The following is a 144179-nucleotide window of genomic DNA, read 5'->3' as shown; positions in this document are numbered from 1 at the left end:
ACAACCCTCTGACTCAGGTCTCAAGCACAAGATACTCAACACCCGCCTTCAACCTGCCCTCCAGACCTGATGCCAGATTGGTGTTCGAAACTCTTGCCTGACTTCAAAAAAGAACTGACATCAGCCGTCCAAACAAAACTCAGTTCTTACTCGGCACAACTGAAGATGATGACTGGCAAGAACGTTCAAACTCGGCCACCTCTGAAGCGCTGGAAGCAACTGGTAACCTTTCTCACCAGTGCTAAACATCGAAGTCTGCCTATAATGCACGCAGAGATGGACAGAAGTAAATACTCCGTATGTAAACTCATTGAAGTGTTCATTTTCTTTATTCATGTTTACTGCATCACCTCGATCCGCACCTAACCTGCCCTTCAGGCGTAAGAAGCCACGCCCTGTGAGATCCAAGCCCCAGTGGGTTACTCTGAACTCTCAAGGTCACTTGACCATTGCACTAAGAACCAACCAACCTATCATCATCATTATTATCCCGACCATCATGATCGTTATCATTATCATTATATATCATTATTATCACCACTGTTCAAAATGTTAAGCCACTAGCGGGTAGGCTGCAAATATTGGGGGAAAAAATTGGGATCAGTGGACAAATCCTGTGTATTAGTGGCTAAATCCCCATCACTGTGAGGAACACTGGAACACACAAATGGGCGGGAGTGTTCACACACACACACACACACACACACACACACACACACACACACACACACACACACACACGCATCTGCATGAATATATATGTACATAAACATATGTTCGGATTGTACTCACGCTTTTGAAAAGGGAAATTTTCAGTAACTTGTTCACATCCTATCTTGGGCCAAAACTAAAACATGCTTCACGAGTTGGGTCGCTGGACTCAAAAACACACAAAGAACTAATAAAGAAGGTTAAGTGGTGTGCAATAAGCCTGGTATGAGAAATATGGAGGCCAGCTTACGATGAAGAGATATAGCCCATAGATATGTACACCACGGGAAAGAGAAGAGCAAGAGGTGACCTGATCATACCCTTAAAGATTTCAAACTAGTTTGACAACATCAGCAACGAATACTTTAAATCAGATGCAACAGAAGAACAACTGACCATCATTACATGAACATAAACAAGATACTCGTTTGGAAAGATGTGGGTTACTAAGGACTTTTATAAAGTGAGCGAAATGGACTTAGTGATGAAATTGTGAATGTTTACCGTATACGAAAGATTAGGAGTTGAATGATAGTCGAGCAAGTTCAAGAGATGAGGTTGCACGACTGTAAAAAAAAAAAAAGAAAAAAGAAAATGAAAAATATTCCCGTACCGTACAAATAAATATTTTGACATATGCCAAAAATACATTGCCCAGATGGTGATGGATGGTGATGCGCGTGGGTCACAAGGTGTGTCAGACTATTCACGAATTCTTTGATTAAAATCTAAATTCAAAACTATAGTGATCGCATCGTTCCTGAACATTAGTAGATGTTACGTAATACAGAAGGTATCGGGAATATCATGCCAGAAAGTATAATAGGAATTCATTAGGAATCAAGCCAGAAAGTATAATAGGAATTTCTCATGAATCAAGCCAGAAAGTATGATAGGAATTCATCAGGAACCAAGCCAGAAAGTATAATAGGAATTTATTAGGAATCAAGCCAGAAAGTATAATAGGAATTTATTAGGAATCAAGCCAGAAAGTACAATAGGAATTCATCAGGAAGCAAGCCAGAAAGTATAATAGGAATTCATCAGGATCCAAGTCAGAAAGTATAATAGGAGTTTATCAGGAACCAAGCCAGAAAGTAAAATAGGAATTCATCAGGAACCAAGCCAGAAAGTATAATAGAAATTCATCAGGATCCAAGTCAGAAAGTATAATAGGAATTCATCAGGATCCAAGTCAGAAAGTATAATAGGAATTCATCAGGATCCAAGTCAGAAAGTATAATAGGAATTCATCAGGATCCAAGTCAGAAAGTATAATAGGAGTTTATCAGGAATCAAGCCTGAAAGTATAATAGGAATTCATTACTAAAGAAATCATCTGCTTTATATGATGACAGCTTTTGTACAGTCTCTATACAATATACTCTGATGGCGGTTCCCCAACAATATTATATAACCTCTATACTAAGAGTCCTGACTGGATAGCTCTCGCCTTTCATACACAATATGATTTTTTCTCTGCCCATAATATATACCATTACGCCCTCATGTGCTTTGATGGTATTGCTTCGTTTCTCCTTACTTGAAATTAACCATCATTTGAGAAATCGAGGGGAAAAATCTCATTTATTTAATGAGATAAAAGTGTTGTGTTCGAAGGAATGTATAAATCTTTATCATCTCAGTAAGTAGCATGCCATGCACATGAGTTTCGTTTGCTCTGTATGAGGAGAGGCGAAACTCTTAAAAATTCTATATTAATATGATCCATTGGGTATATCACTACCCTGAGCATTATCGCTAACAAAATAGAAACGAACGCGAGACTAAAATCAATGACAATCGCAAACATCGCTGAATCACCCGCAGCAAAAACGCTTTGAATTATTCAAATCAGAACCATCACATGAGCTTTAACAGACTGCAATAACGAAGAGACAGATGTACTGCGTAAGAGAACGGAATTACTCTGATTTCAACACCGAATTGGAACCGGTTAGGTATGTGCAGGCAACCTATCACTGAAGCTGGTGAGGCAGAGTCATTGTATAGTAGCCCACAACTACACTAAGTGGATGTGGGCAAACTGCGAACCTCGAGACCAAATTACCGTCCATTTTGAGGCAAGAGTCTTACTATGCTCTGAAAGCCACTGTGTATCGTATCATAACTAACACCTTCGTAAGCCATTATGATACCTGTCTTCTGTCAGGGGACTGCAAACTAAAATGCATCTTCACTCAGTGCAGCAATCTGGAGGGATAGCGCATACGCATAGCCATTGGTGACCAAGAACGGCCGTCAAATGTTCGAATTAATAAAGTCTCCTCTAAAATGCCCGAGGCTGACGTGGAGTTAGTTACTGGTTGTTCCACTGCCGCTCAAACTTCGTCACGAAGGGCGTTGCTGAGGACTGCGGCCTCACTCTCCCTATCTGGAGCTACTCCGACGCATTCACCACTACGACGACCACCAATGACAATATTCTGTCTCGAGAACAAATTCAGTAAGAGAGACCATTTTCCTACCATCAGAACCGCAATCATCCTATTCACTACCACTACTTCCTTAAACAGAAGAACAACTGCGGCTACTAATGACTACTTACTACTACTACTACTACTACTGCTAGTCTTGCTACCAATGGATATGTTCATATTATAGCATATGACATCAACTCTACCATGAACATTATCTTGATGACGTACGTAGCAGTTAGAATATATGCTTGTGCTTAAACAGCCTACCATTTGAAATCATGTGCTGGTTTGGTGATGAACCGTTACATTCCCTTAGTTCATAAGAATCAAAACGATTCGAAAAGGTTTTTATTCAATACCAATACTTTGTAGTTCGCATGACATCTAGAGAATGAATGAGTGAATGCAGTCATTTTTTCGTCTGTTCCCGGAGCTGCTTCGCTAACGCAAGAAGCAACCATCAGGTATAAGTAAAGAGAAAAATTTGATTAGCTGTTTTTCTTTGCTCCAAAATCTCAACCTGATCTCACAAACCTCAGTGAAATAAGTATTCTTTGGGCTTTATATGCAAAACACAGAATAAGAGGACCATTTCAGACACATATAGTTTTTCGTCACAAATCGTGTCATCACAGGATCTGTATAGTATATAATTACTGTTTCATCAAATTCCATGATATTATACAATCGCCTTCTTACTATATCATGTAACACTTTTTGTTTATATTCAAGGGAAGGTTGGCTTTTAAGAATATCGATCTTTGATATATATAAACTCATTCCCGAAACATTTTAGGTTGGGTGCTAAGCTGTTTAAAAGACAATGCGTAGTAGCTAGCCTGCTAAAACGACAATGCCTAGTCGTTATGCTGTTTAAACGACAATGCCTAGTCGCTAGGCTGTTTGAACGACAATGCCTAGTCGCTAGGCTGTTTGAACGACAGTGCCTAGTCACTAGGCTATTTAAACGACAATGTCTAAGATATCTAAATGAAAAATCTGCCTCAGCAGTGCTTTTAAATATGCTATAGAGTTATGACCACCTCTTGAATTGCTCAGCCGATTAACTTTTCGCCTCAACTTTATAGAATATCTCTGTAAACGTTCCAATATTATACAGTCTGACTGTATTAGTTCCCGTGTATGTTTAGTCTTTTGAAAGTCGATCTCTTCTCGTAATTTCACGGACGTTTGGGTAGATGCCATTCCTTCGCTTTCATTAAATAAGTTCCTATGCCTTAACAGCCAAACTGAGATCAAAGTCTCCGAAACTGCCCTTCGTAAGCTACGTTAATGAAGTTCATTGGCTGGCAAGTTAGCGTAATGTTGCTCGGCGCGCGCCGATCTCCGCAGCTGCCTTACGGTAATCAGCGCCAATGAGATGATAAGTCTGTTTTCAAGACAAGAGGAGCGTAATTTACGTGGCTTGGTGACGTAGTTGGATATGAGGGGCTTATTACTTTCCCTGAGGCAACTTCTTCAGCGTGGATCGTACAGAATTCCACCACGGTGGTAGTAGGGTCTTTGCGTACAGAACCTTGTGGTCTTTGGTGTGATCACGTAAGGCTCTAGATGTTGCATCATACCCTAAAGACCGTATCGTACTCTAAGGTTTACGGTATATCAAAAGCACTGTTTACAGGTCTTCTTCCTTGAAAAGTCTGAATGATTTTCTACTCTGACCACGCTAATCATATGAGCTTCTGTTCTCATCCACTGTCACAGACACCCGCGTTGGTCCCCAGTGGTCTTTTGGTGTTTGACTGTGGCATTTCTAAAGGCGATCTTTATATCGTGAACTGATTTTCGTTTTATTTCAGTCATACATTATGATACCTTTTCTTTCATGGGATACGAGCTTGATGTTTTCTTTGCGGTAAATACTGTGCCATTTTGATGGGAAAATTTCATTCTTTGTATTAAATATGAGAGTTGGTTTGAGTTGTATGGTTCTGACACATTTAGTTGCACCTTCAACTTCTTTGATGCACTTGCCATAATCTGGTATTTGTCATGAGAGAATTTCACAACGGAAAGATACTTGAAGTATACCACAGATAAAAACCCCCAGTTCGAAACAGACAATCATTTAAGTTCAAAACAAAAAAGCTTTAAGTTCAGAGCAGATAACCAGTCAAGTTCAAAACAGAAAATCTTTTCAAAACAAAAAAGCTTTAAGTTCAGAGCAGATAACCAGTCAAGTTCAAAGCAAAAAAGTATTTTTAAGTTCAGAACAGATAACCAGTCAAGTTCAAAACAGAAAATCTTTTCAAAACAAAAAAGCTTTTATAAGTTCGGAACAGATTACCAGTCAAGTTTAAAACAGAAAACCTTTATCTAAGTTCAAAAGCAAATAATTTACACATGGACCAACAGGCCCTCTATTTGTCTGTCTTTCCCATGTATTCCCACGTATTCCCATGTATCCTTAAGATACAAATTGATCACCGCAATCTTGATTTCGCTGGTCTGATTGAAACAGCACTTGTAGCAGCTCTCAACAAAATATAATAGCTTTAACTCGTCAAAATCAGAAGTGACATATTGGAGGTGATTGTCAGCACAATTTTTCTCAATTTTGATGAATCCTGCCTCAGATCATATTTGGCTGTTCATTCACAAATTAGGGTTTCATATCATTTGGCAATAAATATAAATGACAAAACGAAATCATCGAAATCATCCAATAAGCGTTTTTCATGTATAGTGTTTTTATAATGTGCGGACTATTGCATAAAATCTCCCTAATTAACCACACAGCAAAAAACTATTTAAGGCAAAGAAGAAAAAGATTTGTCAAAATCTTTCATAGTCTACGTCTGGCATTTCGAAAGTTCGAGATGATATTATAGGCTCTGGTAAGTCCATCGTGGGGGATCAGATCCAAATAATGAGCCAGAAGCTTTTGTCGCTAATTTGAGGCAGTTCTCTGATCCCTGAGAGGTCTTACTTCCTTTGACGAGAGAGAGAGAGAGAGAGAGAGAGAGAGAGAGAGAGAGAGAGAGATAGAGATAGAGAGAGAGAGAGAGAGAGAGAGAGAGAGAGAGAGAGAGAGACTGGAACCTTAAGTATTTTCTCTGTGACAAATGAAATCTAATCGTTTGTTCATCTCTTTGTGATTACCCGACCCCAGTTATGAGCATCGTAACGGACTAGGAAGCCTGAAGTCTCACACTCAATCATAAGCTAAGAAAAAAAATGAAGGAAAAAAAAAAAATCCTAGAAACCTTCAGCTTCGCACCGAAGTGATGAGCATCATAACTAAATCCTGAGGTCTCACAATTCTGTATTGCTACTGTGTCTTTCTGCTCCTCGACTCTTGTGGTATTAGCGCAGCTTTCTTACGTTCCTCTTCGCTGAATGAACCAGTAGTGGTAGGTACACTGTACGCATTTCGGAATGTGTACTGCCAAACGACTGTTGCCGAGTCCCCTGGCATTTAAAACATTCAAAACGTAGAGGAGGAGTTACCGGACTCCCTCAACTTGTGGTTCCATCGCGAGCGAAACGTCAACTTCGGCGAGGCTGTCATCCTAAGTCGGCGAAAGTGAGTAGACTTGATTCGTTGAGGATCTTCTTGCGCCAAAGAAGTCCATCATATCCCTGAATCCTACTGTAGGGCAACCTCGAGGCTACAGGACCCTTATGCAAAATAGCAGACATGTTAATACGAATGAAAAAAAAAAGAAATTGTTATACATAAATCAGATACTTTTATAAGTGAAAACAAATGACTATATGTTTCCCAGAACATAGGTTAACCTGAGTTTGTAACTTGAGAGTAGAGGTGAGGTGGTCAAGGGTGGCCTGTGTCCTAATCCCTTAATCTGTTCCTGGACTCATTCGCCGGCCCAACCCAGTGGCGGCTGGTGTATTATATTCTGGTTCTCTCTATCTGTACTCAGTCCTAAAGATGTCGTTATACAAAAGCGCTTGACACTTCGTATTTTTCCGTTCCCTTGTGGTTTTACTTGTATCTTGCGTATACTTGCTAGATCTGTACTTTTTGCATATATATATATATATATATATATATATATATATATATATATATATATATATATATATATATATATATATATATATATATATATATATATATATTCTTTTTTCTTTCATACTATTCGCCATTTCCCGCGTTAGCGAGGTAGCGTTAAGAACAGAGGACTGGGCCTTTGAGGGAATATCCTCATCTGGCCCCCTTCTCTGTTCCTTCTTTGGGGGAAAAAAACATATATATATATATATATATATATATATATATATATATATATATATATATATATATATATATATGTGTGTGTGTGTGTGTGTGTATATATATAATATACATTTAAGTGCCTCTGAGTATCATTTACTTCTTAATACATGTGCTGCAGTAAATCTGATAACCATTTTTGATAGGTTTGAATTTTACGACTGGATTGTATATATGGTATTAAGTAGCTTTAGCTAAAACAACTACCGAATGATGATATCAGACAGAGATGCATACAAATTAAAGAATAAATATACGCAACATCTGTTGACTTCCAGTACCATTCAACTGTGTCACTCGTAATCATTGTTATCCACGGGAAGAAAGATTGATTTCAGGATCCAGATATCCGTTCAGCCACGGTCCATTAAACAGTAACCATATCATGCTGAAAACTATCTGCAGGGGAAGACTGAAATTAAATTTCGACGAGGGTCATCCCTGCCACAGTTTTGCTCATTGCTTGATATTGGCTCTAAACCTGTGACTTCAAGCTTGAAGGTATTACTATCATTATTATTGTTATTATTAGTTCTACTATCATCACTTGTTATTCAATGAGTTCCACTATCATCACTGTTATTCACATTATTGTAATTATCATCGCTATTGTCGTTATGATTACAAACATCATAATCGTCGCGTCATTTTTCCTATATTATCATGAATGTATAATTCCTAATAATTCGAACGCCTTCATTAAAGAAAAGAATAAATCAGATGACTGAAATGTCCTTTCCCTGTGCATCTCTTTAGGGATGGCTGACCGAAAAAAAAAAAAAAAAGACGATCTGCCGTCAGTCAAACACGTCTAATACCTTTTATATGAAACCAAGAGAGTCAGAACGTCTTTAAGTACTGGTGGTAATGATTACTTCTAGATACGATGGTTCTCCCGAAGATTACTGGTGATGACAATGAGAAGAGCTGCTTACAGGCAATTAGACCCTGTTCAGCGTCTTAGCGAATTAAAGCCATTCGCTCACCGTCAGAAATCGTCTAGACAAGGAAAAAAGAATAGTCCACCAGGTTAAAATTACAGTGGACAGGTATATATATCTCTCTCACTAATGGGAGACACAATGAACAACTGTTGCTTAAATCATTTCCAACTCCACGTTGAACAAAACACTACTGAAACAGTATCGCACAGGCACTCCCTCCCACCTCGCCCCCTTCAGCTCAGAGTGAGCTGAGGATCTCTCCATTTACTGCTGTCTGTCTCTCTGTCTCTCTCCCGGACTCACTATAAATGGACGATGCACACTCACCACCATTTCACTGTTGACATATGGTAAACAGGAGAGCCACGGCGTTCCCCCCTCCCTCAAGCGTCTCACTCACTGCTCAGGTCATGGTGGACACGCTCAACCCACTCTCACTGCTGTAGTGAACAGGCCTTTCCTAAACCCACTCCCAGTACCTTAGTGGATGGGTGTAGTCCACTCACTACCTGGGTACATAGTGTCCAGGCTTTTGTCTGGTTCATGGTAAAAGCAGGCGGCGAATTCTCTCTCTCTCTCTCTCTCTCTCTCTCTCTCTCTCTCTCTCTCTCTCTCTCTCTCTCTCTCTCTCTCTCTCCCGCAATGATCCCTTGTAAACACCTGAACATTTGGGTAGAAGCAAAATGCTCTTTGCGGTACAGGTGGGAGCCATGAATGTCTCACGGGGACACTTGGGGGGGTTTATATATAAGTGTTTTACTCGGTATTGTTGCCTGTGTAAGTAGGAAGCACAAATCCAGCGTGCGCGCACTGCACTTACCACCGTGAGGTCGTGTGTGTGTGTGTATGTGTGTGTGTGTGTGTGTAGGTGTGTGTGTGTGTGTGTGTGTGTGTGTGTGTGTGTAGTCTCACGGTTTGTTTTATCTTTTAATGCACAGCTCGCCAATTGACCTTTAAGGAGAAACGTATACAAGAGGTCCGACCTAACACAGGGAACCTAACCGAGGGAAAGGTGACCTTCCTTCCCCTTGGGTGAGATCATCCACCAATGGGACATGACAGGTTACATGTCTAACACGACTGATGATAGTAAATATATATGACTAAGTCAAACATATCAAACTTATAATTGATATTAAGTTTACTTATGGCCTTTTTGCCTAATCACACTTAGATTCGAATAGGTTTCGTTCAGTAACTAATTTCCTTACGTTTATTTCGGAAAAATTAATAAGAATGCAGCACTTGGTTCTTGTTCAAAATGACCACCATATCTATACTCCTTGACTGCAGCTTCCAGGTTCCTTTCCTGATTGCACAATATGTGACTTCTAAGTTGTTTACATGGGATATGATACACAGGGCCATATAAGTAGACAGATAATTCTTATCAAGTAGATTTCTGACTGTCTCTTCATTTTTGAGATCTACATTGATTACCTATGAAAATGCTTTACAAAAATGCAACGTTAAAATGGCTCTCACACAATTCCTCTCCGGCTGAATTCAAGGACTTGTCAATAGCGGCATTGCATATTCGATCATTCTTATCCACTTCATCGTCTAGGAATTCAAGACTATAAATACAAATGCCGCTGGCGAACATGGAAGAAAGCACCAATAGCGTGTCCCTCTTATGATGAGCTAGACAAAAATGAACGAACCAGCATACTTTTTCTGGATGACGGTGTATGCTGAAAGTATATGCGATTGGTATGTCTCGACGAGAGAATCTCAGAAAGGAGAGAGTTCATGCTAAATTTCAAAGGCGAATTTAATCGAGAGAACATATATCATCTAGTATTTCTGTAGCTGGAAAACTTAAAATCATGGCCAAATGTAGAGTTTTTTGCTCTTGTTGTTGTTCAAAGACACTTTAACGAAAGACTATTAGCCAAATCCGGGTCCAGTATTCCTTCACTAGTCTCTGTTGTAATGAGGATATGAAATTTACTATTTAATTTTTGGCTGACCTGGTTACCTACAGTTTACCGCAGTATAAGTCCAAAAGACGCGGCATCCACTCCCCATATATATATATATATATATATATATATATATATATATATATATATATATATATATATATATTTCTTTCTTTTTTTAAACTATTCGCCATTTCCCGCGTTAGCGAGGTAGCGTTAAGAACAGAGGACTGGGCCTTTTTTTGGAATATCCTCAACTGGCCCCCTCTGTTCCTTCTTTTGGAAAATTTAAAAAAAAAAAAAAAAAAAAAAACGAGAGGGGAGGATTTCCAGCCCCCCGCTCCCTCCCCTTTTAGTCGCCTTCTACGACACGCAGGGAATACGTGGGAAGTATTCTTAATCCCCTATCCCCAGGGATAATATATATACATATATATATATATATATATATATATATATATATATATATATATATATATATATATATATATATATATATATATATGCTTGTATTTACACTGGTGCTCTGGCGAAAATATTCTTACATCTCGCAGGAAAGATGAAACAAGATACTCCAAGCTTTCGTGTTTATTCCAGCACGTCATTATCCCTGACGAGGTGCTGGGATAAACACGAAAGCTTGGAGTATCTTGTTTCATCTTTCCTGCGAGATGTGCGGATATATATATATATAATTTTTTTTTATACTATTCGCCATTTCCCGCGATAGCGAGGTAGCGTTAAGTACAGAGGACTGGGCCTTTGGGGGAATATCCTCACCTGGCCCCCTTCTCTATTCCCTCTTTTGGAAAACTATGAAAAAAAAAAAAAGAGAGGGGAGGATTTCCAGCCCCCCGCTCCCTTCCCTTTTAGTCGCCTTGTACGACACGCAGAGAATACGTGGGAAGTATTCTTTCTCCCCTATCCCCAGGGATATATATATATATATATATATATATATATATATATATATATATATATTCCAATGAGTCCACGGGCAAATGAAACACGATAAGTTTTCAAGTGCACTTTCATGTAATGATAACAACGTCAGGGGAGATACAAGAATGAGATAAAAGACGTTACCGGATGGCGGTGTTTGGGTTGGTGTGTTCGGGTCTGGCAACATGCCTGTCATAATACTAGATCACATGCACCACTATGAGCTCTTGCAATATATATATATATATATATATATATATATATATATATATATATATATATATATATATATATATATATATATATATAACTTCATAAACGTAGCCCTCATCCAAGAAACCAAGTTTACCCACACAGCCGCTTCCTCTCTCTTTTCTATAATCACACAACCCTAAGACAAGCCAGACAACAACAGGGAAAAGGAGGGGGTATTCACAACACTTGTACACTGACACCATCCACAGCACAAAACAGATCACGGACAATGACAACAACTCCCGAAAATGATCCATAAAAAAGGACATCACAGCACTTACTATACAACACAAACTCAACACCATTGTGCGTCCCTCTGCCACATGCATTCTCCGATACTCTCCCCAGGACCTGACCAACAGGACCAACACCTGTACATCAAGAGATTGCTGTGCTTATGGTCTTGTACTGCACAATACTCACAGCCAACATTCCCGATAGGAACTGCTCATATACGAGCTGCATCCTTTCAACGATCTTAGCCTTCATAACCAGCCGACCAGACTCGAACCCCCAACTACCTCGAGCAGCTAACCTCACCAGACAATAGATTGTGCACCGCCAGCACTGCACACAGGGGACTACTTGAGGCATACTAGATGAAATCCTCTGATCACTCACCCATTCTGATAGCTCTTCTCTTAATCTACTCAATCCACACAGACACAAACTAAAATGAAAGGAAAAAAAAGAAAGAAACCACGAGAAAGCATGCTTGCCAGCATTCACATGCTACGTGGTCTAAAACTTTATGATAGGTGATTCACACACACACACACACACACACACACACACACACACACACACACACACACACACATACACGATCTCACCATCTTACACCACGTCAACATCACTAACCGAGCCAGCAAGAAGCACAGACATGGAAGGAAATATGACCCAACCTTCTCCCAGAAAGTCGTAAACAAAATCATAAAACAAAAGATACCAGTTCAGACATGACCACTCAGAATCAAGAGAAATCATGGAGAAAATCCAAACCTTAAACAATATAATCGATAACCTCATCACTGAAAGGTAAACAACAAACAGGCACACTCCCTCCTTGACGCTCCGAACAACAGAAACAACAACCAACTCTGGCGCACATTAGTTACACAGATACACAGACCACATAGACCCAAGGTCCACCTCCAACACCAACAGCTCTCCCACACATGAAGCGCTTCTCACCCAACCAAACTACATCCCTTTTCCCAAAGAACATCCAAACATACTTATGAAATACTGCTCAAAATTCACCCACAAACTAACCGCATCACTGAACAGGAAAGTCGTGAAAACCATACTTAAAATCCATCTTGAAATAAGTTTTCATCCACCCTTCACTCCTACAGACATACGTAATGCAGGTAAAGCTTTTGTAGATCTGTCCTACAATAACTCAAGAGATAAAGATGAGAGAACGTGCAACAAACGACTCAGTATTACTGAAACGAAGGGATGACCTCTTCACACAGCTTAGTCTTCTAAATCCAACACTACCTTAATCTCTATGACTCAGTTAAGACGCATAAGCCAAAAAAAACATTAAGACCGTGCACAAGCTCAATAAGTACAAACTATCGAAACCTTTGGTAAAATCACAGTCGGTCTAAACTGGTGCAGTTTTTGATTCATTCGCAACAGCGTGAAGTCTTGTCAACAAACAAAAATATTCTAAAGTTTCCTATCAGCATAAACTTGGTGATTTTCGATGTAAAATCTGTTTTCATTAATGTTCCCACTGTCGATGAATTGAAGTTTCTACCAGAGGTCAGAGGTTATTGGTTCAAATTGGTTCAAATCCTCAGCAACCAACTCTGGCACTTGTTAAAGAAGATCCACACACACTGCCCACGCCAACACACCCCCTGACACAATCCAATGACATCCCTTCCTTAAAAGAACACTCAAGTCTGCTGAAAAGATATGCCACAAATCAACCACACCCACAAACGAAGATATCATGAAAAATCTATACAGAATCCACCCGGCAACTGCTATGAGATTAAACGACTTGACTATGTAACAGGTGGGAGCGCTGCTACTGCTAGGCTATGGTCGCCCCTATTCAGGGAAAATACTATTCGAATACTATGTAGTCGAATGTAGTCAAATCCCATCAGGCTCACACAACCAGCAGATAGCACTTTACAGAACCTAACAGTACAACACGGGGGTATATGAATACAATATAGTGCATATGAACGCGCAGTTCCATAGAACATAGTATTTGAAAAGTCATTTTCTTATCAGGGGTGATCATAGCCTAGCCGTGGCGACCATATCCTAGCCGTAGCGATCATAACCTAGCCGTAGCGCTGCCGCCTGCCACACAGGGGTGGTGGGTTCGATCCTGGCTGTTGGAGGTTTGTATTGTTCAATGGAAGTGCGCGTTCATAAGCTCTACAATCGTATTTATATCAAATATGAAACGATCAATCATTCTTTTTACATCATATATCCAGTTTCTCACAAAATTGTAACAACATCAAGTAACTTTTCTCCAGGATTAGCCTTCCAAAACAGGATTATATTAAGGAAGTATTTTCTTTTCCCAAACATTATTATTGAATCATTTTGAAAAAATCCTTTGTCTGTGTTTACTTTTCCGAGAATCATTTCCATGTCATAGAAACGGAGGTGAGAGTACTCAAGAAACTACAAATAGATATTAGTATTCTTAGGGGTATTCTACAGCAAAGCAAAAGATAATATTAATCTCTATTCAGGCAGAACGATTTTTCAGCCTGAACTTATGAATATAAAGGTATAATAGAGGAAAGCACACAGCAACAGACCACTGGGTCCTTTCGAGGCTGTTTGTGATAGTGGAAGATATCAGAAACTGAGAGATCTATAGTGGCTGCAGAAAAGCACAGATATCATCTAATTTAAAGAGAAATACCTGTGAAAAATTGTGTGGAACTGAGAAGGCAAAAATAATGTCATTCGTGGACCTGAAGCGAAGTATCTTTAAGTTAAACCTTAAAAGTATCAAGGTATCACTTTCAACTACTCTGATTGGTAAACCATTCTATATTTTAACCATCCTGTTCAGGGAAATGTGATTTGCCTCATTCTAAGTAAATTGTTTGCCCACGAGTTTGTATCCATTACGACGAGTGAAATCAAACAAATTTAGCCTGAAGTAGCTTTTTAGGCTGAGGTTACCCAAGCCTTTGATGATTTTGCATACCTCTATTAAATCAACTCTTAAGCTTCTCTATTTTTCCAAACTTAATTAGTTAAGTCGACCCGGCGGTTTTCATAGGATTTGTTTCAGTCCGGGAATCATCTTGGATGCCCTCCGCTGTAATCGCTCAAATTAAGTGATTAACACTGAACGTAATATTTAGTGTGGGGACGCACCACTAAATTATACAGTGTGAGGATTACTTCCTTAAAATTAAATTCGGAAGCCCTACCCATGAATTCAAGAATTCTCTTGGCCTTTTTTTTTCTTTTACCGCTACGCAATCGACTAGGGTTTAGGTTATATAAGAGATTTTCATGCCTACGTCTCTTTTCTCTTTTTTTCAGTTTTCTAGTTCAGTAAAATTCACTTTATAACCTGCCTTCTCATATTCCGCCGAAGTATAAAACTTTGCGTTCGTCGATACTGAAATACATTTGCCTCCTGTGTTTCCAATACATCAGTTTGCTTCTATCTGTCTGAGGCTGTAGACGTTCACTGTTCTCGAAAATATATTTCCCTGCTTGTATCGTCCAGCAGATTCTGACTACGTAATATCGACAGATATCACTGATGTGTATATGAGAAGGAGATACTGTCCCATGATTAATCCCCCGTGGCACACCACTTCTGACGTCTAAACAATCAATTCAGAGTTTCGTTATGCTTAACATGTTCTTGTCCCATTCGCACAAACATCCTGAGTTTCGTCATGCTTAACATTTTCTTGTCCCCTCGCGCAATCAATGCAACGGTGAATATTGAATAGGGAGGAATGTTTTATACTAGTGCTATTACAAATTTATTTCGGTTATAGTATATATTACATTAATATCAACATGCGACTTACACTTTACGAGAGAAAAAAAAAAAAAAGGAAAATGATACATTTAATAAAAATCATGACCTCACACTTAGCATGAAAAGAATGTACTCTCATTAACGCAAATGGCATATACAAAAATTTCTAGAAACTGTAACAAATAATATTAAGCTTTGCTTAAACCTAAGCACCAGTCTCAGTTAATGCGCCCCCCGCAGGAGCAGGATGAAGTTAAAACCTTAACGTATTGTCCATGCTAGACACATGAGTTTCATTTCTTTCCACTAGTTCAAATTACTCGACAGTAGATCGTACCTTTTTTTTTTTTTTGAGACCTTATTTTTCTAGGATATGATTGGTATACCGATAAACCATTAACGATCGGCATTATTGGCCGATACGGTATTCGATAATCGCTTCATACCATTATCGGATGGAGGGAAAAAAATAATAATCTTAACAAACGCTTCCCTTTACAGAACCGTCATTGATAAATACACCAATTAGATTTTCTTTCGCTCCATAACATACGATGGGAGAGGTAACTCTGTGATTGAAATCAGACAGCGAGTGGTGTCGTCAAGGGAGAGTGAGTTGGCGTGGTTTCAGAGTAAGATAATTTCACTGTTTATTTTCCTTCATTTTAGTTGAGAGGCTACTGGCAACTGACTCTCTCAATCAAGGTCATCATTTTCAAGATGTATATCATTATTTATTGCCGTTACCCGCGTAAGCGAGGTGGCGTCAGGAACAGACAAATAAAGGCCACACATGCTCATATTTTGTCATGTGTAGTGCACCAAGATAACAGCTCCCTATCCACAAACCAAACCCCACAGATCTATTCATATACTACCCCGGACGCTTGACATGCCCTGACTCAGTCCATTGGCAGCAAGTCGACTCCGGTATACCACATCGTTCCAATTCACTCAGTCCCATGCATGCCTTTCACCCTACTGCATTTTCAGGCCTCTATCGCCTAAAATCTTTTTCATCTATCCTTCCATCTCCAACTTGTATCTTTCTCTTCGTTCCCTCCACTCCTGACACATATATCCTGTACTTCAACCTTTCCTCTCAAATTCTCTCCACATGTACAAACCATTTCAGCATACCCTCTTCAGCTTTCTCAACGACACTCTTTTCATTACTACATCTCCATCTTATCCTCTCATTACATACTTGATCAAACCACCTAACACCACATATCATCTTCAAACATTTCACTTCCAACACATCCACCTGCCACCTTATCTATAGCCTATGCCTCGCATCCATATAACAACGATGGAAATATAACACCTTCAAAGATACCTATTTTTGCCCACCTAGGTATCGTTGTCTCTTTCCACATATTCTTCAGCGCTCCCAGAACCTTAGCTCCCTCACCCACCAAAAATGAGCACGCGTGCTCCAGTTGCTTCGGTAGGGCTGGTGCTTCTGATTGCGAGACGCATTTCATAGTAATTATGAGACCGTGAGTTAAAAATGAATAAACGAGAGGAAATACGTAGAAATACATTTCTGAAGAAAGTTATAAAGTTTTATATATAAAAAGTTTTAATTGTATTAAGACACCTTACCAGCTCACGGGATGAGTTGCCATACAGGAATATAGAGTATAATGAAAGGGGCCGAGGTTAAGAAGTTATAATGAATACGAGATATATTCTATATATCAATCAGCTATATCATTTGTTTATCATTCATTTAGAAGCTTAGGTTAAACTGTTGAAATTGTTACCGGGAACCGAAAATCCTGATAGTTGTTCATGGCTTCCTCCTATCCCCTGTGTTCACGAAGTAACTCGAAACAATAAAACACAAGCCAACTCGGTGGTGTTAATTTCTGATAAATTCTTGCCACTCAGTGTGAAGACTCCACTGGTAACAAGCGGCTCTATCATCTTTCGTCAGGGAACAGTGCATCCACTTCCTTGATACTAATATGCATCCAAACCTGAGATATCAACACTCAGTGACGAGGCGGTGTTACGTAAATCACTTAGATATAATTTAAGATTACCTAAAACCTGATCGTCAGACAACCAATGGCGTATGACCTCAAATTAGGGGACTAGTTCGCTAAAAAGGCATCAGCATATAAGATAACCAATTGAAACATAAGCTCTACGTCTCGTTCGGGATATAGATCGCAATCAAGTAAAACATAATCAACCAAACAAGTCAATAAACAAGTAAACATGGTACTTACCTTCACCGCCCAGCTGATGTAGACCCGTGAGAGGCATCAGGCACGACTGATGAAACCTTCCGAAAACTAATCACTTCTGCAAATTTTCAAAGCAGTCTCACTATATCCGGGTTCGGTGCATAAAAGTTTATATTGTGTTCAAGCCATTTATCATCGTTTAATGTTGCAACAGTCTCATCATATTGATTACCAATCGCTTAAATGTTTATGTTGCATGATTTCCACCATAATGTTGAAAAATTACAGCAATACTTATCACGTTGCAATATTCACACTAATTGTTCACTAGTCACTATGTTTATTATGTTGCTATACACTTCACCAATCACTATAATGTATAAGATTCAATATCACCATATTATTCACTAATCACTATAAATGCTGCAGTATTTTCACCACATTGTTCACAAAATCACTACAACTTCATTGTCGCCATATTTTCATACTGTCCACCAACCACAATAATATTTTACTAAAATATTCCCTCTATTGCTCGCCAATCACTATGCATCATAATTTCATCATTATATTCACCAGTGAAAGTAAGTTGCAATTTGTGCCAAACAATGATCAACAACAGTTATTTTTCACAACAGTTTCACCAAAACGTTTACAATTCATTAAATAGCTGTTTCAACAAAGTGTGTCGCCATCACTATTTACTGAAACCTTTTTTTTACAGCATTGTTCGCTAGTTACTAAGCGCTATTGTTTTCCTTGTGTTTTCGTAATTCACAAATCACCATAATTACGATCGTGGGTAATTGCTTATACTTTAAATGCACCATTTAATTCGTGGAAGACCCTGCTGTGCATGCGTCGTTTCAGGCCGGGCATGCGCAAATGAATTCTCCCCCCGGGTATGAACCTTTAAAAAACAAATCTTACGTTCTAATATCATCTCTCAAACGGAAATCAAAAGCAAAATTTCTCAAAAATTACCATGTAACAAAAAAAAAAAATTATGAAAACGTGGTAAGCATAGAGATAGTATGTATAGATTTCAACATAGAAAAATTTTAATCAAAAGTTTGACTTATCGTCCCGGAGCATTATTGGAACGTAAACATGGGCACGTCTGGAGATCTCTGACAACACCTGCTGCTTGCAAGTCAAACCATCCAACGAATTTTAAGAATTCTCTCCTCGCACGTCGCACAAACTATTTGTAGGGGTCTCGCATCATTACAGTAAGTTTTCTTCTATAGATAAAAGTTAATTTAATCCTTGAATATAATGGTGAATGAAAAGTAAAAGCAATTCCTATTGAGTGAGGCAGTACTCCGGAGCAGATGACATTTTCATGGCCTAGAACACTGACTAAACCAAAGCACACAAGAGAGCAAGTTACACCCATCTGATGAACTACATAGAAATCCGAATGATTAACACGATCACTTTAGTGTCAACATTCCATTCCACTCGAACACAACAAAAAGTAAGACATTAGCAGACTTTATTTACTGCGGTAAACGCGTCTAAGTCTTGTCTCTGGCGAGGTCTGCGGTGCACTGAGAAACGAGTCGTCGTCATTGTCCAGGCAACAATAGTTTGCATGCGTCTGCAGCAGTTTGACAACTGATCCAGTCTTTCCACGGTTATTGATAGTAATGGATAGGTACTCGATTTCTGTTGTTTATATGAAGGAAACCTTATTAATCAAATTTAATCTGTAGTATCATATTTTGATTACCAATCTGGGTAATTGTTGTTTGTTAAAGTTTCCATCTGTTCCATGAAATGCGTTGCGCCAAAACGTAAACAAGCAAACGAGTGGGCGGGGACAGCGATCCGGGTGTACAATATTTACGTGATCGAAATTGTGCAGATGACCTCCTTCACTGTGTGATTACTATTACCATCACTTATGTCATTAAAAGCAAAAAGATTCTGCCCTCCCAAATAGAGTTAAACTATATGACACCAGGACGATATCTTTTGACTGATGTCCTTCCGTCTAGCCAACGATGGTAGCTCTACACTCCTCGTTACTGTCGTTAAACAGACAGTTTCTACGTGCATAGTATTCAAAACAGTGCAGTTGGGATTATTTGATGATAATGGCATCAGAAAATTGAAAAAGAAAACGAATCATTAATAATATTTGTTGTGGGATGATCGAATGCGTTTGAAGCAAGTATTTGCAAGTTATGATGTGAATGAAATCGGGAAGTAATTTTTGTTTCACGTGTTGGTCAAAGGATTTGAGTAATTTTTGTTGTTTTGTGTGTTATATAAAAGATTCATGTCATTCTTCATGGGTAAATGAGACAAGGTTAAGTTGGCAGTTGTACTTTATTAACGGGTGTGTGGGTCTGGCCCACGCCGATGACGTCACTGAACTCTGAGGTAAGGGCGCACTAGATTCCTCCGCAGGAGTTGTCCAGTCTGGCTTCTGAGGCCTCCTCACGCCAACATGTCGCCAAGGATGATTTCCTCCCAGCTACGGCAGTTGTTTTTGGAGTTACTTTGGTCGCTTTTATCTACCAGAGCTGCCCAAACGTTTTCTTTGAGTCCAGGTCATGAAATTTTTTTTAGAAGGAAGTGGCAACTGTGCAATATCAGGGTGTGCATTGCGCAGTAACTCATTTTGACAACCCGGGATCTATGGACGGGACGGTTACAGTCTTGAGCCGCATAGAATTATAGCAATGGAGATCAACGGTGTTCAGCCAGTTTTGGATGGTTTTGAAGCGTGCAACGGATTCCCCGATGCCGGTCCCTATGTCGTCTGCCCCAACAGTTTCACGGTCTTGCTCATGTGTTAACGTGCTGTGAGGGCGGTCGCCCCAGCAGGTTTGCTGTGGTTGCTGCCCGTCATCTCAAGAGCTGAGAATCCATAAGAGCTATGGTGTGCTTCGAAATACCAAAGCGTCGTAACCCCCCTACCTTACCATTGCTCAGACCTCACTTGATCGTGGAGAGCGATGGCTGACGTTCATCTTGCTTGGGAAGTTTCCATGTGGTAATGATACTACCATGACAGGAAATATCTAACTCGATTTCGACCATCATATCAGTGTATCAAGTGAAAGAGTATCTCCGGAGGACAAAGACAAGCGACATTTCGACCTTCATTTCATTGTTATTATTTTCTGACCAAGTTTGTCAACTGTGTATTATTGATTTCATTCATCATCCATGATATTCTTCTGTGGCTACTGAGGTGGATTGTGTTGTATATTTCGAATCCCAGTAATTATATTTCAAATAACAGAAGTATATATGTGGATATGGAAAACTATCATATTATAGCAATAAACAAAAAAGTAAATCTCTGAAGTTCAAAGGTATCAGATGCCTGCTCTGATCACACTACAGTAAATGTTTCGTAAAATTGCAGGTTATGTTCATGATTCGTTCATTTATTTGCATGGCAGCTCATTTCCCAAAGTCAAGATCGTGGTAGTGATTCCTGGAAATTCAGATTAATTCAAGAAAGTATGATAAAAGAAATAATCGGTATCAAAGTAGGCCAAAAGTGTCATATTCCACTACTTTTCATATCCCTTTACAAAAAGGTCATCGGATCATCATGAATAATAGAAAATTAATAGATATCACAATTAGGAATACCAACTTAACCGAGACAGCTGAGTAGCAGTGTTCATTTCGAAATGGATCCGACCCAGCAATTAGTTAAAGTATGGCCTCACGCGCACACACACACACACACACACACACACACACACACACACACACACACACACACACACACACACACACACACACACACACACACACACAAGGACGTGCACGCCCACATTCACACACAAAGACACACAGGTAGTTCGGGCCTCTTTGATATCATGACATCAGACCTGACACCATGTCTGTATCACGCCGTACCGTTACACAGGCCATGATAACGCTAACCTTGCAAGTGGTATATGACAAGCAGACATGTTAGGTGGACTCCCTGTGAGATGCTTAGGCAACATCACCCGAGCCGACATGATGTAGCGGTGTCGTGTGTACAAGACCTATTGCCTGCAAATCACAATAGTTTTGTTAGTGGGAATGTTAGATCTGAGCTAATTTAGAGTATGGGTGACTGACAGGAAACATAGGCTTAGCATAACTGGGTATAAATCAGAATGAGGACAAGTGACCAAGGGCGTTCCCCAGGGATCCGTCTTGGGACTTCTGTCATTATCTATACCGATGAATTCAAATAGAAATAGACCAGTTGGATCTTAATGAGGCTGTTGGTGATAGCGGAAAAGGTCAGAATCTAATGGGTTTACTGTGGTAAAAGTATATATATATATATATATATATATATATATATATATATATATATATATATATATATATATATATATATTCTACTTATCGTGCTCGGATAATTACGCGTCCAGTGTGAGACTAGAGAATCGAGTCTCATCTCATTAGTACTGGTGATGGGGTGTGTTTTCTTTGCTGTGTGTTCCTCAGTGGACTCCATCCTACATGCAAGACGTGACAGGCATCCTTACCTTATTCATTAACAAGTGACTACTACAATTTCTGAGCCAGGTGAGGATGGGGTATACGCTTGAATATTGCAATTAGCCATTTGTTGAAAGCTATTCGCCTGATACCATAAAACAAAGCGAGCTTATCTTTAAAGTTGATTGCTTATTTAAAGCGTACATCACACATCTTTGCTGAGTTTGAAATTAATGGAAGGCTTAATTATTCCCTACGTGGCGAATAATGCTGTGTTGCCCCCGGTAATTTGCGCTCCGCCACACACGTAATAATGTTCGAACTTTCCGTAATGTTGTTAACCGTTGATCATACCTGGGGACATCGTAGTCCCACGCCTGTCGCTCTGGTTACGTAATTAAAGCAGCTATACCGGAACAAGACAAATACGGAAGGATATGTTTTTGAGATTATTGTCCCTGTTATGGTCAGTAGCTAAAGCATCCTGAGGACAGGGCCAGTATCTAAAACACTCTAGGGAAAGGACCAGTAGCTAACACACTCTAGGGACAGGACCAGTAGCTAACACACTCTTAGGACAGGGCCAGTAGCTAACACACTCTTAGGACAGGGCCAGTAGCTAACACACTCTAGGGACAGGACCAGTAGCTAACACACTCTTAGGACAGAGCCAGTAGCTAACGAACACACTCTTAGGACAGGGCCAGTAGTTAACACACTGTAGGGACAGGACCAGTAGCTAATACACTCTAGAGACAGGGCCAATAGCTAACACACTCTAGGATCAGAAATGAAGACTATATATATCTTTTTTTTTTCTCTCCTTTCCAACACTACAGACTCCTACTTGAAACTAATGATGTAAATTATATATATATATATATATATATATATATATATATATATATATATATATATATATATATATATATATATATATATATATATATATATATATATATACCTCGCAAACGCGGGAGACAGCGACAAAGTAAAAAAAAAAAAAAAAATATATATATATCTTTCTTCTTTCATACTATTCGCCATTTCCCGCCTCAGCGAGGTAGCGTTAAGAACAGAGGACTGGGCTGTGAGGGAATATCCTCACCCAGCCCCCTTCTCTGTTCCTTCCTTTGGGGAAAAAAAAAAAAAATGAGAGGGGAGGATTTCCAGCCCCCCGCTCCCTTCCCTTTTAGTCGCCTTCTACGACACGCAGGGAATACGTGGGATGTATTCTTTCTCCCCTATCCCCAGGGATAATATATATATATATATATATATATATATATATATATATATATATATATATATATATATATATTTTTTTTTTTTTTTTTTTTTTTTTGCTTTGTCGCTGTCTCCCGCGTTTGCGAGGTAACGCAAGGAAACAGACGAAAGAAATGGCCCAACCCACCCCCATACACATGTATATACATACACGTCCACACACGCAAATATACGTACCTACACAGCTTTCCATGGTTTACCCCAGACGCTTCACATGCCTTGATTCAATCCACTGACATCACGTCAACCCCGGTATACCACATCGATCCAATTCACTCTATTCCTTGCCCTCCTTTCACCCTCCTGCATGTTCAGGCCCCGATCACACAAAATCTTTTTCACTCCATCTTTCCACCTCCAATTTGGTCTCCCACTTCTCCTCGTTCCCTCCACCTCCGACATATATATCCTCTTGGTCAATCTTTCCTCACTCATTCTCTCCATGTGCCCAAACCATTTCAAAACACCCTCTTCTGCTCTCTCAACCACGCTCTTTTTATTTCCACACATCTCTCTTACCTTACGTTACTTACTCGATCAAACCACCTCACACCACACATTGTCCTCAAACATCTCATTTCCAGCACATCCATCCTCCTGCGCACAACTCTATCCATAGCCCACGCCTCGCAACCATACAACATTGTTGGAACCACTATTCCTTCAAACATACCCATTTTTGCTTTCCGAGATAATGTTCTCGACTTCCACACATTCTTCAAGGCTCCCAGAATTTTCGCCCCCTCCCCCACCCTATGATCCACTTCCGCTTCCATGGTTCCATCCGCTGCCAGATCCACTCCCAGATATCTAAAACACTTTACTTCCTCCAGTTTTTCTCCATTCAAACTTACCTTCCAATTGACTTGACCCTCAACCCTACTGTACCTAATAACCTTGCTCTTATTCACTATACTCTTAACTTTCTTCTTTCACACACTTTACCAAACTCAGTCACCAGCTTCTGCAGTTTCTCACATGAATCAGCCACCAGCGCTGTATCATCAGCGAACAACAACTGACTCACTTCCCAAGCTCTCTCATCCCCAACAGACTTCATACATGCCCCTCTTTCCAAAACTCTTGCATTCACCTCCCTAACAACCCCATCCATAAACAAATTAAACAACCATGGAGACATCACACCCCTGCCGCAAACCTACATTCACTGAGAACCAATCACTTTCCTCTCTTCCTACACGTACACATGCCTTACATCCTCGATAAAAACTTTTCACTGCTTCTAACAACTTGCCTCCCATACCATATATTCTTAATACCTTCCACAGAGCAACTCTATCAACTCTATCATATGCCTTCTCCAGATCCATAAATGCTACATACAAATCCATTTGCTTTTCTAAGTATTTCTCACATACATTCTTCAAAGCAAACACCTGATCCACACATCCTCTACCACTTCTGAAACCACACTGCTCTTCCCCAATCTGATGCTCTGTACATGCCTTCACCCTCTCAATCAATACCCTCCCATATAATTTACCAGGAATACTCAACAAACTTATACCTCTGTAATTTGAGCACTCACTCTTATCCCCTTTGCCTTTGTACAATGGCACTATACACGCATTCCGCCAATCCTCAGGCACCTCACCATGAGTCATACATACATTAAATAACCTTACCAACCAATCAACAATACAGTCACCCCCTTTTTCAATAAATTCCACTGCAATACCATCCAAACCTGCTGCCTTGCCGGCTTTCATCTTCCGCAAAGCTTTTACTACCTCTTCTCTGTTTACCAAATCATTTTCCCTAACCCTCTCACTTTGCACACCACCTCGACCAAAACACCCTATATCTGCCACTCTATCATCAAACACATTCAACAAACCTTCAAAATACTCACTCCATCTCCTTCTCACATCACCACTACTTGTTATCACCTCCCCATTTGCGCCCTTCACTGAAGTTCCCATTTGCTCCCTTGTCTTACGCATTTTATTTACCTCCTTCCAGAACATCTTTTTATTCTCCCTAAAATTTAATGATACTCTCTCACTCCAACTCTCATTTGCCCTCTTTTTCACCTCTTGCACCTTTCTCTTGACCTCCTGTCTCTTTCTTTTATACATCTCCCACTTAATTGCATTTTTTCCCTGCAAAAATCGTCCAAATGCCTCTCTCTTCTCTTTCACTAATAATCTTACTTCTTCATCCCACCACTCACTACCCTTTCTAATCAACCCACCTCCCACTCTTCTCATATATATATATATATATATATATATATATATATATATATATATATATATATATATATATATATACATCACAACAAACGCGGATCAGAAAGAGGCTTCAGTGTAGGTTGAGGTGGAACGTTAGTGTGGATGTCGTCCTCGTTTATCTCTTTCATGCCTCTTTATACAGCAGGTAAAAGCTGTCTCCTCAATTGACATCCTTTATAGAGATTAAGTCCATGAGAGTCCTGAGGTAAAGCATTCGAACAACCTCGTTATGTTACCCGAAACAACTCGACTAATTGCAGCTGAATGTACCCTATCATAGTCTGGAGTCATCCGATAATCACATTCTTAGTTTCAGGGGATCAAGTTAATCTAAGATCTTTGATAGAAAAAATAAAACATTTTAAGCTTTGCCTTCAGATATGTAATTTTAGCTGAGTGTGTTTGCTAAAGCTCTGTGGGTGGTGGTCTTAACAGAAGTGCTATTTTCTGTTATACAACATTTCATTAACTGCAGTAGTAACAGGAAGGGCAACTGAAATTAGTTTTATTCGATGTGGAAGGTGCACTCTGTCGCTTTACATGCAAAGTTTGTCCAGCATCTTCTCCTCCAGGTCATATCGTCTCAAAACTTAAGAATAATTGACGCTAATCACCACATGTTTCATTGGTGCAGTTAGTATTTCTACACTGGTTGGAATAGAGATATATATATAACTTTTCACGACCAAGAGGAAAGGGTTTTGGATTGTGTATCTTCATTACTTAATACCTTAATCAGTGTGAGATTCGCTTCCGACGGCCCAAAAGTGGAAGTAAGCTGATGATATGGACTAACTTCCCCGTGAATTACTTATATTTCATGAGTAAATTACGATCTCCCATCTCAGGGGCCATCCCGTAGGTATACAGTAAGTAGACCCAATAATAAAACAAATTCTAATCCAAAAGACATCATGCTTGTTACTCCATACGTGAAAACTGTCGCGAACATTGTAAGTGTGAACGTAGGGTTTAGGGTGAGAGGTGATATCAGTGATAGAGGTTAGGAATGCTACTTTGAAAATATCCGTCGCTGAACAAATCCAAAAGCAGTGACTTTGGAGACCCATGTTTTAGAAATGGCGCTGTGTCCTCTTTAAAAGGATCTACGTATGCCCCGGTAAGAGCTTTGCGTTCATTATCATTTTTACTTTCCCTGATTCCTTAAAGTTTATTTTTGCCCTGATTTGCTTTTAAGTGATTGGACACATGTTTTCATCTTGTGAAGCTCTCAGTGAAAGTATATTACAGTACCATCATTCCATGCAATTCTCTACACATTCACATGTTACATTCACACACACACACACACACACACACACAATTCTCATCTTTACCTTTCTAGCCTCTTGTCCTCTCTCTCTTTTCATCATGTATTATCTTCCTCTTCAGTTTTCATCACTAATTTCTGTCCAGTTCACGCCCGCTGATTCTCTGTCTAATATTCAAACCATTTCATCTCGTCCATTATTTGCTGTGTGCGGCAACCCTACGAACTCAGCCATGTTGCTCAGACGAGCAGAGAAAAGGCTTTCATTCAATTACTGGCCAGGGTTTGCCATTCAGCCTCTGAAAGCGCAGCTCTGCAAAGGTTAATCGGCATCCAAAGGTATAGCAGGCATTATCCCGTACTGCATTTCATTTTCGCCTCTAAAGGTCATCAGAGTGGACAGAAAATGACGTATTCTGAAAGGTCAAGAGTTAGTCCAACATGAAAGGCAGCAGTTCTATAATGTGCACACACCTTAGCAATAGCTACTTAGCAAATTAATCCTTACCGATTTTAACGTCATTCATATTCATTGTGTCATTCATTTATAGATGCGAAAGAGGAAGGAAACCAAATAAATGTTTTTTTCCTTTTTCCAGCGTGTAAATAATTTCGATTGCTGTGAATCGTAAAGAGATAGCACGACTTTACACTGATTTCCACACAAACACACACACACACACACACACACACACACACACACACACACACACACACACACACACACCAATGCTAAAGGATTTAGAAGGACACATTGCAGATGATGAATGTTGTAAGGCTATGTGAGGAAATGAATAGCAAGTTCAAAAGTGTTTTCACAGTGGAAGACACAACAGCCCCAACACTAGGGAAATGGATTGGGGAGGAGGTTTTGAAAAACATTGAGAGATCTAGAAAAGATATTAAGAGAATACTTAAGAAACTTGACCAATGAAAAACTCATGGTACAGATGAAATTTCACCTTATGTACTGAAGTCGTGTGCAGATACGTTATATAAACCTTTCGAATTACTGTTCAAGATGCCTCTGGAGTGTGGCAAATTGCCAAGGGAATGGAAAAGGACTAACGTCTTTAATATATATATATATATATATATATATATATATATATATATATATATATATATATATATATATATATTTTTTTTTTTTTTCATACTATACGCCATTTCCCGCGATAGCGAGGTAGCGTTAAGAACAGAGGACTGGGCCTTTGAGGGAATATCCTCACCTGGCCCCCTTCTCTGTTCCTTCTTTTGGAAAATTAAAAAAAGAAAAAAAAAAAGAAGAAGACTGGCAACGGGCTTTGGACTACAGATTAGTCTTACTAACGAGTGTGGTGGGTATGGTTCTGGAAAAGATCATTTAAAGCCGAGCGGAGGACTTTGTACGGAGAAATTACCTAAGTGAGCGGCAGGATGATTTGAGGGAAAGGAGGTCATGTGTAACTAACCTATTAGCGTTCTACGAGAGAGTGAGCTCAAATATAGACAAATGGGATAGCTGAGTGGAGGGTGGACTGCCAGAGTTCCATACTTGGAACAGTTAAAGAGTCTTCAAGAATATAGATGAGACCCTACATCAGGCCGAAAGCTAGAATAAGCTTCTCAAGTTTGGTCAACAGACCTAAAGAAGCACAAAGAGCTAATAGAGAACGTCCAGAGGAGGGCAACAAAGAAGGCAATAGAATTAAGAAAGCTAAGCTGCAGAAAAAGGCTAAAGGCTTTAAAGTTGCTAAACTCGGAAGAGAGAAAGGTGAGGGGTGACCTGAGCAAACAGTTCAAATGCTTACTACGAATTACGACCCTTGAGCACGACGGCACTTCTGTTGGGTAGGATGGCATAACCATTGCTCTAACTCTTCAAGGGTGAAGGCAAAGAGAGGACCAACACACTCAAGAACCTTACTGTCACAGCACAACCTGGTCTAACAACGCACTTAATGATGAGTAAATGACACAAACGGGTTGGTAATTTTGCCTTAGCAGTATGTATATGTTTCTTCTAAACACCTCTGTGGTAGAGGTCTGTGTTGGATGTTTACATTTGGAAGAGCGAGTTTCCTCAAAGGCATCAAACTGGCCTGGGCAACAGTCAACTGTTCGGGGAGTAATCCTGTTATTCTCAGCCTCCTGTTAACTACCAACAGTGTAACACTGTAGAGGAGATGTCAAGTCAGAATGCACCGGAGGGAACAATTACATTTTAAGACCTTCGCTTGGAATCTTTTAGGAGGAGGAAAGAGCACAATTCCTCGAATCAAGAGACCTTGAGAGCAGGTCAAGATCGCCAGAACGTGAGTCCGACTCTGACGTGCTAGCACACACACACACACACACACACACACACACACACACATATGTGGTGCCGTAGTTAGCGTCATTGACCATGATTCAACACGGACCATCCCGGTGTCGGACCAGCATGGGTTCGAATCCTCGGCCTGGCGGTCGGCCTACACCGAACCCAGGCGTTCATCCTTCCGAGGAGTGTGTCGATAAATGGGCACCTGGCTTAGACTAGGGTATGCATGTGCATACATGCATAGGAGTATAGACATGGTACATATATATGTATATATGGTAAAGAGAAGGGGCAACACGAGTATATAAAACTCTCCCCGTAACACACAAATAGCTATCAGAACTGGTAATCAAACACACACGAGTGTCAAACTCCCTATCCGAACAAGTACAAGCTGGTGATTAATTACACACATATGAATTAAGATTAAAAGGCATAAAAATCCCTGTTTTTGAGGTACTTCAATCCACTTACGAGCCAAATGCCAGAAAGATGGTTATATAAGGCACACCTCTTTGGTGTGGTAGTCAGCTTGCGTCGCTGACGAAATATTTGCGGTCCATAGCTCGAGATTCAGTCCGAGCTGGGGGTTTTCAGTCAAACTAACCCGTTCATCTTCCCTTATTCGAGGTGGTATATAGATGGCTACCTGGCAGAAGCTGAGGAAGGCAAATTGTGCGTCCTTTTTTCCGCCCAAATCTCATGGGAAACGTGACCGGAACCTCCCCACTAGAAGCTCAAGTTTCGAAGTGTCGGAGATATATGCCAGTACCCATGAGTAGCCTTCTCTATGCTCCCACACTCCTGTCCACATGGACACACTTGCCTCGATTTTACAGCGAGACTAAAGGCTTGTCGTCTATTCCTCCTCAAAACGCTTACGGATCCTCAAAATGATATCAGTTAGAAGTCTTATTTGAAAAGGTATGATAATGCAGTGAAACACTACGCATTACTCGCTTGTTTTCACATCTTTCCAACGAAGTTTTCTTTCACTCATGACGATTCTTATCTATTTCAAACAAAAGGTTTACGCAGAAATATGAGTAAGTACATTTCCTACATGAATCTGCCGAGTATGAAAAATCATTTTGTAGATTTCATTTTGACTGAATAAAAGAGAGTGAAGCATGAAAATGAAAATGAAAGATGGATTCAAATCCATGTTATTATGAGCTGGAAATTCCGACTATGGTGTGCAGAAAATCTTCGATTTTTCCTTTTATCGTAATTAACATTCATAAATCAAAAGCGTTCTCGGACTACAATCACCAAGAATCGTAAATGATTTAAGACATACCGTTGTGTAGTGGTTATCACTGCTGACCTGTGACACATTCACGGGTCACTTAGGGTCGAGCCTGCATAGGTTCGAATCCTGGTCGAGACGGCAGGTCCACAGCTAGACCTGGCTGTTCATCCTTTCCTAGGGGCTAGTCGAAAAGATGGGTACCTAACTTAGGTTACATATATATATATATATATATATATATATATATATATATATATATATATATATATGTGTGTGTGTGTGTGTGTGTGTGTGTGTGTGTGTGTGTGTGTGTGCGTGTGTGTGTAAGAGAGAGAGAGAGAGAGAGAGAGAGAGAGAGAGAGAGAGAGAGAGAGAGAGCATTGATGAGGTAACCTTAATTAGGGCGTTGAATGGCCCGTGCCGTCTCATGCTGAAAAACAAAACGTCTTTACGCCGCTCACATCCTGCTGAAGACCTTGTCCAGTGAAACACACAACTCGAAAACAGAGTCAAAAACAAATAAGCACTCGCACTCCTCAGAGAAAACTTCAGCTCACGTGTCTGATGATAACAAAAGTTATCTCAGCCTTGAGTCAGGCTGCAATCTCGTCTGTGCCAGGGCAAAATTCAGGATGTAAGTAATCGTGGAGCAAAACATCATGGCCCCCCAAAAAAGAATTTAATGAGCTCATATCGTAATTACGTATGAATCATCTGTTAATTAATCTAATTATACTTGCTGCGGAAAAACAGAAATACTAAATCAATTCTTTTTTTTTCAATCATTTAATGAGTTTCCGATTGCGTAAAATATCAGCAATTTTCCAATGACTGTTCCAGCTGTCGCAAAGGCCCTTCCTCCTTTAAGAATAGTGACCCTTGATGTCTCTCGTCACACCAAGAGTCAATGTTCTGAGTCTATTCTTCCTGACTTTTTTCTTCTTCTTTTTTCGTAGGAGTCTTCAGTTACGGACTAAAGTCCACGTCAAGACTGGGACTTAATTGAAACATAGAGAGGATTATGAGAGGGGAAAAGAAGAGACGTGGAAGAGTATATACGAACTTTGGAGGAAGTGAAAAACCTGTCTTTTAAAATGTGCCATAGTTACTGGGAAATACATGAGAGGGTTGAGAGTTGCAAAGCTTCGAGGTGTAGGAAGAGACAGTCATCAAAACGGCCCACCCTTGAGTTGCCAACGAGCACACAGTAATCATGTGACAGGAGCTTGCCGTGCATTGCGTGGTCTAGCTAGTGGTGGAGGCACACAAGCAAAAAGCTCTCGGGAGCAATAACCAAAGTTTAACAGAATCAGTTTGATTCCTGTAGAAATTAGAAATTATTGCGGTATATATTTTGCTTCATACCCGTTTCCAGCGTAGCGAGGTAGTGCCAGAAACAAAGACTAGCCTCATTTGCTCACAACCACTTTTCCAGCTGTCACATATAATGCAGCGAACCCACACCCCCATTCACAGCCTAGCCCTAGAGACTTCCTTGGTTTCCCCTGACTGCTTCATATGTCTTGGCTCAGCCCGCTGACAGCGTGTCGTCTCCTGTATGCTACATCGATCCACTGCAGTCCAACCAAAGCGCACTTGACGCGTTCCATCCTTTCATCTACAGTTCAGTCTCCCCCTTCTCTTTATCCCCTCCACTTCGACCTGTATAATCTCTTTCTTCACCTCTCCTCACTCATCCTCTCCATATGTCCAAAACATTTCAGCACACCTTCAGCCCCGGTGTACTCTTCTTACCACCACACCTCTCTCTTACCCAACACTTCGCATTCAATCAGTCCTCCTCACACCACACTGTCTTCAAGCATTTAATTTCCAGTACATCAATTCTTTTCCTATTTCTTCATCTAGGACCCCCGTCTTGCACTAGAACAACAACGTCGGGACTACTATGCCATCAAACATACCCATCTTTGCCCCCAGAGACTATGTCTCTTTCTACACACGTCTCAATGCACCCAGGACCATAGCACCTTCAAATACCCTTTGGCTAACTTCAGCTTCCATAGCTCTATCCAGTGTCATCTCTACTCCAAGATGGCTAAAAGGTCCCACGTCCTTCAAACCTCATCTTAAAGACATTAATGTAATCTTACAAGTAAATGCCCTCAGAATATCCACAGGCAACAATTTCAGATAAGTGAATAAATCCCTTTGTGTTCTCAACGGACATTACGTTCGATGCAATCTATTCGACTTCTTAATTATACTGTCACTCATTTTTTCAGCAAAGGCACATATAATCCAAAACAGAGCACTTGAGACGATCCCCGGCTGCTTGACAACCACAAATATTAAACATTGCACAAGAGAGAAAAGTACTCTCAGCACACTCTAACTCAATTCTATGCAACAGTATCAATTCTCTTCCATCAGAGTCACTATTAAACATCTACCAACTCTCACGCTAAGATGAACAACTTACTATAACCTCACGCGTTAGTCACCTGTGTTCACGTATTCCCGAATACATATCACTGAACACATACTCTCTAGTCGCCCTACCTTGCCCATATGAATGTCCATCATCACCCTTCTTGTCCTGTGGGTCAGGCTGGTAGAAGTGGCTAACTTCCTGAGCGCTACAAAACCTCAAGAAAAGAACTGCGTGGTTGCGTGGATTAAAGATTCTCTCTCTCTCTCTCTCTCTCTCTCTCTCTCTCTCTCTCTCTCTCTCTCTCTCTCTCTCTCTCTCTCTCTCTCTCTCTCCATGATTCCTGTATGTACGGCGAAAGGATATTCGATTGCACGAGTAAGCTGATCCCCACTGGCCTGGCTGAAAGAGTTCCCTAAAGGCCTAGCGCTCAGTAGACAGTGGTTCGATTCCTAGTGAGGAAATGTGTGAGAGTAAGGACGTCAGCCCCAGACTGATGTTGGTAAAGGTAGAAGTGCTAGCGAAGAGAGGTGAGTGTTCTAGATGACGAGTGTGAGTGTGTCAACAACTTTTTTGATGCCATAGTTCGGGGTATTAGTGGTCGGTGATTTCAATGCGAAAGTAAATAATGTGGCAGTTGAGGGTACTAATGTGGGGTATGATGTCCTCAGTAGCGTAAATGGAAAGTGGTGAGCAGCTTGCAGAGATATATGCTGAGACAGGAACGGGCGACTGGGAATACCTGGTTTAGAATGTAAACGTGGAATAGGAAAAATGGTGAGCGGGTATTACTAAATGACGCACAAACTGATAGACGTGCAAAAAGAGCTCCTTGAAAGTAGGTGTGGTGAGAGGGGCAGTTGATGGGATGTTTGATCATTACCAAGAAACGGTAAAGGTGTCGATTTATAAAGGCTGTCGGAAAATAGAAAGTAACATGGGTAAGTGAAAGTGAAAGTGAGAGAAAATAAGGGAAACTGAAAAGAGAGGCTTGTTTGAAACGATACAGGGAGGATTTGAACGTAGAACAGCGAAAGGTAAAAGTAAATGAAGCTAGGGGAGTGGATGAGGAATGAGGCACGTTTAGAGAAGTTGTGCTGGCATGTAAACAGGTTAGGAAGGGTAGTGAGTGGTGGGATGACGAGGTAAAGTTGCGAGCGAAAGAGGAAAGAGAGGTGCATCGGTGTTACAGACAGGGAAGGGGTGCGAGTGAGTGGGAGATGCGCAAGAGAAAGCGGCAGGAGCTCAAGAGTAGAAAAAGAGGGCAAATGAGAACTGGGATGAGCAATGTTTTCAAATGAGGTTAATCGTGTTAGAAAAAGTAAAACAAATGGGAAAATATGTGAAGGGGAAGATGGGGAAGTGTTAAATGGGGAAGTGTTAAAAGGCAGAGATGAGATGAAGGAGAGACGAAGTAAGGACTCTGAGGTATAGTCGAACGTTTTTGATGATAAATTGGCAGATGTGGGTATTTGGATCAGGGAAGCATGTGAAATGAAAAAGTCATGGAAAGTAGTTTCGTGAGAAGAGATGTGGTGAAAGCCTTGCGTAAGGTAAAATGTGGCAAGGCAGCTGGAGTGGGTGGTTTTGCATATGAATTATTTAAGAAAGAGTGTGACTATGTTGATGATTGGGTTTTTAGGATTTTTATTGTCTGCATGGATCATGGTAAGTTGCCTGGGGACTGGCGGAATGCCGGTATAGTACCACAGTACCACTGTATAAAGGCAAGGGAACAAAGGTGAGTGTTCGATTCACATTGGCATAATGTGTTGAGTGTACGGGGTAGGTTGAATGGAAGAGTGGTGGTTGAAAAGGTGATGGCATGAACAGATTATCAGAACGGGGAAGATGATAGGGATAAAAATCTAGCAATAAGCAATCTCCCAAATTGGCGATTAAAACGAAAATAACTACTACTGATTAAGTTTGACTGATAAAAGTACCCCTACGTATATATATATATATATATATATATATATATATATATATATATATATATATATATATATATATATATATATATATATATATATATATATATATATATATATATATATATATATATTCCTATGAGTCCACGGGGAAAATGAAACACGATAAGTTTCCAAGTGTACTTTCGTGCGATAATCACATCATCAGGGCAGACACAAGAGAGAAACATAGCAGTCATATAGCAGTCAGTTGATATAAAACGAAGAGACGTAGCTAGAACGCCATTTGGTAGACATATAACAGACATCGAAACATCCTGCTTATCGTACATAATCATTAATGGCTCTGTGAAACGAGCGGTTCAGTGGTCAACCCGCTGGTTGCAAACTGTTGTTACCTGGGCAGTGATAACAGCGCACTCCTCACAGTGCACCACAGACCTCGCTTGAGACGAGAGAGAGGGCTCGCTGACCGCCCTACGGCTTGTCTGGTAACGTATTATTTTTACTTGTGCTCGAGTGGAGTGGAAAGGAAGACAAGGGTGGCACTCATGTGATTACGTTCTTTGATTCGGAGTTTTGTCGAGTTCATTAGCTGAGTGTAGCCTTCGCTCTCGTGTGAGTCAGCGGGTCGGAGTGATCGAAGCTTTGGAAAATGTCAGCTGCTTCGGCGTACGAACTCGCCTTCATTAATGACTCTACTTAAACGTCATTCATCGGTAACGATTTACTTTTCCTTCACCATTTCATTCATGGATTTCTATATAAGATGACTTGCTGCAGTGATCCAGATCCCAACAAAAGATCTGTGTGATGTGCGAAAGATTCGTTGGAATGCTTGACGTGTCCATGTTAATGTTCCGGTATTGCTTCGGATCGAAAACTCAAATTCAAATTCGTTTTTCTTCGTTGAAGTCTTCACGTAACGTCTCTTTGCTTAACATGTTTTCATCGTTCTTGTTTTTATAGATAATTATAGACAGTTTTGGTTTTGATATTACGTTTTGGACATTATCAGAAGGTAAAACTATATAAAGATTCATCAGACGCGGAAGAATTTGTGGGCACGCCTGGCCTGAAACGACGCATGCGCAGCTTTCAAGAATGTGAGGAATCATTCGCCAAAAGATGTCTAATCAATGTCCGGAATATTCGGTAATTCTCATTGGTCGATATCACAGGTGTGACATTCTCACACAAACTCTACCTCAGCTCGTTACCTGGATGCTTGTCGATCGTTAATGCAAATAGATAGGACAAAATCCGTTACAATAGACGTACCGTCGATAACATGATGAAGTCAGGGTGAATGACATTTTTATTTTGGCGGGAAAAAGGTGCAGGAGACCCACCTCCTTGCTTACGTCACGTTCAGAATGTTCAGTTAAGATCGGAAGGTTCAAGGAGGCGTAGACTCCCGTTTAGGATATTATGAATGATTGGTTTGATTTTATCACTTTGTTGCATACTTCAAGGTTCTTCCCTTGCTTTATTAACCACTTGACCTGTAGCCTAGTCGACTTAGTCTATGGAATCATCACGGCTCCTCCTATTCTTTGGTTCGATCCTCAAAAATGTTAAGAGATTCGGTTTTCAGAGACGCGTCGACTCCCGTGGACACTGTATGATTATCAAATGAAGATTAAAGGTCTTTTTCTCGTAGATACTAATAGATATTTGTAAGATTCCTGTTGATGCGAATAGATACTTGTAAGATACTCGTTGATGCGAATAGATACTTGTAAGATACTCGTTGATGCGAATAGATACTTGTAAGATACTCGTTGATGCGAATAGATATTTGTAAGATCTTGCTGATGCGAATAGATATTTGTAAGATCTTGCTGATACGACTAGATATTTGTAAGATACTCGCTTATGCTAATAGATATTTGTAAGATACTCGCTTATGCTAATAGATATTTGTAAGATACTCGCTGATACGAATAGATATTTGTAAGATACTCGCTGACTGTAACAGATTCTCTTTTATGTTGTGGGGGCATTAATTCACACAAATAAAATGGCTGAAGGAATGTAATCATCCAACTTGGAGATTATAGTGGTTAACGAACAATATCGTGAAATATATGATAAACTTTATTGATTAATTATTAGTGAACAATATCATGAAATTATTTCTAAATCTATTTGGTGATAAAGACAATAGAAACATTCTATATATGGTGAATTGTGAATGTTTTCGCGGAAACATTGAGAAATTTAGCTACTGGTGATAATCATATTTGAAGAAATTGTGACATAGATTCACTGTTGAACATTATGTTGGAAACATAGTAGCCATTAGTGACTGGTGAACATTATAGTGAATATCTTACATATAGTGATTAGCGAATAACTGGGTGAACCATGGTAAGCCATAAGGTGAAAATTATGAGCATTATAATGATTGGTGAGCAGTATGGTGAAAATATTGCAACATTATAGACATTATAGTAGCTGTTGAACAATATGGTGAAAAATAATGACTCGCAGTAAACACTGTAATGGTTAGTGAACATCTGGTGAAAATGTTTTTATATGATAAACATCACAATGATTGATGAGCAAAAGAGTGGAAATATTGTGACGTAAAAACATTATACTGATTGGTGAACAATATGTTGAAAATGTTGAAACTTTATAGATATTATAGACTGATGACAATTGTGTAACACATAACGATAATGAAATGACCTGGACACAATACGCAGTCTACCAAAATCATAGACTGAACCTGGATATATAGTGTGACTGCTCGGAAAATGTACAGAAGTGATCAGTTCTCGCAAGGCTTCATCACTCGTGACTGGTGCCTCTCACGGGTCTTATCTCCATCGGCTGGGCGGTGAAGGTAAGTAACATAGTTACCTGTTTATTGACTTGTTTTGTGGTCATGTTTCAACTGATATTGAGTGGTTATTTTCAAATGGTTGTAAGATTTATACTGGGCCTTTAGAAAGTCAAAGTCCCCACCTTAATCTTGGGTCATATGTCGATGGTTGTGGGTCAATCAGGTTTTATATCTAGTGATAGACTTAACAGATTCGCCTCTTGATACACGTAACACCATCATGAAGTGCCAGGGAATGATGGACAACAGCATAATCCAACATGAAGTCTCTCGCGATCACCACATAGATGGAAGAGACACTTCCTCTATTACAATTACAGAGTTCTCAAAAAAAAAGAAAAAAGAATATATATATATATATATATATATATATATATATATATATATATATATATATATATATAGGAGTATTGTCAAACCATCTGGTTTAACTATGTACACTTTGAATGTGATGCACTGGTCACTGATCTAACATCCATAATTTACATTCGACAAAGAACCATCATCATCATAATCACTCGTCTGTGATGCAATATGATACAACTGACGAAAGATCTGACGAAAAAAGATCTTAAATCTGATTCTTTGTTGGTCGTCCTTCTGTCCCTATACGGCAGCGACCACAGTGCTGTTGTCCCTCGCTGTAATCATATGGTGTGAAATTATCTGTTACTTCCACATAGCAAATTATCTCCGTTGTATTTGGGGTAATCATTGGTGTAATTTAGAACTAAAAAGGTTCGCTTGGATATGTCAAGTCGCTGCACTATCTCCCTGTTGCTGAAGGTCACGCTGTGTTTCCTGTGGTATCTTATATATATATATACACACGCACTAGTATATATATGTGAGTAGGAATGATGGTCAGCGGGCATTATTGGATTACGTACTAATTGATAGGCGGGCAAAAGACTTTTGGATGTGAGAGAGTGGCACCTGGTGGGATGTTTCATCATTACCCCTGGCTAGAGTGAAGATTTGTAGAGGTTTTCGGAAACGAGAAAACAGTATGGGCGAGAAGAGAGTGGTGAGAGTAAGCGAGCTTGGAAAAGAGGTGAAGAAATAGCGGGAGACATTGAATACAGAATAGCAAAGGCAAGAGTTAACGTAAGAGAAAATAAGGTTTAAACAAGAGAGCAAAAGAAGGATATTTTGATACTGTCTGAAATGGAAGAACCTGGTGGGTGTGGATATCCTTTTTGTAAGGTACTTAGGAGTGGATATGATACATTATTTTATCACTTTCCCATTCCGTTATTCTCCTCCCTTATCCTGACCCAGGTAACGATTATTCTTTTCATTTTTCGCTCACATTTTATGTTCTACAGTGACACAAAAAGTTAATACTCCATCTGGATAATAGAGTAATCATTCGTTGAATTACCGGTGATGGAAAACTTTGTCCCACTCACAATATTGTATCATTTTCCCAACTAGATATTTACAGTGTACTTACAGAAACACCGGAAGGCTTTTGCCAATAAGGATAGGAGGAAAAAAGTCAAATTAATCAGAGTCGTTCAAACATTTATTCTCGCTTTTTTTTCAACTTCCTTATGACGTCGTAGGTAATCAAATTAGTAGAGTAATTATCTTCTGGTATTGATTTACTGGAGACGAAGTCATTTAACTCCATCCTAATGAGAAATATATCGGTGTATTTTCTTCCTCAAGGTATGGGAATTGAAATCACAGCGTCGCATAGAAAGCGGTAAGAAGTATTGATGCTTGTCTTCCGTCGTATGTGTGTCAGTTGGGATTATGTAATACTCTGCCAGCCGGTTATTTCCTGAACAGTTGGATATCTCTCATACGACTTTCATATAAGAGACGGTCGCTTTGTAAGTCGCCTTTCGTGACGTCTACCACTTTTATTCTCCTTCATAGAGCGGTTTAGTAGAGCTCCAAGACATTCTATTATCGTACCCGGTCAGTGATATGTCGGTAAGTTTGTTTTCAGTGTTTCAAATGTTCTATATGTTTGTATTTAGAGTCATCCTTCAATTCGTGAGTTTTCGGATTATTCATTCGTAGAATCTCTTCTCTCGCGAGTGTTGCATCTTAGGCAATTCAAACCCATGGCCTTTTCTTCTGTCGATGATGTTACTAATTATAGATTGTCTTCTTGTGACATGTCAGGGTTACAGTATCTTTCCTTAGCGGCTGAAACGCGTTAAGAGGACAGATGGTTACGTGGCCTTGGAGCGTTCATACACATTCGCAACGATCTTTGTGTCTATCTATCTGTCTATCTGAAATTTTGTGCTCCCTACCCTCTTGAAGGCCGTTCAAGATAAATAGTCAACTTGTATTCGTGTAAATATATATATATGGATCAGGGAGCCTCAACCAGTAGGATAGTGGGAACGAGATGCCACAGTCTATTTTTTTTTTTTTTTTACCCAGTGAGACAGACTAATATGCCACAGCTGAGACCTAGATTATCCTATGAGACGGATTTCCTTTTTGTTCGTCGAGATTTATTTTGATTCCAGACTTCTCTCCTCGCCGTGCATCTGCCATTCTTCAGTATGATAGAGGATGAAAACCAGTCAAAAATGTATCTTCTATATCCTTTGCCTTGGCTCAGCAAGGAAGGAAACTACGTCCAACCCATATCTCTTGGGTTCCAACCCCGCCTCCGCCATTGGCAAAGTCCCTCGGAAAAATGTATCAGGAAATATGAGCGTGAGCGTCGCATATGCGTGTGAGAGACAACGGGGGCGGAGGCAACCATGTCCAGGAGGGTGACAATGGAATGATGGATGTGGCGCGGTATGTGAGCGATGGCACCGCTGGGAGGCTGCGCCAGTGGCGTCCCGGGAGACACTGCCTCCTACTGTTGGGACAATGAATGTAGGTGGGACGGGGCTCAAGTGCCCAATGTCAAAGATTGTGCCTTGGGGTAAAAGCTCGGAATTGGCGCCGGCCAGAGTGTTTGTTGTTGGCTGTTATGCACTCTGGCAGGGAGGGGAGGAGAGTGAGTGAAGGGGGAGGAAGGCAGATGTGTTAAAGAGAGGAGGAGTGAAATGTGTTGGAGAGTGGACGAGCACGTACAGGGTGGGTCTGCATGTTGACCAGCAGCAATTGGTCGCCGCTCTGTAATGAAAAAGAGGATGGGGGGGTCATGGGGGGGAAAGGGACATTATACTGAAATGAACCGTGAAAAATGCAATAACCAAATTGAGGGACGAAAACAGATATTAGTTGGATTATAAGTGAGTTGTTCACCGACTTGTTTCATCCATTTCCACGGAAGTATATTTCTCTTCCTTCGTTCAATCTTCCATATGGAGTTTACTTTACACCAGATAAACGAACGTTCGTCTTGCATTGTGTAGTATATAGATGTCAAAGATTCTGAATCTTATTTATGATTCGTATCACGTATTCATTATTCCTGGAGGATAGTTCTTAACTAATGCGGTGTGACTGGACGGTGTGGGATGGTGAGGTTGCCAGCAATACTTACGTAGTGTCCTCGAGAAATATATCAAAGTGGAGCCAATGATACTCCGTGCGAGAAATCATGAGAAAGGATAGGGATTATGGTGATGACGACAATGGAAGAGTATATGTAGAATATCTGCAAAAAATGCATGCAGAGAAAAAACAGCGATACATGTAGCGTTTTCCTTCATAAATTAACTTAATAAGAGTTCATTTTCGATCGACCTGAAGATTCATGTCTGACAAAGTAAACTAGATTGTTCGCTCTCGGTTCGAAGTTGCATATTTTCTCGTTTCTGATTCACCAACTCGTTATGCGACAACGTGGACAAAGACTTAGTAGGTTTCAAAGGCTTTGCTCCGTAGTCATCTACTGTTTCAATAAGTCTGTATTCTGTGTTTTGATATGAGAATGTGACACTTTAAGGGGAAAGAATATTTATGCGTCGGAAGTATTGCTCAGGTTGAAACGCTGTGAGTGATAAATTGCAACACACACACACAAAAAAAAAAAGGCCTGGACGAGCAAAGAGACCAGGAGGGTCCAAGTGTCAGTAGCCCTCAGCCTGGGCAGAATGTATGTCTCTTGGGGCAGTGCGGTCTGTGAATGGATCACTGACAAGTCTCTCTCTCTCTCTCTCTCTCTCTCTCTCTCTCTCTCTCTCTTCCATGCTTGTGTGAATAAGACTTCTGTCTTCCGCTAGCCTAATAATGTCGGGAACAGGACTACCCATGATGGTACAAAGGTGTATATATATATATATATATATATATATATATATATATATATATATATCTTCTAGGACTGTCATATATTCTTCGCGTGGAAACCAACCGTCCATCGATCTTAACAATGTCTTCAGAACCGTGGGTTCCACATCCATATTCAATGACTTGGGCCACCCCATTCTCATACATCGCTCGTGACATTGTTGCTGAATATACCTGACTTTCCAGTAACATGTTACTCCTGCTGCTACAGATCAGAAAGACTTCATAACCGTAGAGATAATGGCTATTTTCCGGGGGACAGCGTCACGCGCAGGATACTAAAGCCCAAAATCCCAGCCGAACTTATGTTTGTTGTGGTCAGTTGTGGTAGGATTTCCTTAGGAAGTCTTCTATAAGTGTCACTGAATATCAAGCAACGACTGTCTAGTAGAATTCTTCATCTTCAAAGCAGACATCTCGTCTACACATCCTCTATCAGTCCTAATCCATATAGCTCCTCCCCAGTCTGATACTCGGTACTGATCGATCCACTTAATCCCATTTCTCCAGTACACCTTACTAGGCATACTGAACAGACTCGCTTTTGAACACTTTTCATCTATTCGAGAAATCATGTCCATTCTGCCTGTCCTTCAGCACCTCAGCTTTGGATTCGCGTACATATATAAATTGAGAAGCTTCATTAAGCAGTCAACAATATTATAACCCCTAACCTTGAGAAATTCAACCGCCATTTCATCCACATTTCATCCACTCCTGTAGTTTTTCCACACTTTATCTTCTGCATGATTTCACAACACCATTTGTCATGGCTCGTTCGCTCCGTATACCACCTCGTCCCATACGCACTACGAGGTGGTATATCGCCACCCTGTTCTCTGGCACGTTCAACAGTTCTTCGGAATACTCATTCCATCTTTTTTTTTTTTCACCTCTTTGCCTGTTACCACTTTCCCCACCTGCTCCCCTTGTTGTCTCTTCCATTTGCTCTGTTGTTTTCCCTCACTCTACTCACCTCCGTCCAAAACATTTTCTTATTCTCCCTAAAGTTCACTGACATCCGCGCATCCCACTTTTCATTTGTCCTCTTCTTCAACTCGTGCACCGTCCTCTTGACCTCCAGTAAGTACAGTCTGTACACATCGCTTCGGTCTTTCACTAGCAGTTTAACTTCCCCATTCCACCCTGCAGAACCCTCCGTAATTCGCCTACATCTCACCATCCTCACAATACGCACATTACCCGCAAATACAAGCTACTTTATGCCACTCCTCACTGCACAGAGACCTCTCTTGAAGGCTAACTCTCGCTATTTCCTTCCCACCTAGATCATAATGTATTTTCCTAAAACCCACAACTCCCACTCCACCTCCACTGAGAAATGATCAGATTCCAATCTTCTGCCCCTCTCAACACATTCACATCCATCAACCTTTCATTTGCACGCATGTCAGTTGATACGTAATCCAAAAATGCTCGTTGATACTGAGCACCATTCATCCGCGGAGTCTAGCAATCACAAATAATTTTTTTGGCACACAACTCTACAAGCTGTTTTCCATTCTCTTTTACACCAGGTACTCTACGTCCCTCAGTGTCGTTTTGTTTCCCATTTTCATTGACACCAGGTCCTCTCCGTCCCTCAGTTATGCCATCAACTGTCTTGCACTCAAAACCGAGAACTCGGTCTTTTGCATCAATATTACTGCAATACTCACTCCCAAGACATTCCCCTCTTCTTCACACTTGTCACTAGAATGTGTATAAGCTCAGGCAATCGCCCATATCTCGAAGTCCGCTTTTAATCTCGCCCACTTCGATCTTGAGATCATTTTCTTAACCTCCTTGACACATTCTTATCGCTCCACCCTCATCAAAAGCGCCACCCTTCCCTTTGCTCTTGTCTTCGTAATAACCACAGACTTAATACTCCTGGTGGTCTTCATTCTTCCCCCTTCCCCTTCAGCTTAGAGCAAGATAATTCTCTTCTATCCTCAGATATATAAGGCCTAGCCCGTCCTTTTTATCATCGCAGTTACATCCATACAAACTCAAACACCCCCAGCTTCAACCTTTGAGGAGCAGTTCTCGGTTAACATATTTTTCTTTCTTTTGCAAAGTGATGATACAAGAAGGGTGGAGTTTCCAACCCTCTCGCCCCTCTCGCACACCTCTTATGATATACAGACGATATGTGGATAGTTCTTCCCACACACAGTTGTCTCCCTGGTCTATATATATATATATATATATATATATATATATATATATATATATATATATATATATATATAACCTCGGGATAGGAAAGAATGAATGTTAGCAGAAATGAATGTTGCGTGTCGTGGTGCAAGGCAACTAACATAGGCGGAAACAGGAAAGGAGAATGGACCCAGAGGAGAATTTTACCTCGAAAGCACTGGCTGGGGTGTCTGAATGTGAGTGGCTGTAACCAGGATGAATAGAAGGGAGAGATATGGCTGTGTTTGATGACAGAAACCTGGATATTCTGGCTCTGAGCGAAAACAAAGTTGAAGGATAAGGGAGTGGAGTTGTTTGGGAATGTTCAGAGGGGTAATATCAGGGTTTTAGGTAAAAAGGACAAAAGCGAAAAGAAATGTGGACATTTTCATGAAAGATGAGCTGTGGAAATTTGCCAAAGAGTGCAGGGAAATGAGTCCACGATGAGTGAGATCCGGAATGAAAGTGGTCTACGAGAGAGGGTGACTGTCAGTGCACATATCCTCAATACTGAGTGGAGTGAGGGGGGGGGAAAGCGTGCATTTTAAAGGGATCTCGGCAGGTAATCGTGCCCTCTTGAAGTAAGAGATCGGGTCTTGGTGAAGGGAGATGTCGATGAAAGGATGGGATAATGTGGCCATTGCGTTTATAATAAGGGTCATGGGAATAGATTGCAGAGTTGTGTGTTAGTGGAGAACTGGTGGTGGTGATTGGGAATATATGGTTCAAGATAAGGAGCAGTCAGTTGTAAGTATACGCGAGTGTGTGGGGCTGGAGACCAACGGGCAGTTTAAAAATTGGTGATAGGTTTACTATATCCTTGATATATAGGAGACGTCTTGGGCACACTGGCACTGCCCCATCTTTAATCAGAATGGTTATATTATGTATCTTTCATAATAAGTTTCACCGAAGATGGGCAGTGTTCATTTGCCCGAAACATCTCGTATATCTAGAGTACAATGAAGATGAATATTCTTTTTTTCTTTCATACTATTTGCCATTTCCCGCATCAGCGAGGTAGCGTTAAGAACAGAGGACTGGGCCTCTGAAGAAACATCTTCACCCGGCCCCCTTCTCTGTTCCTTCCTTTGGAAAATCAAAAAAAAAAAACGAGAGGGGAGGATTTCCAGCCACCCGGTCCCTTCCCTTTTAGTCGCCTTCTACGACGCGTAGGGAATACGTGGGAAGTGTTCTTTCTCCCCTATCCCCAGGGATAAAGAAAAAAATGAATGTAGGATATATAATTTATGCTTTATCTGATAAAGCAAAACATGTGGTGAGAAAAATTGAAAAAAAAACTACAGAAAGCTATTGAATGTTAAATATGCACTTGTCTTATATATATATATATATTTTGTTATTTTGCTTTGTCGCTGTCTCTCGCGTTTGCGAGGTAGCGCAAGGAAACAGACGAAAGAAATGGCCCAACCCACCCCCATACACATGTATATACACACACGTCCACACACGCAAATATACATATCTATACATCTCGATGTACACACATATATATATATATATATATATATATACACACACACAGACACATACATATATACCCATGCACACAATTCACACTGTCTGCCTTTATTCATTCCCATCGCCACCTCACCACACATGGAATACCATCCCCCTCCCCCCTCATGTGTGCGGGGTAGCACTAGGAAAAGACAACAAAGGCCTCATTCGTTCACACTCAGTCTCTAGCTGTCATGCAATAATGCCCGAAACCACAGCTCCTTTTCCACATCCAGGCCCCACACAGCTTTCCATGGTTTACCCCAGACTTTTTCACTGATTCTTGCGTAGCGAGGCAGTGCTAGAGACAGATGAAGACTGGCCTCATTCGCTCACATTCACTCTTTAGCTGCCATGCATAATGTACCGAAACCAGATCCTCCCTACCCATGGCCAAGCCCCGAAGAAACTTCCCGTGGTCTCCCCTGCTGTTATATAAGTATATGAAGGCAACAGCATACAATGTGTATAGATTACAATTCAAATATTAGGAGAAAATTAGCTCGGAAGGTTATGCTAGAGCCGCTGTTGTCTTGCTAAAGATTGTAGCTGAAGTTTTACCTCAGTGTGCATATGCGCTAATTCTTTAGCCCATACCAGTACATTTGATGGTTTACGTCAGATCGTATTTTAGGTAATTATCATCGTGTGCATTGTATGCATTAGCTGATAATTTTGCTTTGGTAAAGCGCATCTAAGATGGTGGCTTGGCTGAAGCAGGAACAAGTAATGACACATATGAGACGGCACTACTTCGCCTCAAAACACTTCCTAGGTGTCCGTCTGTAGGCGAAAATATCACCAACAAGGCTTCTACAATAGGCTCTGTAGTGTTACTCAGCAATGCTCTCGATAGACGTGTGACGACGAAGTATACAATCGCTGGCATCTCACGTGTCCATGAAATTATGATGATCCTAAGCGTCCCAAAATGGCAATATATTTTCCTGATTACATCTATCTGGATGTGTGTTTATGACGCACGCACGTCTATGGAACGTTCCGAACCTCCGCCAGGGAGATTCGAAGCGCTATTGAGAGACTGGCAGACGAGTGATTTACCACCGAGCTTATGACTGCAAAAGCACCGGTCTGGTCACCGCATTGGCGTGCATACCTACCTTGTTCGTCCTTCTGTAAACAACATGGGTATCGGATGAACCAGGTTGGCCCAGTGGGGCTAATGGTAGCAGGACGGGTAAGGCGATCCGTTACGAGAAACTAAAGTTCTGTAGAGACTAAACAAGTTCTTTAAGAGTCGGTAACTCTTTGTGAAACACTCCTCTCCCAATCTCCTGTACGTGTGCTTTTGATGTCTGTGATGTTGTACGAGAACGTGGAGAGAAAACATCTGATCCTAAGTGTGTCCCGTGAGGTGAACACTGTGGCCTTCATAGCCATTTCTCTGCGTACATGTGAGCAAGATGTGGATGAAACTAAGCACAATTTTGCCTCGATTTCCGTTCCGATTCATTCAAGGTCATCCTGATTAATCAATGGGTCAAGGATACAAGGGCGCTGTGTTTAACTAACATTCGTATCAACTTGGGTACTAGAAATCGTATGACCAACATGAACACGGTACAGAGAGCTGAAAAACGTTTCGCAGTGATTTTTGGGATGCTTGACTTAAGAAATGAAATACAGTATCATCATTACAAAGGAATACAAAAGATTTCAAACAGCAATAGACTATTTGGTTCTTTCAAGTCTCTTTCTCATGGTGGAATGAATCAGAAATTCGTAGATTAGTGTACTGAGAGTAGAAAGGTATGCAAGTGATTCAAACTGGATTATCTGTAATCTCTTCTTGTAATTAAAGAGGCGCAAATAATGTCGGTCATGGTTCTGGTGCAATGTATTCATTAAGTCTGCTTTCACTTAGTCTAATTGGTAAATCATTCTATTCCCTTCGTTAGCAATTCTGTTGAAGGAGAAGCGCTTTGCCTGATTAGAAATGAAGCGTTTGTCCAGGAAATATCTGCACAGAGGAAGAAACTTTTTTTTTTTTCATCATTAGTCAGTATCATTGAAAAGTAGAAAAAAATCTACGGTAAACGGGAATAAAAATAAACTATTTATCATTTACAAGTCAAATTTTGATATAATTCACCATTATGTTTTGAAGACCTTTCCATCTACAGTGTTTTACCTCAGGTTATATACATAGGTCCGCTGTGGAGACTTTGGAGTAAGAAGAAAATCATGCTGACTAAACGATTTGAATCTATATTAAGCTTAGAAAACAGAGGGTTAAGATATGGTCCAGTGCAGGTAGGCAGAATTATCCATGGACTTCGATCATATTGATCTGAAAAGTTAGCCAAGTTACACATCTTATATTGATCAACCGGGAAGATTTCGTGATAAAAAAAAAACATTGCCTCGCATTCAGAGGACTAATGTGAGATAATGGTGCACAAGTCATGATGGTATTTGGAAAAGTGTTTCTAATGCTCCAAACATCAATAAATAAGGAACTACATAATTCAGTAACATTACGAAAGAGTGAATCAGTCGGCCAAGGACATACGTCTCGTGTTCATCAACTAACGTTCTCATCAATTTAAATTTGATGATAGAGATTATAAGATAATCATGATCACTTTACGGAAAATTCAAGAACTCTTACGAAGTCTCAGTGGAACATATGAGTAGATTGTGTCATCATCTGGGAACAGCCATGGAGATGTACAGCTCTTTGTGAAGTCTTAATCTTACCACTCGTTTTTCAGCCTTTGTGAGACACCGTAAATACTGTGTATCACTCGTATGGGGTATACCGGCACTCTAGGAGGCCCACTAAGACGGTTACACCAGCGTTAGAGAGACAGGCAAATAGATATATTTACATCCTCACCAAGAGGGAAGGTCTATCTGAACTCCTCCGTCAAAGCATCCCAAAATATGATCTCGAAATCTGGTGAAAAAGCACACGAGACCAACACAAAAATGGTAAGGTAAACGAACATCCTTAGTGAAGGAAACACTAAGTCATATACATCACTAATGCGATATGTAGTCTTCACCACTGTCTTCATGCCATCTTGAGAAACATTGTCTCCTGACTCGACGCTCACCGGAGTTACTAAAGAGATATTCATCATTTTTCTCCACCAGAAACTTTTCCTCGGCGGAGACAAAGAATCGTTTAATATCAGAGCGAGACTCTCGAACTCTCTCGCGGGTGATCCAGCTAATGTCATCACGAAAAGCACAACTTTTAGGGACTATATATTCTGCCGGCAATTCTGTCAGGAGTGGAAGATTGCGGTCACGGATATCTGAGAACCATGAGTGGAAGAATGACAGCTTGAGCGATGAGGCAAGTGTCACCGGGAATAAATGCGAACGATTTGGTGGTGGCGGGACGCGGTCTGGCGCAATCCGTTCCTCGAACTGGACATGAGAACGTGGAATGGTTCCTGTCACCAAAGTTACAGCAGCTGACAGAATACTTTCTTATCCCTGGATTCACAGGGAGGGATTTTGAATTCGGATTTATTAAGTTTCCCTCGCTCTCTACAGTTCATGATTGATCCCCTACCTCGAGTTATGTGCAGTTTGGGGTCACCTTACTTGAGGGAGGACATAGACACCGTGGAGAAATCACAGCCGTGAGCTACCAGGATGATTCCCGGACTGGGAAACAAATCCTATGAGAAATAACTGAAGGACTTAAATCTGTTCAGCTCGTAAATGAGAAGGTTAAGAGGTGATCTAATACAGGGGTTCAAAATGATCAAAGACTGGACCCCTGACTGTCTTAGTTCTACCTGAACCCCAGGCTGTCTGGCTTCTGCCTGGACTCCAGGCTCCCTGGCATCCACCTGGATCCCAGGCTGTCCTAATTCTACCTAGACCCCCAGGCTGCCTAGCCTCCATTTGGACCCCAGGCTACCTGACATCCATCTGGACTTCGGTGTCTCTGGCTTCCTACTGGACTCCTGCTTGCCTGGAATCTAACTGAAATGCAGTCTACCTGGCCTCAAAATTTGTTGAAGTGGGACTAAGTGAAGGAAAGCTAAATAAGCAGTTCTAATTGTATGACTTGCCAGGTAGGTGCACTTGTAGAGGGAATACGTATGGAAGTCGAGGTCTACCTCTGGAGTTTAGGATTCGTTTTCTGTACCTACGATGTTGAGAAGGTATGGAGATAAATAATGAAGGTGGTAATGACCGTAGTTATACCTGCACGGTCGATTGAGGGACGTACAGGATATCGACCCTCACCAGGCGACAGATGAACCAAGGCACCATTCACCACAAGAATAAACCTTATTAATCGACGTGTTGTTGACCCCTCATCAAGTGACACAAAAAAGAAACGAGAAACTCCCATGACCTGACGCCAAACTTGTGCACCGAGAAGGGTGCCCAAGAACGATCTCTTATGCAACACGAGAGTGACCGACTGAAGACCTAGCCTTCAACAGCGACACAGGAACAGCTTCCAGCAGACGATACACAAGCCACCTTCAACAACGACGTTTAAACGACCCCTCACTGACCGCGTTACACCGTCATGATTCTCACCAAGTGGAATACGAACGACGGCCCACACCAGATGCCACAAATACGCCCTTCTCTCTCTCTCTCTCTCTCTCTCTCTCTCTCTCTCTCTCTCTCTCTCTCTCTCTCTCTCTCTCTCTCTCTCACCAGATGACACAAAACTTTCCGTCGTCGGTAAAGGACGCAAAGTTTCCAGCTCCACAAAAGGGGAATTTCCTCCCGCATCATCAGTTCGCCCTGTCCTCTCTTTCTCCCCCTACTAAGCGCTCACTCTATCCTCCTCCCTTCCTTTGTGGGTTTCTAATTTCTCTTCGTCTTACATTAGGTCATTAGAGTCTCGGGATCTGGGACCAATGTTTAGACGTGCGAAATCATATCGCTCCCTATTTCTCTCCCACTTGTGCTCCATCACAGCATAGCAACGTTCACATATGGTTCAAAATGCAGAAATATGAATGATTGTGAGAGGAAGTCTGCCTCTCTCCGGACACAGAACCTCCGGCAATTAGAAATAGAATTGCTGTAAGATGAGGGAGCTATGATAATCATGTGTAGCCAAGAGGGATTAATCTGATTCTAAACACGTACATCAGAGTTCCTGATCACACGACTTATACAGACACACACCCCACGGTCACACTTTGAGAGGAGGTAACCAGAATGATGATCATGGATTGTTTGTACTTTTTACGCCATGTGTCATTAGAGGAAACCCATATAACATGAGGCAAAGTACTTTCCTGATATCATAGTTTAGAATTACAAACGTGACCCAATCATTTCCATACATCAACAGTATCTAAGCTTCAACTAGCATTGGTGCTATTTGGCTCCTCTGACGTAGGGTGGGTTGCAACCAAGAGAAGTAGTGTTTACAACAAATACACTCAGGAACGGATCTACACCAATGGTACGAGGAGAGGTCTTCCTTCGAGTTTGTGTCTACGTCATCTAACTACTCCCGTTTGTTGTTGGTCATTGCATACAAAACAAAAGTAGTTCGAAGATTCGTTTCGTCGAAGATCAAGATGTCCACACGATGCGTACACTCAACGATGGGCCACAGAGCACTGGGAGATCACGAAACAAGTATCGAGAAACCAGAACAGAAAATCTGAGAATCTCGCTTTTGATATGGGAGTCTTATCATCTCATCTCCTTCCTACGCAGCCGATCCCTCAATGACAACTCAGATTACGTATCACTAAAACCCCACAGGTTTATCATTCTTTCTTCTCCCTTCTTTTTTCCTGTAATCTCAAAGCTTACTGCTGGGTTCCCAGACTGTGTTTAAAGGTGAGCGGTCAGTGTGTCCTCAGCACCCTTGGCCTCGGCCTGAGCTGATGTGCAGGCGGACACAGGCGTCTGTGATCAAGTATTCAAACTCCATCACGCTCGCCTGCTGGTAGCCGCTCTTGGTTCGTTGGGTCTACGAGAGCAATAACACAAACAACCAGACCTGGCTTTTACAGCGCTCACACAGCCACTGCCGGAAATGATTGCTGCAGAAATCTGTCGGTGGTTTAATTCCCAGGCGTCAGCCTTTGGTATGCAGGGAACTGCTGACGCTGGCAGGGGGAGCCGGACCTTCCATCTAGATCTAATATTCTCTGCGTAGGTACACTCTCCTTGACACTCAATAGAGAGCTTAACCAACCTTTATGGACTGTGAGGATGCTAAGGGCAACTTCAATATTTGTGCGACGGCGCAAGGATGATGTCCTCGTCTTTTCTTTTTTTTTTTACATGTGTTATTTACAGTGATTTTTCAACCTTTTGTGCGACTGTTGGGATGTGATCTCTGGATACCGTTGAAGATTTTCTGTTGGTGTGCATATACAGTGTTCGTCTGTTCGGTTTTCCCATCATGATTACAGATTTCTTTCTCATAGGTCGTTCAAGTGTTAGATTTAAAGCTTTAGGAAATTTGTTGTTGAAGGTATTGGAGACTACGGCAAGAGAGTTTCTGATGTATGTTGAACGAAGATACTTTAATCTTGTTTCTTCTCTATAGACCAGATAATACGTGCCACACTGTAGGACTCCTTTGGGTCTGGTGTTATCAGGCTGCTGGTAGTTAAACTTTGGCATGAAGGAAAGAGAAGAGAGAGGATCGCAAATTAGTTTGGAAGACCAGAATTGCTTTCCCAAGCGGATTAATTGAGGCTTTAAACAAGATGATAACTATGAATACCAATATGACACCAGAACCATTTCATCTACAAATAAAATAAGAGATTTATCTTCACTTGAGCTTCCCCTTCCTCCGCGACCCTGCCTCTAACACACTGCAGATCTCACCCTTCCTCCTAGACCCTCGTATCAACCTCCCTCGCCACCGTGAGCATATAAAACAGCCACTGTCCCATCACACATCTTTGACACAGATCCACCTTCACCATGAACACCTCACCCCATCTCCCTTCATACTCGCACACACATGCGAGTAGGAAACGCCTCACTGCTGCACTAGGAAATCTCGCCTTTTACTCCCTACCTCCATAACATCTTCCATGATGCGTCTCTGTCAACCCACAGTACGTTTTCTCCAGACCCATAAGTACCACAAACATGTCACTCTCCTTCCCCAAGGTCTTCTCACACTCTTCCCAGTTAAACACCTGGTCGTCCACACCTCCTCTATCTCTCCTGGAACAAAGTTCTTCCTGCCTGGGCAGCTGCTTTGTGCACAACAATACCCTGTTCAAGTCAACACTTTCATCGCATACACCTTACCATGCTCAAACGTCTGTACTTCGAACGTATATCTTCGTGTTCCTTGTATTAGTATCAGGGCCCTGTAGGTGCACTCCAGCAGCCCTCAGGCTTCTTTTCTTAGATGAAACACTCGGCAACACTGTCATCCCTTATCTTGAGAATATCAACTGCTATCTGCAGTTTAGCGCCATGCTTCACAGCACTCAGACATGGGTGTGTGTGTGTGTGTGTGTGTGTGTGGTGCTTCACAGAACGATCTACTAGATCGAATCATATTATCTTTTTTTTTCTTGTGATTTTTTTTTCCAGTGTTCTGTCACTGCATCTTTTCAATTTGAACATTTTTGCGAGTTTTAAAGCGTTTGGCTAGTCGTATATCGCATGGAAGTGCTAAAATGTGCAATGAATTGTGAGGGGAAAATAAAAAGAATACTCCTACACATGTCCTTGGGGAAAAAAAAACCATGAAAAAGCCAAACATAAACGACAATGTCTTTTCTGTGATTTTCTTTTTTTGTGTTATCACGTCACCTGCCGAGACAGAACTTTTGCCCTTCGTATGTTTGTTCTTCTTCGTTTATCAACACTCTTTATCATACTTTAGTTCTGAAAAGTGCTATATACTGTGGCAAAAAGGGAAGAAAAGGAAATGTACACGTTGAGAGCACTGGAGGCTGACGAAACGCCGTACCATAGAGGAATCCCGGGTTCCTGAAGTGTAAGAAAACTTGGTCAGTGTTCGCAAGGTCGAACGATTCGATGCCCAGCTTTTTAGGTATTTTACTGAACCTTATTTTCAGTTACACATTTTTTTTTCTGTGTACTACTTAAACTTACCAGCAGGTCAAGTGTTCTACGTGCTGTAGAATGGCTGGTCTTCAGCATTACAGTAATCTTGCGATGTCTTTTGATTTGCAGGTTTTGCGTGGCCGCAACTCCTAGTGAAATAACTTGTTCTAAACCACAGGGTAGATGTCCTGTAGGAAATCGTAGAATCCAGCCAGGTTGCTGGGAGGATTTTGTTAAAAACCTGCTGTAGTCGTTGAGAATGTCGACTTTATATTTTTTTTTTTGTAGACACTAAAGATGAACTACACGATAAAGTAATAGTAGGACTAGTTTACAGTCCCTCGCACAGACAACAGTTAGCAGAAATCTGTATTGAACAAGAGTCTGATAATGGGAGGAGATTTTAAGATACTGGAATCTAAAGGGAGAGACTCCCTTTCCAGTAGCTTCGGGCGTGGACTATACCTAGATTTGCTTGATAGTGTCCTAATGCAATTAGTCAAGAAACCTATTCGCGGCGAGAATATATTAGATTCAGTTCAGACTGCAAATTATGATCTCGTTCATAATGATGGAGAAGAATTTAAGTGATCACTGACAAATTACTTTTGAGGCCTCGCTTTCACCACTGCAGGGAATGTTGGTGAAAGTGGCTCGAAAATTCCAGACTTTAAAGGTGAAAAATCTGAGTTACCTTCAGTTCTTGTTCAGACATCGGCGAAGGCGGGTACACGTGTCACTCTCCTGTTCCTTCTTTGTGTTTTATGGCATCTGGGTCCGGTAGACCCATGGATAGTAATGGTACATGGGATAAACAGCCTATAAATGATGAACGGCCACATAAAATGGTAATGTAGAAAGCTGGTGGACTCTGGAGAATGGATATTTCTACTATTAAGTCCTTTAAATGGATACTTTCAGTGCTAACTTCATAGGAGTAATAGCAATTTTCAAATGTGTTTAGCATTTTTGTTTTCACAATAGCCACTTCTGTTTACACTTTCTTTATATTCATATCGGCGAAAAGTTCATATAATATGTGAACTTTTGTTTTTGTTTTAAATATACTGCAATTATAACTTTTTTTTTTTTGCTGGGTTTGTTAAACCATGGACAGCGAAATCGTTCTAACACATGATAATAGTGTTCTAGAGATAGGGTGAAGAAGCAACTAGACCTGGCCTTCTATCTCAATATCAATAACTTTTACCACGTCTCCAGTAACAAGAGTTTGCATTCACAATATACGCACCTCGAAGATGTCTTACGTCACGTTTAGAATAACTAATTCACATCATTCCTAAAAAATTTATTCTCATTTTTTTTACCTGATAGCCTCATCGGCTCTCCTTTTAACCATATGCACCATTCATTATCTGTTTTTGCCTATCTACTCGTGTGTTTATAAGGTTCATTCTTTACCCTTCAACTGTATCCGAATAATATCATCAAAAAACTATCTTTTGATATCTATTTCACCACGTTATGCCCTACTTACAACCCATCCTTACATTAGATGATAAAATCCTATCGTAAACCCTACGGAAGCGGTCTTTGATTCCCTCCTCACCGTCTCGGTCTAACTTCGTAATGTTTCTTCGATATCTCTTTAAGATTCTCAATCAACTCCTTTTGGATCGTAAGTTTTGCACTTTCGTTCCTTAACTTCTCAACTTTCAACCTCCTTACTTTTTTTTCCACGTTTATTTTCAGACAGACTGCGTGAGAAAGGTAAAGTGCATATAATGATTATATGATTATATAAGCCCACATCTTACTAAAACATTATGTTCACTATATCTATCTATTAATTTATCTATCTATATATATATTTTTCTACATATTCGCCATTTCCCGCGTTAGCGAGGTAGCGTTAAGAACAGAGGACAGAGCTTAAGAGGGAATATCCTCACTTAGCCCCTTCTCTGTTCCTTCTTTTGGAAAATCAAAAATGAGAGGGGAGAATTTCCAGCCACTCTCTTCCTCCCCTTTTACTCGCCTTGTACGACATGCAGGGAGTACGTGGGAAATATTCTTTCTCCCCTATCCCCGGGGATAATATATATATATATATATATATATATATATATATATATATATATATATATATATATATATATATATATATCTAAGGGACGTCAGGAGGAAGATAGTGGTTGAAAGTGAGAGCAAATGGGAGTTGGAGTGAGTTTGGGAAAAAACAAGAATTTTTGAAGGAAACAAAAGAACAAGGGGGAACGTCGGTTAAAGGGGCAAATGGGGAAGTGGTAAGAGGTTTGGTAAGATAAGTAGGAGATGATGTGAAAATTTTGATGGATTGAATGTATTTGGTGATAGGGTGGTAGACGTAAAGTGTTTCGGTGGAGGATGTATGGAAGAAAAGAGGGGCTTGAAAAATGGTTTGGTGAAGAGAAAAGAGGAGGTGAAAGCCTTGCGGAGGATGATATTTGGCAAGACGGGTTGAGTGGATGTAAGTGCTGTTGAACTTCTTGAGAAAATGGGGTAGGGGGGGACTGTTGTTAATTGGTTAATTACGATTTTCAGAATATGTATGGATCATGATGTGCCTCAGGATTGGCGGAATACATGTGTTGTCATTGTGCCATTGTATAAACGCAAGTGGGACGCAAGTGACTGTTCGAGGCAAAGATGTATTCGTTTGTTGAGTGTACTTGCTAGATTGTATTTGAGAGTAGCGATGGAGAGGGTGAGGGCATGTACAGAACATCAGACTGGGGAGGAACATTGTAGTTTCAGGAGTGGTAGAGGATGTTTAGGTTAGGCGTTTACTTTAAAGAATGCGTATAAGAAGTGCTTGGAGATAAAGAGGGATTTGTATGTAACGCTTATGGATCTGCAGAAAGTATATGCTAGGGCTGATAGAGACGTGAAAGGTCGGTCTTACAAATATGTGGTATGGGAGAAAAGCTAATAGAAGTTTACAAGTTTTCAAAATGAGTATAAGGTGCGTGTGCGAGTAGGTAGTAGAGGGTGAGCAATTCCAGGTGAAGGTTGGTCTGCGGCAGGGATGGGTGAAGTCATCATGGCTGTTTGATTTGTTTATAGATGGGTTGGCGAGAGAGGTAAATGCAAGGGACTTGGAGAGACGGGCGCTTATTCAGTATATTGTGGTTAAGAGGGCCTGGGAAGCGAGTCAGCTGTTCTCTGCTGATGACACAACAATAATGGTAGATTCGAAAGAGAAACGGCACAAGATGGTGTCTGAGGTCGGAAAAGCGCGTGAAATTAGGAGGTCGAGATTAAATGTGAATAAAAGCAAGATCGTTAGACATAGCAGTTCAAGGGGACAGGTTGGATGGGGTGCGAGTTAGAATAGAGAAACTCTGAAGGTAGTGGAGTGTTGTAAATGGCTAGGAGTGGACAAAACAACGAATGGAACCATGGGAGTGGGACTGAAACGTCCTCATAGAGCGTCGTACTGTTCACTCATTCTGGGCAGGTCCACGTCATTTCTTGTTACTCGACGGAGTGATGAGATACGAACTTACCAGTTTTCAATAAAGCACTCAGGAATTATGAGTAATTCGTTCTCTTGGAGAGAGAAAGAGAAGCACTTCGAGATATATTCAAAAATACAGCATAGACACCCGTGCCAAAAATAGGTAATTAATCTTCGTTCTCCTCAGAGAATACTTGTGCTATCCACTTTGTCCGACATTGCCTGAATGTTTGAATATATTCACTATAGTGCGTTTCTGTTGATTCTATTTTTCCTTACATCTTTCGTAGTTCTATTAATGATTCATCAACATTCCTGTACATATATTAGTCGTGATTTTTCATGATTAGACACAAAATCTTCAATGAGATGAAATTGATACGCATCCAACCCTCACAAATGAAGTTATCTTACTGGACAATTTAGGTCAATGTAACACTAAGCGCGAAGAGAGTAATAGCCTTGTGACTGATGGTAATTGGGTGGCAAATGTAGCCGCCCTGACGCGAGTTGGATGCGCTAGGTTAATGACGAAGTTTATAGCCCGAGCCTGGAGCATGGGAAGGGAGAAGAGGCTAGGAAGGTAGCTTTATATGTGGCCTGCCTCCTGTGATGTGATGATATCCTATGAGGAGGTATGTTATGCCCAGTGAGGAGACCTTTCATGTCCGGTGAAGAGGTCTCTCATGTCTAGTGAAGAGGTCTCTTATGTCCTGTGAATGGGTCTGTTAAACTGGTTGCTGGTCTTGTACGCCCAGTGAGTACGTTGGTTTGCTTTCCCTGTGATTGATACAATTGCACAGGCCATAACAGAAGCAAGGTCTGGTCATGGATGTAAAGATGTGGCTGAATGTCCGATGAATTACTCTGCTGTTGATTTACGGGAAAGCACGTTGTTGTATGGTGAACAGACATGTTGATATTCTGTTACCCGCACATTTGATGGCACATAATCTGGTGACAAGTTACATCTTAGGAGTCATCGTAATATCTAGGAGTTTATTCACGCTCATCAGAGAAGTATGATCAATTCATGAACATGAGAATTTTAAGATTTCTGAGAGGGCACGGTGAAGAGAAAACCACCTCACACCACATATTGGCCTCAAACTTTCATTTCCAATACATTCACCCTCCTCAGCACAGCCCTATCTATGCGTTAACGCAAAATATTCTTAAATGAGACTAAGACCTATTTCGAAGGGTAGGTACGGAGGAGGTTGGGTCTTCTCCACACTGGCTGCGTTTTTTAACCAAAACTCAAGTGTAGACTCACGAAGGAGCTTACTAGAACGCGCACCTCCCATTTCATTCAGGTATAATCTAATCTTCATAAACATAACTAGACTCCATGTTGAAATGCTGCCACAATTTATGAACTCTACTCCTTCCTGACAACAGAGGTTTACTAATCTATTATCTAGACCAAACGTCTTATTTAAGGAAGGCGTTCCTAGTGCCGATCCAGGGAGGAACTCCTGTAAACAAAATATCAGTTTTGTCTCTGACATGTCGAAGAAGCCGGCGATATCTCTCCAACAGTTCCTTCGATCTCTCCTTCAGTACATCGTTAGTACCTACATGAGAGATAACAAGTGTATTATCGTTAGTCCCACCGCAAACCTCGTCTACAGCGTCGGCAACAACATTAGCTAATTGGCACATGGAAAACAAAGTCGTTTACGGCGTGAAGGGTTTCTGGCGAAGAATTCCTCCAGCTGTCCTCGGATCACAGAGTCTCCGACTATACTTCGTGTTCGCGACATCACCCAAAGCCTGAAAGCGGATATTTGTGATTATTGGCATCAAAGGTAAACGTGTATGGTGGTTTTGCACCTCGTCGCTCTATCTAGAGGGATCGGTTTTCTCTGGTGAGAGGAGGAGGATTACTTTGGGATGTAGGAATACACACGCACACACACACCCACACTATGCGCGTGTGTGTGTAAAATTTAACCTCGCATATATACACGCAAGCGATCAAGTGGGCTCGTGGTTATCCGCTGAGACATAAATCCCATTTTAGAATATATGGTTATTTCATCCCGTTTTAGAGTAAACAAAGAGAGGGACACAGTCAGATGACATTAAGGACTATACAGCGAGCCACAGGCATGTGTCCTGAGAGACACCTCCCATTTACATTTCACTGCAAAATTATTCCGGCCCGTATATGACGCCCGTCGTATGTAAGGGAATTATTCATCATGCTGGAAGGTGGAGTATGTACGCATCCATTTCTACCAAGGTCATACATTCTGGCCATTTTTCATTACGCTTCACACTGTACACGAAGCTACCTGATAACTCGTAAATGCTTCGTATCTACAAAGAGACAGCGGATAGAACTCTAGGAGAGAAATCATACTAAAATCCCCTTTTAAAGCAATTAAAGTCGAATGGAAAATGTCTGGGATGAGATCAGTGTTTCAGTAGTACTATCCATTGTTTATTTTCCTAATAGAGTTATCACGTGTGTCAGAGGAGTGAGTCTATATACAAAAGGCCAACTTACCGTTAACGTGTGAATGGAAGAAAGGAATCCCAGGACACCACAAGGAGATGAAGCGCTTCCATTTAGAGAGGAAACTCGTCCCGGCGAGTATAAGCCAGGGACAGACTAGTTAAGGCTCGGGAACATATCACACGGAGCACCGGTGTGGACACAGCAAGACAAACAAGCCGGACATAACAGAGAAAGGGGACTGGATGCAGGACAATAACGGTGCTGGATACAGTACTGGAACTCTGCGGGTAAAGCAATGCACTGCGCCAGTAACAGACTGACTGCAAGAGAGTGATGGACATGATCGCCATGATGTATCAAGCTTGATAAGATATATAACGAAGTTATGGCAGCAGGCAAGGGTGTCTGAGAGAGCAAACACGAGGATGAATTGGAATAAACTGATATGATACACACACTAGCTAGAGTAACAGAATGAATACAAGAGAGCAACGGACTAGAAACACTAGAGCAACGGACTAGAAACACTAGAGCAGCAGACTAGAAACGCTAGAGCAGCAGACTAGAAACGCTAGAGCAGCAGACTAGAAACGCTAGAGCAGCAGACTAGAAACGCTAGAGCAGCAGACTAGAAACACTAGAGCAGCAGACTAGAAACACTAGAACAACAGACTAGAAACACTAGAACACCAAATTATATATCAAGCTGAAAAGACCGAATAGACTAGGCCAACACACCAGGTACTTAACTGTACAGTGCATCAGAAGTTGCATTCGAAATATCTACTACTGTGGTTGAAACAGAACCAGAGACGTGATGCATTTCATCAAATTGACGAATGCAACGATAGATCAAAATGGGCTATCGATATGGGAGAGAGAGAGACTCAATACAACGAAAGAATCCCCTTAGTGTGCAAAATATCCTCTCAGGCCCGAAATTCATGGAAAGATACAAAAAAAAGAAAAAAAAATGGACAGGAAGCTCTGTTGACCATTCACTGGTTGAGGAGGACGGGAGGAGAGCTGGTCCGATCGCGTGGCTGTGCAAGGAAACAGATGTAACGACGTACCTGGGAACCCCCCGAGCTGTGGCTGAACCAACTTTCGGCCAAGCTGAGCCACTCCCGAGAGGAGGAGTCCCAAAGTTGGGCCACAGGGTTTCGTGAGCCCGTAGGGGAAGACCCACTTGGCATAGTTAAGGGAGACGGGGTAAAGAAAGGACTGGGAGGCCTAGGGATAAGGTAGGGGTGAGTGGTGTTTTAGGAAGAAGGGCGTCAGGTAGATAGAGGGATAGATATACAGATAGATAGAGAGAGAGTGAGGGGGAAGGGTGATAGTGGAAGAAGAGTAGGAAGTTATCTTGGGGTCACTTATGTAGACACGGAAATATAGGGAGATTAGGGTGTTGGGAGAAGGGGCGGAATAGTACTATAAAGGAATATACGGTGTAGGGAGCTGGAGGGAGCATAGGAGGAGAGAGAGGTTACAGGAAGAGGGATATTGTAGGGAGAAGAGAGGCGTGAGGAGGGATACATATTTACGTTATATATTTATGATATATATCTTACTCCCTATTTAGTTTGATTTCTGTTTTGCCTTCTTCAGGTCCCACCCTTCCTACAGTCTCTATTGACGCCCCAAGTTATGTATGTCCTCATCAGAGACGCTCCAATACCCATACACCAATTATTTTTTTTTTCCGCACACTACTCCCTTACCCTCACACTTACCCCAGCAAGCAACGATGGGCTATTGTGTTCTAAAGGCCTGGCTGACTATAACGATTTACTAAGGTGTTGAAATTACTATGCCATACTCTGGGAAGTATGGTTGTTAGTAGCAGTAGGTGCTCAAGGGTCTAATTGTGGTTTCGCGTGATCACTTGACATTCCTTTTATCGCCTTTCCTTTGTTATGGTAGAGCTAATCAGCGCATCTAGGCAGTCAAATATAAGTACGCACGCATAAACGTATGTACATACATACGGAGCAACACGAAGGTTCACCTCTCTTACCGAAACACAAAGACTAAAAACAAAATAGTCATCAAGCATTGGACAGTGGACTGCTCATTATTCGTAGACGAAAACGCTTCACGTGGATGACTCAGAAGCTAACTGAAACAGTCACGTTAACACTCTCCTAGAGAGACCTCTATGACCATAGCCTCCAGACGCGTCCTGGGTCACAACCCCCACAGCAAGAGATTCGTGCAGGGACGAGACTGGGCCTTATACCACAACGGTGGAAGATCCTGTGTAACGAAGCAATTCGTGAAATACGCACTGCGAGAAAATCTCATAACCTTACCTGAAACAGTCCACCATCAGGCAGTGGTGTATTGGGGGATTTGAAAGAAACGAAGGGTTTGCCCAGGGAACATCTTTTTCTTGCATTAATCACCTCTTTAATGACTCCCCTTGCCTTGAAAACCACCTTTTTCACCAGTCTACCTTCCAGCACATGAAATTGAAGAAGCCAGACCATCAAATACCCTGGAAATAAAGCGGTTTACTGTACTCAACAAGTTACCCATAAAAACCTGCAAGAATATCTCATCTAAATCATTCAAATCCATCTACTATGATACATCAGCGTTTCTCTTTAGCAGACAAAATACCTCCATGATTGGAATATTTCACTTGTTCTCGCAATACTAATCGAAAAAGTCTATAATCTCTCGGCGAATTGCGACCCATTGCGACATCCTTAATCTCTCGCTCACTCAGTGAGAGCTTTGTCCTTAGTCTGGCTTCCATAATCAAGTTCCGTAGATCCTCAACAAATTTTTGATATGAAACCCCTCCGTTGCACACCACTGCCTTGTCAGTTTCCCCAGACTTCATCTAACTCGGACAAACACAAGACCTCTGTGACTCTCACCTTCGATGGCATCATCCAAGCTTTCATTCCTACATCAACATGATCGTCAGCAAAGCCATAAGCTTAAGCAGCGGGAAAGTTTCATTCCACGACTTGCAGAGTTCCTCAGTGAGCGTTATCCGTTTGTGCGCCTGCCAAGGGGCCCCCTGCATCTTCCTGTTCCTCATTTGTGATGTTCAACAGGACGTGAAGATGCTTCCTTGTGTTTCCTTATGAGTAATTTCTTGTGCTTTTTCTCATCCTTATGAGCAGTCAATGTGTTAACCTTTCTCCTTAAGACAGTTGAGAGTGTATAGAGAGATCATGTTGTTTAAACTTGGATTGGTTTTTCTATGTGAAATTGATATGCTATACGAGCCATGTTTTAGACAGTTGTTACTGTAAATAAGAGAATTTTAGAATCATGCTTCTTTGAAATTCTTTTACAATCATAGATAATTTGTTGACAACTAGAAAATCACGCCGCTCCTAACCTTTGTTGTTGACGTTTGAGTCGATTCATTTGTAAGTGATCAGTCAATCATTGATGGGTAGAAGTGTTCATACCCGATGAAGAATATGCGTTAGTTCTACTACCGATGTCATCGATAATGTTGACCCTCCCGAATAGAACCACCTCTAGAACATTATTGACAACATGAATGGCCAAGTCCAACCACGTCACCATCAACCAAACCAAGACCATGGTCATGTACATCAGTCTTGCTTCCATCTGTGTCCTAACATCTTATAGTTGCATCAGTAGGATCCAGCCGCTACCAAGGCTATTTAATCCATCATGCTTCTCGATGCTACTTTGGAGATTCGACTTTTGGGCATAATGACCCTTTTATTTTTGCCCTGGACGACGCAACCTTTAACGGTCAGGACAGAAGTCGCGCCATTGTAATAGACATGTTGTATAACATTATGTTGAAGGGTCGTGACGATGTTCGTAAGAGGTGATATTCTTCAGTCTCTTAATATATATTTCACATCGACGCATGTATCACATTCTGATTCGGATCAAACGTAATCATACTAACCTTGATCACTACCAGAGTTTTTGCTTACGGAAGTCGTCCGTCGTAAGTCGAACGTAGCGAGAAATTTCAGTCCCTGTAAATTCTTGACATAGATTTTGCACCATGAGAATAGATCCAGCTCGGATCTGCATCTACTACCAACAACACCACAACTGAATACTTCCATGGCTTTCACTCTCCTCGCCATCAGGTGTTCACAATGAAAATCTTCCGTAACGGGAAATTGCCTCAAACTTGAACAACAAACCTTCGCTGAGTACTCTCTCTCTCTCTCTCTCTCTCTCTCTCTCTCTCTCTCTCTCTCTCTCTCTCTCTCTCTCTCTGTCTATCTATCTATCTCTGAAGAGATTTAAGCTACCCTCTCCCCGCAAGGATGAAGATTTTGCGGTCATTAAATGTGACTTCACCTCGGCTTCAGAGAATCTGGTGTTAGTGATGCTAAGTTAGTTGAGGTATGAGACTTTGGATGTCTCTTTCAGTGAGATGGTGATTTGACGTGGTGCCATGGAGAGGATGTGTATACAACGAGCTTGGTAGTCATACAAACCATTGTTGCATATTAGCAAAATACCTTCGCCTTGAGGTACCGCATTTCAGTTCCACTCTGCAGCTAACAAAGGCATTGCCTCTGGGAAGGTTTATTTTGATCTAGAAGTCTAACTTTTGAATGATTTTGGATAAATATGGTATGAATATCTGTAAAGTTAATGGGTGAATCACCCCTGTTGGCGACACACAATCACCTGTAACTTCTCAACCTTCTCTCTTCGTAATCGCACACTCGCCTTACTCTCTTGATGCAAACTCCTCTCTGCTTCCAGTAGCTTTCCTCCCTCAACAATATAATCGTGACGCCTTCCACAAAGCATCTCTATGAACCTATTATATATTTACTCCAGATTCTTTAATTCTACGTACAAATCCTTCTCTTTCTCTAAATATTTCTTGAGATTCTTCAAGGCATAACACCTCATCCATACATCCTCTATCGATGTGGCTTGCTGTAACGGTATCAATTCTTAACATTTCATTGGAAGGAGTAGAATTAAGAATTAAAGAATTGCGACCATACATGTTTGGTATTTCGGATGAAGACGTGAAGAAGAAAGCAGGCAGAGTCTTGGAAGTGTGTGTGTGCGAGTACCAGTCTGTCAAGTATGAGGCAGTTCCGCCAGGCATGGGTGCCAGCTGTTATTAATTCAAAGGAACAGCAAAAGAACAATGTTGAAAAACATAGGGAAAACAAAATGCCTCCCTCTCCGTGAAACGAGACTTAATTACGGCAATAGCTTTGGGAGCTGACAAGAAGTACTCCAGGTACTAATTATAGAATGTATGGTAATTGTTTCTACTCTTTCATTAGCTACGCCCTCTTCCATGTACTACCCAAGCATCACTATCGTAAATAGTACCTGTGATTGTTTACAATGCACACACAAGAAAGTAGATAATGTCGCTTATTGCAATGTATGTTAGCTATGTGCTTTAGGCAGTTCACAAACCCTGGCGAACAATTCTGCTGTAAACCAATCGTATGTGCAGCTCCAGACGATGTGCTCGTTATACGTTTGGGATTCGAATCTCCTGGACCAAGGTTCGGAGATTCATGATCTTGATATTACTCAAGTTCCATCCAACCGCACTAGGATATCATAGCTTGCCTTGTATACCTCATGGTGCTCTTGATGTCGCCCACTCGGTTCTGGAAGCCAGCTTAAACTATTATATTGATGAGACAATTGTTTCCGTATTGTCGTACGCCGGTACCACTGATAATGGGAGAGAAGACAGTTATTTCCCCATGATTATCTTTAATGATGTTAATGTTGTGGTGTTTATAACATTGCTGAATGATGCTGATGTCACAATTAGCAATGGTGCTAGTGAATTATCATTATTATCATAATTATTGTTATTATTATTATCATTCCCATTATTGATTATCATTAATTGCTATTATTACTAATAACTTCTCCGGCTTGCTTTTGGATCTAGTTTGGATCAATAATGTAGGTCATGTCAAAAGGAAAATTCTTCAACACAATGAATTAATCTACATCTTTATTACATCATCTTAAAAGTCACGCTACACTTACGCACTCAAATGATAGTCTTAGAATACAAAATTAACTGATCTTTCTAAACTCATGATCAGTGGTCTTTTGAATGGCACATTGTTTGCCTGGTGCTGCATATATCCCGCCTGTTGCTGAAACAGAAGAAAATGTAAAGATCAATTTAAATGGAGGAAAAGTGCCGTCGAAAAAGCTTGATTGGGATCGATGAAGTTTTCGTACTGAACCCACAACCAGGGGACGAGGGAGATCAGGTGGCAGGAGGTGACGGTGACGAGGATGGTGTAGTATCAGATGAGGTGAAGATGATGTTTGGGATGAGTCAGATCAGTCATTTGACTGAACGCTTTCTAATTGGTAGCGTAATAGGGACCGAGAATAATCTTGCATGATTTTTCTCTGCACCTTCTCCATTACACATTGAGTAATGGATAATAGCAGGAGGATAGACAGAGTGGGTGAGGCATCGGTGAGCTTGGAAAAAATGAAAGATGCTCGTATGTTCTTGGGTTCAGAGTTCAGATGCAGGGAGTGTAATACATTCACGAGTCGACGAAGATCATCCAAGCCACAGCTGGAGGATTTGGTGATTGTAATGTGGTGTGATTTTGTGTGTTTGCGTTCTAGTGTAGGTATTTATGGGGTGCTCTTGTATGTACTGTTCTTTGGATATATATATATATATATATATATATATATATATATATATATATATATATATATATATATATATATATCTTTTTCTTTTCTTTCATACTATTCGCCATTTCCCGCATTAGCAAGGTAGCGTTAAGAACAGAGGACTGGGCCTTTGAGGGAATATCCTCATCTGGCCCCCTTCTCTGTTCCTTCTTTGGGAAAAAAAAAAAAACAAGAGGGGAGGATTTCCAGCCCCCGCTCTCTTCCCTTTTAGTCGCCTTCTACGACACGCAGGGAATACATGGGAAGTATTCTTTCTCCCCTATCCCCAGGGATAATATATATATATATATATATATATATATATATATATATATATATATATATATATATATATATATATATATATATATATATTGGAAAGGATCACAATTTTGCGCGTGATCAAGATATTCCTATGAGTCCACGGGGAAAAGGAAGCACGAAAGTTCCCAAGTGCACTTTCGTGTAATAATCACATCATCAGGGGAGACACAAAGAGAAATATAAGTCAGTTGATATACATCGAAGAGACGAAGCTAGGACGCCATTTGGTAAAACATGTTTTATGAATAACGAAGAACTTATTTGGCATCCATGTTACGGGGAAAGGGGAGGACAATATTGTGTTTTACAAGTTGTTGCTCTTATCAAAGACGTTAGTTAATGATACATTATATTAGATAAACGGAGAATAGATATGCAGTCGCCATAACCATATGCCAGGTCAAAAAGGCAAAAGAATAAAGAGTAAAAGCGTGAGTGGTCTGGCCATGAAACGTCACTAATCCTTCCGTGTATATATAGCAAATACACTTGCAATACAGCCAGGAGTTTCCATACGAATAGAAACAGGTTTATTTATATATTGGGCTTTCAGTGGCTCGTCTTTCTGAAGGTATCGTTCTTAAGGGCTACTATGACTTTTATCTTTAACTAGCTTAACGATTTTAATGTCTTGAGAACGATTGGCATCGCGTTCTATGTAGGTGAGTTTACGAAATTGTTTATTTTACAACTGAAGCGTTTTGGTCGAGATATGAAATAAACAAAATGGGAAAACGTGATGCCGTGCGAGGCAGAATGGGAGACTGAAGTAACCAGTTCTGAAATATTGTTGAATGGCATGAATAAAGAAGCACTCGCACGTCGGTTCAACTTAAAATGTATACGTCACTTGATGAAACGGAGGTGCTAAGGAGAAATGTTTTGGATCATTTCAGCTGCAGCAGAGGGTGACATGAATATAGAAACTGGTAAAGCCAACAAGCGAGGACAGACAACAGGGGAGTTGTGGAGAGAAACTTTTGGAATAGCCAGGCTGGAGTATTCATCTCAATAAGAGAGGCTGATGTAATTGTGTTGAAGGTTGCCTTGAATGTAGATGCTGGGAAATCTGATAACGAGAGAGAGAGAGAGAGAGAGAGAGAGAGAGAGAGAGAGAGAGAGAGAGAGAGAGAGAGAGAGCACTGTTGTGAGCATACGGTCTGTGTGTACTCAGAGGGAACAAAGAGACTGTTGACTATTGCTTGCCAGCATATTCTTTTTTCTATCGCAAAAAATCTTTTTACTCTATTTTAAGTTTTTTTTTTCACGACTAGGCATCCCAAGAATCGAATCTAGGCTCTCTTGTGACAGACATTCTCTTATTTCTTCTTTTTATGCATATGTGAGTTCGTAGATACTCATGGCGTAGAGATGAAACTAAGTGTAAAGTTATTCGACTTTATGTTACTGATAATAGCGGACGGGAAAAAAAAATTAGCCCACTGTAAACTAAAGTGTAGATAGGATTAATGGTGGTTGTGCAGCCTACCACACTGCTATGGACTTGTCCGTGACGCTTTACTGGTACTGGACTGAGAAACAAAAGATATGCCAAGGAACACAAAGGGAATTCACACAGCAACAGACAGACCGATTGATCCTCTCGAGGTTGTATGTGATAGTGGAAGACATCAGACACTCGTAGATTAGTGTGGTAAAAGAGAGTAACCTGGTAATTGTCACTGTGACTGAAGAGGCGTAGATGATATAAATCGTGGACTTGAAGCGAAGTATTTTGATCAAGTTTATTCTTAAACGTATCTATAGTGCTAGGTGTTCATCTTTCACTCGAAGCTGGTCGATGAATGGGTATGTGGCCTAGGCTGAGGTACGTGTGTACGTGCGTGCATATTTGGCACAGTACCTGTCTTTGAGGTTAAGAGACGGGGCGACACAAGTGTAAAACTCTTCTCGTAACACATAAATAGTAATTACAAACACACACACACACACACACACACACACACTTGATCGTTGTTTCCCACGTTAGCGAGGTAGCTCCAGGAACGCACGAAGAAAGGTCGCATCCGCTCACATCCATTCTCTAGATGTCATATGTAATGCAACGAAGTCTCAACTGTCTACATCCACTCCCCACAGACTTTTTCATGGTTTTCCTTTGACGCTTCACAAGTCCTGGTTTAGTTCATTGACAGCGCGTCAACCCCAGTATATCACATGGTTCCAATTCATTCTATCCCTTGCATGCCTTTCCCCCTGCTGTAATTTTAGGCCCAAATCGCTCAAGATCTTTTTCACTTTATCCTTCCACCTCCACTTTGGTCCTCCCGTTCTCCTTGTTCCCTCCACTTCTGACATATATATATATATATATATATATATATATATATATATATATATATATATATATATATATATATATATATATATATATATATATATATCCTCTTTGTCAACCTTTCCTCGCTCATTCTCTCTATATATCCAAACCATTTCAACACACCCTCATCTGCTCTCTCAACCACATTCTTTGTATTACCACACATCTCTCTTACCTTGTCATTACACACTGGATCAAACCACCTCACACCATATACTGTCCTCAAACATCCACCCACCCCCGCACAACCCTATGCCTCGCAACCATGTAATATTGCTAGGACTGAGAAGTTTACTCTTATGGACTGTACTTCTAAGGCGTTGTCATCATCGCGTCACTGGTGATGGAGAATGGCATGGTTTACGTGAACAAGTGTTATCAGTCCTCCTCATCCTTGTCCTTGTTGTCTATTTTCTCATACGGTTTTGCGATTGTAAAGTGGTGGTAAGGATGAGTTGGATGTGTCTGGTTTCTTGGATGAGGAGTATGTGGATGCTTTTCTCTCTGAGATGGTTAAGCATATCTGCGGGTTTGTATTTGATGCCACTGGTGATGAGGTACAGGATGTTAAGTTTGTCGATAGGGTTCTGTGGGGTAGAGCTTGAGCATTTTGTCCTGTTGTGTGTTAGGTGTTTTTGTGTATGGCTTATGAGGGTGTTGATACGTGAGTAGTCCATTATGGATGACAGTATTACCGGGCTCCGCCTGATAGAGGCTACACCGCGAGTGAAAAGTCACCTTTGACGAGGCTGTACCACTGGGAGTACAGAGTCTCGTCAAAGAACTCGCACGAAAGAAGTCGACATTTACATGGTAATATGTTTTCTCATTTCCTGTCCCAGGAGTCCTTCCCATCTTCTATGGAGCTCGGAAAACTACGAAGATTGCGTAACCAAGTTTACTAACGGGCGGTACCGTTACTTTTTTGTCTCCAGAGTTTCTAGAAACTCTCTTCACTTCTAGCGCGCTCACACAGCCTTTGACGGCAGCGTTGTGTAGACTTTCATTTCTTGGCGACTGTCCCGGACGCTTTGAAAATTTCAACTGACACCACACCCCCGGGATGTGGAAGTTTTAATGACATTGACTATTTGAAGAGCAGCGTAGGACGGGGGCTGTTGGGGAGATGTGTGAGTGTGGGGGAGTGCGTGTCTGTGTGTGTATGTGAGAGACGGAGGGAGAGGGAAGGATTCCTCCTATCCCCTCCCCCATTAACTAATTGCTTAGCTTCATTTCCTCAAATATACGGTGATGTGAGCGGGCTGGGCTGGACTGTTAGACAACACCTGGTGTGTACAGGACTCAGGTGGTAACCAGCAGCCGTCGTCGCCTGACGCCTCATCGCTGAAGCCATATTTTAGGCTGAGTGACGCAGGGAAGCCAACGCTTACTCCTGCATCGCCTTCAAGAGCAGCTGACTCTCGTCTGTAGTGATGCGTCGGTTCTTAACCTGCGGATCTCGTGTAGTGACAATCATCGTATGTGGGCCTTTGTGACTCTCACTGCAAAAAGAAGTCTCACAGACAGAAGTTCAGCTCAAAATTTAGATTTCAGCCAAAGTTTTCTTGAAATGTAAGACATTTACAAACAAAAACTTGTTTTAGTAAAAGTTTTTATCTTTTTTTTTTTTTTTTTTGGTTAAGATATTGCACTTGTTACTTTAAGAGTCAAAGGATAAGATGTACAGGATATTAGCGGTACGTGTACTCGCTAAGCGTCAACTCTGACCACAGGTAGAGGGTAGAATACTCGATCCTTGCAGGGAAATATAAGAACTAAAAACTGGTGTTGCGAACCCAAAAATGACCCAAATTGAAAAAAATGAATGGTATGAGCTGTGATGATCAGGTGAAATTAAGACTGATTTGGTGTGCTAGAGAGGAAGGTTGATCAAATATTAGCTACGGATATGTCTGATTGCAGATGATCAGGTGAGACGAGAGAGACATTCAGTGAAATAGGTGTGTGTGTGCTACCTGCTAGACATGTGGCGCTTCGAGGGTCAGATATTTGTGAGAAGACATGATACCGAAGCAGCGTTGGATGGATGGCTTATTGGAGTACTAACCTTGAGGCAAAACGTAAACTCAACCCACACACATTTCTTGGTGATGACATCCGGTGCTAAGTAACCAAAATCATCCTCAATTGTCTTTCCAGAAATAACCAGACGTGCAATGAGTTATAATTACATTTCAACTTAGACGTGTAATGAGTATTGATATGATTATATTTCGACCATAATTCCATAATTACAAATTACGAAAAGCGAGTCAATCGTAAGCAAAGGGAACGATCCGAACACTTTGCATAGTATGGAGACTCTGAAGGATTGCTTTAATGGCTGCATTAAGAAAAGTTGAAGGCAACGACTGACATCACGAGATCACAGAGACTTTGGGAGGGAGCAGCTAAGTACGGGACTAAAGTATTCTGGCCAGAGTGGATGGACTCAAAGCAGAATATATTAACAAGAGGAGGTCGTGAACATCTTTTATAATCATGCTTCAAGAATTCCGAGTAGACTTGCATTTTTTTGATAGATAAACGCGGCAGTTATTATACTGTATAGTTTTTTTTTTTTTTTTTTTTTTTTTTTTTTTTTAGGTCGAGGATACCCATCACGATTTTGTGTACTCCTTTCCGTCCACTGATGATGATACCACATCTTCGAGACTCGCAGTGTTACCACTTACGGGCGGAGTCCACACACACACACATATATATATATATATATATATATATATATATATATATATATATATATATATATATATATCCTTGGTATAGAGGTAATGGGTTTCTGACTTGATACATTAACGAACCGCCCATGGTCGGGCGCATAGGTTCGAATCCGGGTTGCGGCAGTTGGTCCACTGTCAACGCAGCTGTTCATCCAGCCCTGAGGGTTGTTAGATAAGATGGTTTCCCGGTTTAGGCTGGGTTATATTAATACACACACACACACACACACACACACACACGCACAAGCAACGAGGAAGGGAAAACCAATGAAAAAGTGGAATAGATTCAAGCTGTTTAATGTGTTCTTGGTAGGATTTGCATCTCAGACCGGTAGCTCGACTCTGCCAGCACTCTCCCCATTTTATGTCATCTTTCTAGGTAGGGTGACCAAAACTGAACACAGTATTCAAGATAGGGACGAACCAATGAACTGCAAAGAGTAAGGATCATTTCCCTCGGCTTAGATTCCAAGGCTCTGACTATAATTCCAATTATTTTGTCGGCTGTTTTCACTGCATGTGTGCACTGTTTACTTGGTGTCAGGTCACCAGTGATTATTTCGACCTAGTCTTTTTCCTCACTTACCATTTGTAGCTCAGCGGAATTCATACTGTAGCTTGCCTTTTCGTTTTTACTTTCACTGTGTAAAACTTTGCACTTATCGATATCAGAATTCATTTGCCTCTTAGGAACCCTGTCCATCAGTTTGTCTATGTTACTTTGAAGTTGTAGACGTTCTACTTCATATGCAGATTCATTTCCCAGCTTTGTATAATTAACGAACTTTTATATCTTCCAATGCAACAATATCAGTATCATACATATGTGTGGTGGGGTGGCGACGAAATGGATGGAAGGCAGCATGTATGAATATGTACATGTGTATATATATATATATATATATGTATGTATACGTTGAAATGTATAGGTATGTAAGAATGTGTGTGTAGGTGTTTATGTATATACATGTGTATGTGGGTGGGTTAGGCCATTCTTTTGTCTGTTTTCTTGCGCTACCTCGCTAACGCGGGAGACAGCGACAAAGTACAATATATATATATATATATATATATATATATATATATATGAGAAAGAGAGTGGGTCTATGACTGATCCTTATGGTACTCCGCTTGTTACATGTAACCATTCTGAGGCTTGACCTAGAATGACAATTCTTTGTTTACTGCTGGTCAACCAGTTTCCAATCCACCGACGAAGTACAACCCAATCAGTGCCATGTTACTTAGTCTTTGCTAGTAATACCGTCCTGTTTGAATGCATTTTGAAAGTCTAGATATATGACATCAACTGTATTACTTTCGTCATAAATGTTGATTATGTCATTGAAAAGATCCAGCAGACTTGTCAGACATGAGCTTTTTCTTGAAAGCTTACGTTGAGAATCGTTTATAGAATGGTGGTCCTGTAAATGATTTACAATTCTATCTCAAATGATGGTTTTCATTAGTTTCCCCAGCCGCTGAACAACTAATTGACAATTTGCTAAGTACCTATTTATATAAATGAATAACCATAAGACTTTTGTTTCTAGCAACATCCTTAATATATACACTCAAAATACATATTCTAGCCTTTTACTCTGATACATGCTACAGCCACCCTCATGAGCAGTGAGGAAAAAATCACAAAAATACATCGTGTCATTGACAGTGGGCAAGCTTCACCTGGTTTTAATTATTTTCTTTTTCCTAGTTCCTTTGCCCTCCTTTCTCTCCTCCTCAGAAGGTGTCGCTCGCCTGCAGTGACGTCTAAGTATTAGAGGAAGGGTGTATAACTTTCCAAAGTTCACGTGTCGAGGTGAGGTGCATGTGTGTGTGTGTGTGTGTGTGTGTGTGTGTGTGTGTGTGTGTGTGTGAATGAAGCTTCGTACAATATCTTTTGACGGTTTCCAGCGCTCGCTCGTGTGTCTCCTAATTAATATTCCACCTGGCTCTACCATGTCAGGTTGGGGAAAATTATTTATGATCTGATTTTCAGCGCCTCTTGAAACCGCATTAGTCCAAAATGAAATTGTGTTTTGGGCAGATCTCTGTTTGGGGGAGAAAAATCCATTATCCCTCTTCATTTCAGGTGCAAAATTGTATATGAAGCTATTTAAACCGTCGATGTTTGCATATACATACATACATCGCGTTAGATACTTGGAAAAGCACACAAAAAAAATGTAATATTTTTTCTTACATTTCTGCGCTGTCCGTTCGACTTGAATAGATACAAATCATATACACGTAAACTGATTGAAAACGGCCCAACCCAACCCGGGACAATTGTTATCTCTATATGTTTACTTAAAGTAGTTTCCATTACCTTAAGGTAATCCGCATTGTATCTTATTTTACATTTGTCTTGTTGCTTGTCAAGGATTTTCGAATTGAACAAATAAGAATTTCTGCAAAAATTCGAGCAGTTTGGCGAAAGGTCACTTGCTGATTGTGCCTAAGATGCAATTTTGAATATATGGCACGACGTACACACGGCCAAAAAAATATGTTACTAAATTTTTCTTTGCTATGATTTACCACAGTGGATAAAGGATTTTGAGAAATGTTCATCGACCAGGCCCACACACACTGATACTCCTGAGAGCATGATGTAATATATTAATTACGAGCGACACTTCTAGTCATTTGCCATAATGAATGTTATAGTGAGTTCACAGTTCGAGGGACATAAATGTAAACTGGGAATATCATAATTAGGAAGATTGTTTTACAGTCAAGTTCACCAACCTTACCCAGACAACAGAAAGCGTATTGACCTTTTCGAAATCACACGGACACATCAGGGAAGATATTATTTTTTTTTTAATGTATATATTTGCGTGTAAACAGGTACAATATACTCTTTAATACATTGGTTGTTAAAGATCAAGGCATATATATAACGCTCACTAATTTCCTGTCTTTCTTTTTTGTGTCTTTTTCCTCACCACACATTCTGCTTCATCAGATAGTGTGATTTGAATATCCTACATTTTTTATTTCATTATTGAAGGAAATGAGACATTTCGGGCACACGAACACCAGCCATCTTTACTCTGATTATGAATGATACAACACAATATACATTACAAACAGAAACCAGTCACATCTCTAAGTGTTACTAATGAGAACTTGGGTAACATATAGATAAATATATATATATATATATATATATATATATATATATATATATATATATATATATATATATATATATATATATATATATATATATATATATATATATATATATATATATATATATATATATTATGTGTGTGTGCGTGTAAGCTTTTACTCTTTCCCTAAAAGAATGCACCAGTATATGTTATTCGTGTCTCACAGTCGCCCTGGCCATCTTGACTCCTACACATCGACAGTGATATCAGATGAGTTTGTTCCTCACACAGAGTTACAAAACTTGTGCGATAGGTAGCGATATCATATTACAACAGTAGCGATAATACACATCTGTTTCCTTACACAGTAAGGGTATTAGCACCTATGGGCGAGTGTCTGTTATATATATATATATATATATATATATATATATATATATATATATATATATATAATGCAAAAGAAACTCGTGAATCTCTATAGAATTTAAGGATCGTTTAAGCAAAGACGCACGAAGAAAAAATCAGGCAAGATAGTGTTATCAACACAAACGCGCAAACAAAATAACGTAAACACAAAAACATCTAAATGCACAAAAATGTTCATAAACGCACAAGCAGTCACATACACAGCGAGTTAGATACTACAACACGAGTGTAAAACTCTCTCGCCGTAGTATAAACAAAGCGTAGTCACACACGAACTCAAAGAAACACACACTTGTGTGCTCACATAGTAGTCACACATGAGAACACGACAAAGAACCACATAGGTGTACACAGGTAATCGAATGATATCAGTTATCATTTACAATCCTGATCCTCTCTCGTATATCCACTGCTGTGGATGTCGAGGAAATTGACGTAAAAACTTTTCTTGAGTTAGATCAATTGAATTTAGTCGTTTGTTGTTGCTGTTGTTCTTGCTGCTGCAGTTGTTTTTGCTGTTCTTCTTCTTCTTCTTCCTCTATCCATTCTTCCATTTTTCTTTTCTTCTAAAGAAAGGTCTGAGGCACTGGCTTGCAGCAACTAATTACATGCATTCATATGTTGCGTCTGTCATAATCTGTAACAGAAAAATATAAGAATATATCTTTTGATGACTTTAAAAGAAAAGTCCTTTATCCCTCTCCAAAACTGAAATGTGTGGTGATGGTAAATATGACAAAAGCAGTTCTCTGCTAAAACCGCCATCATGTACACCGAAAAATGCTTACCTCTCTCGCTCATTCTCAGAATGAGTCGTATATTGTGCTTTGATAATGTAACGCTGTTGAAAACTTTTTATCTATATGGATATTGGAGACTAATCATTCATAAGGATGCTTAATCAGGTTTTCCATAGTTGACATGTGTGTTATTTCCCGTTTCAAACACACGAAACGAATAGACTAATAAAAGAGATTCCTTTTTGTCTTCGGCTGTGTAGCGTGATCCATTAGAGCCACATAAATATGTGCGTAGAAATTTCGCATCCACATTTACGAGGAACACAACAGTGGGGGGACACAGCAGTGGGGGACACAACAGTGGGGGAACACAACACTGCAGAGGAGGCCACTGTCGAGTATGTCATTAATAATCGAAACAAACAGGATTTCCAAGCGACATAAACTTTACCAAGGGGAATATAGAGAAGAAGACTCTGTTTTTATGATGTTCTTAACGACAAAGCCATCTAAACAAGATATGAGCTCTTTATGATATATAGGATCCAAGTTGTAATATGCAAGAATATAGTATGATACATAAATTATGCCTAATTACATTGGACCTCGTACCTTCGCGGATTTCCAGCAAAAAAAGTATCTTTTCATGTGGAAAAAAAAATGAAAATAATCACATGTAATACATTTATCCAAATCTCGGCTCGTATATCTCACAGCAGAGAGGGTATTGTGAGGAATTCAAAGAGTACCAGACCCCTAGGTCTTTTCGAGTGGGCTTGCTAGTGACAATAGAAGATATAAGAACGCAGATATTAGTTTATCAAGATCATGCAGTAGACTAGAGGAGAAATGCCAGTACTCCTAACAGATGACAATGGAGAAGCAGATGATCTCATTCATGGACTTGAAACGAAGCATTTGATAATCTTAGAAGTGTCTTTAGTTCTGCGTCTATCTCCTTTGATTGGTAAATTACTGTAATTATCACTTGGAAGAAGAAGCTTGATGTATACTGTGCCTAGTGTTGATGAATACTTCCTTGTCCATATACTTGAAGACGATTCTAATATTTACCTTGTGGACAGTTTATCTCCTTCACAGTTCTCCTCAGGTATAACTCTGGCGACAGCCAGGTACAGTTTCGACTTCCAAGATCCTCTTGAGACAGATTTTTCCCAGAGAACATTTCTAGCAACGTAACTTTCACGTCGGGGTCTTCTTGTACAATGTCCTGTTCTCATAGATTTACATTTACTCGAACTCGCTTTCATCAAACTTGAATCAGGCTAATTGTGGAGTCTGTCTAGATATTCCCTTTAAGGTGAAGCAATCCTTGTCATTCTTTACTTCCCTTATGGTCTTGATTTCCCCGGCAACCATATTCAGGAATCGGTCTAATAACATTTCTGGCTAATGATTTACACAGGACAAGAATAGCAATGATCATGGGAGTAAAAATCCATGTGGCACGCCTGTTGGTGATGACTCCAGCCCATATCTCAAGAGTGTCTCTTTGATGATACGTGTCCATCGTTTCCTTTCACTAATGGTATCGCCCTAATCCCTACCGGATGAGCTGGGCTTGTTCTACCACCCTTTTGTGTTGTGCGGTATCAAGCGTCCTGTGGCAGTCTAGGTTACACACATTCACCCATTCTCCTCTTTCGTCTAAAAAGCAGAGCCCATTATCTCGTAGAAGTGTACGAGGTTTGATCTGCATGATCTCACTTCTCTGAATCCGCGTTGTCTCTTGATTAGGTGCTTCTCCTTTGCAAGCAGTCTCATTCCTATGCTTCCTGATTATGCATTCCAGTATCTTATAAGCCACACTCGTCATGAAGACCCGGTTGCACTGCCGTGCAACTTTGCGGTCTTAGTTTCTGATGGAGAGGCATAACATTTGATCTCCTCCACTCCTTTGGTATCTTACCTTTCTCTTGCGACGTTTTCAGCAGAACTTCAAGTGGTTTGTTAAACGTCTCCGTAGACCTCTTCAGCATATACGGAGAAGATTCTTGAGGACCCTTAGCTCTGTGAGTTAAGACACCTAAACTGTGTTTCGTTGTTCTAGGTATTTCACAATTTTTGAAGACCAGGATTCTCATTCCATATCACTGCCCTGGAGACTATAGTGTTATCTACTTCAAGAACACATTCAGACTTGTTATTCACCTCTTCATATTTTCTAGTATTACCTTCGATAACTCCTCCCTGTAAACCCTTAGCTTGATTAGCTGTATTTTCAACTGACAATATAGTCTTTGGCAAATCGCATTTTTTCTTTGTATTATCTTCTGCCTTGTCCACAAAAAAACTATCAAAGCTTCTTTATTCTTCCATTCTTATCCCGCCACATTCATTGTTTGTTCTCCTGTACATTTTCACTGCTGGTTTGTTTACGTTTCCCTCCATAATACGTCTAACCTTACGTTTTTTCGCTATCCGACACCTCTTATCTTTAACCATATATCTCTCTTTTTGTGGCGTAAAGGCACCCATATTCCCTACTCCTTCACTGTAGATTTCATAGAATCTTCAACAACAGTGTGTGTGTGTGTGTGTGTGTGTGTGTGTGTAAAGGGATTCGTAACTAAACTTGTAGATTCTGAAACATTTCCACGGCAATTTATACCAGGTAACGAATCCTTAGCATAAACAAGTCTCCAAAATACAAGGAATTGTATGTTTGCTTTTCTTCACGTCGTAACATAGCTATAAGATATGATTAACAAACACTATAGCAGCTTTCCTTTTTCTTTTTACCCCCAGCACTGACACCGACCCTCTCACCACTGCGCCCTGAGCGCCGCTGGGGTGTTGGGACTTATCTGACTGGGAGATGCTGTGGTGTGTGGCCACCGCGGCTCGTTTGCCTGTTCCCCCCAAGTGGTTCATACCGCGGGATAAACATTCAGGTGTTGATGCGAGGGATCCAAGCCAAACAGTCAGACACGCAATTACGCCAGGGATTTGCACGATTTGCATTTATAGTAGAATGCCTTCGACTCTGAAGCTCTGGGGTTGTAGTATGATCTGAGGGCATACTTGGCCCAACTGTTTGATAGGATTGAGGTAGAAGCAAGGGTTGTGGGGGAGAGACTAGAAGTTGCTGGCTTGGGTCAGAGGATGAACACTGCTGCTCAGCATCCATTCGTCATGTTTAGATGACCAATATGGGATATCATTTTCTCTTCATTACCCTCACTGAAAAAAATATAAAAAAAGCTTCGTGTGGTTTGGGAGAAGTAATGCTTTTTTTTTCTGGACTGTTTTAAAAAATGTAAATTTGAGTATGCACTGAAGAGGTTATGTATTCTTGTTGCCTTCATGGCGGGGTGAACAACAACTGTAATCCAAACTCGATATTTTCTTAAACCCTAACGTGCTCATGAGCCATTACTGGGTTCACGTGACATTACAAGTCTTTTTTTTTTTTTTTTACAAAGGCTTCAAGCATAAAGACATCTGGTTAATTAGGAGAATTAGCAACATCTATGAGTCATTTCTATCGATCAGTGGAAGAGGGTTTTGAAATTTTCGTACTTATGCCTGTTTATCAACTTTTCCAATCATATTCAGATCACGTAGAAAATTTAATTCTGGAAATAATCATAAAAAATTGGTGCTCTTCCTCCACTGCACCGCTTCTGCCTTTCCATTTTCTTTAATTGTTGCATGGAAATAGTGAACCGACTATGTTCACTACACTGCCACAACAAATAGCGGAAGCTGTCCAACTGAAACGGTATTACTGATTATCAATCATTAATTGCTATAAGCAGACATTTCTTCCTTTCTTAGTTTCCTAAATCATCCCTCTATACATTTTTTTGAGACTTTGGAGAGATGTCAAAATGGGTATGGTAGACGACGTGGATCATTTTGTGCCCTTGGTGAGCAAAATCGACCCTGTACTTCAGGAAATATCCAGAGGGAGACGAATCGGGATCCTTGTGCATAAGTGTGGAGAAAGTTATGAGAACCGCGAAGTGATCATTTGTGAAAAAAAACAGCTGCTCACCAGCTGTCACAGGGCGGTACAGATGTCACAGGGCGTCACAGATGTCACAGTGTGGTACAGATGTCACAGTGTGGTACAGATGTCACAGGGCGGCACAGCTGTCACAGGGCGGCACAGATGTCACAGGGCGTCACAGATGTCACAGTGTGGTACAGATGTCACAGTGCGGTACAGATGTCACAGTGCGGTACAGATGTCACAGGGCGGCACAGATGTTACAGGGCGGCACAGATGTTACAGGGCGTCACAGCTGTCACAGGGCGGCACAGATGTCACAGGGCGGCACAGATGTCACAGGGCGGCACATATGTCACAGGGCGGCACAGATGTTACAGGGCGGCACGCAGGTCATCGTTGTAAGATCAGGGTCGTGTGGCTGATGCAGATGAGGAGAGTGCGCACCGCGCATGTGGAGGCCAGAGTACAATGGGGAACACAGAGGATAATCGGATACTGAGTTCTTAACCCAGAAACAAGTTCTAGTTGCTGAGTACCTCTCGATTCTAAGTTGCTGAGTACCTTTCGATAATGTTGCGTCCCTAGATTATCCACAGCTGCTTTCTCTTATAACTGAAGATACAATAACGCAGGAGGCTTTAAGTAATATTAATCCAACCCCAATTATGTCCAAAACATTTCGGAGAACCTCCCACGCAACTTTAAAAGCACGTAATACCCGTACAACGTATCTTTTTTTTTTTTTTTTTCTATCTTGAACGGTCAACATTCATCTTTTTTTTTCCCTTTTGATAACAGTCTTGAAGAAGCGAATGTGTCGAACTCGAGACTGATGGACCGAGAGCTTCGTGATTCTCAATCTTGAGACAACTCTGAGGCTTATTACTAAGCAGCCGGGACAGCTGGAGAGAGAGAGAGAGAGAGAGAGAGAGAGAGAGAGAGAGAGAGAGAGAGAGAGAGAGAGAGAGAGAGAGAGAGAGGAAACTTTCTCGTTTGATGGTGAGGCAGACGGCGGCTCCTCTCCTAACGGACCAACAATTTCCATCGGTGGGCAAGGCCTCAAACTATGCTAACGCAAGTTCAGCTTCCCGCCAAGTTCGACATGCAGCTCCTGTCTTGGAAGTGGATTATCATGACTCACACGAAATTACAGTGGTATCTCGGGAAGACTGAACGAAATGCCTTTAATTTAGTAGAATTACGGTCGTCGAAGGTCGCGCCATACTAATACCAGCATGGAATTAGATCAAAGAAATGAACATTTTTGACTCGGAAATCTGAAAAGGATTCTCGTATTGAAGATGAAAATATATAAAGATATCTAATACGATTTCGACTGTTGGTGTAAGTAGCATATGCTGATACGTGCTTGGTACTATAATCGACTTCACGGGTTTGAGAACCGTATATAAAGCTAATGCACACTAGGTAACTCACTTTACCTGCTTCTGCGGTCGGTCAGAATCAAGCGCCAATACCACAAGGAAGACAACAGACGGTAATATTGCCACCCTGGCCCTCCCGTTGCCAGTAATACAAGGGGGGGCACAACAGACAGCAACAGTGTCTTTCCTAACCCACCCCAACCGTTGCAAAGAGTTCTGCTTTCATACTGGTCTCGTATATCGTATTTTGAGGAACTTGTATAAAAAAAAGAAATACCGAAAAAGGAAGAGGTCTTCTAAAGTTATCAGTATGATTCTTTCCAAAGCTTTTCTGTTATGTAGGTTATCTGATAAGAGAATGGATTCTACCCTTATCAGTTCCTACAGCAGAACAGATATGGGCTACATTCATACTGAGAGAGAGAGAGAGAGAGAGAGAGAGAGAGAGAGAGAGAGAGAGAGAGAGAGAGAGAGAGAGAGAGTTGTAAGTGTTGAAGTGTTGTATGTTAGAGAAACACTGAAGGGGGAATGGTGAAACGTAATCATTTCCATTTCATTACGGAATGAACCGCTGAAACATGTTCACATTCACGAGGCGCAACCAAAATAGAGAAGATTTATTGGTATCATATATTTTCACCCTGATATGTAGCACCTGTTCATCATTCCTCTTCTCCTTTGATGAGAAGAAAAAGAATATCAGACATGTTGCCTATTCTTTGCAGAAATAAACGCTCAATACGTAGCGTAATGCATGTTTTTAAGCGATTCCTGGAAGATCTCACATTTGACGAAAAGGGAGATGAAATAGAAGATATTGAGGGGTTTAATTACATTATTACTGAGGCAAAGCATGAAAATAAAGTTGAAGGATTTAATTATATCATTACTGAAACAGTCTAAAAATCGAGTCGTAGTGTTTAATCATTACTGAGGTAAAGCTTGAAAATAAAGTTGAGGGGTTTATTTACATTGACATAAAGCTTGAATACAAAGTAGAGGGGTTTAATAATATCATTACTGAGGCAAAGCTTGAGAATACAGAACACTGGGGTTTATATTTCATCCACGTTAGCACGGGGTTAAGAAAATATAAATGAATAGGTTAATTCAGAGTGACGTAGCTATCAATCGCATCGCATGCTCCTTATGAGCTCTTCAACACCTTGCTTAAGGAGGATATTATTCGCCCACTTCTTTTTTTTTTGCATTCAGGTTTTGCAGATTAAAAGACACACACACAGACACACACACACACACTCACAATGGGATTTTAAGAGCGCCATTAGTCATGCTTTAAATACCTCGCTGACGCAAATTGCTGCTGAGGAGCAAGGGATTAAAAGCGAAAAAAAAAAAAAAGATGCTCAAGTCAGTAAAAGGCGGTGAACCATTTTTACCTGGCTCCTAATTGCTCATTATTGCATATTTTACTGGGCTAATGTGAAAATCTGTCTCTGACGTCCATGATATAATACGGACGCTCTCATTTTTGCACATTCGTAAAGCGGGACGATGTAAAACGATCGTTCGCCAGCGTTTTTATCGATTAGCAGCTGAAATTTCGTATATTTCGGAGTGGAAACTTCCTTTTCGTAGTCGAGAGATGAAATTTAGTGGAGTATATATATTTTTTTTTTTGGTCTTTCGCATGTCTTCTTATACCGGGCTTTGTTTCAGTACCGATTAGCACGCAAAATTATGCTCAGTTATCATGCTCTATTTATCATGCTCAGTCATAATGCTCAATTATTATGCCTAACTATAATGCTTACTTATCATGCTCCATTTATCATGCTCAGTTATAATGCTCAATTATTATGCCTAGCTATAATGCTTACTTATCATGCTCCATTTATCATGCTCAGTTATAATGCTCAATTATTATGCGTAACTATAATGCTTACTTATCATGCTCAGTTATCATGCTCCATTTATCATGCTCAGTTATAATGCTCAATTATTATGCCTAGCTATAATGCTTACTTATCATGCTCAGTTATCATGCTCCGTAATTATGCTCATTTATTATGCTTAGTTGCATTGCGCTCGCAATACTTCCACTCTGATTTGCGAAGTGATTCACAATGTCCCTTTCAAGGCCTTATCATATCTATTCGGCTCGTTTAAGGTTATCCATTTTGTACAGATAAATTTTCTGCGCATTTTATCCATGGTGATGAAGTGAAGAAACATTCTCTCTCTCTCTCTCTCTCTCTCTCTCTCTCTCTCTCGTTCAGGGTGGTCACGGGAGAGGGAGAAGAGGCAGCGATAAGGGAAGGGATAGTTTGAAATGGAAGGGAAGACCAAAGTGTGTACAGGTTTATGGTATAAATTCTCTTGTTGCACGTAAGTGATCATCTGAAGCGTGTTTTTTTGGTGTTATCTTTATATACCTCCTGCAAGACTAGAGGTGTGTATGTATAAGTGTTGTAATCTGCCTTTTTTGAAAGATGTGTTAAGCATCTCTCTCTCTCTCTCTCTCTCTCTCTCTCTCTCTCTCTCTCTCTCTCTCTCTCTCTCTCTCTCTCTCCTTCTTCTTCTTACCTCTGTTCTCCTCTGCACATTTTCCAACAAATTATGGTTGTTCATTCGTAAGTGCATCCAAAACAAATAAACGAGGAAAAACAAGTAAAATTGTGATAAAATGTGATCCTAGTGATGCTGCAGCATATGGTTCTATACAATTTCTCGTCTGAAAAAAAAAAAAGTGCTAAATCCTAACTTTTTCCCAAAATATTAGATTATCTTTTTTTTTTTTCTTTATTTTTCCCAGCTTTTCACTCAAAGTACAAAAGATATTTAATCCCTGCTGGTGTTATACAGCACAATGATATATATATTCTATAAGTCTACTTTCTTATTCCCCCTGTTCTCATGTGCTTGAGTTCGGTGACACTGTTCATGTAGTCGGAATTTACATCAGACATAGAAGCACATTTTAGCTGTCACACTGATAAGCAGTATGTTTCCATTTTGATATGAGATCATCTCTCTTTTCTTGGTTTTAGCAAGTAATTGTAGCAATGAATATGCATAATGCCTTCATCCCATCTTTGTTCTCGCAGAGATCGACTTCCCTTTCCACATACGTCGCCCCCTGTATGCAGCATTGTTTCATTTCGCATTGTCCCATGCACGTCTCGCGCCCTCCTTCGAGTTCAGGCCAGGAACACTGAAAGAATCTTCCATTCCATTCTTAAGTAGTGATAATGATAACTGACAATAATCATGATAATGATATTTTTGAAAAAATCATAATAGAATAATGATAATTATCATAATAATCATACTAAGGATAAACGTGTTTATAATCATAATATTGATGCTTCTTGAGAATGATTATAATGATGACAGCATTAAAAACAATAGTAATATCAACTCCTCCCCACATTCCTACCTACATTCTTTTCTTGTTATGATCTCTCCTATTCCCTAGTATTCTTTCCTTCTCTGTCTTCTTCTTTTCCCGCTTCTTATCTGTGATATCTCACACATTTATTTCTTTTCTCACTAGTCCACTTTCTCCCTCTCATAGAACTGTCTCCTACCACGTCTTTCTCCATCTATCTCTCTGTCTTTTTACCTTGGCAAGGACGTACCTTTCCCTCTTTCCTTTTATCACATATTTCCTTCCCCTTTCCTCCTTTCCCCTTCCTCCTCCTTCCATTCCATGCGACACTAAGTATAAAGAGAGCCTGAGTCACCCTTGTCCCTCCTTGGGGTCTGGCTGGCAACTTTCTCACCGCCCCAAATGACGTTCATCAGTATGGTCACCTCTGGCGGTGTGTTCGCCCAAGTCTTTGTTCCTCTCCCGTGGGGAACCAAACACCGTGTAAACTTCTGGGAATGATAAGTCGCTCGTAAAATTAGTAGGCGGTGCCGGAGCCGGAGTTCCTGGAAACGTGGAACAACTATGAGGGAAGTTAAATCTTCTGAGCTAAGCAACTGACTTCAGTGACCTGGTGCTCCTCGGTTATTCCCACCCCCCCAAAGCCTCACCTTCCTGTCCTGTCGTTCCATTAAGTCCAGACGGTATAAGAAACATCCACAAACTCTATAACGGAGCCGCAAATTCTGTCATCTATTCACGTAATTGAATTTCCCCCTCCTCCCCGCCGAAGTAGAACATGAATCAATTGGCCCAAAGCTTAATTTCGCGCTCGGCTGGCTCCTTCTTATCTTTGGTGGCTCCTCAGCCAACGTGAGACGTCGAGAAAGGGCGAAATAGCAGGTCAGTTGTGTGGTACGTGATCCTTGGGGGAAGAGAGTCCAACACATACACCCATTTGGGCGGAGCACAGTTGCTATCCACAGCTACTTTAACTGTTAGCCTATTGGTTCCTCCCTGACCATCAATCAGTTGCCTTTCCTTTAGTGATCATTCTTTTTCTGTCTCTCCTTTTTCTGTTAGTATTTGATAGACTGCCTGTATGGGGCTATGGTATCTTTTCCCTCCCTTCTCTTTAACTGATTCTTTTCCATTCCCCCAACAGACTCGCGTCTCTTCCCTCACCTTATTTACATCCCGTTCTCAATGCGCTCGTTCGTAACTCAATACTGACTCCCTACGCTCTTCTCTCACATCACTCCCTCTGTCCTCTCCCACGTGACTCCCTTCCCCTCGTCCTTAACAATCCCTCAACTCGCCTCTTTCCATCCCTTAGCAAAGCCATTCCTTTCATCAACTTCGTCCCCCTCTGCACTTAACAGTTCTTGATGTACCGTTCGATTTTGCATCGGCATTGCGTCCTCCCCAAGGAAAACAACAACAGAGATGTCCTTTTTTTTTCTAATCATCCTGTATGGAAACCCACCTGACTCAGCTGTGATCTCTTTCTTGTACTTTATAGTCTCGTACTAAAAGTGTAAGATAAAGGTGTAACGCAATCACTTTTGGAGGTGATTGTCGCTCTTTAGGTTCCAGCATCAATGACGTATACACACGTTGTTGAACGTATTCGTCTAAAAGCCACGAAGAGCCTAAGAGTCTGTTGGTAAGTAGTGTACTTAGTCACTCCACTCTATGCGTTGGGCTGAAAACAACGTTAGTACTGGTGATGTAGAAGCTTTATATTGCCTGATCACATTACCCTGGTCGACCAGATGTGGGAGAGATGGAGGTCTTGTCAATTTCGTCCAAACTACCAACTTGTTCTTGTAATCTTGGGGGTTATCTGTGACTCAATTGTGTCCCCAGTATTTGTTTAGTGTAGGAATCGAACTGCGCTGGATGAAAAACGTATACCCATAGTTCTGCGTGTATGTATGTATACTTATGTATGTATAGCTGGGTGTTCCTCGGCATTCACGTACTTCGCTGAATGTGTCTATATGTAAGGAGGTTGTCCATGTTTATCACAATGCGTATGACTTATGTACGTCAGTATATACGAAGTTGTCCTATTCGTGTGTTCATATACTCTGAAATACATGTATGTTTGTAAACAAATGATATACTGTAAATTTTTGTCCATAGGCAATACATGAAACAGGTGATTCCAGAGCTAATGGTAATCCCTTTCATTTTAGCATCATTCTTAGATCCTCTTTTACTCTTAGACTCTCATGATCTTTGATGTTTTCAAGTCTTGGTACAACATGGCATCATGCGTCGAGTGTTAGTGATTCTGTATCTAGTTACGTTCAATATCTAGCCGTTGCTTGTGTTCTAAATCATTCTTGTGCCAACAATGGACCAGTTGGTTGAAAATGCGAGGGTAATGATGTATTTGCCGCTTTTGATCATCTCGTGATTTTGATTATGACACCTTTGTTCTTATACCCGCTACCGATATCAGGTGGATGCTAATATCCTGTGAGACTAGAAACCTGGTATTTCTTGTGGCACATTTAGTGTCTACCCGAACGCAACCCATTACATGGAAGTGTGGGGCTAGCACCGGCAAATCAAAGAAAAAAGTATGCAATGGAATGCAAACGCAACAGATCAATGGGTTCTTTATAAGCCGTAAATAATAGTTGAAGATATCAGAAACTTGGAGAGCAGTGGGGTAAAACTACAGTAGAAAGACAAACAGATAATTTGAAAAATACTTATAAACTTTGCATATTTCCGAGGAATAGAAAATGTCGCGTATGAACTTAAGATAAAGCATTCATCAAGTTTATTCTTGGTTGTATCTATGATGCCGTTTTCGGATACTCTGACTGAATCCATCGTGCCTTGTGATAACAACCATGTTGATAAAAAAAGCACTTCGCTTCATTTGCTTGACCACAAGTTTGTATGACGAGTGACATCAGACAAATCTAGCCTTAAGTACCTTCTCAGATAAAGATGATCAAAACCTGTGATGATTTTGAACACTCGTATTAAATCATCTCTTCATCCTCTCTTCTCTAAGCTAAAAAGGTTTTGATTTTCCAGCCAGGTTTCACAGATTGTCTTTCTCAGCCCAGGAATCGCATCAGTTAATCTCGCCAATTTCTGTCTTTGTCTTTTTATCAAACAGGATGACCAAAACTGACCACAGCCTTCAAAGTGTGGCTCTACAGCTCGGCTGAGTACATGAAGATGTAGAAACTAATCCTGCAGTTTATAAAAAAATATAGACTCTCATCAGCTCTAAGGAACTTTGAGCCAAGTAAACCACATTCAATGCTTCATTAAATGCCACTTGCTGTAACCAAGAACCATAGACTCGGTAATCCTCCAGATAACCTGATATAACTCAGGAGGTGTTCCACCTTCCGAAATATAATTTTCCACAATATATCTCAGTACGATGCCCCTCAGCAGGTCATCCCTTCAGAGTCTGCTCCTCTGAGAGCTTTAAGTATGACATGTAGGCAGCCGCCCTCCTTGAAAATATGAATGAATAAATAAATAGATAAAAAGAATAAGTAAAGAAAATAAGTGTGTATATGAATAGATAGATTAGTTCATAGATAGACATAAATGAATGAAATACATGAAATAACACATCAGTCTTTCACGGAAATTATTAGAATGAAAATACGTCAACACGGGCATAGAATCTGCTGCCAGTACAAACCTTTTTCTCTAACTACAGCACCATGCACTCACCGCGCATGACAAAGAAAGCCAAAATGCAGGACGATGGTTGGCCTTTTTCTTCTGTCAGATTACCTGGCAAATAACTGTCGTCTAGACAAAGAGAGGGAAGCTGATTAAAGCTTAAATCTCTACGGCTTCGTGCTAAGATAAAACGTATGAGAGTACTCGCTTCTTGCAGATCCACTCTTGAGGAATTTTGGGATCACCGCGAGTCAAAATGGGATTCCGTAGTAGAAGGAAACGTACCAAACCACATCTCAATTCCTAGTCTTGCGGGCTACTGGAAGAACGATTAGCTCTTCCACTCCAGTTTCTTTCTATTTGAACCATCATCACCCTCATGGGATATCTTATTCGCATAAGAGCAAAAACCCAAGAGATCTTTTGAGGTTTTCATTCAATTCTCCTTCTGGACATTTGGGTACGCTCACCATTTGCCTGAGAGATCTTAAAGGCTTTTTCATTCATATCGTCTACTGAAGACTCGTCACGCAGTTAACCTGTACGCAACACTGCTGACGTAGTGATAATGATTTAGACACTCCTGGGAGCATCGTGATCATGCTTGAGTCTTTCAGGGAAGCATCATTTCCATAAGGCTTTGGTCAAACAGGTGGCATTACAGATATTGATCATCTGCTTCTCAGCGTGAGATATATGTAGCTTCCTATGCCTGTTGTTTTAAGTGATTTGGAAAATAGTTCCTAGTTTGGTCGTGGGTAAAGGTTAATGATGTCGTTCGTTGTTTGTGTCGTCTGTTGTTTGCGCCTGTTGTCCATTGTTTGCGTCTGTTGTCCGTTGTTTGCATCTGTCGTCCATTGTTTGCGTCTGTTGTCCGTTGTTTGCATCTGTCGTCCATTGTTTGCGTCTGTTGTTCGTTGTTTGCATCTGTCGTCCATTGTTTGCGTCTGTTGTCCGTTGTTTGCATCTGTCGTCCATTGTTTGCGTCTGTCGTTCGTTATTTGCGTCTGTCGTCCGTTGTTTGCGTCTGTCGTTCTCAGCTGTCGCACGGAAGTGATCCTGCAAAGTAGCCATACCTGTAGGAGTCGACTTTTGCCGAAGCAAATTGCAGACGAACTTAATCATTCACGACCCAGATCAACACCAGATGGCAAGATCATCTCATGATCGCTCAGTCAATCACGCCAATTTTGTAACCAGCTCATCAGACTCCTCACCGGATCGTGAAATCTCAGTATCCCAGAGAATCTGTCTGGTGAGCCTCCCTCTTTCTCGGTTATACACGTTCGTTAGGCTCTCAAGTAGCCTATAGTTGGATCAATACTGGGACAGTCTAAGGCAATTTAGTTACGTTCCTACCGTTCTCAAGACCAGCGAGATTGGTGTGACTGGCGTTCAGCCCGAGGCAATGAAGATTACATACTGATCGAGTTGGATATGTTTTCTTCTGTCAAGCAGGGAGGCGTAGATTAGCTTTCAAGTCTCCTAGGACTATCAGTGCCTTGTAGAACATCCAGAACTAAGCCAGAAGGGGAACTTTAACTGGCTCATCGGTGTTCAAGTTACGGGCGACGGAGGACGAAGAGTTCATATTCACTTTGAAATAGACGATTATCGCTATACCAAGTATCGCAAATAATTCACGAGAACGAGGAGAACATATTCTATGGGACAGTCAAGAAAATAGCAGGAAAACCTCGAGAGAAAATGGTCGGGACACTACGTGGGTTGTAAGACATGGTAGTCATAACGAAAGAACATCAAGGATTTTCCTCGAACTACTTCACTGAACCTCATGACTAACGAGATGGTTCGGTCGCCTCGAATAATAGAATAAAGCCCCAGGAACCCATCCGACACATTTCATTATTCAGGATGCATCTCTGAGTCTTAAAATTTCGCGTTCTATACTCTCATTACTAATCCAGACTGATCCGACCACGGAGAGAATGTAAAGTAGAACCACCACCGTTAGTGGCACCAGACCCCCTGTGTCCACTCGGGACTGAAATGGTGTTGAAAAGACCAGAAATACATGGCCTAGTCTGTGTATAAGGTACTGTGAAAGGAAGTATATGACCAAGGGGACAAAGGCTTGTAAAACCTTAGGACAACGAAGGTACAATAACGCCATTATAGTGGGTATAAAACGAAGTATTCACAAGACCCAATATCCAAAACGTGTTCTCTGTGTTATCTTCTGTTTTCTTGGTAAGCCACTTCATATAACTAGCGGTCATGTCACAGAAATAGGCCTTTGTCTCTGACAAAATACAACGCTTTTGTTACGGGCTTTCATTACTGATGTGGATTAGACTGATGTCAGTGAATACCAGCTTGAGTCAAGATTGATGACCGCCGATGATTTGGATGACTTGTGTCAGATCACCTTTTCACCTCCTCTTTTGTACAATAATGAAATTACGGACGGTCTGGTTAGCACCTAATTCGTTTGGTTTTTACCTCAGAAATGTTGTTAGTAGCTCGATATCGTACCATCTTTATTCTGTCCAAAATCTCTTTTCCTAGCTGAGTTACAAGGACTGAACACAGTGTTTAAGATGGGGACGCACCAATAAATCGTAATTAGTGACGATGATTCATGCAGACTTTCAGTAAATTCGAATTCAGTTGCGAAGCTCGTCTGTACAGAAGTGTAGCTTGCAAGAAACACATCTAACATGAATTTTTCGTGTCTAGAGAATTGACGTTCTATTCATATATATATATATATATATATATATATATATATATATATATATATATATATATATATATATATATATATAGACAGATAGTCCTATGAGTCCACGGGGTAAATGAAACACGAAAAGTTCCCAAGTGCGCTTTCTCTCTTGTGTCTCCCCTGATGATGTGATTATTACACGAAAGTGCACTTGGGAACTTTTCGTGTTTCATTTTCCCCGTGGACTCATAGTAATATATATAGATAGATAGATAGGTAGATATGAACAAAGGGGGCAGGAGCGGGGAGCTCGAACACCCCTCCTCCTCCTTCCTGCGCTTTAGTATCTAAAAACTGGAACAGAACAAGAAGAGGCGCCGAACGAGAAGTGCTCATCCTTCTCGAACGCTCTGACTGTGTGTCGAGGTAATCAAGATGGGAAGAAAGGAAAGACAAGAAGTATGTTTAATGAAAAGAATTCTGGGTATTCTGGCTCTGAATGAAACGAAATTTAAGGGTGAAAGGGGAGAACGGTTTGGAAATATCTTCGGACTCTATTCAAGTAGGTGAGAGAACTAGGGTTGATTACGGAAGGAGTAGCACTACTGCTGAACCAGGAGTTGTGTAAGTGTGTGAAAGTGTGTAAGTGAGCGAGCTCTAGACTGATGGTGGTAAGAATGAAAGTGGATAGCGAGAGCTTATGCACCTAACCATGAAAAGAAGGATCATGAGAGGCAAGTGTTTTGAGAGCCACAGAATTAGTGCTTTGCAGCTGTTTTGATGCAAGAGACAGGGTATTACTGATGGGTGATTTAAATGCAAAAGTGAGTAATGCAGCAGTTGTGGAAATAACTGTAGGGATGGGTAATCAGTAAAGTTTGTGGAAATGGTAAACAGCTTGTGGAAATTTGTGCTTAGAAGGTGCTGGTTATTAGGAATACCTGTTTTGAAAGAGGGACATACACAAGTATACGTCTGTGAGTAGGAGAGATGGTCATGGAGCATTATTGGATCACATACTAATTGATGGGTGTGCAAAAGAGAAAGTTTTGGAGGTAAAAGTGTCGAGAGGAGCAGCTGGTGGGATGTCTAATCACTACCTTTTGGAGCGAAGGTGAAGATTTGTGGAAGTTTACGGGAAAAAGGAAAAAAATGTCGGTGAGATGAGTGGCGAGCGTAAGTTCGCTTGGAAAAGAAACTTGTGTAAAGAAATACCAGTAGGGATTGAGCGTAGAATGGCAGAAGGCTCAGGCCAGGTTATATATATATATATATATATATATATATATATATATATATATATATATATATATATATATATATATATATATATATATATATATATATATTTCTTTCTTTCAAACTATTCGCCATTTCCCGCGTTAGCGAGGCAGCGTTAAGAACAGAGAACTGGGCCTTTGAGGAAATATCCTCACCTGGCCCCCTTCTCTGTTCCTTTTTTTTGGAAAAATTAAAAAAGAAATAATGAGAGGGGAGGATTTCCAGCTCCCCGCTCCCTCCCCTTTTAGTCGCCTTCTACGACACGCAGGGAATACGTGGGAAGTATTCTTTCTCCCCTATCCCCAGGGATATATATATATATATATATATATATATATATATATATATATATATATATATATATATATATATATAACGTAGTGTTAAGTAAATGGCCTTGGTTAGGACCTCAGTTGACAGTGTCGTCTCAGCTAACCTAAAGAAAATGTGAATAGAATCAACGTTATTAGGTTTTGCAGGGCAGAGGGACAGGTCAGTTGGGGTTCGAGTCTAAATGGAGAAAATTTGGAGAAACTGGACTATTATAGATGCCTAGGAGTGGACATGGCAGCGAATGGAACCATGGAAGCAGATGTGAGTCATGCGATGGATGAGAGGGCGAAGGTTAGCTTTTCTTAGGTTAGGTTCGGAGAGGTAAGGCAGCACTGAAGAATGAGTGGAATGAGAAGTCAGTGTCTGGGAGAGCGAAAATGAGTATGTGTGAAGGTGTTGCGGTTTCAACAATGTTGTATGAATGCGAGGCATGGATTTTAGGCAGAAGGGGGGATGTGCTAGAAATGAAATGTTTAAGGCAATATGTGGTGTGAGGTGGTTTGATTGAGTGGGTAATAAAAGATAAGAGAGATGTGTGGGAATATGAAGAGTGTGGTTGAGAGAGCACAAGAGGATGTACTGAAATGGGTTGGATATATGGAGAGAATGAGTGAAGAGATTGACAAAGAGATTGTATGCGTCAGAACTGGAGGGGATAGAGAGAGAGAGAGAGAGAGAGAGAGAGAGAGAGAGAGAGAGGGAGAGAGAGGGAGAGAGAGGGAGAGAGAGAGAGAGAGAGAGAGAGAGAGAGAGAGAGAGAGAGAGAGAGAGAGAGAGAGAGACCAAATTGAAGATGAAGGAATGGCGTGAGTCAGAGTTTGAGTTATCAGGGCCTGAACATGCAGGAGGATGAAAAGCGTGCAAGGGTTAAAGTGAATTGGAACAATGTAGTACACAGGGGTCCAACTTGCTGTCAGTGGACTGAACCAGGGCATGTGAAATGGCCGGGGTAAACCATGGAAAGGTCTGTGGGGCCTGGATGTGGATAAAGAGTTGTGGTTTCTGTGTATTACACATGACAGCTAGAGAATGTACGTGAACGTCTACGTTCCTTCTTCGTCTGCTCCTGGCCTTACCTCACCAATGTGGGAACCGGCGATCATATATATATATATATATATATATATATATATATATATATATATATATATATATATATATATATACATACACACACACATGTATAACAGAGGTAAATGAACATCAAGTCTGCCTCAGGGAATTGGGCGACCCTGCCTTTGCCAGCGTGCGGGACTGGGGTTGAGAACCCCCAACACTGCAAATATTTATTCCCACTAAAGGTGCACGTAGCCTCGGAAGAAGAGGCTGTGTACGATCCTTGACCCACCGGTGTAAGAGAGAGAACAGGTACAGGTCATAGAGAGAAAAAAGAATAACGTAGTCAACCATTGGTCAAAATAGATCCATATAACTCCAGAAGTAATTTACAGTCTCAATGGTTTTCCTTATCAAATGCTTTATGAAGCATCTTTGAAGGGATTAAGCTGGTACTAATGGTAACCTACAAATGCCTGCTCATATATATATATATATATATATATATATATATATATATATATATATATATATATATATATATATATATATACAAGCTTCTACAAAGCTTGTCAGAGTAGTTAATACAATCCGTGGTCACCTCAATATTTCTTCGTGCAATTGCATTTGCAGTTCAGAGTGAAATCAGCAACATCTATGAAATTCCATCGCCAATGGGGTACTTCAAGACCTTCACTGACACGCCTCTGTATCGTGCCAGAGAGATAGATTCCTTTTATTCCATTTCAAGAACCAAGGAACCCTCCAGTAATGACATATCACAACAATTTCATAGGACAGCCCTAACTACTTAAGTAATCAGTCAGTTTCTTGCTGATGTTTTCATCTTGTCTTAAGATTCTCTTATGCTGCTCAGGTAGATTGCCAATAAGCTAGCCAAAGTTTATAGCAGAAGCAGAATCAAACTCAAGTAGACACCAATTGTCATTCTTCTTAGGTTCACAGTAACTCAACGTCTTGTGACTCGTATCACATTCTCGAGTGTAGGACAGTACGGTATGGTCTAGGTAGAAGTATAGAAATCATTGAAAAAAGGAAAAAGAAAAATGATTCATTAGTGTAAGACGAATACATTAGGCTGCTACTCCCTTGTCAAACCAACGAAATCTTGTTGCATGAAATCAGCAGGGCGTGCCACTGCGTCACTTCAACAGTTCTCGTCTCGCTCTCGCTGGGACAGGTCAGGCGTTGAGCACTCGGTAAAACAAGAAGATCGTCAGTGTATAGGTTGATACTCAGTGATCTCTTAATACAGAGGACCTCTGGTATCTGAAGGTGTCTCGGGTCGGGTGGAGCGTACAATGTAGACTTTGTCTAGCATCTCCTTCATTAGGGTGGTGTTGGGGCAGGATCTCAGTTGTGTCTTCGGGCTCTCATCTGTAAATGATACGAAAGATGGGGCAAATGTCGTGGTGGTCATGCCTATATACGACGAAGGGGCCGTGTAGTCCTCGTGTGGCCACTGGGAATTGGTTTATGACAACATCTCTGGAAAGTCGCTGGTCTTGGTGCTGGGTTGTCTTTATAAGAAAGAGATGTGATGTTTTCCTGCGTTGGTAAAGACTACTGAAATCTATTCCCTGGTCATTGTTGGTAGGCCTTGGGTTTCTCCTGCTTATGCCCCTTGATCACACATTCATCCAACTTGATTTCTTTTTCTCGCTAAATAATAATTCTACTGAGTGAATCATTCAACTTCTAAATTACTTACCAGACTTGGCAGGTTGACCGTATGAACGGTGTATTCAAGTCATCATATAAACCTCAGTCATATTCACTAAGTAGCAATTTAGGATCGAGTCTCTTGAGACGCTGGATTGACTGCACTTCTTGGAAACTGTTTTCCTAGAATTGGATTCCAAAATCATAATTACCCTGTCTGGAACGATCATAGATATTGCTCAGTGCGAGGAAATGGTACTTGTAAGTGGTAGTCTCGTATGCTTACTGCATAAGTTGGTCTAAATGATAGAAATTGGAATGAAGACGGAGGAGGCTGTGTATGCTGGGTAATTTGTGAGACGGACACAAACCGGGTGTATCTCTGCGATGTTGTGAGGACTGAGAGTGAGTTGGTGCGTTAGTTGCCGTTAGTTATGCCATCGACTAGACAAAGAATGTTGCTTCTTTAACGTTCTGAGTTTTGCAGTTATAGCTCAGAAGAAAAACACCACACTCTAGGTAGGAAACAAACATGGATGTGTGCAGTGTTTAAAGTTATCCCTGCTTGAGCACTTAAATGATATGCACCATTTCTTAAGCATGTTTAACATGTGAAGCAACGGATTTCGTACCCTGGAACCACGTTAGAGGTCTTTCGTACTTGCAGTTCGTTGTTCGAATGGGAGGAGTTAAATGGCGCGAGCAGCACTGACTTATAGAGTTGGTGCTGCACGCTGGCGCCATATGATGTGACTATGCATGCATGTCCAGGACCCAGTAGTTCAAAATTTCTTTCATTCCATCCTTCCATTTTCAATTTGGTCTCCCCAATCTCTTTGTTCCCTCCACTTCTGACTCGTATATCGTGTTTGCCAACCTTTCCTCACTCATTCTCTCCATAATTCCAAACCATTTCAGTACACCCTCTTCTGCTTTCTCAACCAGACTCATTTAATTACCATACATCTCTCTTACCCTTTCATTGGATAAGCGATCAAATCAGTTCACACCACATATTGTCCTCAAATATTCAATTTTCAACACACCCACCCTCCTCCGTACAGCCTATACTTTCAAACATACCCAGTTTTTGTCCGCCAAATAACGATTTCTCTTTCCACACATTCTTCATCGCTACTAGCACCTTCGCCCCCTCACCCACCTAATGAGTCACTTCCTCTTCCACGGCTCCATTCGCTGCCAAGTCCATTCCCAGGTATCTAAAGTGCTTAACTTCCTCTGAGTTTTCTCCACTGAACTAGTATAAATATATATATATATATATATATATATATATATATATATATATATATATATATATATATATATATTTTAATCATTTTGCTTTGTCGCTGTCTCCCGCGTTAGCGACGTACCGCAAGGAAACAGACGAATGGCCCAACCCGCCCACATACACATGTATATACATACACGTCCACACACGCAAATATACATACCTATACATCTCAATGTACACACATATACACACACAGACATATACATATATACACATGTACATAATTCATACTGTCTGCCTTTATTTGTTCCTATCGCCACCTCGCCACACATGGAATAACAACCCCCACCCCCCTCATGTGTGCGAGGTAGCGCTAGGAAAGACACCAAAGGCCCCATTCGTTCACCTTCAGTCTCTAGCTGTCATGTAATAATGCACCGAAACCACAGCTCCCTTTCCACATCCAGGCCCCACACAACTTTCCATGGTTTACCCCAGACGCTTCACATGCCCTGGTTCAATACATTGACAGCACGTCAACCCCGGTATACCACATCGTTCCAATTCACTCTATTCCTTGCACGCCTTTCACCCTCCTACATGTTCAGGCCCCGATCACTCAAAATCTTTTTCACTCCATCTTTCCACCTCCAATTTTGTCTCCCACTTCTCGTTCCCTCCACCTCTGACACATATATCCTCTTGGTCAATCTTTCCCCACTCATTCTCTCCATGTGACCAAACCATTTCAAAACACCCTCTTCTGCTCTCTCAACCACACTCTTTTTATTTCCACACATCTCTCTCACCCTTACATTACCCATTTCCAGCACATACACCCTCCTGCGCACAACTCTGTCCATAGCCCACGCCTCGCAACCATACAACATTGTTGGAACCACTAGTCCTTCAAACATACCCATTTTTGCTTTCCGAGATAATGTTATCGACTTCCAAACATTCTTCAAGGCTTCCAGAATTTTCGCCCCCTCCCCCACCCTATTATTCACTTCCGCTTCCATGGTTCCATCCGCTGCCAGATCCACTCCCAGATATCTAAAAGACTTTACTTCTTGCAGTTTTTCTCCATTCAAACTTACCTCCCAATTGACTTGACCCTCAACCCTACTGTACCTAATAACCTTGCTCTTATTCACATTTACTCTTAGCTTTCTTCTTTCACACAGTTTACCAAACTTCAGTCACCAGCTTCTGCAGTTTCTTACATGAATCAGCCACCAGCGTTGTATCATCAGCGAACAACAACTGACTCGCTTCTCAAGCTCTCTCATCCACAACAGACTGCATACTTGCCCCTCTTTCCAAAACTCTGCATTCACCTCCCTAACAACCCCATCCATAAACAAATTAAAAAAACCATGGAGACATTACACACCCCTGCCGCAAACCTACATTCACTGAGAACCAATCACTTTCCTCCCTTCCTATACGTACACATGCCTTACATCCTCGATAAAAACTTTTCACAGCTTCTAACAACTTGCCTCCCACACCATATATTCTTAATACCTTCCACAGAGCATCTCTATCAACTCTATCATATGCCTTCTCCAGATCCATAAATGCTACATACAAATCCATTTGCTTTTCTAAGTATTTCTCACATACATTCTTCAAAGCAAACACCTGATCCACACATCCTCTACCACTTCTGAAACCACACTGCTCTTCCCCAATCTGATCAGTGCGGTTTCAGATATACAGGGGTTGACGTGCTGTCAGTGGATTAAATCAAGGCATGTGAAGCGTCCGGGGTAAACCATGGAAAGCTGTGTAGGTATGTATATTTTGCGTGTGTGGACGTGTGTATGTGCATGTGTATGGGGGGGGTTGGGCCATTTCTTTCGTCTGTTTCCTTGCGCTACCTCGCAAACGCGGGAGACAGCGACAAAGTATAAAAAAAAAAAAAAAAAAAAAAAAAAAAAAAAAAAATATATATATATATATATATATATATATATATATATATATATATATATATATATATATATATATATATATATATATATACACTCCCACGAGTCCACGGGGAAAATGAAACACGAAAAGCTCCCAAGTGCACCCCCGCGCAACAATCACATCATCAGGGGAGACACAAGAGAGGAATGCAACAGTCAGCCGTTACACATGGAAGAGACAAAGCCAGGACGCCATTTGGTGAACATATATATATATATATATATATATATATATATATATATATATATATATATATATATATAATTTTTTTTTTTTAATACTGTTCGCCATTTCCCGCATTAGCGAGGTAGCGTTGGGAGCAGACGAGTGGGCCCTTGAGGGAATATCCTCACCTGGGCCCCTTCTCTGTTCCTTCTTTTGAAAAATAAAAAAAAGATAAATATATATATATATATATATATATATATATATATATATATATATATGTGTGTGTGTGTGTATATATATATATATATATATATATATATATATATATATATATATATATATATATATATATATATATATATGTGTGTGTGTGTGTCTGTGACTCCTTCTTCTGTTTCCCATTTTAGAAAGTTAATACAAGGAGGGGAGGATTTCTGGCCCTCCGCTCCCGTCCCCTCTAGTCGCTTTCTACGACACGCGAGGAATACGTGGGAAGTATTCTTTCACCCCTATCCCCAGGGATAATATACATATATATATACATATACACATACACACACATACACATACATACGCACATATACACACTCACACACATACATATATATACATATGAGAAATGTAAGAAACAATTTAGAAAACTGAAACTTCTAGCTTGAAATGAATGAAAATATATATATATATATATATATATATATATATATATATATATATATATATATATATATATATATATATATGTATGTATGTATATGTATATATATGTGTATATATATATATATATATATATATATATATATATATATATATATATATATATATATATATATGTGTGTGTGTGTGCATATAAATATATATATACTAAAGTTTATCATTGACACAATCACATGAACATATATATGTATTCAAAATTTAATTTCAAAAGTTTTTTTTTTTCCCCCCCCCTCCGCAATAAATCTCTAAGTTCATACGTTGGGAGACGCACTCTTCTTTCCATCGGTAACATCTCGTATTGAAAGCAACAGAAAATGTCATCTTCAAAACAGGTAAGTCTCGTTGTCCAAGTCCAATATGCTCCTCGGAGAGGGATCTCCTGATCCCTATTAGACGTAGTCTTGTCCTCTGAAGAAACTCTCAAGTGTGAGAGAAGCTGAGACGTATCGCAACCAATGCTTTCCTCTGATTTCGTTGGAGTCTCCTTCTCTGACAAGGAGGCTCAACATAAGCTTGAGTGAGACAGAGATGACAAAACCACCACTATTATCATTCTTAACGAACCTGCAAGGGGAGAGATATCCCATTTCTTCCTCTTCAAAGAGATCACCATCGACTGGGGACAAATAGTTTTCTTCTTCCCCTGATCTCTGTCTCTTTCCTCCACCTCTGCATCAGAGAAAATCAAAAGGAACTCAACATATTTTCTCCTGCTGGTTTCTCTCTCTAGGAACACTTTTAAGTGCTTTAGGCCGGGTAGGATTTCTCTTGCACACAGTCTCATATTCCAAATTTTCTTGTGAAACACGAGGTATTCTCCACTTCTTCTTCTCGCGCTCCGTCTTAACCTGAGCCAACCGTTTGGCGTAACGATGGAGCTGGAAGATGGAGATGTAATGGTGGAAGGGGAGGGAGGAAGATGGCCCTGCATCTGCGTCGACCTCATCAAGGGAGAGGGATGCTTCGGGAGATGAGCTATCAATCTCAGAGTCTATGTCGCTGAAGGAGACATCGAGACTCAGTGGCAGAGCAATGTCGATTTCTTCAGGTTTGAAGCCACTCTCGATGACTGGTTTGGTGACGAAAGCCATCTCGGTGATTCATGTTTTTGTGTGTGTGTGAGCAACGAATACACCACAATATCCCAGATGCAAATTTAGGCAAGGTCGGTCAAGAGTAGTGGAGTTATCTTAGGAGAATAGGAGTAGTGGAGTTATGTAAGGAGAATAGGTGTAGTGAAGATATGCCACAAATCTCTGAATCACCACCCACTAGCTTATAATGAGAATTGAGTGTACCTGACCTACCCGAAAAGGGCGTAAGTCAAGGTAAGGGCGTAGTGAAGTCAGCGACTGACCTAATTTTCTGTACCTGACCTACCTGGCAAGGGCATAAGTGAAGGTGAGGGTGTAGTGAAGATAGTAAATGCTGGCAAGGGCGTAAGTGAATTATGGGTGTAGTGAAGATAGTAAATGCTGGCAAGGGCGTAAGTGAATTATGGGTGTAGTGAAGATAGTAAATGCTGGCAAGGGCGTAAGTGAATTATGGGTGTAGTGAAGATAGTAAATGCTGGCAAGGGCGTTAGTGAATTATGGGTGTAGTGAAGATAGTAAATGCTGGCAAGGGCGTTAGTGAATTTTGGGTGTAGTGAAGATAGTAAATGCTGGCAAGGGCGTTAGTGAATTATGGGTGTAGTGAAGATAGTAAATGCTGGCAAGGGCGTAAGTGAATTATGGGTGTAGTGAAGATAGTAAATGCTGGCAAGGGCGTAAGTGAATTATGGGTGTAGTGAAGATAGTAAATGCTGGCAAGGGCGTTAGTGAATTATGGGTGCGGTGAATATAGTAAATGCTGGCAAGGGCGTTAGTGAATTATGGGTGTAGTGAAGATAGTAAATGCTGGCAAGGGCGTTAGTGAATTATGGGTGTAGTGAAGATAGCAAATGCTGTCAAGGGCGTAAGTGAATTATGGGTGTAGTGAAGACAATAAATGCTGGCAAGGGCGTTAGTGAATTATGGGTGTAGTGAAGATAGTAAATGCTGGCAAGGGCGTTAGTGAATTAGGGGGGTAGTGAAGATAGTAAATGACCTAATCTTTTATAACTTAAACTTCAAGGGCTTTAAGGTAAGGGTGTAGTGAAGATAGTAAATGACCTAATCATTTATAACTGACCTAAACTTCAAGGGCTTTAAGGTAAGGGTGTAGTGAAGTTAGCGACTGACCTAATCTTTCGTACCTGACCTACCTGGCAAGGGCGTAAGTGATGACCTTTTAGAATATTTATTTGATGTCTTGGATGATATTCAATTACCTGTTTCAAGGTCTAATTTCACTGAACTGATAAAATTGTGTAGAAAAGACTGTGCATTTCAATTTAATGGAGATTATTATGCTCAAAAGTAATCTTTATATGGAATTTTTTGAAACAAAATCATTAAAAGGATATCTTACCTTCTAATGCAATTTGGTTTAGGTATGTAGATGATGTTCTTTGTGTTTGGCAGACAAATGAATATTTACAAATATTTCTCCCCTTACTTAACAATTTAGTACCTTCCATCAAATTTACTGTAGAAAATGAAAGTAATGGTATGTTACCATTTTTAAATTGCATGATCCATAGACAAGGAAACAAGTTTAAGTTTAGCATATACAGAAAACCCACCAATGTATGCTCATATATCCATTATTACTCATCTCAACATGACAGAGTTAAATTATCATCATTTCAATCTATGTTCCTAAGGGCATTACGTATTTGCAGTCCAGAGTTTATTGATGATGAGTTTGAGAAGATATATTCTATTGGATCTAAGTTAAAGTACCCTAGAACTTTCATTGATAAATCCCTTAAGTTGAGCCCAAACCTCCCATTGACACCAAGAATCTTTTAGTTCTCCCTTTTAATAATAATTTCACTTTGCTTCCCATGTTGCTTAAATCCTTTAATGTAAATGTTGCCTTTAGCAACAATAATACTATAAAGAATATCTTAATTAGGAATTCACCAGAAAATTCTCTTGGTTGCATCTATAAAGTTCCTTGTGGAAACTGTGATAAATTTGATGTTGGTCAGACTGGTAAGGATCATTCTGTTAGACTTAAGCAACATAGATATAGTATAAGAACGGGACAAGAATCAAATGCCTTGTTTAATCATGTTAAAAACTATGATCATTGTATTAACTGGAGTAACGCCATCTCAGTTGTTAACTCTAACTCTATTACCACGAGAAATATCATTGAATCTTCTATTATTAAATACACAAAGAATTATAATCTTGATATTAGTGATGGTCTGTACAAATTAGATAACTTTATTGTTGATAAGATTTGTAAAATGATAAGTTTATGAACGCTCGTTGTATGTTTTGGACAATCACACACACACACATATATACATATATATATATATATATATATATATATATATATATATATATATATATATATATATATATATATATATATATATATGCCTACAATAACACACACGTAAAGAAAACGTACTCTACCTACCTTCATATTATCAAAATACGCTTGACCACTTTACTGAACCTCTCCAGTGTACCACAACTCACCGTCGTGCATCCCACAGGAGCACATTTGTCAGAGACTTTTGCTGTGTTCGAAAACATACCTTTAACCCTGCAGACATATTACATATATATATATATATATATATATATATATATATATATATATATATATATATATATATATATATATATATCTTATACTTAATCGCCTTCTCCCGCGTTAGCGAGGTGGCGCAAGGAAACAGACGAAAGAATGGCCCAAACCACCCACATACACATGTTTATACATAAACGCCCACACACGCACATATACATACCTATACATTTCAATGTATACATACATATACATAGACATATACATATGTACACATGCACATATTCATACTTGCTGCCTTTATCCATTTCCGTCGCCACCCCGCCACATGTTGGTCATTTGGGGTTTCCCCAAACCATTTCATATAAGCTAATTCGACCCATTGAAAACACGTCGCCCTCTGCATGCCTCATCGCTCCAGATCGCTTTATGCCATACACCCTTCTTACTCTCATACAAGATCAGTCTTCGAATACGCTAAGATTCTTCCACTCCGTCCTTTTATTTCATTTTCCATTTCCCCTACCCATTCTCCCTCAACTTTTGACGCGTATATTCTCCCAGTCAGTCTCTTTTCATTCGTCTTATTTATCATATTAAAATCTTTTCATTACAACTCGTTTCGTATCCTCAGTCATACTGCACTTGCTACTTTTCCTGTCTCTCACACTGTCATATCTTGCACGAACAACCCTCATCACAGCAAATATTGCCCTCAATTATTTCTTTTCCAGTAAATGCACCATCATTCGTTCTTTTACATCTAAGGCCAAAGACTCGCACCCATACAGCACCGTCGACACTACTTTACCCTCAAACCTACCCATCTTGGCGTTTACAGGCAGTAAAGTCTCTTTCCACACACTTCTCATTGTTCCCAGGATCTTTACCCCATTATCCACCCAAAGTTCCACTCCAGCTTCCATAGTTCCATCCACTACCATGCTTGTTCCCAGGCGTCCAAATGCTCCACTTCCTCCAGATTATCCTAATTCATAGTCACTTACATAAACCCGTCTTGTCCCTCTTCTCAACATTATCACACTTACTTTTATTTACATCAGTTATCAACTTCCTTCCACACACCCCTCTAAACTCAGACACCTGCTTCTACAGTTTCTCACAAAAGTCTGCGACAAGAGAGAGAGAGAGAGAGAGAGAGAGTTTCTGTGATGGAGTGGTTAGCATTAATGACAAGAAATCATAGAGGACCCAAAACTGCTAGGATCCTGAGAAAGATAGTCAGCTCACAGCCAACCCAGATGTTCATCTTTCCCTTGGAGCTGTACTGCTAATAGGAACTCGGCTTAGGCTTATGTATATATATATATATATATATATATATATATATATATATATATATATATATATATATATATTTATTTTTTATTCTATTTCTATTTTGCTTTGTCGCAGTCTCCCACGTTAGCGAGGTAGCGCAAGGAAACAGACGAGAGAATGGCCCAACCCACCCACATACACATGTATATACATACACATTCACACACGCAAATATACATACCCATACATCTCAATGTATACATATATATACACACACAGACATATACATATATACACATGTACATAATTCATACTGTCTGCCTTTATTTATTCCCATCTCCACCTCGCCACACATGGAATAACAACCCCCTCCCCCCTCGTGTGTGAGGTAGTGCTAGGAAAAGACAACAAAGGCCCTATTCGTTCACATTCACTCTCTAACATTTAGTCTCTAGCTGTCGTGTAATAATGCACCAAAACCACAGCTCCCTTTCCACATCCAGGTCACACAGACTTTCCATGGTTTACCCCAGACGCTTCACATGCCCTGGTTCAATTCATTGACAGCACATCAACCCCGGTATACCACATTGTTCCAGTTCACTCTATTCCTTGCACGCCTTTCACCCTCCTTCATATATTCCTATGTTTCCACGGGGAAAATATACACCACAGTATACCACATCATTCCAGTTCTCTCTACTCCTTGTATGCCTTTCACCCTCCTGTATGCTCAGGCCCCAATCGCTCAAAATCTTTTTCATTCCATCCTTCCACCTCCAATTTGGTCTCCTACTTCTCCTCGTTCCCTCCACCTCCGACACATATATCCTCTTGGTCAATCTTTCCTCACTCATTCTCTCCATGTGACCAAACCATTTCAAAACACCCTCTTCTGCTCTCTCAACCACGCTCTTTTTATTTCCACACATCTCTCTTACCCTTACGTTACTTACTCGATCAAACCACCTCACACCACACATTGTCCTCAAACATCTCATTTCCAGCACATCCATCCTTCTGCGCACAACTCTATCCATAGCCCACGCCTCGCAACCATACAACATTGTTGGAACCACTATTCCTTCAAACATACCCATTTTTGCTTTCCGAGATAATGTTCTCGACTTCCACACATTCTTCAAGGCTCCCAGGATTTTCGCCCCCTCCCCCACCCTATGATCCACTTCCGCTTCCATGGTTCCATCCGCTGCCAGATCCACTCCCAGATATCTAAAACACTTTACTTCCCCCAGTTTTTCTCCATTCAAACTTACCTCCCAATTGACTTGACCCTCAACCCTACTGTACCTAATAACCTTGCTCTTATTCACATTTACTCTTAACTTTCTTCTTGCACACACTTTACCAAACTCAGTCACCAGCTTCTGCAGTTTCTCACATGAATCAGCCACCAGCGCTGTATCATCAGCGAACAACAACTGACTCGCTTCCCAAGCTCTCTCATCCACAACAGACTTCATACTTGCCCCTCTTTCCAAAACTCTTGCATTCACCTCCCTAACAACCCCATCCATAAACAAATTAATATATATATATATATATATATATATATATATATATATATATATATATATATATATATATATATATATATATATATATATATTCCTTACTTATGCACCAAGGTAGGCATTCAGCATATCGCTGAGAAACAACGTTATCGGCACTCCAATCTATCTTGGAAAAATCCAGCCTCTCGAAGCCTACCGAATCTTTCAATTACGTGTTTCGTTTAGGATTATCTGAGTGTCATCACCCCCATCTTCCTTTGTGTCCGTCTGCTGGTCTTGCAGCCATACTTGGTGTCCTGTGAAGTGTTATGCTTGGTGTTCTCTCTTCAGCCATTCTCCCATTGCGTTCATTTATACACAGAAGTGCAGATTTCTTTTTTTTTTTTCGAAGTAACTAAGATCCCCTTCGTCGATATCAACAAACCACAGCTGGAAAACATTACTGCAAGATTTTCTGTTGCTGGTAATGGATCCTCAACTCAATCTTAGGACAACTTGGTCTCCTCCATGGTATTAAGCATATTATTGAATTTAGTTTTCCTTCGAAATATTCTAAGAAGTGTTCCATCATTACCCAGTTGCTGCTCCTCCCCTCTATTTAGCAGTGATATTAAGTTACACTTAAGAATAGTTCGTGTTTCATTTTCTTGAGAATTTCATCTTTACTTTTTTCAGTACTGGTCCAGTCTCCAGCACTGTGTGCCTGTAAATCAAGGCAATGTCTTCCATGCGTGTTGTCTGTTCTTCCATCATTCCCTCCTCCTAACTTTTGAGAGATTTGTTGTATGCGTCTCCTGGCATAGATTTCCACCAACAAAAACCTTTCCGGGAGTCTCGCCGCTCTTACCAGTCAGAAGGAAAAAGAAAACCATTTTTCCGGAATGGGATTCTAAATCTTGTGGAATTGAAACCCTTACTAGACATCGGATCCCCCTCCCACCAACCCATCCACCCAGGTATCGCAACACCGGAGGCTTATCTCTATGTCCTGTATTGTCCCTTCCAAAAAAGACCCAACGATTTTTTCCCCCTCTCTTCCTCCTCCTCCTTCTCTCCCACAAAAGAGATTGCGTTGAAATTGAAAGGAGTTTACAGGAAAGATCCTACGGGGACATTCTCATGGCCGTTCGAGACGTTTGCTGGAACACAATTGCGTTTATAACGAGGAATGCGATATTCTACGTATGATAATGTGCTTGGCAAACGAGGCGGTGTTAAGAAATAAACGACATGTTCCTCCTGCTGCGTTTACGATGTGGAAGGAGCGATGAAACTTTAGAAGTATATTTTTGTGATGTTAGAAAGTGCTCTCAGATGTTAAAGTATATCAGGAATGTGGAAAAGAGATTAAGACCTATGAATCTTGTGTAGGAAAAGCGTATTTAAGAAGTGTAAAGAGAACCTGGGGCATTAGGAGTGCGTTTGGGATGTGGACAGTAATGTTTGGGCTATAGGAAGTGTCTTTGGGATGACGGTAGTGTGTCTGGGGGTGTGGAAAGTGTAACTAGGTAGTTGGAGGTGCACTCCGGGTGTAGGTAGTGTGTGTTTGGCTCGTACGAGGTGTGTCTAGGTTACGGGAAAAAACCGAGATCTAGGATGAAGAATTTGGGTTTAGAACGTCACGCAAGAACCATGCGTTTTGAGGTCAAAATCCAAAACGCGTAAACAAGGGTCTGGGACTTATTATAAAAGTTTCTCCCGGTTGGAATCCAATCAAGGGTGTAGTACAAAGGTCTGGCAGATGCTGTAGATAAGTTCCCAGTTGCAATCCGAAGATCTAAAGAATCTGGGACGCATTATGAAAGTTTCTTGATGAAATCCAAATATCTAGGATGTAGTACAAGGGTCTGAGGTGTAGTACAAGAGTTGTTTTCAGGATGAAACCCAAAGGTCTAGGTAAAGTACAAGGGTCTGGTGTAGTAAAAAGGTCTAGGGTGTGGTTCAAAGGTCTGAGATGTAGTACGTAAGCTCCCAGTTGGAATCCAAAGACCTCATGTGTATTATAAGAGTTAGGGCTGTATAACGAATGTCTGCAACGTATCGTAGGTTTTGAGATTTGAGGTAGAGTGAATATCACGGAATATCCCGGACAGCGTTACAAAGAAAATGGCAATCACCCTTTCGTGTGTGTGTGTGTGTGTGTGTGTGAGGAGGTGGGGGTGCCAGCTGCCAACAGAAAGAAGGAGAGACTGAAGGAAAGATAAGATGATGCTAGGGAAGGGAGAAGGGAGTGAAACTGAATATAGATGAGGTGTTTATACTGTGGAGATGGATATATGCTTGATGGAGCAGAAGAGGACAACGAAGTGACAAGGGTAGAATATCCACGAGGTGGAAAATGAGAAGGAGACGGTGATAAGACGAGACAGTACTGGGAAAGAAAAAGCACACACACACACACACACACACACACACACACACACACACACGTTGAGGGAGTAGCGGAGGAATAAGAAAGGAGGAGCATGGTTATAAAGATGGAAGAAAGGAAGAGGAATGATAGGGGATGATATATATATACATGTATATATATATATATATATATATATATATATATATATATATATATATATATATATATATATATATATATATATATATGTATATATATATATATGTATATATATATATATATATATATATATATATATATATATATATATATATAACGAGGGAAGAGTTTCAGAGACAGAGGGACAGACAGACAAAGAGAGAGACAGACAAACGAACAGAGAGACAGGGAAACTTTATTTGAAACATCAACAAACATACAAACAGGTCAGGTGTAGTTGTATAACTTTCGTCATAATTGTGTCATAATTGCTTACATGTGTTCCATCGTCGTACTGCTCAGTGCTAGGCATGTGGGTAGCTGCGTGGCTCCCATCATAACTGTGCCGGGTTGCCGGCTAGCTCAGTGGATTCTCTCTCGTTCGTGCCAGATATGGGGATGTGCGTCAGTGTTAAGTCTATGGTAACTACAAGGTCTCTATCAGTACAGTGTTGGAGCGTCGTGGTTGAGCGGTTTAGTTGTTGAATTCCTGTAAACTATCGGAATGCGACTATCTCAAGTATACTTCATGGGTGAAATGCAAGTTAAGGTACTAATGTGCTTTAGTTGTCTTTATTAGGTTGAGGGATTGGACTTCTTTTACTGTAAGATCTCTCATGGAACTGCCTTACAAATATTTACTACAGGTTTGCTGATCTGTGACCTTAGATATAGTATAATCGGCTGAATTATCTTAACTATGCGTTTGTGTATAGTAAAAAAGTATACGAACTCGGTTATCAGTTCAGTACAATGATAATTTTGAAACTTTTTTTTGCAGAATGAAAATGAATATTGTTCCTTATTGCTAAGATTTTCGATAAAGCAAATTAAGTCTTATTTTACAGAGACAATGCAGCAAAGAGGAATATTAAAGATAAATGTAAAAGATGGACCAAAGAGTTGTTGACAGGGAAACTTAAAAGTAGTGATAAATGGAAATATGTCATGAACATATTTGACTGGGCGTGTCAAGAGTGCATTAGTTTCAACACTATGGCTATGATACGAACTCATTATCATAGTAGGTTCATCATTATGATGAGACGTATTGCACACGAAACTAAAAGTTAGTAATGTAATAAGATCGAGAAAAGAAAATGCATAACCGATTTAGATATACTATAGAAATGGGCAGAAGAGAAGTTAATAAATTTTAGTGACGAAGAAATTGAATAAGTAAGACGTGGAACATTCACCAATATAACCTTACCACCTCACATGGGTCTAACATGAAAAGATATTGTAAGAAAAGTCAATATCAAAGCTTTGATTATCAGAGACGAGAAACAGGAACGTCATGAGTACAGAGGAAAAGAATCACGCGAATCGAATCAGGTGATGAACGGTATGATAATGAGACCAATCACCTGAAGAGAGAAGAGATATGATGTATAATGTACATAATAGGGAACAACTGTGATACTCCTGTGATTAAAGGTCGCAGCACAGCAAAGGATGACCTGGTAAACTTATTGGTAAAGCAGAAACAACTGACAGGCTAAATTCTTCTAATGAAGCACATGAGCGGATGATAATGAAACACTTGGGCTCATGAAAACTGAGCACATGGGCTTATAAGAATGGAGCTCCTGAACACATGAAAGATTCAACGAGCTTGAATCGTACAGCTTAGTAAGAAGCGATGAAGGAAATGTGATGATGTAAAGCAACAAAGAAAAATGGATATGTGATGATAAATGTATGGCAATATACAAAAGGAATTAAAAGAAGCGTACTAGGGCTAAAAATAAACCTCATTATGGAAGAAACTGGGTCATTAGATGAATCAGAGGTCCAAGTGATATACCAAAGAAGCAACGAACCAATATAATCAAAAGCCACGTAAGAAAAAACAAAGAGTTCAGTGAAACGAGTAATCTACAAGGTGTGGTGCTGAAACCTTGTAAGTGAAGACTGGACAGATGGTTGAAAACAATTCCAGAGAGGTTCAAGATGGAACAACAATGCAGTATGCATGTGGCAGCAGAAAACCTAACAGTATTGCGACAATGTTCGATAAGCAGTGAACGCTATGTGCCACCAATATCATCATAAGCACTGATAATGAGCATTCTCTCTCTCTCTCTCTCTCTCTCTCTCTCTCTCTCTCTCTCTCTCTCTCTCTCTCTCTCCCCCGTCATACCTTCTCTTCTGTTCTACTCACGAACAAACTTTTTCGAGTGTAGACCTTGTGGAATTTACATGATACCCTTTTTTTTTCTCGAGAGCGTGAGATAAGCCAGCCTGGTTCAGAGACTGTGGTTACGCGAGCACTCTAAAGTGAAGCGTAGGGTCACGCGCGTCCTGACGCGAGACAGACAGGTAAATGTAAAAGATTTATCGTGAATAAGAGCTCAGTGGTCATTTAATCAACAAACTTTTAAATTCAGAACGACAAATGTATTGCGTAAAAACGTAGAGATGGTAGATTGTCGATGTTGGATGTGATATGAGAGACAGAGAGAGAGAGAGAGAGAGAGAGAGAGAGAGAGAGAGAGAGAGAGAGAGATGAGAGAGAGATCTGAGAGAGACAGAGATTTTACGTCAGGGTGAACGTCAAGAGGAAATGACAGTGAAACTTGGGAATAAAAATGATCTCAAAGAGTACCACACGACACAAGAATGTGATGGTCAGAGCGTGTACCCGTCTGTCTGCTGGTAGACGGCATCAGCCACGGGGGCAAAAAAAAAAAGAAGAGAAAATGGGGGGACTATTAGAATATAGTCTACCGTATAATAGCATACCAGTTTTCCCCCAGGGTACTATGATATAGGTTTACCGTACACGGATTTGACCGGGAGGGGCTTAGCAACCTAGAGTATATCGGATTCATGGTTTTTCCTAAGAAGGGATGTCAAAAACGTATCTGAATTAATGGGTTAATGTAAAAGAATGTGCTAGAGGAGGAAATTGTAAGTGGATATACATACCGGATCGGTACGTATGGGTTCGAATATTTGGGGCAGGGTGTCAGGCCTACACCCAACCTAGGTGTTCATTCTTCCCATTGGGCTGGTCAGTAAATGGGTACCTGGCTTAAAGTGGGGCGTGTGTGAGGGTGTATCAATATGGTACATATATACAAGGTTAAGAGATGGGGCAACACGACAGGTAAGTGCATTACGCTCGTACACATACATACACATAATATAGGTCATGGAAGAAAGAAGAGTAAGGGGTGACCTGGCGACAGACTTTGAATCTTTAAACCATCTTGATGGAATCATTTTAAAGGATGCAAGGATAGGGCAACCAGAGACCATAACACAGAATTAAGCAAGAGACTTGTTAGAAAAGATATAGAAATAAATTTCATCGTATACGAGCTGTGGATGAAGGGAATAAACTGAATTATGAGATGTGAATGTGGACAATATACAGAGATTTAGAATTAAAGATTGATCGTAGAGAAAAGAAAATTGAGATGGGGCCTCACGAGTGTAAAACCCTCTCCTCGTACATGCAGTATAAAGAAATAGTTACATACACCTATAAACCAACATGAATAGGCTGTTTAAGCGCCTTGGCCCCTATAGGGCTCATTGTTCCTGATGAAGTGTTCTCCATATATTAAAGAAGTGGACAGAGACGCTTGAAACACCTCTTGCAATGTTGTTCAAGATGTCGATGGAAGAAGGTAAAGTGCTAAAGGCGCTGAGGAGCCAAATGCTAAACCTATCTTTACGAAAGGAGATCGAGAAGCTGCGCTGAACTCCAAACGAATGTTAACTTAAGGTCCTTAATAAGATAAACAGAAAGCACTTGGATAACTCTGAGAAGATGAGTAACTGCGTCAGCAAGGAACAACACAGGTTCAAGGAAGAGAGATCGAGCTTGATTTACCTATATATATGAAAGAGTAAACTACGATTTCGACAAAAGAGACTGCGTGCATCTGGAGTCCCTGGAAGGCATGTCGCACTACACCACAAATGAGGCTAGTAAAGAAGCTGAATCCTCAGGCTAGGTTAAGGGTGACTCCTTCGACGGACAGAAAATCAAGTTAGTGGAGGGGGACTTTGGTCGCATGTCAGAGGAGCCTTTCTCGAAATCCGTTGCGCCTGTTTTGGTCTCTGTAAATCGGCTTCCCCATAAGGACTGAACTCTTACCTGAATACGTTTGTGGGTGACGCCAAGGGCACGAGGGAAGGAAAGAAGGAGTGGGAAGAATTATTGCGTCAGCTTACAAAGGGGATCTAAACGAACTCGAAAGTTGTTCTGGTACATGGATGATAATATTCATACTTCGTAGACTCTAAGTAATAAGGATGGAACGTTAGTGAAAGAAAGCCTCAATGAAAATGCTTGATAGTCGGATATGAGTTGTAGTAATCTGTGAGCAAAAGAGGCTTGACTTGGGAGTGGAAATTGTATCTCGTCACTACAGCACGGCAGTAGAAGAACGGTAAAAGGAGACAAAATCCCTCTGACGACGAGTATCAGAACTGCATTCAAGTTCATGGATAAGAGAATATATACACAGCACCCTGTACACATTCTATGCCAGACCAAAACTAGAATGTGTTTCTCAAGTCTGTAATCAAAGAAGAACAAAGAGGCAATAAAGAAGGTCCAGAGGAGGTGACCAATGACGGAACCAGAAATAAGTGAGCTGAGTTACAGGGAGAGATTAGAGGTTACACGTTTGTCCACCTTGGAAGACAAAAGAGTAGTAGTTGACTTGATCACAACCTCTAAGTCTTAAAACCGGTCTGACGATGTCAATAGTGAACATTTCCTTGAAAAAATGCAGAGATTGAACAACCAGAAGACCTGATATGAAATTAAGCAAGAAATTTCTCATACAAGATGTGAGGAAGTACTTAAATAGTACACACACACACACACACACACACACACACACACAATGACAGCTCTTCGCGTAGACATTGCGTGTCTAGCGCTCCATTATACTGGCTTCAGCCTGTTGACCCATTTCTTGACCCCTCTTCAACCCTTGACGCACTGAAAGACATTTCCTTACGTACGTAAGGTGCAGTTTATGGCGAATTATATAATGGATTCACGTGAAACTGGCAGACGATTGGAAACAGTGATTGGAGTTCGTGACACGGCCGGTAGTGATTAGAGCTGTCGATTCACATGTCCAAAGGATCAACGGTACGTCACCAGTGGTTTAGTGATTAGCGTTGCTGACCATCAGCGTTGGCCATCCTGCGGTCGGACCAGCATGGGTTCGAATCCTCGGCGTGACACTCGACCTGCACCCCAATCCAGGTGGTCAATCTCTGCATAGGGTTGGTTGATAACTGGATACCTTAGACTAGTGTGTGTGTATATGTGTGTGTGACTGTATGGTTCTTAGTGTCTGTGTGTGCATGTATTTGCATATTCAACCCTGTGTGTACATGTATTTGCATACATATCTCTGTGTGTGCATGTATCTTTGACTGTACATGTATTTGCATATGTATCTCTGTGTGTGTGTGTGTGTGTGTGTGTGTGTGTGTGTGTGTGTGTGTTTGCGTATACATACATACATACATACATAAGCAGGAGTAAAGGCATGATACATTTGAATTCAGGGTTAAGAGACGGGGCAATCCAATTGTAAAACTCTCTCCCCGGAACACAGAGAAAGTAATCACAAATAGTAATCACTGATGATAATCACTCATACCACTACCCTACAACACATGAAGAGTGGAAGTGGCTGCCATGGGTCATTATCAGACAGAAATCTTGAAGTCTATCATCCACCATCTGTTGTCGTAGGTCATCATCTATGAGAAGCCCATTTGAGTGATATTGTCCACGTAAATGAGGGATCGAGGTAACTGTTTACATTGATTTGTAGGAGTATATTAGCGGTGACCAGAATCCTTTTTTGGGCAGGGATGGTGTGCATGTGGACGGAGCTGGAGGAGTTAAGTTTGACAGGGGCAGGGATGGTGTGCATGGAGACGGAGCTGGAGGTGTTAAGTTTGACAGGGGCAGGGATGGTGTGCATGGAGACGGAGCTGGAGGTGTTAAGTTTGACAGGATACTTGTGATAGAAAGCAGGTATTTTGCAAGACTGATTTAGGTATGAGTCCTTTAGATCCATGAAGACAATGATCACTCAGGTTAGGGAGTGATGGATTCTGGGCGACAGATGAGGGTAAGTTTGGGTGATGGGAGGTGGGTGGTCAGGTCGAGAGGCTGTGGGTCAAGAGAGGCCGCCAGTCAGGTGAGGTCAGATTAGCCGTAGAGGAGAGGTCACAAAAATACTGAAAGGTGATCTGCAGGATCACCTACAGTATATTTTTATCTATACCATCGCCAGAGATATATATAAGCTTAAAGCTGAGGCAATCGACGGCTTACATACTGCAAGAAAAAAAAGCAGACATTTTGGCAAGAACAGAAATCTTCTTGATAGATATTGCGAATACTCGTCTATCAGCATAATTACCATTACCAGGACAGAAAGTTCTCCGCAAAGATAGACTGCACACAACGAAAGTGGTTGAGACATGTTTCGTATGAATGAGTCTAGATATAACCGAATCACTTTTTCTCATGTTGAAAGCTCCAGTCACGGACAAAAGTATACCCAGCCCCCCATCTCCTCCCGCCGAGTGGAAGTATGCACAAGGCACGTCATGGTCCAGTCGGAGCCAGCGGCGAACCTCCACTCGCACCTGCCTGCCCATGCGTGCTAATTGTGTCTTATAGACTTCACCAAGCGATGCATGCGCTTAGGCACCAGATGTCCCACAAGCAACGCCATTCGTTGTTGAGGTTTTAGAGGGGCTCTGGTGATGTTATGGAGCCCCTCTTCTAGCAGGGCACCGTGGGACTTTCGCCGGCCTCCTGCTCCGACAAGGATGCCAAGGTAATTATAATCGTCCTCAGCATTCATGGATCCGACGGCGCTACCCAACCAAGACTTGGAACATCCTGTTCTTGTTGACGTACCAAGTCTTGCGCTTGCCGTCGACCTCCATGCTGAGGGTACGACATTTCCCGGGGTTTACTTGAAGCCCACCCCCCGCGAGGGTCTCTGCCATCACGTTAATTGCCTGTTGCAAGCCAGTGGGCGTCTCCGCAACCAGGAGCAAATCGTCGGCAAATGCCAGTGCTGAGACTTTCTGCGTGGGCACAGCACTCCCGCAGGGCGCAACACTCCTGTAAAAAAAAATTTTTTTGGGAAATTCATCCGCCAACACAGCAACGTACGCGGCTGGTGGCTATGTTTACAACGTCCTGGTTGGTGGAGTGTGGGAGGAGGAGGAGGATATCCGAGGGAGTGGGATGCGCGTGTGAGATGCCTGTCGCTCATGACTGTCAAAATAGGGAGGGTTGTCAGCGGGTGTGTTCATGTCTCTCGTATGCTATCGTGGTGTGGGGGAGTGAGGTGTTCCCCCGAGTCATTTGTGTACTCCCTCCTGTCACTCGAAGCTGCATATGCGAGGTGGGTCGTCCTCAGTGGGCATTAGGGTGTGGCTCATGGCTTCAGAGGTAGGTTTGTCTGCGGGCTTCTATGTGTCGCTCGCTGCTGTGGAGTTGGGATAGGTATGTGGAATGTTGTTAATGGGATTACCTGAAGGAAGGTTCAGTACCTGAGGAAGGGCTGGGCTTAGAACGATACAGAAGGGCATGTGATTCCTTTTTTTTCTTCTTTCGTTTTTGTGTTGTTGCTGGATACTGACGACATTGTCTTCTTTTATCAAGAAAACGGGGTAGAGGTTTGTACCAATGCTGGTATTGGTTACCTTGAAGGTGAGATGTCAGTACGCGTTGTATGAGGTAGTGGCTAGTTCTCTGATTAATATGCTGATTAACATACCTTTGTCTAATCATCGAATGAATCGACAGATTTAATTGGATCGCGAAAATAAAAACCAAATAAAATCATTTGAAAGAAAACGGAGAGTTTGAGAAGTATGAGCCGCTGTATTCACTTAGCTTTTACCTGTGTAAATAGCTTTTACCGGTGTAAATAATTTTCATTATTTTTTTTATATAATCATCATTCTTGTGGTAGACTAAAGAAAAAACTGGTTACATTTTCATTAATCGATAAAAAAAGCTTGCAGTTGGGAAGGTTGCAGGAGATCGAAGATCAAACCATGTTACTTGTAAATGCTGACAGTCGATAGTAGTATTGAACTCATTCGACCATTTCGAGCTGTGTCACTTGCTCTGTCACACAAGCCTCATGCTAACGCTGGTCACTCATCCTCAGTCGGACTGCCATTCATGACTTCCAAATTTGAGTCTGTGTGAGGCTAGTCTGTCTTGCTCTTCAGTGAAGTTAGGGAGCTTTCGATTAACAGATCGGGTGTGATTTATCCAACCTAAAGCGAAAAGATTATGTTGAGGCATACAATAGTGTCTCCATGTTGTTGTTCCCACACGTCCATGCATATGGGTAATGAAGACATTATATATATGTGGTTAAAACTCATGCAGATACCTTTGGCCAAATATATACCCAGTCACAGGTGCTCGCAAAACAATAACAGTGCATACAATTTTGCATATATATTTACTTGCCTAAACATGCCCTTTTGTGCAGAGAAATACACATGCCAACAAAAGAATAGCTCCGTCTGTCTTTCTTTCTGTCTGTCTGTCTGTCTGTCTGTCTGTCTCTGTCTGTCTCTCTCTCTCTCTCTCTCTCTCTCTCTCTCTCTCTCTCTCTCTCTCTCTCTCTCTCTCTCTCTCTCTCTCTCTCTCACACACACACACACGGTGAGTGACACGCCTGCCAACAGTTCAATATCACCCTCCCTGGTATGTGTCATCTCCCCTCCCTCGTATCTACTCCCAACGTAAAACTAACTTATATACTTTTTTCTTTCCTTCATTACTCGCACGGATTCTCTTCCCTCACTCAAGTTCTGACATTTTCTTCTCTTATTTTCTGTCAGTCTTTTGTGTCTCCTCACGTGCTGACGATGGAGGCAAAGAGATCGCACCTGGCTGACGAGGGATGAGAATGAAGATGCAGCAGTTGTCTCTTGTCAGCAGAATATGACGACAGTATACTATATAAAGCCGATTTGAGTTTAGTGAACTTTTCATATCTTTTTACCTTATGTTTCTGAGATTCCCTTTAATCTGCTGTTGTTGTTACCTTACGTCCCCCTCGTACGTGTAACACAGGTTAGGGATCACTTTTTCTTTTTGGTAACAGGAATTAGAATGGTCTTTTTTTTTTTAGTTTCAGATTTATTTTAGGTAATGAGAAATGATTGAGACGTAACCCCCTTTTCTTCGTATCTTTTCATTAATGGTTTTGAATAACCTTTACACCTGTCGACGAGAGTTGATGAAGAAGCCTTCTATCTATTTTTCATCGTCCACGAGGGCTGTTAATCAATAGCACTTTTTCTCTTCAGGAGAGTAAATGAATAGCCATTCTCATATCCTGAAGGACTATTGATTTTTTTTTTCCCCCCATTTTCCATGTGTTATTCTCGTTCGGAATTTTTTCCAAGGTGTCAGAAAACGGGAAATCTTCTCTCTTACCGAAGAGGAATTCTATCAAAAGAATTTTCCTATGGATAAAGGTTCAGATACGAACCTTCGACCAACTGTCGCTTCTCCCTTTATCCCAGCCTCACCAGTTCGTAACTTTTTACAAATGTAAATCTCGCATATAACTGACCGATACGAGATCGCTGCATCATCATCATCAGCGCCATCATCATCATCTCTTCATCTTCATCATCAGTATCATTTTACCTGATTTAGAATCTTCCTCTGTTTGCTTTCACTCGGAGGAACATCATACAGCCTCGGATTCTCTCGGCTTCCTATTGCTTTCTTCGTGGTAAGGGGATGCCATCTGTTTGGTTCAGCTTCTGCACTGGTGGTGTCTATATGCATTATAGGGTTACGGTGACCCTCTTAGCCTGTAGCCTCGCTGCCTCTGTTGTGTATGGCTCCACTGACTCTTTAGCTGGTGGCTCCGTTGATTTTGTAATCAGTGGCTCCACTGACTCTTGCGCTGTGTGTTGCCTCGCTGCCTCTGTAGTCTGTAATTCCACTGTGTCTGTGGCTTTGCTGTCTATATCTGTCGTCGTCTGTGGCTCCACTGACTCTTGTAGTCTGTGGTTTCGCTGATTCTGTGGTCTGTGGCCTCCAATGATTCTTGCTAATTCTGTCGTCTGTGTAAGGATACATGAGAAAGTGAATGAAAAATTTAAAAGTGTTTTCATAGTGGGAGGAACACTGTAGCCACACTGCCACTGAGATGGAACGGGAGGTCTTAGAAAGCGCCGAGATAATCAAAAGAGACGGAAACAGAACATGAAACGGTCTTAACCCATACAAGGCTCATAGTCCTGGTGAATTTTCACCATAGCGAAAAAGAGCGTAGATAACCTTGACAGCCCCTTTAAATATTGATCAAGATGTCAAATGGAAAAGACAAAGTGTCAAGGGAATAGAAAAGACCAAACGTCATTCTTGTCTATAGGAAAGGAGACGCTGAAGAACAGACCAATCTCCCAGACGAGTGTGGTCTGCACGGTAATGGAAAAGGTAATCAGACAGCAAATGGATGACTTCCTACAGTGGAGAATTCGCCCAAGTGAAAGAGAGTTCGGTTTTAGGGAAAGGAGGTCATATGTAAAGAATACACCTCGTTGAAAATCATTGTAATCATCCGAGCTGTAATGCAAACATATGTGTGATGCGAAATTAGTCTTGAAAAACATTCAACAAGAAATGAAAAAGAAGAAGAGAAGAAAAATGGTCCAAAAGAACATGGATCAATTTCTACTTAATCTAATCTTCACCTCAAAACTTTGACGTATCTTAATAAAATCAACCAAGTCTGAATTTGATATGCTGGTGAACTGTTACACCAAACATTATGATGGCTCTCTGACATGATCAATGATTTTCTTAATGTGCCACGTTGATGCCACACGAATAATAGACTGATTACAACGTTTTCATGAAATGTATGACATTCATCTCGATCTTTTCCCCATCGCCTTCATGACACAAGGGATCGAAAACCTTGGCAGTCCCAGACACAAGGGATCGAAAACCTGGCAGTCCCAGACTACTTGGGTGATTTCCACTAGTAGGAAGAGGGGGAGGACACCTCTAGGCTGTAGCTCACGGGCACCTACAGCCTCACTGCAAAGTCACTGCAATATTCTTTTTACTGTTTAAGTGCACACTCTTGCAACATCAAAGTCAATTATCCTCGAAGCTATCTCTACCATTATCACTAATGCACTCGCAACGAGCATACTGTTTATAGCATGGCGATATCCTTCAGCCAGTATTAAGTCTTGATATATATATATATATATATATATATATATATATATATATATATATATATATATATATATATAACCTCAGACGAAATAGCATTATAGCTGCAAGATCTTTGTTTTATCGCATCTTCAAGCAACTTCACAGAATGGTAAGGTAACGATACATATATATATATATATATATATATATATATATATATATATATATATATATAGGATAAACTCAGGTCAGTGTGGAGTTGATTAAGCATTATTGACAAGCTAAGTCATAACAGGTTCACTGGGCAGGATCCCTTTACATACCTGATTGACACGTCGAGTCACAACAGTTCAGCTGGGCATAAGCCTTTTACATACCTATTCTAATATTACTGGATCACTGCGAAAGTGGCCATAGGACATACACATGTTTTCACCATAAGTTTGAGGAATTATGAGAGATCATACTATCTTTCTCTCTAAGGAGCTCTAACTTGAACACTGTGGCAAGCACTACTGTAGTCCATATGATGATCCTCCTTAAGTTTTATGATGAAACAAGGCATAATTTTCTTGACCGCTCCTAACACTATCTTTATGCTGGTAAATTCATGCGTTTAACACACAAATGTGAACACTCATTGACGTGAGACGAAGGGTATTCGAATTACTAGTAATCGAATAGTCATTTCCTTATGTGCGACATAGCCGAGTGAATAGCGTACCCAGCTACCACTTAAATTGTTATGAGGCTCGAATCCTTGCTGGTGGAGGGCATTATGATGTCTGCAGTGCCCTGGAAGGGGGTTGTTCTTGCAGCGGTCTGAACGAACTCAGATATGCTCGTTGAGGTTATAGTACCGAACAGCAACCTAGGGACGAGGGCTCACTGGTGGCAGGAGGTGATAGCTGGGATGACTTGAGAGAATCTGTATGTTAAGAGCTTATTTACAGATCGTTTAACCTGGATCAAGGATAATCTTTACAGTCCTTCTTCTGCATCTTTTCTCGTAGCTCGCATTGTTTGGTGGGCAGGGAGATTATCTATTGAAGGTGGTTTACGCTAAATTTGGAGGAATGAAAGTTGTATTAGATGTTCCTGTGTTTATGGAGTCAATAAAGTCTTAAGTCTACTAAAAATGCAAAGACGTGTTCATCCCAGCACAGCTGATTTCTCCGATAGACACCGATATTCCATAGTTTTGACTATAGAGATGAAGTAAGTCCACTCTTCAAATGATCCCAAAGTTTTTATAGTTTAAGGGCTTTGGATCGATAGATAAGTGATTCTCCCTCATATATCACTTTTCATAAATCAGGATGCGAGTAAAATTTATTAGATAAGTCATGTATATTTTCACTGAACTGTTCAAGGACTATTTTTCCCTTCACTGCAGAACTTAGCTAAATACATTTTCCTTATTTGATTGAATACGTTTTGGTAAGGTATCTTTAGGTATGAAATACTGACGATAGCCATTTAAGTATAATGGCTGACAGTTCTTTTTCTTTCATTGTCTTTATATGAAGCCGTTGTGCTTTGTTCTTAGCTTAAAAGATTCTTGAATCATTAAATTTCAATGTATGAAGAGTAAAGTAAGTTTTTTTCCTTTAAGGATCCGTGATACATATCTCCAGATATGTTAGAACTGCACTCCTTTGTGGAGTGCTGCCTGGAAGCTGCAGGAAGTACATAAAAGAGGTCCTGGCGTTGTTTGATATATAATGTAATCTCATATGTAAAGTTAGGATTGACATATGAACAATAGTTTTTCATCAAATGTTTACGCAGTACTATTTCGTATTGATTGCTTGGTAATTTAGGTTTTAGGCTCGTCGAATTGCTTGGGTCATTTTCCGTCAATGTCACTTTATACCCACCAATGGAAAAAGATATACATCCCTTTACTCGTTCGTGGTTATTCGAAAACCATACATGCCCGCGATTACATGAATGTTTGGTCCCTTGTTAGTTAATCCAGGTTGATTGGTTGTTCGTCTGGGTTCTAGACCTGTTAACTGCTCGGGTCATCAAGGCCGTCAAAATCAATAAGACCTTCTTCAGGTATTTAGGATGATTATAAGACCAGATACTATATATTCCACTAAACTTGTATTTCATTCCACTAAACTTGTATTTCATTCCACTAAACATGTATTTCATTATTACCACTGGATTGAGTCATTGTTAGAACTGCAGAGTTCCTTTTTTTTCTATATTTTGGGGCAAGAATGCTGGTTGGTTGGTTGGATACGTCGTGAACATCGACTCGTGACCACCAGTCGTAAAATCATGATCGCTTCCTTCAAGACGATGACTCCCAGACCATACACGCCCCTACCGAATGCCTATGGCTTCCTGGACATGCGTGTGATTTACTCTCTTGACTTGCCAGCTTATTTCCACCTGAAGTTCTTCATTTGCTGGAGTGATTGTCTTTTTTTTTCTCTAAAGAAAAAAAAAATCATCAGTAATCTATTCTCTTCATCAGTTTCAGTATCAAATCATCAGTAATCTATTCTCTTCATCAGCTTCAGTATCCTATGAATTTCGATATCTTCTTGACTGTATTATGCGTCTAATTTTGTTTCCTATGACATTCTCATCGGTTGACACAAGTCTCCCCATCTCAGTTAATAATAGGAGTGTAGTTGCGTGTCGCTCTCTTAATGAAAACTGTACCGTTGTGTCTGAATATTCCTGAAACATAATAATTTTGACTTAATTGGCTTGGTATTGTGGATATCCCCAATGTGCTCCCTTCCACATATACCACCAGTTATCCACCTCTATGTACTGTGAGCTTCTGTGGTGTGGTGTGGTCTATCCATGGGTACCTGGCTTAGCCCATGGTATACTGTACATCTCTCTATATGTACCCTGTTTTGTGTCCTATAGAGGTGCGAAGTATTTCTTCATGTGAGGTGATGAGTTACTCAGGTTTATACTATCTTATGGGGGCTTAAGTGAACCTTTGAAAGGATCGAATCGCACACAGACCCATGAAAGCGTAATTCTTTCATTGTCCTTTGATGACGTACAAGAACCCATTTCACTGTTAGTCCCGACTGTCATCACTTTCCCTACTATTACGTTGATCGTCTGAGGAGAGAATTCCTTATAGAAAAATGAATAGAAAGGGAAAATATAGAAGAAGATAAGGTTTGAGTACAAATTTCGTTTTTTCTTTCCTTTTTTTTCTCTTCGTCTATTTTGAGGGGATGTTTTCCCTTCATATCCCTCTTCCAATGCATGGCAGACAGTCAATATTGAGAGCTGGTGGTATGTACCAACCGTGTGGCTTGCTGGGGGTAGGTACGTGGTGGTCTGGCTGGGGCCGACCTGGTATGCTTTGGAAGGGACAATTCTTTTCAGCCAGAGTTCAAACGTTGTTTGTACTGTTGTCTATACGATATTTCCCCCTTTATTCTAGGGGTATTTAGGGGTCTGGTCATCGCAAGGTGATGGGATTAAAAACGTCTCTGAGGCAAATATCCTAGTGTTCTCTCTCTCTCTCTCTCTCTCTCTCTCTCTCTCTCTCTCTCTCTCTCTCTCTCTCTTTTCACAGTGGGATCATGATTCGTCTTCGGTGGTACCAGTCTGCCATAGTGGGTCGTTTCATTCAGCTGTCCGTGAAGTACTGATTTTCAAAATAGACGAATTTTACTTTCATTTACGTTCTATGATAATCAATAGTTACAGACATAATCAATGAAATTATAGGTTTCGGTTGACCATAAACTTCATCTTTATCTCATAATTGATAAGCATTTTTGAAATCTATGTCACCAGTTCTTGCAGAAATCATCATAAGATTCGATGAAAATAAACATCATTGCATCTCGCCTTGTCTCCTTTCATCATTGTGTCGATTTCTTTTCTCTCAATTTGCTGCTTACAGTTTTTCCATTAATTTCCTATACATCTCATCATACATCCGTTGACGCTCACCTCTTCAAATTCTCTTTAAAAAAAGTTCAATGGTATCCCATCAATTCGATTCTCCTTTATAGCATTTAATCCATTCTATTCATTTAGGTTTGTGTAGGCTGCTGTCGCTTAGAATTGTACTTGATCCTACTCATGCTCAGAAGCCCATATGATCTGCATATACATCAAAGCACCTGCTGGTCTGCAAGCAGGTGTGTGCATTAATGAATCTTCACTGTATAATACACTGTGGTTTGTTTACATTACTGAATTTTCACTGTATAATACACTGTGATTTGTTTACATTACTGAATTTTCACTGTATAATACACTGTGATTTGTTTACATTACTGAATTTTCACTGTATAATACACTGATTTGTTTACATTACTGAATTTTCACTGTATGATACACTGCGATTATTTTTTTGCTGTTGGCCAAATTGAAGAATTTTTTTTTATCCAGATTGAAAATAGATTTATTGCATCTTTCAACGCGAGTCACTTGACGGATCCTTTTATTTCTAGACTTTTAACCGACGTAGTTTCTAGACCACCGCTTTCGCTAGCTTTTCCACTTAAAATTCCTGTTTTTATTACTTTTTCTCCCAACGGTTATTGACTTTATCTCTTTTATCCAGATTCTCCTTTCATCCTGCACGTGCCTTGACTGACCCAGAATACGTTCATGGACACTTTTTCTTTCCCATGATACATAGGCTGCATAGCGTCCTCGTTCAGTCTGTATGCAGCGTCCTCCTTCATTCTGTATGCAGCGTCCTCCTTCATTCTGTGAGTTCAGGCTCGCATAACCAGTGGCTGAGACTTATTTCTTCTACATGTAATCATGATGAGGAATGCAATTTTTCGGAACCATATCTCCCTGCGGTGTACACCAAACACCAGCACCGCTGAACCTCTTCATATGTAGAGACTTTTGTGTGTGTGTGTGTGTGTGTGTGTGTGTGTGTGTGTGTGTGTGTGTGTGTGTGTGTGTGTGTGTGTTTTATCACTTGTTAGTACAATATGTGGAGGGATTAGGACCCCAAGTTCTCACACTTTCGCAGCTCCCATACTTCAACATTCAAAAAAATTTCATTACTCAGTTTATCCCATTCATCCACACTTCTCATACCTTGAATGCACTTTTCAGTAGAGTGTCTTCTCATGGCCTCTGCTCTGTTTGTAGCTTTCGAAGAGCGGTTCGCTGTCAACACCAACAAACTGTTTAAGAAACTTTTTGAGGTTGATAAACTCTTCCCCTCACTCTTCTCGAAGAACGGTTCACCAATAAACTGTTTAGGAAACTTTTGAGGTTGTGATAAACTCTTCCTTTCACTCTTCTCTCTGTCATGGTAGGCCTCTAACCAGTCAGTGTAAACTGGGTGTCGTATATCTTGTTATCGTCCTCCTGACCCTCTCGTTGTTATATTTCTCTGTGCTTCTCTATATGAGGCAACGAAGCTTGAGTAGCGGATTCGATCTGTTTCCTCATCTATGTATTCAAAAGCAGTTTTTGATTACGTGCTGGCAGATAGTCTGCCTCCTTTAGAGTTCTTCTGATAATGATCTGGTGGCAGGTTAAGCACGATGTTCCTTTCAGACACAGATTCTGGTATCTTATTTCCTGATAGGTTGTATATTGTTCATATCGAGACCCTTTATCATTTTTCTCCCCGCTGTGCCATCACAATTTCTTCCTATGTGTCTGTACTGCATTACATTAATTTCAGTATCTGATCACCTTTGGAGCTTAGCTAAGTCTCATTGTAAGATGATGTCATCTTACTAGTTTTCAAATTTGTTCTTGCCCTTAGCATGGGTCTAGATCGCTTAAGTAGACGACGAAGAGCAAGGGTCCCAAAAGCGAGTCTTGTGGTACACCACTGGTAACCGTACGTATTTGTGAGGCGGTTCCTCCGAAAGTTGTTCCCTATTTCTGTCTACTGATATCCATCGAAGAATTATTCTGCCCTAAAGTCTTCTTACAAAAAACAAAGGCATCTTTACAACCAACCATGTAGTCCAGTCGGTTGACGGACACATAATTCATCCATCCATTTCTCTCGTCTAAAGAAAGAAAAAAGAAAAAAAACAGCTTACGCTCAGGCTGAAGCCTGAAAGACTTTGTTACACACGACCTCCCTTCCCTGAACCAGTGTTGTCAAATCTCTTGGGCAGCTTCTTTCATTGCAGGTAATCATTTAGTTGATTTCTGATTATCTGTTCCAGTGTTTGACAGACCACGCTCATTAGTGTGTGTGTGTGTGTGTGTGTGGGTGTGTGTGTGTGGGGTTACCTAACTGTGTATGAGGGAGGAAGCTTAATCCTTGTGGACACCAATGTCTTGACCTCAAACTTATAACTTTAATTTCTTAAGGTATTTCCTTTTTGATCAATGTTCATCATAGTCCCTGTACTGCTCCTAATGAAAACCTTTCGCACGAACCTAACTCCCATTTTGTCCAAAATCCTCCTTTTTTTTAAGTGACGAACTCCGTCTTTCTCAAGTCTACGTTGACATCATCCAAGCCCTTACTAAGGATGTTAAAGGTGTATCATAAGGCTCCCCCGTGCGTGGTGAGTGCGAAGGCTTGTCACCTCTCTACTTAAATCATCTTTCTTTATTCTGACAATATTTTTCACCCCACCTTTAAGTCGGCTTCTTTAGCAGCTGAGTATGTTTCCTTGTCAGGCAAAGTACATGGCGGGGTATCATCTTGATCATCTTCTTCATATTCTTCAGTGTAATTTAGACATTAAAGTTATGAGTTATCTTTCCCCATGTGACATTTTGGATGATGATTTTTAGGATTTTATCAACGTCTCGGGTACTTTTACAGAATGATTCTTATGACGAATTTCTCAAAAAAAGGAAAATCGAATCCTAATCTCTCGTTTTCACATGTCTTCAAGATAGCCACGAACATTTGTACTCCTCCATTCCTTTGCCTCTACCTCCTTCTCCAGCGACGCAGTGAACAGCGATAGACTGATTAGTATTTCAAACGGTCCGACGGTGTATCTATAGACTTCCTCAACACACATGGGCAAACCTCATCAGAACCATGGATCATATATGGGTCAAGGTCTTTCAGGGTTCTCCTTGTCTTTTCTCTCTGGTTCAGTCCCATCCAAGACGTGTGTGTGTGTGAGTGTGTGGGTGGGTGGGTAGTTGGATTTCTGTATGTATGTATGTATGTATGTATGTATATACATACATATGTACATTCAACAAAAAAGTATCTCCGTGGGTGGATGGTTGGGTTTCTGTATATATGTATGTATGTATACACATATGCACATTCAACAAAAAAGTATCTCCATTCTTGATATAAATTTTGAAACGCATAACAAAGGGTTTTGCTATATCCTCCTGTGGGTGTCATCAGTCACAGGCATGTCTGTTCTCCTTCCTTGGTGATGACGCTACCAAGAGAGGAAAGTTACTGATTCTTCTATATCCCTCTCATCTGGTCTCTCTCTCTCTCTCTCTCTCTCTCTCTCTCTCTCTCTCTCTCTCTCTCTCTCTCTCTCTCTCTCTCTCTCTCTCTCTCTCTCTCTCTCTCTCTCATACTAAAACCTTTCTTGTATTTTGTAGATAGGTCATCCCTGAATAGCTAATAGTCATCAAAAAATGATATAATATCAATCTTCAATGGAATATCAAAGCTTGAAAGAATACTCGGAGAGTTTGGCTGAGTTCAAACACTCGCATTTAAAAAAAGAAAAAAAAGAGAATTTCGAAGATAATGCTTCAGGTAATCTACTTCTCTCACTCGTGTTGCATGTGGTCTTGTTGTTATTTTCTGCTTTCCACTGTCTGTCTGCGTTCGTTGTTGAATGAAACGCCACAACAGCAAGCTACAGTCTCGAATTACTCACGTGATTATGTTTCGAACGTAGAATTTCATCTTATGCTTATGTATGGTCATTCATCCTCCGAAGTCCAGTGATTAAAAGAAAATTAGCATGCATTAATTTGATATTTCTCCCAAGGATTTCATATCAAATATATTTTTGTCTAACATATCATATGTTTGATATTTCTTATCGTTTTCTTTTCATTACCACGCAACATTTGGTTAATGGCAAACCATCGCTTCAGGTTTTTGAAATACGTCTTAGAATGAGCTTCACCAAATTATTGAATTACATTTGTTTGTCCTATTTGAATAAACAAATAACATCTGAAATCGCTACAAAGATTTGAGTATGAAAAAATTTGGTATTTGGAAGAAATTTATAATGCATGCGGAATGCTAATAATGATAATGATAATGATGATAATACGAATGATAATGATAATAATGATAATTAATAATAATGACTAATAATGATATTAGTAATAATGATAAATATAATAACAATAATAATAGAACTTTACAATTTCTCATTTTGAACTTCACTTAACCCAGGGCAGCGATATTGTCCTATTGTCTGTACGTATGTACATTTGCATATGTTTAAGAATGAGTTGAGTGCATATAATTAAAGCTAAAGAAATGTTTTAGAAGAAATGTGAAATACGGATGATAATCATCCATGGTACAGGACAGATTACCAGACTGGAGGTGACCCTTTGTGAGTCAGGGTTTGCAACCATCTCTGGCACGTCGAAAGCCTTCCTCTATCACCCATCCACAAGCACACACACTGAGTAGCCGTGGAGACCCTGTACACTCATGGGACACCACAGAAGGGTTACTACTGTTCTCTATGGAGCAGGCACCACTAGCATGAGCCCATGGGTAGCCATGAAATAGCTATGCACCTGTAGGGTTTGTGCGATTGCGTCTCGGCGCAAGCAAAGAGATGTTAGGATTGTACACTCATGGAGGTCCATTCTCATGAACTTGCTAAACATCAAGCAGCCATTCAAAGCATTCGTATATTCCCGTCATTCACAGGTTCCTCATTCGGTTTGTTGCAACCGTCAAAACGATACAGTAAAACAGTATTTCTCTTCGTCTGTTCTAAGAGGCTTATTGCGTATCTTCTTGTCATGGCTTCTGATCAGACTGGAACTACATGTCAAGAACCATAGTCAGGCGTCGAATTCGTCCAACTGAATCAGTCACTTGTAAGCTGCAATCAGGTCACCTCTCCCTCTCTCCTCTCTCTCTCTCTCTCTCTCTCTCTCTCTCTCTCTCTCTCTCTCTCTCTCTCTCTCTCTCTCTCTCTCTCTTTTCTATGTGTACGTTTAGTATTTCCATGAATATGATGAATAGATGAATAGGCTAGTACATGGATGTGTTTTGAAAATACCTTTGTTGACATTCATCGTGAGACGACACAATAGATACAGGAATGGTGGCTGAATTACAGTGAGGACTATATTATGTGTATGTATTCCCACCGTTGAAGGAAAGAAGCTTTTATTTCAGCGATGAATAGTGTAGTTATTCTCTTCAAAGGAGTTGAGTTCCCTCTGTATTTTTTTTTTTTTTTTTTCAGCCTGTTGGGGTTAGGGTTGGGTCTAAAGGAACCACCTTGCTACCCAGGTTCCTCAAAATTAATTCGGAAAAGAAAATGGCGCACGTACTCAGGTGCTCCACCTTGTGGAAATAGGAAAGGATTGAATGGGTATTTCAAAAAGACTTCTTGTTCGTCTTCACGTTTTCCTACGCTAGGTTCATAGAATGAACTGCTTTCCATTGATCTATCCTACGTCGTCCATAGAACTCTTTGTTTACGACCTCATTCTAAAGTTCACATTCTGATAAACTTTATGGATCATTTTTAGATTTATTCCTAATTCTTCAAGACTCTTGGAGCGTTGGCAATCAAGCCCATCACTCATTCACGGGACGTAGCCTCGTTCGACGCACATACAGTCTTAACACTGGGCAGCTGGAGAACATTAATTATCGTGAACCGTAAGTGGGGCAGTTCGCTATGATTGGATAGGGTAATTTCTCGGCGCGCAGGCTCTCCTTGTCTTCTTAAAGGATGGGGGCATAGGCGTCTTGCGAGCAGCTTATCAGCACGCGAACTATCCCTTAAAAACAAGGCCCCCAGATGGCAAACATCTCCATGTTATATACAGTAAAAGAAAAGACGCAGCAAATCTTTAGTGGTATAATACAGGGTATATATATATATATATATATATATATATATATATATATATATATATATATATATATATATATATATTTTTTTTTTTTTTTTTTTTGCTTTGCCGCTGTCTCCCGCGTTTGCGAGGTAGCGCAAGGAAACAGACGAAAGAAATGCCCAACCCACCCCCATACACATGTATATACATACGTCCACACACGCAAATATACATACCTACACAGCTTTCCATGGTTTACCCCAGACGCTTCACATGCCCCGATTCAATCCACCGACAGCACGTCAACCCCGGTATACCACATCGCTCCAATTCACTCTATTCCTTGCCCTCCTTTCACCCTCCTGCATGTTCAGGCCCCGATCACACAAAATCTTCTTCACTCCATCTTTCCACCTCCAGTTTGGTCTCCCTCTTCTCCTTGTTCCCTCCACCTCCGACACATATATCCTCTTGGTCAATCTTTCCTCACTCATTCTCTCCATGTGCCCAAACCATTTCAAAACACCCTCTTCTGCTCTCTCAACCACGCTCTTTTTATTTCCATACACCTCTCTTACCCTTACGTTACTTACTCGATCAAACCACCTCACACCACACATTGTCCTCAAACATCTCATTTCCAGCACATCCATCCTCCTGCGCACCACTCTATCCATAGCCCACGCCTCGCAACCATACAACATTGTTGGAACCACTATTCCTTCAAACATACCCATTTTTGCTTTCCGAGATAATGTTCTCGACTTCCACACATTCTTCAAGGCTCCCAGAATTTTCGCCCCCTCCCCCACCCTATGATCCACTTCCGCTTCCATGGTTCCATCCGCTGCCAGATCCACTCCCAGATATCTAAAACACTTCACTTCCTCCAGTTTTTCTCCATTCAAACTCACCTCCCAATTGACTTGACCCTCAACCCTACTGTACCTAATAACCTTGCTCTTATTCACATTTACTCTTAACTTTCTTCTTTCACACACTTTACCAAACTCAGTCACCAGCTTCTGCAGTTTCTCACATGAATCAGCCACCAGCGCTGTATCATCAGCGAACAACAACTGACTCACTTCCCAAGCTCTCTCATCCCCAACAGACTTCATACTTGCCCCTCTTTCCAAAACTCTTGCATTCACCTCCCTAACAACCCCATCCATAAACAAATTAAACAACCATGGAGACATCACACACCCCTGCCGCAAACCTACATTCACTGAGAACCAATCACTTTCCTCTCTATACCTTCCACAGAGCATCTCTATCAACTCTATCATATGCCTTCTCCAGATCCATAAATATTATTTTTTATTTTTTTTATTATACTATTTTTTATACTATTCGCCATTTCCCGCGTTAGCGAGGTAGCGTTAAGAACAGAGGCCTGGGCCTTTGAGGGAATATCCTCACCTGGCCCCCTTCTCTGTTCCTTCTTTTGGAAAATTGAAAAAAAAAAAAACGAGAGGAGAGGATTTCCAGCCACCCACTCCCTCCCCTTTTAGTCGCCTTCTACGACACGCAGGGAATATATATATATATATATATATATATATATATATATATATATATATATATATATATATATATATAATTGTCATTATATAGGAGTTATGAAGCACTGGAAATGATATTCATAAGTTTCTATAAGACTGTGAGAGAGGATGATTATAGAGTATTCCTCCAGCTGGTGCACTTCTGAGTACAGGGTAGGTGAATGATGCTACGGGGATCCGGAAACTATCTTTCGGTGTCATGAAAAATAAAGAAGCATTACCCAAAACAAAACAAAAACAAAAGATTATTTGCCTTCGGAATGATAATAGAACAGAAGTCACTCCTGATCATCGAGTACAGGAGCAACTGAAAGGACGTGAACGTATAAACTTCCCGTCCACTGAGTCTGTGATAATTGAGTAGACGAACTGAATCAATGTGATATATAGGGGGCAACGTCTTATGAATAGGATGAACCAGGGTATATCAAGTGGTCAAGCTCAATCCTGAAAGAGTCTGTGGCGCTTATTTTGTGGCCGATAAGCTCTGGTTACAACACATGAACCATGACATCTTATAAAGACTGGACGTGTGCAAATGAAACCGTTGTTCGTTAGTCCCTGGCGCTACCTTGCTAAAGCGGGAGAAACATGCGAGTGTCAGAGAATGATAATCAGAATCATAGCTGCAGGGATGGAAATAGAAAGTGTCATCAACCTGAAACAATATCATGGATTAGGGTCATATTCATCAATCACTTGTTTTTGCTGTAAGATATAAAGGATTGATCGAGACAACACAGAGTTACAGCTCTTACGATCAGTTCACACGATCAATGGCTTTCTATTCACGTGAGTCATCACCGGATTACGTCTGCTGTTCTCCGATTCTTTTTCTAGGAGAGGATGAAGTGGAAATCAATGATCAGAAAGGGTTTTATATTTTGCTTATCTATTGCGTAACAGAGCACAAATTTCTCTTCCGTACTGTTTCTTCATACATGATATACATCTCAGTGTAACAGTAAGGGGACACCATACAGTGAATATGTATTTGGGCCTATATATATATATATATATATATATATAGATATATTCATACTTGTTTGCTTTCCCTGCGCGAGAGAAATAGCATGCAGAACAGATGAAAGAGCCTTTGGGGAGAAAGGATTCCCATCTGGCTCTTACCTTTGTTGTTTCTTTTGGAAAGTGATTGAAGATGGGACGATTTCCAGCCGCCATCTCCCATCCCTCTTAGTCGCCTTCTTCAGCATGTAGGAGCTACGTGGACAGTTTTCGTTCATTCCTATCCCTAGGAGTAACATATATATAATATATATATATATATATATATATATATATATATATATATATATATATATATATATATCCCTGGGGTTAGGGGAGAGAGAATACTTCCCACGGTTTCCTTGCTTGTCGTAGAAGGCGACTGAAAGGGAAGGAAGCGGGGTGCTGGAAATCCTTTCCTCTCGTTTTTTTCTTTTAATTTTCCAAAAAGGGAGCAGAGAAGAGGGCCAAGTGAGAAAATTCTCTCTAAGGCTCAGTCCTCTATTCTTAGCGCTACCTCGCAAAGTGTTAAAATATATATATATATATATATATATATATATATATATATATATATATATATATATATATATATACATATATATATATATATATATATATATATATATATATATATACATATATATATATATATATATATATATATATATATATATATATATATATATATATATATATATATATAGAAAGTTAAGAGTAAATGTGAATAAGAGCAAGGTTATTAGGTACAGTAGGGTTGAGGGTCAAGTCAATTGGGAGGTGAGTTTGAATGGAGAAAAACTGGAGGAAGTGAAGTGTTTTAGATATCTGGGAGTGGATCTGTCAGCGGATGGAACCATGGAAGCGGAAGTGGATCATAGGGTGGGGGAGGGGGCGAAAATTTTGGGAGCCTTGAAAAATGTGTGGAAGTCGAGAACATTATCTCGGAAAGCAAAAATGGGTATGTTTGAAGGAATAGTGGTTCCAACAATGCTGTATGGTTGCGAGGCGTGGGCTATGGATAGAGTTGTGCGCAGGAGGATGGATGTGCTGGAAATGAGATGTTTGAGGACAATGTGTGGTGTGAGGTGGTTTGATCGAGTAAGTAACGTAAGGGTAAGAGAGATGTGTGGAAATAAAAAGAGCGTGGTTGAGAGAGCAGAAGAGGGTGTTTTGAAATGGTTTGGGCACATGGAGAGAATGAGTGAGGAAAGATTGATCAAGAGGATATATGTGTCGGAGGTGGAGGGAACGAGGAGAAGAGGGAGACCAAATTGGAGGTGGAAAGATGGAGTGAAAAAGATTTTGTGTGATCGGGGCCTGAACATGCAGGAGGGTGAAAGGAGGGCAAGGAATAGAGTGAATTGGAGCGATGTGGTATACAGGGGTTGACGTGCTGTCAGTGGATTGAATCAAGGCATGTGAAGCGTCTGGGGTAAACCATGGAAAGCTGTGTAGGTATGTATATTTGCGTGTGTGGACGTGTGTATGTACATGTGTATGGGGGGGGGGGGGTTGGGCCATTTCTTTCGTCTGTTTCCTTGCGCTACCTCGCAAACGCGGGAGACAGCGAGCGACAAAGTATAAAAAAAAAAAAAAAAAAAAATATATATATATATATATATATATATATATATATATATATATATATATATATATATATATGAGAGAGAGAGAGAAAGTTTGTGTGTGTGTGTATGTGTGTGTATACGCTCAGCAGGAAAGTGAGACTGGATTGTGTGAAGAAAGTTTGTGGACGCCTCCAGTACTGTCCTGGATTTTTCCCTACCCTGGACGATGCCTACTCCCAGTTATTAATATGCCAGGAGGGAGGAGGAAGAGAGAGAGAGGGAGGTCTAAACCCCTTTTGTTATCTTTAGCGCGGACTCTGTAGGGGAAGTGAACTACACCAGGGGGGGAGAGAAAATTAGGTTGGTGTGAGGAACACGCGAAAGAGGACCTACACTGACCCTTTTGTGGGGTTGCATGCCACACGCAGTTAACACAAGCATTGCGAAGGATACCTGTGATGAGAGAATATCTTTTATTCTGTAGACACTTTATACAGAAAGTAGTCAAGGGAAAAATTCTGTAGACACTTTATTCTGTAGACACTTTATACAGAAAGTAGTCAGGGGAAAAATTCTGTAGACACTTTATTCTGTAGACACTTTATACAGAAAGTAGTCAAGGGAAAAATTCTGTAGACACTTTATTCTGTAGACACTTTATACAGAATGTAGTCAAGGGAAAAATTCTGTAGACACTTTATTCTGTAGACACTTTATACAGAAAGTAGTCAGGGGAAAAATTTCTGTAGACACTTTATTCTGTAGACACTTTATACAGAAAGTAGTCAGGGGAAAAATTTCTGTAGACACTTTATTCTGTAGACACTTTATTCAGAAAGTAGTCAGGGGAAAAATTTCTGTAGACACTTTATTCTGTAGACACTTTATTCAGAAAGTAGTCAGGGGTAAAAAATTTCTGTGAAAGGAATAGGTGCACATGTGTTTTTTATTAGGGTTAACCACACTGTGTCTTGACGAGACGAGTGTGGAATGTTTGTGGAGCTAAAAAGTTTCATGTTTTTAAACAGGGTAATGTATTTTTTTTTTCTTTACTTGTGTGAGGAATTGTGTAAGGATCAGACGGTTGAATACATGACGAGGGGAAACTGATGTGATGAACAGGTGGTTAAGACTGGTGAGGTCAAAAACTGTTGTGTGGAAAATTAAATGTTTGCATATGTGATGGAAAACCGGCTGCTTGAACCACAGATGGTTGTATGTCCGCGTGGTGGACGAACAAGTTTGTGAAGAAAAACACGGTACTATGTACATTCTATAACAACACGGTCTTATGTACATTCTGTTACAGCACGGTATTACGTACATTCTATAACAACACGGTCTTTTGTACAACACGGTCTTATATACATTCTATAACAACACGGTCTTATGTACATTCTATAACAACACGGTCTTATGCACATTCTGTAACAACACGGTCTTATGTACATTCTATAACAACACGGTCTTGTGTACATTCTATAACAACACGATCATATGTACATTCAATCCAAATGAAGGACATGTTTAATGAATACGGGGAAGGGGGCAAGAGATTAACAACTCAGAATAAGGAAAACTTAATAGAGGCTACAATCACGTTCGTAGTTTAACGGATTCTCTACAACGCCATTGACCGTACACTCCTGCAACATCTCGCCGTGACACAGTTTGCCAAGCGTAAAGTGTGGCAACCAGAGCGCTACGGATTTTCAGATATGTTTCGAGGGATGTTTCTGACATTCTTATATCACTCTGTAACACAATATGTTTTCTTTCAGTAATTGATATATCGCTGTATCATTCCCTTTTACCTAAAGGAACAAGAAAATAATGTTGATACGAAACGAGACTTCATGATTTCATGGAAAGGGAAGAAATATAGCAGTCAAAGACTTTATGATTTTATGGAAAGGGAAGAAATATAGCAGTCAAAGACTTCATGGTTTTATGGAAAGGGAAGAAATATAGCAGTCAAAGACTTCATGATTTTATGGAAAGGGAAGACATATAGCAGTCAAAGACTTCATGATTTTATGGAAAGGGAAGACATATAGCAGTCAAAGACTTCATGATTTTATGGAAAGGGAAGAAATATAGCAGTCAAAGACTTGCCAGTAACCGTCCCCTTGCCATGGTATTGTGTGGAGGATGTGGTTATTACGACTTGTTCATCTACCCAAGCGACAATTACCTTATCTCCTCTGTACATCAGACGAGTTAATGCAAATTTTCCCGCTTATGGCCCTCGTGCACACACCACAGGAGCCACATCTGGTTGAAATGGAGCGTCCTCATGGTAGACATTTCATATTTGATGTTACAAGGGCCACTTGTGGCGCAGGCGTCCCTGAGGCGTCGGCATTTCAAGTGTATTTCAGTTCACTAGGAATCATTAGGATATTACAGTTATGTTGAGCAGCTTGAATTCCTGTATCGTGTTATATATATATATATATATATATATATATATATATATATATATATATATATATATATATATATATATAATATATATATATATATACACACACACAACGTAAATAGTGCACGACCTATTTACCGCGTGGCTGCTACTCCATTTTGGGAACTTCACCTCTGAGGCATTATATTTCTTCCACCTATGCTTCAAGGTGGTTGGCTCTTACCTTTACAAGGAGAAGAAAGCCCGACTTTTCTCCTGGAAGCAAAGAATATGGGCACATGTAAAGTTTATAGATGCTCTGCGCGCTCAGAACGCACGATTAGGTCGCTGCTTGCCAACGCTTGTGGCCTCCCCGACATCATCTCACCACCAGAACCTATCCCTTGTCGCCCAAGGAAGACTTTTAGTTCTGTAGATAACCTTCAATGGCCGCCAGACTCAAGAAAAACCATCCAAAACTTCTAGAAAATGTTTCAACGAGCCATTTCACATCGCCTGCAAAAGGATCGTCACATTCCCTCCTGCAAGTTAAATGCCAAACCAGTGATAAGGAAGAATATTAAACACTGAAGACTCTCGTTTGCATAAAAATACAAGGACTGAGTGTGCAACAATGGAGTAAGGTGAGGCTTTTCAATGAAAGTTTCTTCAAGGGTAAGCAGTTGAGAATGGGGGGGGTGAGGAGGCCGGAGAGTGCCAGTCAGTATGACTTTCGTTTCACGGTGAAGACGGTGAAACACCCAAATAGATGATCTGGGGTTGCTTTAGTCGTGCAATGGATAGACTTCTTACCTAAAAACATTCAAATGAAAAGAGAGCAGTACATTGAGATGATAGAGGACCATCTACTTCCATATTATGAGGTTCACGGGTGTGATCGTATTTTGCAGGATAGCACTCTCTGCCATAAGGCTATAAAGAGGATGAATTGGTTATCAGAAGAAAGGAAAATGTTCAACTGCTGGGAACTCCCCAAACGTTTATCCAAACGAAACCTTCTGAAATCAGATGAAAGTCAAGCTTGCTTCGTACAACACTTCATCAATGCTTCGCTTCGTGCAGGACCCAAAACATCGACATAGAAGACTTGAGGAACCTTGCCAATTCCACACCCAGTCGTCTGCAACTGGTACGAAAATGTAAGTTTGACCTTGACTTTGAATATATAGTAGGTTGATTGGGTGGGGACATCCTTTTTTTCTTTTTCCGGACACTGTACCTTGTCATCCATAACAGAGAGAGAGAGAGAGAGAGAGAGAGAGAGAGAGAGAGAGAGAGAGAGAGAGAATCAGATGATGATGGTTGATATAGATTCCAGAAAACGAAAAAGTAAAAGTGGAAAATCGTACTCACATTTGCATCATGCCCTTTACAAGAGCCACACGCTGGCTGATCGTATGCCTTAAAATACCTTCTTCCACAACAGAGATTCCCTTTAAGTGGCACGAAATCTGTTTAGGGTAAAGCGCCACAGCCAAGACAGACTTAGGCAGGCAACACCTTGTATATACCTCGGACCGAGATTCGCCCAGTGGGGTATCTAAATCCGGGTCACATATCCATCAGTGATGAATATATTGGGCCTACCTGTCACTAGCATGATATTTATGCTCCACATTACATATCATATTGTATGCCATTTACTCTATAAAAAGAGTTGGTTCTGACAGGTATCCAGAGGGCCTGTAGGTCACAATTTCTTCCTGGGAAATGTCACATTGTATCATTCATGTGCTTTCTTCCCATACCTTCCACAGACCGTCCATTAGTACATTGTGTATGCATTTAACATGCCGGATCTGTGCTGGGATGACATGATGACATTTTCAAGATATGAATACATTACGAATCTCTACGATTTCCGATATTTTACATAATGTTACGTTGGTCTTCTTACGAAAAGTTTCGTTCTCATACACTCTTTACACTAATGAATGCTTGTAGGGGCAGAAGACTGTGAACAGAACAGACGTTGTATATAGGGCCCTCTGTGGTACAGTGGTTAGCGGCTGCCGAGGGACGAGCCCTCATAGGTTCGAATACTGGTCGAGGCAGTCTAACCGCAATCAACCCATCTGTTCATCCTCTCCTTGAGAATAGTCGATAAACTAGGTATCTGACTTAAACTAGGATATGTATATGTCTGTCTATATATCTACTTATCTATCAATCAATCTATCTATTTATTAATCTATCATTCATTCGTCTGTTTCCTTGCGCTACTTCGCTAACGCGAGAGACAGCGACAAAGTATAATAATAATAATAATAGAAAAAATCTATCTTTACATACATACAACGTTCACCGTAAGTCTACCGATTTGAACAGGTGTCTGAACGCTGGGAGTGAATACCCCAAGATGTACATATTAAACGTTATTCAAACCTACCTAAGTCATGCTTACAAGAACTGTCTTCATCGTTGTCTTAAGAAAGTGGTTGACAAAATCACAAGTGTGCTCGTTAGCACTCGGCTGGTGAATCAAACCCAGTAACAAACCTGGGGGCCTGTTTATCGAGTTTCCTGCGAACACCGGATCCCTCCTGCCTATCGAACTGACAGACGTATCCTGAAGGAGGCAATAGATAGCAACATTACCTGCAACACATTCCTTAAGGTCGTCTCAGCAGAGTGAGTACGTTTTGAGAGACGACCTCACACTGAACAATAAACCACTACAGTCGACCGCTGTAGTTTACATGTACTCCTACCCAGTTCAAGGTTTTGAACTTGAAAACAACGTGAACTACATACGTATGACTACTACTACTACTATTCGCCATTTCCCGCATTAGCGAGGTAGCGTTAAGAACAGAGGACTGAGCCTTTGAGGGAGTATCCTCGCTTGGCCCCCTTCACTGTTCCTTCTACGACACGCAGGGAATACGTAGGAGGTATTCTTTCTCCCCTAAATATATCTATACATATATATAATATATATATATATATATATATATATATATATATATATATATATATATATATATATGTATATATCTTTATTATTTTGCTTTGTCGCTGTCTCCCGCGTTAGCGAGGTAGCGCAAGGAAACAGACGAAAGAATGGCGCAACCCACCTACATACACATGTATATACATACACGTCCACACACGCAAATGTACATACCTATACATCTCAACGTATACATATATATATACACACACAGACATATATATATATATATATATATATATATATATATATATATATATATATATATATATATATATATAAGCACGAGGAACGATTAAATGAAGCATCGGAAATATGTTTGAGAGAAATATACATATATCAAGTGATGTTCTTTGTAAAGGCGCACCAGATAATTGCAAAGAATTAATGAAAAACGCGCAACACCCTTTGTTATTTCTGACCATCACATGAATCCTCGCTCCGATGAGTTGAATAACTAATTTTGTCCATAATAAAAGCCCGCACGCCCTTCTGTTCCCCCCCTATCCAATCATTGGGAATAATTATTAACAATTATGAACGAATTATAAGGGAAAATATTATGAAGATAGTGGAGGCTGCCATTACAAGAAATATAAAGACACTGGAGGTTAGTTATTACAGAAGAAATAGTGTAAATCCAAATTAATGAGCATTGGAGCTCACTTTGATAATACCCTAATTAAGAATATAATCTGTAATTACCCCAGGAACAATCTTTCAGAAAAAGTCCCTGGCGTTATCCAGGATTTCCTTCTACCGAGGCAGCACTACTTCCAGTAGCAGGGAAATGCGAACTCCTTGGAAGGGAGATCCTAATCATGTAGTCACTCCTAAGCTTTTTTTTTTCTTACTTGCCGTTTAACCTCAAGCAGGTGGAGTACGGTAACAACAATATATATATATATATATATATATATATATATATATATATATATATATATATATATATATATATATAATATGGTGAAATCGCACCTCAGTAGGAGTTCATACAGTTATATTCAACATGTAATTTTTCTATACATGTGGCACGACATGTTTCGTGGAGACAATCCACCTCATCAGGTGCCAGTACTTAACAAAGTTTATTGAAATCCCAACATCACAATTGTGATCCGTCTCATGGACTAATCAGTATTAGATCAGGCAAGTTTCGAGGCTCAGTATTAAGTGGTTAACGTTAAGAATCAAGCCATTATCATCTAGAAATGAGGTCAGTTAATGTTAGGCCACATGACAATACGTCCAAGGCTCCGGATGATTAGGATTAATCTGAAATTAATTGTTATTAAGATCACATTAATTTGTGCCGATGAGGGTCACTGAGTTTTGAATATTCATTAATGTCTAACCTCATGCTAATGAGTTAACGGGTCAAAGCCGATTAGTCTTGAGGCTTGTGCTAATTAACGTTTGGCCTACATAGGCTAATCAGGGACATGATATAGATTAATGAAAGCAAACGCTTACTTTCATTAGTGGTTATAGAACTTAGGCTATTTTATGGTCAAGCTCCGGATGATGAATTCGTTTGAAAGTTTTTACCGTGTTAAATGGTAGAGGTCAAATACTGTGAGGTTCGGGATAATCTTTGTCAAGAGCGTGGTTAATTCCTGTTATGGCTTGCATGATTTAGTAAGGGCAGAGGCGCATTAGTACCAAGGTCAGCTCTGGTCAGGGCTTAGCTTAATGAGCGTCGTAATTTAGGCTAATCACATCAATAGCGGTTATGGTTCATTCATGTTGCTACAGATCATGGCTAATTTGTATCGATGAAAAACGTATGTTAAGGAATCGTTCCACTAATATAGGCCAATAAAACTGACCTGGTTTGTGTGTTCACCTTCAATAGTCGTCAGACGCTGTTATAAGCTGAGTATATATTGCGCTCGTGCGTAAAAGATGCGTAAAAAAATGCTAAATCCGTGCGGGTGTGAGGTTTTGGAGTCTAGTATATTATACGTATATTCTCTTCTCACGACCAGGTGCATAAGCACCAATAATCACTTGTCTCTCACCATCCAATTTCATTTTTACTCACTTCATTCTAGAATCTACTTCCTTCTACTCTTTCACACACTCCACAACTTCTGCTTCAGAGCAGTGCTACGCCTTCCTTTGCACTTATCCTCCTCACTCTATTCCTAAGACAATTCCAAACCATTCTTCTCCTTTTACCCTCGAGCTTAGTTTCACTCATAGCCAGGACATCTAGTTTTTTTTTCCCCTCCTCAAACATATTAATTCTCTCTCCTGTCCTGTCGTCTTGGTTACATCCACACACATTTAAACACCCCAGCCTGCGCACTCGAGGATGATGATCATTCCCTACTTGGTAGATTGCTGTGAATTCAGTAAAGCAACGCCTTCGAAGCATATCGCCAAAGTGATTATATTACTCCAAGGTGAAAAGCAAGTGAGGGACTTTCTTGTTTTCTATACTTAACGAAGAAACATATATGCAAAAAAATAGTCTTATAAAGGGATAACATAGGAGGGAAGGATATCCAGCTTCCCACTCTCGGTCCTTTTAGTCTCTTCTACATCACACAGGAGATATCTGTGGGTATATCATTTCTCTCCTCTCCCTGGAGACTATCCCCAGGGATATTAACTGGTTCTACAAACGGTTATGGTTTACTTTATGATCATGGGACGACTCTCTGTTTAGTCGAATGTGACGAGATGTAGGTGCAAGCATGGACAAAATATATTGAATGGATGCTGCATTAAAGAAAAAAATCAGCATGTCAATGAGGCGAATGACACATGCTTTGCATGTCACATGGTATGTATACCATACCATGTTCAGCAAGTAATTCAAATGTAAACTGAGATCATATCTCTTGGGTATGAACGGCCGTGGTGTATCGGTTAGCGCTGCTGACTGTATCGCATATGTTTGTGCATGTGTGTATGTACATACATATACATGTATGTGTCCGTGTGTATGCGTATATGTATATACATATGTATTTTGTAATTTGGGCATTCCGATACCTTTTCATTAAGTGAGCTGAGACGACACGGGAATATTCAATGCCATCTCCACACAAGTGCTACACGCTTTGATAATATCCATTTGTCATCTGCGAATATTTTGCTTTTGCTAGATTTTGATCCCTGAAGCAACACTGACGAGCGAAGCCATTAAGAAAAGGAAGAGAAACTTACATCACCAGCTAAGACAGGTACGAGTTAGCAGACTGGACAGGATTGTGTAAGTGGAGGAAGGTGTGGCTATGAATAGGCTACTTATAAACCAACATCTGTGTACTACAGAGGATGAGTGTAGTGGGAGACGAGGCAAGCGAGTGAGTCAAGATGCGAGGCTGAAGGGGGGAAGAGCAAGGAGATGAATGAATGAAAATGAATAAGAATAATAAGGTGGGGAGGTCTAAAGGTGCTGGAAGAACGGGAGGAAATGTGTTTTGAAGTAAAAGAGGAGGACAGGATTATGGTTGAGAAGGTATGGTAAGATCAGAAGGGAGGAGAGAATAGAAGGGAGGCAGTAGAAGAGAATGAAAGACAAATCAAAAGCAAGCGAAGAAAACGGGAGTCAAGATGGAGGAAAGGAAAACAAAGAGAAAAGTAATATGGTGGTAATTACTGGGGTTGTACCGCGGATGATGGTGTGGAGGAGATGATGTAGCTGAGTGGCTGTTTGGTACGTGTGGAGGGAACGGGTAAGGGGGCAGGAGGGAACGGCCAAGGGAGGGAGGAGCTGATGATGAAGATGGAGTAGAGCGGAGTGGCCAAAGGGGGTCTGTACGGCGGAGGCGAGGAAGAGGTGCTCAGCAGGAGGGTAGTAAGGAGGCAGAGCAGGAGGAGGAGGAGGAGGCGGAGGCTCATAGGGGATACACAGCAGACAAGGGAGATACGAGACGGAACGATGACGGGGATCGAGACGGCAGCAACAGGAGACGGCGAGAGCAGGGGTGGAGACGGTAACTGAGGGACACATCAAAGGGACGGTAACTGTTATTATACGGGTGGGGCAACGGTGGCGGTAGAGGAGAGAGAGAGAGAGAGAGAGAGGGAGCGAGGTCAGCAGAGAACAAGATGGCGCATTGTGTGAGGAGACGATAATAGGAGGAGGGGAAAGCGGCTGAGAATGGGTAGCAAATTACCAGCGATGGGAAAGGTATAGCTGCAAGGGAAGGAGAGCAGAAGGAAAAGACAGTAACCTAGAGTAAGGGAGGGGGAGTATACCACGTAGGGACAGGACAGCAGTGAGTGAGGAAGACAGAAGGGAGAAGAAGGGTGAATAGAAGGAGAAGATGAGAGGGCATGAAATGCAAGGACAATATGGAACAGGGTAGAAATGAAGAGTCGCAAATGAGGGAGGGATGCGCAAAGGGAAGGGAGTTAATGATAACATGGTCAGTAAAGGGAGGGCAGAAGGGAGAGTGAGTCCTGACAACAGTGAGAGGAGGGATGGAAGCTGGAAGAAGAGGTTGTGGAAAACAGGGAAGAGAGAACTGAGTCGAAAAGAGAAGTCAAAGCAACGGATAGGAGGCCTCGGGTAGGTAAAGAGGAAAGTTCAAAGCAAGAGAGACGGGTGGAGAGAGAGAGAGAGAGAGAGAGAGAGAGAGAGAGAGAGAGAGAGAGAGAGAGAGAGAGAGAGAGAGAGAGAGAGAGAGAGCAGCAAAGAAGGAGAGGACAGTAGAGAGAGCATAGGGAGAGGGGGGGAAGAAGAGCAACCAGTGCAACGCAGTAGGGGAAGGCCATCAGGAGCGCCTGTCGTGGCCGACTGACTGACTGGTGTGGCTGAGCGAGCGAATGAGCGAGCAATGGCCGGCCCGCGCGCCCACCCGCCCACGCCAGGTAACACAGGGTTGGCTGGCCTGCGTGAGAGCTGCTCGTAATGGCTATTGCCCCTACCCCCTGTGTCCTGAGAGTCCGACAAAGAAAACGTGACAGGCTGTGTGATTAGCCGTTGTTTATATATTGCAATTACGATAGCCAAAGAGG

Source organism: Panulirus ornatus, chromosome 4 (genome assembly GCF_036320965.1).
Source record: "Panulirus ornatus isolate Po-2019 chromosome 4, ASM3632096v1, whole genome shotgun sequence".
Taxonomy (NCBI): Eukaryota; Metazoa; Arthropoda; class Malacostraca; order Decapoda; family Palinuridae; genus Panulirus; species Panulirus ornatus.
Note: the sequence above shows the minus strand (reverse complement) of the source record.